The 144,179-nt window shown below is 41.3% G+C and overlaps 1 protein-coding gene across 1 annotated transcript; it reads left to right on the top strand.

Annotated features, from left to right (window-relative positions):
- The first annotated feature begins 75,696 nt into the window (after nucleotides 1–75,696).
- KL (klotho) lies at nucleotides 75,697–124,511 on the top strand. Its single transcript, XM_030818407.1, has 5 exons — nucleotides 75,697–76,515; nucleotides 113,647–114,157; nucleotides 114,929–115,197; nucleotides 120,605–121,706; nucleotides 123,806–124,511. The coding sequence occupies exons 1-5, from the start codon at nucleotides 75,697–75,699 to the stop codon at nucleotides 124,141–124,143; spliced, it is 3,039 nt and encodes a 1,012-aa protein (XP_030674267.1). The 3' UTR covers nucleotides 124,144–124,511.
- The last annotated feature ends 19,668 nt before the right edge of the window (nucleotides 124,512–144,179 follow it).

Raw genomic sequence — 144,179 nt, 5'->3', positions numbered from 1 at the left:
AAAAACACAAACAACCCAATTCAAAAATGGGTAAAGGACTTGAATAGACATTTCTCCAAGGAAGATAAGCAAATGGCCAAGTAATCACATCTGTTCACAGTCTGTTCAAAAATCACTAATCGGGCTGGGCGTGGTGGCTCAAGCCTGTAATCCCAGCACTTTGGGAGGCCGAGGCGGGTGGATCGCCTGAGGTCAGGGGTTCAAGACCAGCCTGGCCAACATGGTGAAACCTTGTCTCTACTGAAAATACAAAAATTAGCTGTGCATGGTGGTGGGTGCCTGTAGTCCCAGCTACTTGGGAGGCTGAGGCTGGAGAATCGCTTAAACCCTGGAGGTGGAGGTTGCAGTGAGCTGATATTATACCACTGCACTCCAGCCTGGACGACAAGATAAAACTCCATCTCGAAAAAAAAAAAAGTCACTAATCATCAGGGAAATTCAAATCAAGACCTATGAGTGAGATGCCACCTCATACCCATTAGGATGGCTGGTATATAAAAAACCCAGAAATAACAAGTATTGTTGGGAATATGGAGAAATTAGAACTCTTGTGCACTGTTGGTGATAATGTAAAATGGTACAGCTGCTATTTTTAACTTTTCAAGGAAGCTCTATACTGTTTTCCATAGAAAAATTAAAAATAAAATTCTCATATGATCCAGCAATTTCACTTTTAGGTATAAAAAGAATTGAATGCAGGATCTTAAGGAGTTATTTGTACACCTATATTCATAGCAGCATTATTCACAGGAGCCGAAAAAAAAGAAGTAACTCAAGAGTCCATCAATAGATGAATGGATAAAGAAAATATGGTCTATACATGCAACAGAATATTATACAGTCTTAAAACGAATAAAATTCTGATGCATGATGAACCTTGAGGACATTGTGCCAAGTGAAATTAGCTGGACAAAAGAACAAAAACTGTCTGATCCCACTGATATGAGGTACTTAGAACAGGCAAATCCATAGGGACAGAAAGCAGAACAGAAGTCACCAGAGGCTAAGGGAGGGGAGAATGGGCGGTTACTTACTGGGTACAGAGTTTCAGTTCCACATGATGAAAAAGCTCTGGAAATGGATGCTAGTGATGGCTACACAACAATGTGAAGGTGCTTACTGCCACTGAATTGTATTCTTAAAAAGGATTAAAATGGTAAATTTATGTTATGTATGTTTCAGTAACATAAAACAAAGCAAAACAAAAAGCTCAGTGAGTTGCTAGCCTAGATGAGTAGGGAGGATGGTCTCTCTTCTCCTGAATGGAGAAGAGTGATCAAGGCATTCCCAAGAGCTCAGGACCCTGGGGGACTGTGAGATGCCTAAAATCTGCCCCACTTCCATTTCTGCCCTCCAAGTCTCCAGCATCTCTACAGAGGTGCAGGAGGTTGCTTAGTCGCCTAGTTGTTCTCTAAGCTTGTGGTTCTAGAGGGTCCTGGGGTTCCCAAAATTCTCAGGTGTCACAGTCAGGGGAGAGACCAGTGCTCCATAATGTTTGTTTTTGGCTCTGATAGCCTGTGAAAGGAGGAGTCTGGGACCGCTGTTAGTGAGAATATGAAATTGTGGGCTACTTGGGCCAACGTGAGGATCTCCGGGATACTATAGTATCAGAGGAGACAGTGCGTCAGGGCAAGAGCTTCCCACGGGGTGTCTGCTGCTCCCCAAGGCCTGTGCCCTAGGAAAAGTAGTCTGATGGGGACACCCTGAGAAATGGTGGAAGGGCCAGCTCTCCTGAGAGCAGCCCAGAGCCCATGATCTGTGAGCTGCTGGCCCTTCTTGAGCAAAGACCTGGCTCTGGATCCTAGTCCTTGAACCAGGTAGAGGATCCCAAGTATTGAGAAAACAACTATCTTTCCCTTTGAAATAGGAATTTAGTTTAGCCTAAATGAAATGAGTTTCTGGTTGCTGTTCTTGTTTTTAGCCCATGGCTTCTTGTTGAACAGTGGTTTCCTTCATTGCCTTCACCTAGCTCTCTTATTCTTAACTTGGGCTCCCCTCTCCACCCATGTCCTGGGCACAGTGCAACTTCATACAGATTCCTTTATCTTTCAAAAGTCCTTCCAAGATCTCAAGACCCTCTTCAATGGGTTGTGGCCTAATGTGATGGCCGTCACACATCCATGGTGTCTGGCTGACCATATGGGAGTGTGTTAAAACCAGAGACTTTGGGAGGCCAAGGCAGGAGGTCAGGAGTTTGAGACCAGCCTGACCAACACAGTGAAACCCTGTCTTTACTAGAAATACAAAACTTAGCTGGGCTTGGTGGTGGGCATCTGTAGACCCAGCTACTCGGGAGGCTGAGGCAGGAGAATTGCTTGAACCCGGGAGGCAGATGTTGCAGTGAGCAGAGATCACGCCATTGCACTCCAGCCTGGGAGACAGAGTGTGACTCCATCTAAACAACAACAACAACAACAAAAATAACAGAGATTTCTAGGCCCCATCACCCTTCATCCTTGGGTAGGACCCAGAGTGCTATATATATTTTTTAACAGCCCTACTGAGATAAAAGTCACATGGGATCTCTCTTTTTAATTGCATCTCTGGCAATTCTGATGAGAAGCCAGGTTTGGGGGCCACTGGCTTAAGGGGGAAGTCAACAAGACCAGGTATAGTTTCAGGGGATATGGAGGGAATAAGTTCAACAACAAAACAATCCCACTGTCATTAAGTCTACTTTCTATACAGGAATATGATAGTCTATTGGTAGATAAATAAGCTCGTTTCATATGCTGAAAGGTGCTATGGACAAAACAGGGCCATGTGAAGTTGACTGACTAGGGAGGAGGATTTAGCTGGAATCCAGGAAGATTCTCTGAGCAAGTAGAGTGCTGAATGGTGAGAAGAGACAGCCATGTGAGGGGACAGGAAGAGGGTTCCAGGCAGAGTGAGTATCTGATGCTAAGGCCCTGGAGGAGAGCGAGGCTGGCAGGTTCGAGGACTGAAAGCAGGCCAGGTGGCTGGAGCTTAGTGTGTGGGTGGGAGCTGGAGGCAGGTGAATTACAGAGGAGGCAGCAGGCTGGTCATGCAGGCCCTCTAGGTCTAGGTTGGGGTAAGACAGTGTGAATTTTATGATAACTGCAATTATCATATTAAGCAGAGAAGTGACATGGTCTTATTTATAAAGATCATGTGGCTGTTATGGGAAGATAGACTAGGGGCATGTGGAGCCAGGGGCTGTTGCAGAAATCCAGTTGCAAGATAATGAATGTTGGGTTAGGGTCATGCCCTTGGAGATGGGGAGAAATGGGATCTCTTATCAGATTTGGGATCTACTTTACAGATAGAGCTGATGAGACTATTAATGGGTTGGATATTGAGCACCAGGAAAAGAGAGGAATCAGGGATGCTGCCTAGATTTTTGGACTGATCAGCTAGAGAGTGGTGCCATTTCTCAAGCTAGATAAAGTTTAGGGTGGGGATAGATGGCAGATGTAGGGGAGAAAATGAATATGTTTTAGTCATATTCATTTTGAGATGCTCATTGGACTTCCCAAGACAATATGTTAAGTAGGCAGTTGGGTGTAAAGTCTGGATCTGATGGAAGAGTTCAGGGCTAGAAACACACATTTAAGAGTCAACAGAGTATATGATCACCTGAGGGAAGAATATGGATTGAGATGAAGACCAAGACCAGAAAGCTGGGGTCAGTGGGACATTTGGAGGTTTGGTGTAGGAGGGTGTGATAACACAAGAGATGGAGAATGACATGTACGAGCGTAGGAGGTGGGAGAGAAGCAGATGAATGTGTAGCCTAGAGAAGGCGGCATTCAAGAAAGAGACAGTGGTTGACCTTGCTGAATGCCACTGAGAGAGCAAGCAAGAACAGACAGTGAATTGAATGATGTCTTTAGCAAGATGTAGGCCTTAATGGGCCTTAATAAGAGTTGTTTTAGTGGTAAGGACAAAAGCATAACAGAAATAGAATGAAAAGAGCGTCCTTGTCCTAGTTCTTGGAGGACAGCTTCTCTTTCCCACTCCAAGAGCTTGATTCGCAAAACTAAAACTGTGTACCCGTTAAACAACAATTCTCCATTCCCTCTTGCCCTAGCCCTTGGCAACCATCATCTTACTTTCTGCTTTTATAAATATGACTACTCTAGATACTTCATATCAGGGGAATCATACAGTATTTATGTTTTCGTGGCTGGCTTATTTCATTTAGCATAGTATCCTCAAGGTTCATCCATGTTGTAGCATGTGTCAGGATTTGCTTCCTTTATAAGGCTGAATGTATTTGTTAGACTTTTAATGTATATTTATGTTCTGTTTCCCTCTCCACCACCCCACAGTTTCAAACAGATAGTGGTACCTTTTGTTATTTCTCCTTATCTCAGGGATTTTTGCAGGACTAAAAAGAACAAGTTGAAAATAATTGCTCCTGTTTTTAAAAAAAAATCTAAGCCACCGAAGACATAACTCAAGATTGATGGAGGCAGGGCACAGTGGGGACAGAAAGGATAGATGACACCTCTAGGACAGGAGGGGACACATGAGAGGGTGGAGGAGTGGCATGATCTTCAGAGGAAATGGCTCGTGGGTGGTCAAGGAGTATGGGCTCCATGATGCAGATTCTGTGCCTCACCTGTTGCATGAAAAAGCACGAACTTCAAGGGATCACATGAGCTGAGATCAGAGAATACAGTAGCAGCTGCTATGGACTGGAGGTAAAGGACCCTTCCTCTGTTTCACAGTCATTTCTTAAGCCTCTTGCATCTAGGGCTATCATGAGTGATACTGAATTTTCTTCCAAACCACCGGGATGAGGCCTCAATTCAGAATTAAGCTGCTCTAAATAGAGTACTATGTCTTTTACACCTGAGTTTGTGGAGTAAAATTCATTCCCACTATGCTCTGCGGTTTCCTTCTAAAGCATTGTAATTAACTTCCATGCATCACAGCAACAGTAGGATAATGGATGTGAAAACACTTTGAAAGGTTATAAACACCAAATAAATGGAAGGGGAGAAATAGCAATGCCACACTCAGAATGAAAATCACCATCCCATTAACCCAGAAAGCTCCAATAAACCAGAGACCTGGCTAAACTAGAGAAGATCACTCTTTTTAATAGTGTATGATCAACAATATTAGCTTGAATATGTTAACATCTTTTGTCATCAGAAGTTCCAGGAGAGTAGGAACTAGTATGAGATGAGCCCAGCTAAATGTTAAATATTATTAGTAGATCGCCACTTTTTTGTTACAATTTATGTTAAACAGAGAGGAAATGAGGAAAGAAAGGAGGAAGAAACATTTTTTTTCTCTACTTCCTTCCTGAAATTCTACCTTGCATCCTAATAATGTAAATACTGCTGGAAAGGGTAGGCTAGGCTAAGAGTAAGCCATTATCAGTCATTCATATTTACACTTGGCTCTTTCATAGGAGCTAAGCAGATTTGCTGGAAAGTGTGGTAAACCTGTGAGCAGTTAGAGAAAGCTCCCTGCTTTGGAAAAGTACTTTCCTTCTCGCTCAAATTATTTAGGGTGGTAAGAATAAACTTGAGTGACTTTGATATTTGGTCCAGGGCACTCCAATCAGTACCAGACCAATCCGCCTTTGACGCAGATGGTAATTTGATAATTTCTACAAGAAATGGTTCAGATTCCTGCCCTACATCAACAGTTCAGGCTTCAATCTCAATGTAGTTTAATCTTTAGAGGATCATTTGTTTTTTGCCGCAAGGCGTTCTTTAAGTAGGCAGCCAGGCTCACTTGAGCACAGGCAAACCTGCACGTCGCAGCACCCAATCCAAATGGAAAAAAAAGTCCAGGGGAAACATTAATCAGGTGTGAATCTTACAGATGAGAAAATTGTGAGGGGCAGCAGGATAGCAGAGGAAAAGCATCTGTCTAGTGTTTGTTGGATCACCAAGCCCAGGAGGATGGGTTGCCTAGCAACTCCCAGTCACTTCAGACCAGTGCTAGGCAACAAGATGCAATCTGTCAGCCACATCTGATCGGTGTTTTCTCCTGGTTTTTAGAAGACATGTAGGTATTTCAGCAGCATCTAATTATCTTGATTTCATTCACTTCACTGTCTGCATCGGGTATCTAGTCTCCCTCCGTCCCTCCCTCCCTGAAATGTTCAAATGCTCTTCTCATACAGGAAGGAACCTAAACCTTGGAGAGAAATTTCATCCATTTCAGGGAAGAGGAATATGAAAATGTGTCATTTTTGTTACATTAGGCATTTCCCACTTTTCATTAAGCCAGCTCTCTATGATCATTTTCAGGGTTCCTTACAGACATACAAATTGTTAGAGACACAAAGAAATTAACTGACAAATGCCTAGGAAACCAGGACCTATATTTCATGCTGATGGTGGCCATTCTACTGCCTGCTGGCTTCCCCGTGGGAGGAGAGATGGGTTCATCTGATTTCTGTGGTCCAGCAATCAATGGTGTTTATTGAGCTGATTGAGCACTTTCTGTGTATTCACTTTTTTTTTTTCTTTTTAAATTCTCACAGTAAACCTATTGCTAGTTCCATTTCACGTTTGAGGAATATGTCTCAGGAAGCCCAAGTCCCTAACACACGCAGTTCCTTAATGGCTGTAGGTGTCCTTTGGTGTCTTTCCAAAGGTATATGTGACATGGTCTGTGCTCATGGTCTGTGCTAGTTGGGAAACTGGTAATGATTTTGAATGATAGGATTTTTTAAAAATTCAAGACAAAATGGAATTTAGAGGGATTCAGAATAGGGGAAGTCTATGGTTGTCATCTTGCAGGGAATGAGCCTGTAAAAAGGCTTAAAGAAATTGAGGAGAGGATTCCATGCTTCCCTGAATATTCTTCCAGTAAAACCACTAAAAAGCAGTGGCATCTTTTGGGTCTTCAGGCCAGTCTTTAACTTTCAGAGGGCGGTGCAGAAAGTGGAAACAAAAGTGAACCTAGACCGTACTCTGCCCCTGGTTTTGGTTGACTCATAGTTTTACAAGCCCCTATATGCACAGGTCTCCAGGCATCCCACCACTTCATATAGGTCCTGGTTGCCATGTAAACATCCACCTATTCAGAGACTGGGTTGAAAATGAGATAAATATTAATCTTTCCTGGCATGGCAGTGCCTGATTTTCCAATTAGGAACTAGAAAACAAACAGAAAATCAAGTTGCCCAGAGAACAGAAAAGGGCGGGGGTGGGGGGAACGAATCAAGAGGATTGGTTCAAGGTCAAAGTGAATAAGGTGATAACTTACCAGTATGTGAGCTATCTTTTTATTTTTAGAGTAGCTCTTTCTAAGGTTTATTGCTTTTGGGAAGAAGTTTTAGGATATTATTAAATTTGAATGTTCTAATGCCTGGGTATCATCGCCTACACACACACACACACACACACACACACACACACACAAACACACACACACACTCTCACTCACACACATCATGGCTTTGTTAAGCTATTGAGTCTCAGATCACCTGTAAAGGCTATTAAGTAGGGCAATGATTCTTAAACTTTAATGAACATATAAATCATCATGCCAAAAAGTAGATCCTTAGGTGAGGTGAAGCTCAAGATTCTGTCTTCCTAACAGACTTCTGATCCAGAAATCATATTTTGAGTAGCAAGGCTTTAGAGGCTTACTGATTAGAATCAGAAATTGGGTTAGAGGATCCCACAGGTACTTCTGCTTTTTAAGATATTATTCGTGATTAGAGTGTTGTTTAAATTCAAACCATCAAAGGTAGCAAAAATTGGCAGACTCACTGAATCTCAGCATTGGAGACCACTCTGTTCTCTGGAAAACTCCCTGCTGATGTAACCTATTCTTTTTCCCCAGCAGCAGTGAGGTTTGAAGTGATGCTTGACACCACGGTACAGAACCTCTTGGAATCCTTGCCACAATTCTTTGAAGTAACTGTTACTACTTTTATTTTCAAAGTGAGGAAATGGATAGGAATGGCCATGAAGTATGAGCATGAACTGAAAGAGGTAAACAGTGATTGATAGCAATGTCTGCTGGGCTGCTCCAGGGATCTTTATTGCATTTTATCTAACAGCCTCATTAATGGTCTAGAAGAGGTAGATGCTAATAGAACTTTAATTAAATTCATGGTGGATATTAAATTGGAAGTGATTGTGAGTCTCAGGAAAGGCAGAAAGGCAACCTCAGAGTACATGATGAGTAGAAGATAAAATGAAATCCAGCATTAGTAGGTGAAGAGAAATGCCTTCTGCACATGGCTGGCATGGAAATAATAAGGGTTCAGAGACCGGCTTACTGTGTGCCAGACGTTGTCCTGGGTGCTTTGGAGATTAACTCTTTTGTTCTTTCCAATAACATGACGGGGTGGACGCTATTGTAATTCTAACTTTAGGTACCTAAGGAGATTGAGGCTGGGAGAGGTGAAGGGGCTGACAAGGTACCCTGGTGGCAAGTGGTCTAGAAATTTAACAAAATAAATCCTCCTGAGTCTTTTGGTCTTATAGTTATTTTCCTATAGAGTTACAAAAGAGTTGTAAAGCTATGCTTTAGAAATGTTTCTGGTTATTTGGCTTAAGTGGTAATGAGTATTTTTTGTGTATTAGCCTCAGGACAACCTATTTCAAGAAATCCTTTTTAAAAGAGATGTTTATAGCATCCATTTCATGACTGCCATGACTACTTGGGCATCCAGAAAGAGGCCCTGGCTGTCAGAAAGCAGCACACACTTTGGGGATAGAGGCTTGATCTGTTGGTTTACTCTACGTCTCCAGTTTCTAGAAGAGTGCCCGGCATATGGTAGACATTCAAGAAAGAATTATTAAAACTGTGTCAATTAGTCCACGTTGATTTAGCATCAATAGCTTTAACTTGGTATTCAGAAAGCATCAGGTAGCGGGTTTAATGGCAGAGACAAAGGCTATGGGTGTTGGGTGGTGACACATTTCTGCTCCATGGACTTAGAAGTTTGACCTTGGCCCTACTGCCATTTCTAATGTGTAGCCTGGGCAAGTAATTCACCAAGGTTTTCTTGCCCATAAGGAGGGATCAAGGTTATGCCCTTCCTTGCCTTCACAGATGGGGAGAATCATAGAAGAAGAAGGCTGAGAAGGCATGCTGTCAACTGTAAGCCACAATACTAATGTTTGTTGTTATCATACAATTAGGACCTCGCACTGTGTTTATCAAATTTGATATCCCTAGGCTAATATTTGGGAAACAATTAAGCTAGTTTAACCACTCAAATAAATTCACTGTAACACTAAGCTAGTCCAAGAGAGTATGGCTCATCACTTCAGAGCAGATGGCAACAGACTATATTTTCTTTGCTGGGTGAACCTCAGAATCTTTGGAGACTGGGCCCAGGAATGTTGTTATGAAAAATGCCTCCATATGATTGTGATGTTCTGCCAGGTTTGAGAATAATGACAAGGTGAAGAGAAAACTTGCTTCCTAAGGAGAAAGGGGAGGGCTGGGAGAACAAATGGCTGGAAGGCAAGTAAGTGGTCAAAGGATGCCAAAGGGTGGGGAGTGCTGGACAACCTTGACTTTAGACAGGAAAGAGGTAACGGGAAACAGTTTCAAAGTCAATGTCACAGGCTGTGCCTTGCGTGGCTAGTGCAGGGGCTCCCATCACCCAGCTCAGGGTGGAGTGCTCAGTGTCTACACCAGGAGAGGAAGCAGAGTCGGTATTTGCTAGTTCTGGTAATTGAGGATCATTTTGCAAACAGATGTTTCTAGCGCTGGCTTTCCTGCCACTGACTGAGCTCCCTCCTTCACGTAGAGTTGCATTAGTTTCCCCTTTCTTTGTACCTTCCGACCCATCCATTTCCCCATGCCCAGCAGTGGGTGTAAGTCACAGTCATTCATTGATTCAACAATTATTGGTTGAGTGCCCGCTCTTTGCCAGCCCCTATGAGAGGCCCTGAGAACTCTATTCCCAGGGAATGAAACAGACAAGTCCATGCCCTCTTAGAGACCACGTTGAAATGGGGAGACAGACATGAATGAAATAAATAAATTCACATAAAAGTTTAAAAAACCCCAAAACTCTGTGTGTACCATGAAGGAAATGTGCGGGGCTGAAGAGAGCTTACGGTAGAAAAGTGTGCTGCAGTGAAGGTGTCCAGAATGGTGTTCCTGAAGGAGTGGCATTTGTGCTGGTACCCAAGGGTGGTGGAAGCTGACTAGGGGAGGGGAGTGGAGGAAGGAGTAATTCACAGTGCTCAGGAGGGAGGGATCTGTCACAGGAAGACAGTCGTGGCTGGGGGACAGAGATGGTGGCCTGGCAGGTGTCTGGGTTGGGGCCTCTGTCTTAAGGGAAATGGGAGACCTGGAAGTTTCTAAGGAAGAGTGGCAGTGCACATAGGAGGTATATGAGGAAGAGAGAGAGAGAGAGAGAGAGAGAGAGACAGAGAGAAAGAGAGAGAGAGACTGTACTAGTTTGCTCTGGCTGCCATAATAAAATACTATAGACTGGGTGGCTTAAAGGTCAGGAGCCTGGAAGTCCAAGATCAAGGTGTTGGCAGCGTGGGCTCTCCCGAGGCCTCTCTCCTTGGCTGTCTTCTCTGTGCCTGGTGCTCTCTCGATGTGGTTCCTCTGTGCATGCACCCCCCGAGTGTCTCTCTTTTTATAAGGCACCTATCAGATTGGATTAAGGCCCACCCTCATCCCCTTATTTTAACTTAACCACCTCTTTCAAGGCCTTATTTTCAAATGCACTCATACTCTGAGGTACTAGACTACAACATACACATTTTTTTTTTTTTTGGTGGGGTGGGGTGGGGAGGGGGACACAGTTTGGCCCAGAACAGGGGTGTAGGCAGATTTATGGTTTTTTCTTTCTTAAAAATTTGTTATTTCCATAGGTTATTGGGGAACAGGTGGTGTTTGGTTACATGAGTAAGTTCTTTGGTGGTGATTTGTGAGATTTTGGTGCACCCATCATTACTCTAGCAGTATACACTGCACCCAGTTTGTAGTATTTTATCCCTCACTCCCTTCCCACCCTTTCCCCCTGAGTCCCCAAAGTCTGGTTTCTCTGGCCTCAAGTGGAGAATGAATGGAAGCAAGCACCCAGCTGAAGCTCCCACGGTGGCCTGGGCTCAATTCATGCCACGTGCTCTGGAATATGCTCTCTCCAGGCAGTGCCTCAACCCTCCGTCCTGTCTCCTATGACGACTATTCCCTTTACATGCAGAACATTCTAGTGCTGTGAAAATCTGAACACTGCTTTACAAGCTATACTTGATTTATTTATTTTCACTTTCAGTTGGAAGTCATTTTTAATATTTAAGTACAAAAAGTGAGCACTGGCTTTATTATTATTATTATTATTATTATTATTTACACATACAGGTCTAATGGACAAAATGTGCAGAGGAAATGAGCTCGCATTCCTGTCCTTCACAGCCCTCGTCCCGTGGCTAAAGCTGCAGCTGGCCTCCCTCCTGTCCAACATACAGAAGGACTCACAGTGGCTGCTTTACGCTACGATTGTAATGCATTTTGTGTGTTTCATAGTGTATACACGCCCTTCTCTCTCTCTCTCTTTTTAAAGCAGTTGTTAATGGTCGGGGTACCACCCTTCCACTAGCATCAGTTGCTACCTCACAATCAGATAGTGAGGAAATCTTCCAGTTAGGAGCAATTGATTGAAAGGAGTTGGGGGATGGGGGAGGTGGTGGCCAGGGCTGGAATAACCACTGCATGGCTGCACTATGGCATCAGAGTGAGGACAGAAGTAAGTCAGGAGAGCGTGGAGAGCACAGTTGCGAGTTAAGCTCTTTTTGTGAGACAATGTGAGGAGAATTCTCTCCACCAGGTTTAGATAAACCCATGTACCAAAGTTAAAAAAAAAAAATCAAAATAATCAGGAATTCAAACACTATTGAATTTAAAATTCTCCCACCGAGACAGCTCAAATATAGTAGTCACCATCTAGATCTTTCCAGGAAGTGAAGGAGGGCCCCTGGCATTCCTCTGGACAGCCGTGTGGCGCCGGAGACGTATCTGCCGCCGCTGCTGCTGCTGCGGTTGCCCCATTTGCAACTTCTCTGTCTCAGAGATGACAACAAGAACCAGAATCATGAAGAAAGCGGTTCCAATCCACAAGGCTGCCCTGGAAAACCAGTACATTTTTTCAGCCACGAATTGCGGAAAGATGGAAAGTGGCTCTGCCCTCGGACTGGCCCCTCTCCGGAACATCTCCTTCAGGCCCCATAGCCTCCCCGACAGGGTCTCATCTGACTCCCTGTGGTCGCCCTCATCCATCTCCTCCTTAGTCTTTTGGGAGCAGTTTATCCACGGACAGGGGTTCCCCAGTGCTGGCGTGGGAGCCATGGCTGTGACAAGCTAGACTTTAAAGTATTAGCAAATTGGCCGAGCACGGCGGCTCACCCTTGTAATCCCAGCCCTTTGTGAGGCCGAGGCAGGCGGATCACCTGAGGTCAGGAGTTTGAGACCAGCCTCCCCAACATGGCGAAACCCGGTCTCTACTAAAAATACAAAAATTAGCCAGGTGTGATGGCGGGCACCTGTAATCACAGCTACTTGGGAGGCTGAGGTGGGAGAATCTCTTGAACCCGGGAGGCAAAGGTTGCAGTGAGCCGAGATCATGCCACTGCACTCCAGCATGGGCGACAAGGGCAAAACTCCATCTCAAAATTAAATAAATAAATAAATAAATAAATAATAAGCAAATTTGGTGCTAGAAAATTTTGCATTGGAACAGTACTTCCAAATTTGAGTTTTCAAGCAAACAACAAAAGAACCCAAAACAAACAAACAAAAAACCAGTCACCTAAAGGCAACAGGAAAACATTTTCTAACTTAATTTTGAAAACACCCGATAAATAAAATAATTTTATTTTATTGCATTTTTCTTTTTCCGAAGCATTACTGAAAATAAAATAAATGAATACATATTAGCTGTCCTTTAAAATGTGCTTCTCTGACTTGTCAGTATGTTTTAGAGAATGAAAAACGAGAGAAAGTTATATTATTTAGCTATTGAAAGTTAATTTTATATTTCTAGTCCTTGACAGTATAAGAAAAACGAGAACAACAAATCAGAGTAAATAAAAATCATCTACCCATTCAAATAATCAGCACCATCAACAATTCATTGTAAGGAAATGTTGGTGTTTTTTTTTTTTTTTTTTTTGTGAGACAGAGTCTGGCTCTGTTGCCCAGGCTGGAGTGCATGATCTAGGCTCACTGCAAGCTCCGCCTCCCGGGTTCATGCCATTCTCCTGCCTCAGCCTCCCAAGTAGCTGGGACTACAGGCGCCCACCGCCACACCTGCCTAATTTTTTGTATTTTTAGTAGAGACGGGGTTTCACCGTGTTAGCCAGGATGGTCTCAATCTCCTGACCTCGTGATCCGCCCGCCTCGGCCTCCCAAAGTGCTGGGATTATAGGCGTGAGCCACCGCGCCCGGCCAGGAAATGCTTTCTGAAGCTTTAAAAGATGGCAATATTGAAGAACCTCATTCAGAAAATAAACCGTGGCCTACGATGGGAAGAATGAGGGGTATCAGAATCATTGTTAGTCATTCAGTGTGTATTTTGTACCCGCTATGCACAATAACGTTTCTCAAATATGGTTGCTGGACCAACTTGCATTCAAATCACCTGGGAAATGTGTTCCACATGCACATTCTTGGGCCTGATTCTAGACCAAATCCAAATACCTGGGCAAGTGATCTGTAAATCAGCAGCTATAACCCATCTCAAATCACTGCAGGTGATTTTTAAATCCAGCTATGTTTGAGGACCACTGTCATTTACAAATGTGTTCTGTTACGTGAGGGGAAAAGGGGGAAATCACTTCCATGTGTCTGCCCTAAAGGATTTATGATTGGCTTAGGAAGCTTACATGGAAATATGAAACCATAAGGAAACACATCACAGCCTAGAATTGCTGACTTCAAGAGACCACAGTGGTGATTTAGCTTAATCCTTTCATTTTAAAAGTAAGCAACGCACACCAACAAGGGTGACTCAGGTCACACACTTAGGGTGAGTGCTGGGGTTTGAATCCAGCCTCTAGTTCAGCATTTGGTCTCCTCTGTGGTGACACATAAACCACTACCCTTGCATTGCTTCAAATCCATCCAGATACAGTTCATAATTCTTACAAAGAGGACCAGACCAGCTTTCTACTGAAGAAGCTTAAGTTTTGTTTTTAAGAGATCACATAATCTTCTTTTTCAAGTTTGAAATAAAACCATGCAAGCATTCTGCAAACATGTTCCTGGGAAAAGTTCATCATCTGTGGTGGTTGTTGACTAGAACATCAGCTAGGAAAAAAAAAAAAAAAAAGCTAAGGTCATCCAGGGTGGGCATGTGGCCTGTTAAGCTTCACTGGTTCCTGGAATTCTGAAGTAGTCTCCTGTAATTAATTTTTAACTTATCTAGGTCTGTTTGTTACAATAAAATTTTCTTCTTGCGGAGGAAAAAAATGAAGGGATAGGAGATTATTTTATCCTGAAAGGTTGGGGGAGTTTAATATTATTAAGAATGCAAAGTGTTTTATATAACTTAGAACCAGAGAAGAAACAAGTTCACTAGCTCATGAGGGATTTCGGCTCTAAAGAATGAAACACTTCCAGAAGCTGAGGATTGTGACACATCAGGAACTGCTGCCAAGAGAAGAGCATTGCCATCTCCTCATGCAGGGGATTTTGGAAGACAAATGGACTATCAACTCTCTTGCAATTCTCTTGGGTTTTCTCATCCAGGACTATGGTTTCCACCATCCCGTACGGTAGAAAGTCCTTCAAATCCTAATCCTCAGTCCTTACCACGATGATGAGCCTACTCTTGCCTCCTGGTCTCTTGGCATAAGGAGCCCAAAGTGCCTGGGTGGCAGCTGTCAGTGGAAGTTCAGTGGGACTCTTGCTGTGTGCAGCAGTAGAAGTATCCCCCTTTGAGAGTCAGAACCTGTGACCCTACAGAGCTCAGAAGTGCAGGGACTGGAGGCAAACTACCACGCGATGTTTTTAAATTTCCAATTGCCTTGTAGATATCTTCACTTGGATATCCCCACCATTTCAGCCTCAGCTGGTCCAAAATCCGAAATCAAGCCCATCTTTTCTCCCAACCCACTTTTCTCCTTTTAATTGGACTATCATGGTTAAAAGCATTGCTCATCCATGACACCACCAACACCGGAAGTTCCTGAATCATCTTCCACAATGTTCTCTCTGCTCAAATCTTATTTGTTAACAACCCTTTTAAACTTATCATATGAATATCTTTCAAGGAAAGTGTCCAGTGGGTGTTAGTGTTAGTTAAAGTCTTCTGGAGTTAGTGTCACAGGCGCCTGAATGCTGCCTTTAGTCATCTGGGCTAGGCTGAAGTGTGCAGAGCAGTGCAGGTGGCTCACCTTGCAGCTGGCCCACCTGGGGCTGGGGGTACCATTGCAGGTTGGGTTCCCCCTGGGAGGCAGATCCTGAGATGGAGATTTGTGTGCAGGAAAAGGATTGGGGAGCATTCTTAGGATGGATGTCTGTGGGGAAAGGGAAGGAAGCAGGATCGGGAAGAGGGAGAATTGGGGCAGCAATGAAGTCACAACAAGATCTCAGCCCACCCCACAGGGAGCACTAAAGCTGGGATGGCCTTTCCGAGTTGTCCCCAAGGTGGATCTGTCATTGGATGCAGGTTTCCCTGGAAAGGGGTGTGATCTTGGGTGAGGCAGCTCTCTTTAGTCAAAGTCATTCTTGAAGATGGTGACAGCTAAGAGCTATTATCAGATAATCTTCCTAACAGCTGGGTGAATGAATCCTTCCATCCTCAGGCAGGGGCCCTTGTTAGGCAGCACAGTCTCCACGACAGCTCACATTTTCCCCCTTTTGGAGCCTTTTCCTTCATCTAGGTACTGGGAAGAGGTCCTTCAGCTCTCTGGTGCACCCCTTCTCCTAGGGAAAACTTAGAACAGGAATGTTGGTGGAGGGAGCCACAGTCGCCACCGCTGTAGTTGGACTTGAGGCTGCAACTGCCTCATCATCTCCCTCCACTATTTCTCATTCTGGATTCCCCTCTGCTTGTGCTTACTTGGTGGAGAGACCCAGACCTTCATCCCTGAGCTATGCAAGCACATGTTTGCGTTCACTTCTAAGGCCATGGGTGTTGCACTTGTCCAAGTACTGTACAATTGGCCAGGATTGGGGAGGCCCAATAGGTTCACCTGGGTACCAAACATATTTCTTCTTGCTCCTATTTGTAACAGCAACTTGACTTCCTCCTGATGATCAAGGTCTATTGTCTCTGTCAGAATGGAGATTTTCTTCTTGTCTGCTGGTCCCTTGGCATAAAGAGCCTGAGTGCCCAGTGGCAGCCATAGCTGAAAGTTCAGTGGGCTTCTCACTGTGTCCATCAGTTAAGAAACTGTTAACCAATGGAACTTAGAGCCAGAAACTGTTAACCTATGGAGCTTAGAGGTGCAGGAACCAGAGGCAAAACTTTTCTACAAGATGACAAGTTGGGCCATTCCTGCTCCCACCTGTTGTTTCCTGGACCCATGTGCTATATGCTGCTCACTGGCTTAGCATGCAAACTGTGTGTTGCAGGGCGCACCCTGTCCGTGCAGGGCATCGCATCCTCATTGGCTCCTCATCTGTGCCTTTGGCAGATATTTCTGTCCATCTGTTAGGCCAGCAGCTTCAGGGCTGGATGGGATGTGAGATACCAGTGGGTCTCATGGTCGTGGGGCTGCTGTCTCACCTCCTGTGCCATAAAGTAAGGCTCTTGATGCTATGTGGGCACAATGTTACATGGGATGTGAGAATGTGGATCAAATACTCTGGAGTCTTCAGGCAGTAGTGCTGGCTAGGGCCCTGCAAGCAAGAAAGGCAAACCCGTATCAGAATGTCGTCAGTTCTGCTGAAATGAATTGCCACCACTTCCAACATAAAAGGGGCCCCATATGGCCATTTTCCACCAAGGGGCTGGTTGGTTTCCTTGAGGGAAGTTGCCGTATTGGAGCCTGGTGTTGATTTGTGTTGCGGGCAGGGTTTCCTTCAGCACGGGCAGTAGCCAGATCAGCCTTGGTGAGAGGGAGGCCATGCTGTTGGGTCCGTGCCTGACCTCCATCCCTGCCCTTTGGCTATCTCATTCATGTGACTATTGGGTTAGCACAATAAAGGAATATTTAAAACTTTCCTCGGTTTAAATTTCAAATATGGTAAATATTTATAAATATAATTCACATGGTCAAAAACTCTTGAGTCCACAATCTTGTTTTAGAGTAAAAAGGGGTCCTGAGACTAAAATATTTGAGAAGCACCATCCTAGGTCAGTCACTGTGCTTCTGATTGGTCAGAACTACCGGGCGTCATGTCCATCCCTCACTGTGGGCTGGGGGTGGGGAAAGGGCAGGCCTCTTTGAAACTCTGTAGCCTATGAATGGGGGACAAGTGGCTCACAAAAGAAAACCCAGGAGCTACTGTCAGCAAAGCGGGGATGCATACTACAACAAAAAGACAAAGAAACCACAAAATCAAACAACAGGTGTCTACCACATTAAGGGGCTTAGTTGCATTGTTTCTTGAACCCTCAGGGTTTGGTGTCATGTAGAATAAATACTGTTTGTTTAACAACTGAATGAATGAATGCATAAACAAAGGCTGGGAGATGACTCAGATAACTGCTTGAGGTCCTTCTAACCCCATATTCTGAAGGGCATGTATGTGTGTGTGTGTGTGTGTGTGTGTGTGTGGACATTAGATAGGTAGGTGATCATGACTACAGAGTTGGCATTTTTGAAGCCCCCACAGCCAAAGGGTCAGACCAGAGACCAACCAGGAACCTAGAACAAGCTGGCCAGTGGAGGCAGCAGGAGTGGCCACAGTTCACACCCCCAGCCCCTGGGAGGACACTGGGAAACCAGGTGGAGCTCTGAAGAGGAGGCCCACAAGTTCAGAGGTAAGAGACAATTGATTATGCTATTTAGAAATGACATGGCAAGTTCACGGACAGTGAGCTACCAGTATGCGTGTTTGGAAGCAGTTGTCATTTGGAAGTGACCAGGTATGCCGTCTGTGTATCTGAATATGAGAGATACCCATTTAAGGATGAATTTAGAGGGGCTCAGAAAAGAGTGCAACTAATAGAGCTCTGCAGGTCTGGGTGAATGCCAAACAGCTATGGGGGACTGAGGGAGTGACAGAAGTACTTTTAACAAATAACTGTGGCTAGGTGTGGTAGCTCACACCTGTAATACCAGCATTTTGGGAGGCTGAGGTGGGAGGATCATCTGAGGTCAGGAGTTTGAGACCAGCCTGGCCAACATGCTGAAACCCTATCTCTACTAAAAATAAAAAATTAGCCGGGCATGGTGGCACATGCCTGTAGTCCCAGCTACTACTAGGGAGGCTGAAGCAGGAGAATTGCTTGAACTTGAGAGGCAGAGGTTGCAGTGAGCCAAGATTGCGCCACTGAACTCCAGCCTGGGCAACAGAGCGAGACACCCTCTCAAAAAATAAACAAACAAATCTTGCACTGTGGGTGCCCAGGGAAGAGAGACTACTGAAGAGAGTCAGAGCATTCTGCTGGGCCAGGAAGGTTGTCATGGGATTGCTGCTCACATCCCAGGCAGGGTGCTCCATGCTCCCTGGCTTGCTGGTGCTGCTGCTGAAACTCTGAGCAGGCCCAGCACATGTGCTCATATTTTCCTTCTTTCTGTGAGAGAAGATTGCATTACTTCGGGGTTTCTGGATGTCCAAAATTGAAGTGTGTGAAATTGAGTATGGCTAGCAGCCCAACAAGATGTGAAATTCTACTAGGGATTTCCTTGCCCAATAGAGATGGACCAACTCCACTCAAGGGTAGGGATGACCCATGTTATAGCTGAACCCAGGAGAGGGCAGGAGGGGAGGTCTCCTGGGCTGCTCTGTGATGGAATGTGATGTCTGCATTCTGGATGGCTTCCCAATCTGGGGAGGAGTGGAGCTGGATAACTGGAATGTGCAGTGAGGTGAAGATGAGATTTCTCACCTTGATGTGTCCTCAGAGAACAAGCATTTATCAGTTGAGATGATGAGGACATACATACAGATACGTGGGCTCACAAAGTGAAAGCTATCCAGGAGACCAGCACCTCTGGGAGAGGGATAACTGCTTGGGAGACAAGGTCTTTAAATTGGAATTTAGATTAGAAATATTTCCTCTATATGCTGAAGCTATCTGCCCAGGGAAAGGAAGTCTTTCTTTAGAACGAGTGGACAGCTTTTTGCTTGGGGGTGTACATCTGTTTATTTTAAAACGTAGTAAAAGTTCACAATCTATAGCTCAGATGTTTAGGGGTGAGGAAAGTGGATACCAATGGAACAGAATTACATGAACACAAGGCTGATGGCAGGAGTGGCACAGCAACAGGACATGGGAGGAGACGGAGACTTAGCAAAAAAATCAAATGCAGGCTGTCAAGCGTGCACTCGTTAGCTGTGCCAGGATGGAACAGACATCAGGATGTGGAGAGAGTAACGCGTTAAGAAATCGAAACAGGGCTGTGTGGGAGGTGAAGAAATAGATGAGCAGCAATTGATGACAGAGACAATAGTTGATATGGCCAATGGCCTCCTCTGGACGGATGAGTCTTTTGTGACCTCACATTTGATTCCTCCTTGTGAATGCATGTGAGAGTGTTCTGTCAACAGCTTTTTACAGTCACTGGGAAGCAAAAGAGCTGCCAGGGCCCCTGGAGTGTTGCTGGTTGGGGTCTTACTCTATTTGTGGGCATTTTCAGCCCATAAACACTCATTCTGCCATTAAAATCTAGTTAAGGGAGTGCAGACACAGGTAAGAAGATGACTGCAAATATAAGGCAGGATGTGGTAGATGCCAAATGAGAGGTCTAAGTGATGGATTTTGAGGGATTCCATGGTGGGAAGAGACCATTGTGGGCAATTCAGCTCAACACAGGAATCCAAAACAGGCTTCCAGTTGCAGAGGGAAATTGCACAAAAAGATACCTCAGAAGATAGATCTCATTGCAGATTAAAGCATGGATGAAGAGAGGAGAGACTAGAAATTGGGAGGTGCCTGCAAAATGCCTGAGAGAAGACAGAGAGGGCCTGTCTTCTAGTGGTGACTGTGGGGTTGCAAACTAGGAAACAGATGGAAGAGTCCACAGAACTTGGTGGCTGATGGCATATGGAGATCAGGAAAGAAGGAGGAATCAAAGATGGCTGTAAGCCTAGGAGACAGAGAGGGAAATGTGTTCCTTGGCAGGAATAGATGCCGGCTTTGAAAATAAAGCAATGAACTTGATATGTGGCAAGTTCCAGATGACAGGAGGTATTCCATGAGGAGCACCTGGCAGGCATTTGGTTGTGGGTTCTGGTGACAGTTCAGAGCTGAGTGGTTGACTTGGGAGTCGTCAAACACAGCAGCCATTGTAGCTGGAAACTGAGAGCTGATGTGTTCCCTGAGGAAGTTAGCGTGTAGAGAGACATGGCTAGGAACTGTCGAGGGGTGTGCCTACAGCAAGTCTCAAAACAAGGAATAAAGACAAAGAAGGCACATGAAAAGAGCGAGGCAGAGGATTGGAGTAGGATGTTACAAAAAACCAAGGCAGGAGAGTTTCAAGCAGGAATGGGTGGGCAATGTAGTGAATTGCTACAAATAGATTCAAGAGAACCAGGACAAAATAGTTCTTAACTTTCTAGGTACAGCATTTACTCTATTTTTCATTTATGTTTTCTTTTTAGAGCAGTTTTAGGTTCACAGCAAAATTGAGAGGAAGGCATAGAAATTTCTCATGTACCTGCACACCTGCCCCATATCTGCACAGCCTCCACGTTATCAACATCCCCCACCAGAGTGGTACAATCATCCCAACTGACGAACCTACATTGGCACATCATCACCCAAAGTCCATGGTTTACATTTGGTTCCACTCTTGCTGTACATTTTATGGTTTTGTTTTGTTTTGTTTTGTTTTTGAGACAGGGTCTTTGTTGCCTAGGCTGGAGTGCAGTGGCACGATCGTAGCTCACTGTAACCTCAAACTCCTGGGTTGAAGAGCTCTTCCTCTCTCAGCCTCCTGAGAGTAGGTAGGACTGCAGGCATGCACCACCATGCCTGGAAAATGTTTAAAAAATGTTTTGTAGAGATAGGGTCTTGCTGTGTTGCCCAGGTTGGCCTTGAACTCCTGGCATTAAGCAATCCTCCTGCTGAGGATTATAGGTGTGAGGCACTGTGCCCGGCCATTTTATGGTTTTTTGACAAATGTATAATGACATATATTCACCATTATAGTATCATACACTGTAATTTCCCTGCCTTCCAGATCCTCTGTGCTTTACCTATTCATCTGCCACTCCCCATTAATCCCTGGAAACCAGTGATTTTTTTATTTTTATTTTTTTACCATATCCATAGTTTTGCCTTTCCCAGAATGTCATATAGTTGGAATATGTAGCCTTTTCAGACTGGCTTCTTTCATTTAGTAATATGTATTATATTTAAGATTTCTCCATGTCTTTTCTTGGCTTGATAGTTTGTTTCTTTTTAGCACTGAATAATATCCCATTGTCTAGATGGACCACAGCTTATGTATCCATTCACTGATTGAAAGACATGCTGGTTGCCTTCCAAGGAAATTATGAATAAAGCTGCTATAAATATCCATGTACAGGTTAAAATTTTCTTATTGTGGCAAAATGCACATAACATAAAATTTACCATTTTAACCATTTTTAAGTATACAGTTCAGTGGTATTAAGTACATTCTTGTACAATGATGACTGCCATCAGTCTTCAGAACTCTTTTCATTTTGTAAAACTGAAACTCTGTATCTATTAAACAATAACTCCCCATTCCCTACTCCTTCCAGTCCCTGGAAACTACCATTCTTTCTGTCTCTGTGATTTTGACTACTCTACGTACCTCATATAAGTGGAATCATATAGTATTTGTTGTTTTCTGACTGGCTTATTTCCCTTAGCATAATGTCCTCACGGTTTTTCATGTTGTAGCATGTATCAAAATTTCCTGCCTTTTGAAAACTGAATAATATTTCACTGTGTGTTTACACCACTTTTTGTTTATCTATTAATTTGTGGATAGACACTTGTATTACTTCCATATTTTAGCTATTGTGAATGTTGCTGTGAACACGAGTGTGCACAAATCTTTCCTCTTCCTCCTCCTCTTCCTCTTCCTCCTCCTTCCCTTCCCTTTCCCCTTCTCCTTCCTCCTCCTCCTCTTCTTCTTCTTCCTTCTTCTTTCTTTCTTTCTCTCTCCTCCCCCTCCCCCTCCCCCTCCCCTCCCCCTCCCCCTCCCCTCCCCCTCCCCCTCCCCCTCCCCCTCCCCCTCCTTCTCCTTCTCCTTCTCCTTCTCCTTCTCCTTCTCCTTCTCCTTCTTCTTCTTCTTCTTCTTCTTCTTCTTCTTCTTCTTCTTCTTCTTCTTCTTCTTCTTCTTCTTCCTGCATGACTTATTCCTTGACAAGAGACTCTGCTTTCAATCCTTTGGGTGTATTTACCCACAAGTGAAATTGCTGGATCACATGGTATTCCATGAGCAGGTTTTTGTGTGGACATAACTTTTGAACTCATTTGGAAAAATACCACTGAGCACAATTGCTTGATCATGTGTTGAGTATATTTTGCAGTAAGCAACTGCCCAACTGTGTTCTGAAGTGGCTGTACCATTTTGCAGTGCCACCAACAATGAATGAGAGTTGTTGTTGTCCCACATCCTCACCAGCATTTGTTGTTGTCAGTGGTTTTGATTTTCACCATTTTAACCGTTGTGTAGTGTATCTTGTTGTTTTAATTGGTAATTCCCTAGTGGTTTTGATTTTCACCATTTTAACCGTTGTGTAGTGTATCTTGTTGTTTTAATTGGTAATTCCCTAATGGCATAAGATGCTGAGCATCTTTTCACATGCTTATTTGCCATCTGTACAGCTTTGGTGAGGTGTCTGTTCAGATCTTTTGTCGATTTTTAAATTAGATTGTTTTCTTATTGTCAGAATTTTAAGAGTTCTTATATTTTGGATAATGGTTCTTTATCATATATGACTTTTGCAAATATTTTCTCTTATTCTTTCACTTGTCTTCTCATTCTTTTGACAGTGTCTTTCACAGGACAGAAGATTTTAATTTTAATGAAGTCCAGATCATTTATTATGTCTTTCATAAAACATACCTTTGGTGTTGTATCTGAAGAGTTATTGCCATATTCGAAGCCATCTAAAGTTTCTCCTATGTTATCTTCAGAAGTTTTATATTTTTAAATTTTGCATTTATGTCTGTGATCCATTTTGAGTTAATTATTGTGAAGAGTATAAGGTGTGTGTCTAGATTTATTTTTTGCATGTGGATGTCCAGTTATTCCAGTACCACTACTTGAAAAGACTATGTTTATTCCATTGTATGGTCTTTACTCCTTTGTCAAAGATCAGTTAACCCTCTTTGTGTATTTCTGGGATCTCTATTCTTTTCAATTAATATATTTGTCTGTTCTTTTGCTAACACCACACTGTCTTGATTACTGTCTTGATTACTTTACAGAAAGTACTAAAGTCAGGTAGTGTCAGTCCTCTGAATTTCTTCTACTCTTTTAATATTGTGTTGGCTATTCTGGGTCTTTTTCTTTTCCGTATGAACTTTAGAATTAATTTGTCAATATCCGCAAAATAACTTGCTGGGATATTGATTGGTATTACATTGAATCTACAGATCAAGTTGGGAAAAAACTGACATCTTGATGATATGGTGCCTTCTTATCCACCAATATGGAATATTTCTCCATTTATTTAGTTGTTGTTTGACTTCTTTCATTAGCATTTTGTAAGTTTTCTCATATAGATCTTGAACATATTTAGATTTACACCTATTTTAGTATGTATTTTATTTTTGTGGGTGCTAATGTAAATGGTATTGCACTTTAAATATCAAATTCTACTATTGTATTGTATTTTAATTTCAATTTCTACTTTGTAGGAAAACAATTGACTTGTATAATAACCTTGTATCCTGCAACCTTGCTGTAAGTGTTTATTATTTAAAATTATTTCAGATTTTCTACATAGATAATCATGTCATCTGTGAACAAAGATAGTTTTATTTCTTCCTTTACAAGCAGTATACCTTTTATTTGTTTAGCATGATATTGAAAAGGAATGATGAGAAGAGACATTCTTGCCTTGCTTCTGATTTTAGCACTAGTTTCTCATAATTGAGTATGAGGTTCGCTGCAGGTTTTTTTTGTAAATGCCCTTAATCAGGTTGAGAGAGTTCCCCTCTATTCCTAGTTTGCTTAGAGTTTTAATCATGAGTGGATATTGGATTTTTTCAAGTGCTTTTTCTGCATCTATTGATATAAAGTATGAAATATGTATGTATATGTATTTATTAATACAGTTATATATTACTGATATAACAACCATATGATTCTTCTTCTTTAGCTTGCTGATTTGGTGGATTACATTAATTTTCAAATATTGAACCAGCCTTGCATACTTGGAATAAATCCCATTTGGTCATGCTGTATAATTTTTTTAATGCATTGTTGGAATTCAATTTGCCAGTAATTTGTTGAGGATTTCTGCATCTATGTTCATGAGAGATATTAGTCTGTAGTTTTCTTTCCTTATAATGTCTTTGTCTGGTTTTAGCATTGGGGTAATTCTGGCCCCACAGAATGAGTTAGGAAGTACTACTTGTGCTTTTGTATTCTGAAAGACATTGCAGAGACCTGATATACTTTTTTCCTTAAATATTTGGTAGAATTCATCAGTGAGCCTATCTGAGCCTGGAGCTGCCTGTTTTAGAAGATTATTAATTATTGATTCGATTTCTTTAGTAGGTATTGGCTTATCCAGATTGTCTATTTCTTCCCGTGTGATTTTTGACAAATTGTCTTTCAGGAATTGGTTCATTTCATCTAGGTTACCAAATTTGTGGGCATAGAGCTGTTCATAATGTTCATTTTCTATCCTTTTAATGTCCATGGAGTCTGCAATGATGTCTCCTATTTCATTTCCGATGTTAGTAATTTGTGTCCTCTCTCGCTTTTTTTAAAATTAGTCTGGCCAAAGGCTTATCTATTTTACTGATCTTTTCAAAGAATCAGCTTTAGTTTTTGTTGATTTTCTCTATTGATTTCCTGTTTTCAATTTCAGTGATTTCTGCTTTAATTTTATAATTATTTTTCCTTGTGCTTGCTTTAGATTTAATTTACTCTTCTTTGTCTTGTTTCTTATGGTGGCAGCTTATATTATTGATGTCAGATATTTCTTTTTTAACGTATGTGTTCAATGCTATAAATTTCCTACTAGGCACTACTTTTGCTGCATCCCATACATTTTGAAAAGTTGCATTTTTATTTTAATTTAGTTCATATATTTTAGGCTGGGCATGGTGACTCTCGCCTGTAATCCCAGCACTTTGGGAGGCTGGGGTGGGTGGATAACTTGAGGCCAGGAGTTCGAGAACAGCCTGGCCAACATGGTGAAACCCCATATCTACTAAAAACACAAAAAATTAGTCGGCTGTGGTGGCATGCACCTGTAGTACCAGCTACTTGGGAGGCTGAGGCACAAGAATCACCTGAACCCAGGAGGTGGAGGTGGCAGTGAGCAGAGATCATGCCACTGTGCTCCAGCCTAGGCAACAGAGTGAGACTATGTCCACAAATATAAATAAATAAATAAACAAACTATTTTAAAGCTGATCTTGAGATTTCTTCTTTAATTCATGTGTTTTTAAGAAGTGTGTTATTCACTGCCCAAGTATTTTGAGATTTTCTGGCTTTCTTTTATTGATTTCTAGTTTGATTGTCATTGTGGCCCGATAACAGACATTATATCATTTCTAATTTTTAAATTTGTTAAGTTGTTTTTTTATGGCCTAGAATGTGGTCTACATGAAAATCTGTGGTTTACTGTAACCACTTCCACACATTATCTTAGCTAGATCTTCTGGATAACTTGCTTCAGCTTCTACATCAGCACTTGCTGATCCACTTTCCACTTTTCCACTGTTCTCCATGCTTTTTTTTTTTTTCCAGAAAATATTCTTGAAGGAAGTGAAAAGTGCTATTCCGTTGAACACACACAACAGCTGTATGGCTGATATGGAGAAAGTTTGAGTGGTCTGCATAGAGCATGAAACCAGCCACAACATTCCCTTAAGCCAAGACCTAATCCAGAGCAAGGTCCCAACTCTTCAATTCTATGAAGGCTGAAAGAGGTGGGGAAGCTGCAGAAGAAAAGTTGGAAGCTAGCAGAGGTTGGTTCATGAGGCTTAAGGAAAGAAGCCATCTCCATAACATAAAAGTGCAAGGTTGGCCAGGTGTGGTGGCTCGTGCCTGTAATCCCAGCTACTCGGGGGTCTGATGTGGGAGGATCACTTGAGCCAGCAGTTTGAGACCAGCCTAAGAAACATAATGAGACCCTATCTCTAAAAGTTTTTTTTTAGGTAGCCAGGAATGTTGGTGCATACCTTTAGTCCCAGCTACTCAGGAGGGTAAAGCAGGAGGATAGCTTTGAGCCTAGGGGTTCGAGATGATGAGCAGGTAGAAATCAGTAAGTTCTGGAAGAAGATTGCAGACCCCCCGCCCATTTGTCTGGGTGGTGTTCCCTGCCATAAACCCTGGGCAGAAGAAGACACAAAAGAAAGAAACGAACAGTGGAAGGAAGATAAAGCCAAGGTCTTAAGAAATGCTGACAGCAAAAAATGGTGTCTGACCAGATGGCCTGTTCACAGTGAGCTAGGACTAATAAGAGAAGCATTTTTTTTAAACCAACATTTTTTTCTTTATTGTAACAAAATTGGTTACATGGGAACATTGAGAGGTTATTTCTCTGTATAGGAAACTTTGGATAATATCTACCAGTGCTCAAAGTCAGGCATTACACTTTTAAAATTTAGGTATATAAGTATTATTCTGTATGTTGCTGTCAAAGGACAAAATTATAACAAATTTAGAGATTTCAATTGGCTTCATTGCAATTCTACAATCAGGCAATACTTCATCCCATAAAATAGAATGAGTTCTGATGAGCTGAGCAGAGATTGGCTTTATTGACAGAGGAGAGCTGAAGAAAGCAGAAGCACGGAACAAAGAATAAAATATTAGTCCTTTCAAAGTTATTTTTCTTGGAAGGTGGGGACAGAGAGACAGAAGAATAGAAAAGTAACTGATTAGTTAACATCAGGCTACTTCAGACTACCTTTTTTGTTTAAGGATTAAAGCAGAGAAACTTCGTAATCATGATGATTGAAGCTGTAAACTGGCTTGTTTGGGATATTCTCTCTGTCTCTCTCTTTCTCTCTCTTGCTCTCACTCTCGTTTTCTCAGAAGGTCAGGAAGGTCAGTTAACAGCTTAGTGTGGGTTTGGTGACATGGGACTTCAGCTGAGGTGACTCCATTTTGATGGAGTCTGGTCTACTGGGGCCTAGTACAGGAGTTTAGCCTGAAACAGTGGCCTCCTGCAATTTTTATTTAGCATTGCACATATAGATAATGCAGACTGTCTCGCATATTCTGATGCATGGACGGCAATTTAAGCTTTAGGTTTATGTAATAATTGTGATATTTTATGGAAATAGAGGAATGGTGTCACATGTTGCAGTTTTTCTCAAATGGGAGTCAGAGTCCTCCAGGAAAGGGGTCAGAGACTGCCCTTCTGAGCAGGGCAAAACTTCACGCACAGCTCCCCGCAAGCCCTCCCAGCGCATTCTCAGTGTCTGAGCTTGGTCTCAGGCAACTGCCACTTGCCCTTCCTGATAGCCGATCTGTAGCCATCTTTCCAGAGAGCTTTGGGAGAGGGATAATGGTGGTGAGAAAGGCATCTCAGCACTGTATGCCAGTTGGCAGATGAGGCAGACTCTCTGTGGCTACCATGAGCCTCTCGAGGGGAAATTAAGTGGCCACAGCAGGGAGAAGGGTTTGCTCACATTCTCCCACCTTGTTAACCACCACGAGGTTTGTTAACTGCCATAAGACTTTATTCCTACTATTAGGCAGAAACTCTTTTTTTTTTTTTTTTTTTTGAGATGGAGTCTGGCTCTGTCACCCAGGCTGGAGTGCAGTGGCACGATCTCAGCTCACTACAACCTCCGCCTTCTGGGTTCAAGCGATTCTCCTGCCTCAGCCTCCCGAGTAGCTGGGATTACAGTTGCACCACCACGCCTGGCTAATTTTTTGTATTTTTGGGGTTTCACCATGTTGGCCAGGCTGGTCTCGAACTCCTGGCCTCAAGTGATCTGCCCACCTCAGCCTCCGAAAGTGCTAGGATTACAGGCATGAGCCACTGCGCCTAGCCCCTACAGTTGGGCAGAAACCCCTTGTAAGAAAACATTGCCTAACTGACACCCCATCTTAAGGGTCCTGCCAGCAGCACCGATTGGGCAGGAGAATGCTCTTACGAACATTCTTTCCTGATAAGCAGCTATAGACCCTAAGCTGGTTCCAGCCAGCTTACAGACTGCACACAAAGGGTCTCTGCATGCTGTAGTTCACCTTCTGACATAAATGAGCAGAATTCCTCCTCATTTTAATGTTAAGAGCCTGCCCCAAAGTGAACATGAAATATATGATACATATGTCACTGTGCATGCTTTACTTTCTCCATAAATATTCATAGGCATTTCCCAAACCTGAGAAGTATGCATGTAAGACAGACCCTGGAAGCCTTAAGTGCCACTGTTTTCTTCGCTTTGGAGACGTGTTTTTTTATTTCCCTGGAAGCTACGCTTCCCCAGTCTGCAGGTTGTTATTCAGAAAGTACATTTTTCTTCTTTTTCCTTCCTCCATTGATCTCGTGGTCATTTGTTAACAGGTAGATGTAGTGGATAGGAGTGTGGGCTCCTGTTCTCCTAGTTAAAATGAGCCATTCCCTCTTTGTTCTTTTCTTGTGTTTTGTGATCTTGATTACACTACTTATGGTCTCTATTTCCTTATCTCCTTAGGTGGTGAGGTTTAGGCGTGCAAAGTTCTGTCTAATTGGCCTTCCCATCTCCTACAGGCTCAGCACTTAGGATGCTCCACAAGCATTCGATGGGATTAAAATGAAATGAAATAATTACGCTAAAAAGAAACGGGTGTTCAATGTGTGAAACAGCACTGAATAATGGTTAAGAACTTAGGCTTTCCAGTAAGACCAGTGCAGTCTCCAGAATTTCCACACTGGATGCGTTTAGGAGGGGCTGTCAATGTGGGAGGGAGAACAAAGGCATTTATCTTAAAGCTTCATTTGCATGGAAATCCTTTGTTTTGACTAAAGCGAACAGCCTCCTGAAAGTAATTCTTACCACTACCTTGGCTACAGATGGCTAAGGATTAAAATAACTTCTCTAACTTAAGTTTCCACATATGCAAAATAGATAATAATAAAGTAATAATTCTGACCCCAGTAGGGTGTTGAGAGGCTCACTGGGATAGTGTGTGTTCAGTATTCTTTGGCCTGCCACACTAAGTATTCAATAAAAAACTATTGTTATTATTACTATGATATTTTAAGTTGATTATATTCATAACATGTTAGAATGTTAGAAGGGAGCTCAGAAACAGCAAAAATACAGGCTTTGGAGTCCACAGACCTAAGTGGGAATCCTGTCTCCACCCCTTCCTAGAAGGGTGACCCTGGGTACATTGCTCATCCAATAAGACCTTGGTATGTGAGAACCACTTGGACTTGCTAAAATCATATTCCAGGGCCCCACCCTAGATATTCTGATTGAGTTGTTTTATGGTGAGGCCCAGAGAACTGCATTTTACAAGTTTTCCAGGTGATTCAGATTCATGAACTCTATGAACCACAGTTTGTGAAATGTTGACTTAATCTCTTGAAGTCTCAGAGGTTTTTTTTTTTTTTTCTCCCATAAAATGGAGCAGCGATACCTGCTTCATGGTTTTGGATGGAAAATATCTGGCCCCAAATCTGGCTTATTGCAGGGAATCTGGCTTCCTGTGCTTAGAAGCTTTGGCTGTCTTCCTTTTAGATATGGTCTCTTTAACTATTTCATCCAACCATGTGCAGCCAGTGTCACAGAAGAGACCAAAGTCTGTTAGAAGTTGATGGAATTCAAGTAGCAAATCAAAGACCACCAAGCATTAAAGAGTAAAAAGTGTCTGCGAAACACATCAGATGTATTTTGCAGAATATACCTCTGTAATAGAACGGGTTCCCCCTTCCCCCTGCAAATCAGCCATGTATGGAAATAAAAAAATTCCAGTCTGATGAGCACATTTCCCTGCTTTCAAATGCCAGAAACCATGTGAACAGTGAGCAAGGAAGGCCCGCACCATCACCATCAGCAGACAACAGTTTCATAACGAATTCTACACATTTGACTTCTTGCCTGCCTCTAATTCTTTAATGGAATACTAGGAGAAAATTAACAGAGTCTGATGACCTCAGACGACTTTTGAGGGGAAAGCTAAGTCCATGCTGGACTGAGTCAGCTACGCAGAAAATGAAACTTCAGTTTGCCCACAGCCTGCCGCTTTTAAGGTTCTTGTTTGCTACGCGTGTGCTCGATCCACCCATCCCTCTTAGCTGATGTTTGCTGCTGCTGTTGCTGCAGAATGGCAACTTTGAAGCCCTGCTTCCTATAATAAGCTAGATGAGCTCATTTGTTAATGTTTTTCCTTCCTGTTACACTTTTCGGTATGTTAGGCTGCTATTTAACATTGAATTGTCACAATCTGTGGCATTATATAATGATATAATTTCTTTGCTGTTTAATTGGTAAAGAACTTTGTGATGATTCTGATGGGAGGGAGATAAAAACTATCAAGAAACATAAGGCTGTGAGTATATAAATGCAAAAATAGCCAATTCCATCAACTCTCCCCAGAATGAGTCGGGCAAAACACACTAAGTTTCCGTTTTGGCTTTTTTTCTTCTGTGCAAGGAAAATATTTTAAACTGAATTTTTTCCCTTTTCATCCATTGTTTGTGGACACAGGATATAGAGCAGCAGGGGAGAAGACAAAAAATCTGCTGAAAGCTGGTTCTGTTTAACAGATTAGATTCAAATTTGTTTTTAAGAAGAACGGATTTGTGATGTTTTATTCAGGCACAGCAATGGCAATATAATCAGAGTTGAAATCTGCCTTAAAGAAAGAATTCTTGTAATTATAAACTCCCAAATAAAGATTTGAAACAGAATCTGATTTGCCTATCTATGGGTAGCTTTGCTTAGTTTTAATTTATCCATACACTCACTCATTCATTCAACAAACACTGGCTGCTGCCCTCAGTGCGAGACACTGGGAAAAGAGAGGTAAAATAATTTGTGCCCTCCGAAAGGAGTGCTCCGATACTCCTCTTAGTAGCTCCCATGGAATACCCAGTGTACCCTATCACAGCATGTTTTCTATTTGATTGAAACTACTTATTCAACAAACATTTGTTTAATACTTTTTTTAATTTCAGTAGCTTTAGGGGTACAAGTGGTTTTTAATTACATGGATGAATTCTATAGTAGTGAAGTCTGAAAGTTTAGTGTACCCATCACAGGAGTAGTGTATATTGTACCCAATATGTAGCTTTTTATCCCTCCCCGCTCTGAGTCTCCATAACCTGTATGCCTTTGCATACCCAGAGCTTGGCCCCCACTTATAAGTGAGAACATACAGTGTTCCAACAATTATTTGTCAAGTATTTCCACTGTGTGAAGCACAGGGCTACATGGTTCCCGTCTACCCCGTAGGGCTGTTGTGGGGATTAAGGAATAAGGATCAAAGTGCTTGACACCACACCTGGGCCTAGAAGGTATTTAACAGGTGTCTGATGAATGACTTCACGGCCAGTAGGAAACTGTTGCTAGGAAGAGATTGCTAGTGACCCTGTGATTGTGAACTTCAGTAGGATGAGGTGGTGGAGAAGGAACAAAGCTTCCAGCATCTTCTGGCAGCAGTAATTCTGCACCTTTCCTGCAGTCACAGTTTTTGAACTTCTGGTCTACCTACTTTTGCTTAGGTTTCTCTTTTCGGCCTCAGCCACTTTGTGACTCCCCTCTTTCCTCCCTCCCTCCCTCCTGTCTCTTTCTTTCTATCATTTTCATTCTGCACACACTGTGATCATAAAACTTGAGCAGTATTTTAGTCCAGCAAATGTGTTCAAGGTGAGAGAAGATTTGGCTGCTCAGAAGGACCCATCAGGAGTCCCAAATCATTGGCCTGTATGAGTCAGGGCAGTGGGCCAGGCTCAGTCCCTACAGGTTGGGCCAACCTGAGGATGGCAAGAATGGCGTCTTTATTGTAACTTCAAGTTATAATAAATGCACACACACAGGCCTTGCTGTATATTTCTACACATAAATCTTATTCAAGGGAGGTTTTGATATTCCAAATTGTGGAACAAAAAATGCTGATTCTTCTGATAGGAATTCCAGAATATAGAATGAGTGACTGGAATATATGGAGTGAAAGAAATGAGGGGTTATTGATTCTTGGAAGAAAAATTTCACTTGGAGAATTCAGTTGTCATTTCCTCAGCATTCATTGGGATATTTTAATTATATAGGGTCATGGATGAAGGAAATGATATATCTTCTACAACTTTATGAAAATTGTGAAAAGGGAAAGGGCCTTGTTTATCACCTTTCAAAGAATTAATCCCTAAGCATATCTTTTGCCCCTGGCCTGAGGGCAGTGTCTCTCACAGGTCTGAGGACCATGTTGCCTTTTGCTCTCCATGAATCCTCACAGCCTCATCCAGTGCCCGGTGCCCAAAAAGTAACCAATATCCATTTTTGATGTAAGGTAATCAGGTGTGTAGAAGTTACTTTGAAATACTGCATTCTGTAGCTCAAATTCTCTAAACAGAATTCTTGACCAAATGATAAAATAAAAAGTCAAAGAAAACATAGATAGCAAACCAGAACATGGCATTAAGGCATAACTTCCCAAATGGGATTTTAAACCATTAACATGAATGACCATAACATATTTTGGTTTTAGGTAATAATTGTTTGAGGAATTCAGAACTGACAGGGTGGCACTCCTAGGGGCTCAGTGCTGGCTATTATGATGGTCTAGACCAAGCTCATCCAACCCATGGCCTGTGAGCTGCATGCAGGCCAGGATGGCTTCTAATGCAGCCCAACACAAATTCATAACTGTTTTAAAACATTTTTTTTTTTTGAGACAGAGTCTCACTCTGTCGCCTAGGCTGGAGTGCAGTGGCATGATCTCGGCTCACTGCAACTTCCGCCTCCCGGGTTCAGGCGATTCTCCTGCCTCAGCCTCCCAAGTAGCTGGGATTACAGGCACACACCACCACGCCCAGCTAATTTTTGTATTTTTAGTAGAGATGGGGCTTTGCCCTGTTAGCCAGGCTGGTCTTGAACTCCAGACCTCAGGTGATCCACCTGCCTTGGCCTTCCAAAGTGCTGGGATTACAGGTATGAGCCACCACGCCCAGCCAGCATTATGAGATTTTCTTATGATATTTTTTTTTAGCTCATCTGCTATCATTAGTGTTAGTGTATTTTATGTGGGGCCCAACAAAATTCTTCTTCCAATGTGGCCCAGGGATGCCAAAAGATTGGAGACGCCTGGTCTAGACATTCACTGTAATAAGTGGGTTCGGCCTTTTGACTGGGAAATTGGAAAAAATAATTTATAAGGGAGCTATGAGAAAACAAAATAAAACAAAACAAACCCTGACTTCAGCTTACCGGGAACAATTTTCTAGTCTTAGCATCAGCAAATTAAATTATCATACTCAAGCCATTTGAGTAATCCCTGGATATATGGAATCCAAATAGGTGAACTCAGCAGCGTTAGTTTATGAATGAACTCGAATCACTATCTAGGTCTGATTAATTAGATGACAATCAATTTTAAATCAGATCAAATTATGCATGAATGAAAAGAAGTTGATTGAATAGCTCACCTAAAAGCATAGTCACATTCTAGGGACCAGAAATAAATTTAATTAAGCCTAAAAGAAATTAGGATATGAAAAAGTTTTGTTTTGATTTTTGTTTTTTGAGCCAGAGTCTCACCCTATCGCCCAGGCTGGAGTGCAGTGGCACGATCTTTGCTCACTGCAACCTTCACCTCCCGGGTTCAAGCAATTCTCCTGCCTCAGCCTCCCTAGTAGATGGGATTAAAGGCACCCGCCACCATGCCCAGCTAATTTTTCTATTTTTAGTAGAGATAGGGTTTCACCATGTTGGCCAGGCTGGTCTCGAACTCCTGACCTCAGGTGGAATGGAAAATAAAAATCTCAGTCAGTGATTTATTGGATTTCATCCATAAACTGTTGATAAAAGCTAACATGCAGGCCGGGCACGGTGGCTCACGCTTGTAATCCCAGCACTTTGGGAGGCCGAGGCGGGTGGATCACGAGGTCAGGAGATCGAGACCATGGTGAAACCCCGTCTCTACTAAAAAATACAAAAAATTAGCCGGGCGTGGTGGCGGGCGCCTGTAGTCCCAGCTACTCGGAGAGGCTGAGGCAGGAGAATGGCGTGAACCCGGGAGGCGGAGCTTGCAGTGAGCCGAGACTGCGCCACTGCACTCCAGCCTGGGCGACAAAGCGAGACTCTGTCTCAAAAAAAAAAAAAAAAAAAGCTAACATGCATTTTGTCTGACTTGGGTTTTCTTTTCCATCCACTACATAGCATTTTTCATAATATTATGCTATTAATAGAGGATTCCTAACCAGTAGTTTCTTGTGTTAAGGATCCTGCCTTCAGAGAGGAGAAAAGTTTGTCTTAGGGAATTGATAAAGTGTACCTGTAAGCAGGCGGCTGAATTGGACACAACTGAAAGATGTGGTTCTCGAATTTGCTATGGCTAAGTATGATAGTTTTTGGAACACAAGGACAATTATTTCTTGGCTTCTGGTGCTTGTAGTGTTGTATAAACAGGCCACCTAGAGACCAACCAAATCTTTTCTTTGTAGCTATTGAAGCATGCATGCATGCACATGGCTATTGTCTCTGGTGCCAGTGGACCCAAACACAAGAATATTATTCCTGAATCTTGCCAAGATTTTTAATGGAACTACAGTACTTACAAAATAAGACTATGTAAGACTATGTTGTGTTAACTTTTAAAATTTTAGTGTTAATCGCTAGTGCTTTCCTTTGGGGCTAGTTACTGTTGAAATGTATAGTACTCATGGACAGAGGTAAATGTGTCCAGGGCATCTTTCTCTAGAGGGTACAACTCTGGACTGTCAAACCTGAGTCCAGAGTTTTGAGTGCAACAGTCATGAGGATTGACCTCTCCTCATCTCTTCCCTGCTGGGAAGAGTCTCTGCTTGAGATTTCACGAGGACAACAATAGAATTCATTGAGGATGATTAAAATCATGTTATGGATTAGAATGAATACAATACAGTTATTTTACAGATAACTCTAGTGTGCCTATGTGAAACATAGTCCCTCAATGTGGGGCCCTTACGGAGCCCAGTTTCAAGATTTTTAGATTTTTAACTTTTGGGGGGTAACAGAACTAGCAGCTTCTCTGTATGGGCAGGAATGAGGGTTCCCTTGGAGCATATCTTTTTTTTTAATCCTGCTAAAATAGACATAAAATAAAAGTTACCATTTTAACCATTTTTGGATGCACAATTTAGTGGCATTAAGTGCATTCATCATGTTGTGCCACCATCACCACCATCCATTTCCAGAACTTTACATCATTCCAAACCAAAACTCTGTACTCATTAAATGCTAATGCCCCATTTCCTATCCTCTGCCCCCAGGCCCTGGAACCACCGTTCTATTTTCTGTCTGTATGAATTTGACTACTCTAGGTACTTCATGTAATAGAATTATATAATATTTACCCTTTTGTGTCTCATTTATTTCACATAGCATAATGTCCTCAAAGTTCATCCATGTTGCAACGTGTGTCAAAATTCCCTTCTCTTTAAGGCAGGAATAATAATTACATAGTGAGTATATGCCGAATTCTGCGTATCCATTAATCCACTGATGGACACTTGGGTTGCTTCTGCCTCTTGGCTAATGTGACTATAATGCTGCTGGGAACATGGGTGTACCAGTTATCTCTTCGAGACCCTGCTTTCAATTCCTTTGTGTGTATACCTAGAAGTGGAATGGCTGGATCATAGATAATTCTATGTTTAATTTTTTTGAGGAAGTGCCATACTGTTTTCTACAGCAGCTGTGGCATTTTATATTTGGAGCATGTCTTTTTTTTTTTTTTTTTTTTTTGAGACGGAGCTTCGCTCTGTCACCCAGGCTGGAGTGCAGTGGCACAATCTCAGCTCACTGCAACCTCCTCCTCCCGGGTTCAAGCGATTCTCCTGCCTCAGCCTCCCGAGTAGCTGGGATTGTAGCAGTGTGCCACCACATCCGGCTAATTTTTTGTATTTTTAGTAGAGACAGGGTTTCACCATGTTGACCAGGCTGGTCTCGAACTCCTGACCCCAAATGATCGGCCTGCCTCGGCCTCCGAAAGTGCTGGGATTATAGGCATGAGTGACTGCGCCCAGCCTGTAGTATATCTTTTGTGATGCAACCTCTTTTTTGTTATAAAACTGTGAGGCAAGCTGGCCTTCTGCCCTGGGGAAAAGTTACTGGACATTTCATTGATCTCAGCAGTGCCGTTTTCTCTGGTTTTCAGTCCAGGGATGGATTGGCATGGGAAGTTCAGGCCTTGTCAACGTGACGGGGTCTATATCTCAGTCCCTTTCAAGTTGGTAACACATCAGTGCATTGCTATTTGGGTTATCCATTGGTGTTTTCACAAACAGTTAGTTGCCCTACTGGAGAGAAGGGGGAACATCATGACACTGCCTGCCCTACCCCATGAAACCCCCTCTGTGGCCTTGGAGCCCCAGAAAGTAGCTGTTAAATGTTCCTGCCTCTCTTCCTGTGGGTATAAAAGAACTGGCATAATAAACATAAACATAATAAACATTTTCTTAATAGAAAATAGTATGCCAACATCAATTCCATTTCAGCGGAAGAAATGCTTTGCCACTCATGACGCAATGCTTTGGCTATGGAAAATAATAGGACTCCTCACACTGTATTCAGAATCCTATTAAAACAAAGGATGCCACTGTGGAAAAAAAATTAGGGAAGAGATTTCTATTCATATGTAGATCTTCTTTTAAAATTGAGAACCATTTTCTCTCTCTTAAATGAAGTTTCCCATTACCCACCAACCCCTTGCACAGCCCCTAGAGTCCCATAATGTAGTTTTCTACATGAGTCATTAGTTTCTTTGTCTATGCAGATTTTGGGGAATCGTCATTTTCTGCCTAAGAAATAAAAGAAAATTTGACTCAGAAGATTAAAAACACATTCTTGCCTCTTTAATTACAAAGATTAAAAGCATTGGGCCTCATCTGAACAATAAACTTAGAGTATAAAATACATGTTTGTCCTGATGGTTAGTGAGCTTGAGAGAGCACATTTCACCTGCCCCAAACCTCACTGAATGGAGCCTTGCAGGGGCTGGACACCCACACTCCCACATGCCACATGCCCTGTGTTGTCTACTGCGTGTGCAAGGACAATGACGCTTAACTCCAGAGCCAGGCACTCATAAACGTCAAGAGGCACTTGGCTTGAGCTATTTAAGGGGTACAAATATAAAAGAGTACATCTATTTTTTTGGTGTTTTATGTTTGTGTTTTCTTGTACTCAGATGAGCAAGAAAACACTTCTTTTCCACAGGTCTTGGCAAATGAAATGATCAAGAAAGAAAATGTGTCCCCATGTGATCAAAAGCAGAGGAAACTGGTAGCTAAATTTAAGATGCTATGTAGCGTAACAACACTAAAAATAGTTCTTTATCAGTCCAATTACCCTGGATCATTGAGGATAGGTTCTGGAGATGGTTAATTTTATGTGTCGACTTAGAAGGTACTTTTGAATGAGATTATCATTTAATTCAGTGAACTTTAGGTCCAGCAGATTGCCCTCCATAGTTGTTGTGTGTGCATATGTGTCTGTGTTTCTGTGTGTGTGTGTTGTGTGTGTCTGTGTGTGTTTCTGTGTGTGTGTGGTGTATGTGTCTGGGTATTGTGTGTTTCTGTGTGTGTTGTAGGTGTGCGTGTGTGTGTCTGTGTTTCTGTGTGTGTGTTGTGTGTGTATGTGTGTGTTGTGTGTGTGTGTGTGTGGTGTGTGTGTCTGTGTGTGTTGTGTGTGTTTCTGTGTGTGTTGTGTGTGCGTGTATGTGTGTGTCTGTGTGTGTATGCGTGTGTATACACACACATATACATCCTATTGGTTCTGTTTCTCAGGAGACTCATGACTAATAGAGCTCTTTCCTAGATTTACATTTCCTTTCTTCAGTGAATTCATACATTTTGTAAGGTGAACTCAGATTAGTGTTTTGCTTTCTTTTTTCTTTAGTGGGAAATTAAGACAACTTATTCTATGTAGCTATTAAAAAATAGATGTCATCTTCTATTTCAGTTGGGCTTCTAGCAAGAAAGGGAATTCTACTCAAGAGTTTAACCCAAAAGTGACTACTTACGGAAGTATAGGCAGAATAAAGGGAATTAACCAGGCATAGTAAGATCCTCAAGGAACTAGCATCAACAGGAAGCTGTTACCACCTGGAGGCCTGAAGCAGCCTTTCTTATAAACTCTTATAAACAAAGAAATGAATTTTCTAGAACAGCCATGGATGATGAGATGGGATAGACAGGCATCCGGCCTCTTGGCAGAGCATGGGGGAAGAGCTAGAAAAGGCATTTAAAAGTTGAGTGTGACCCTGAGGCACCAAGCACCAAGCATTTAACTGCGAACAAAGCAAGCAGCCAGGGTGAGCAAGTGCAAAGGAGCGAAATCCTCATTCTTTACAAAGAAGCCCTACTATTAGAAATGCTTCCATTCGTGCATTCCTTTGGGTGAAAGCATCTTATTTTTTAAAAAAGACACTCCTTAAGTTGCAGAAGGGTGGGTGGTACAGTTAAATTGTTAACTTTATCTGATGAGTTACTTGTTGAGGTCATTTCCTGTAAAAGAGGAGGTGGAAACTGATGAAGCTACACTTCATAGTCTTCACAATATTTTTTCCCTAAGTCAAGCACTGAATTCCAGTGGCCCCAACTATGAGCTTGTGGATTGAGGGTGAGACTCGGTTGGCCTAGCTCATTGCTCAACATAAGATTCCATTTGTAGAGTAGAGACAGGCTGAAGAACCCATGAAGGAATATTTAGATTAAACAAGGATGAATGTATCTATTCAGTCTCATGGTTATTCCCAGTCACACAGTACAAATAACGTACTGTAAAGATGTTTGCAAAGACACTTCTAAGACAGTTGCTAAATGTTAGTTTTCTGACTTCGGTTTGACTTTGATCCATTCTTACAGATTTTTAGGTAGTTGGTCTTGCACACATGATGGTTAGATGGATCGCTCCTTCACCTACACAGAAATACGTGGTCCTCACAGTTTGGCAACAGATGGCTGAAGTTGACAAAACCACTAAGAAAACATAATCAATGTGTTAAAACAAAGTTCACTGCTAACGTTGAACCCTTTCTTTCATGTTTTGATTCATAAGGTAACGGTGCTCTAATCTGGAAAAAGAAAACACTGAAAATCATTTAAAAAGCACTAATGCCCCATTTAGCTGTTCAGAACAGTTTCTTTTTTTGGATTAAAAGGAGGTAAGTCATGCTTACTTCTAAGGGAATGGTTACATGTGCAACCTTGAGGAAAAAAATCGTCAATGTGAATGGCATTGCACTCCATCACTGTGAAGAAAATAGAATTGTTTTAATATCTTGTGGTTAAAAATTTGTTAGACAAAATGGTATTAATGACATGTGGAAAAGAATTGAGAAGTAACTATTGTTTAGATGAAAGCTATTTAGCTACTTATGCTAGCAAATCTCTCAACTTCCATATGACATTCTCCAAATGTAAAGGGAAAATTTACTTTCGGATGTCTGCTGACGTGTGTGTGTGTGTGTGTGTGTGTGTGTGTGTGTGTGTGTGTATATAAGGAAGCAGCATGGAGAAGAAAACCGTTCTGGGTAAATGAAATGATTAATAAAAAATTATATATATATATCATATCATATATATATATATCAGATACCACTCTCCTGCTGAATTACAATATCTCAAGAATTATAGAAATAGGAAATCTAGGTAGAAAATCTAGGTGCAAAATAATTTCCTGTCATTGACATCACAACCGATTTATTTGCTTATTTACATTTAATTAATTGAAGTAAGTCTTTGAAAAAATACTTTTTAAAAAGCCCTTTGTTCTGCGCCCACATCCGTTTGAGCCTGCAATGGGATGGTCAGAAGGCCCAGGGTGATACGACCCTGCTGCGGTTCACAGAAGCACACACGCATGTCTGTCATCATCTCTGTTTGACACCTTCCCCGACTCCCCTATGACTGCAAGTGTTTCTATCACGATAGAGAAGGTGCAGAGCAGGGCATGCTACGACCTCGGAGTTCTGACCGGGAGGCACGGGGCAGCGCTAGCAACGCCTGCTGGAAGAGCTTCCTCTAGGTACCTCAGGCCTCCTTGACAGGCTGTGTTTCCAGAAATTGAATTGTGACAGTATTTACCTGGGGATTCCAAAGGAGGAAAGGATCACGTCACCTGTGAGCTTCCTTAACATGAAAGTGACTCTCACCATCCAGAGTAAGGAAATAGAAGGCCACCATAAAGTGACACAGAAGTGTGACAATGAAAGAAGGGAAAGCAATGAAAATAATTCCAGAGAAACTGAAATTCTTCCATACGGCATCCAGTCTTTCTAAAAGTTTAAAGATCCTGTAATTTCTGTGTCATCTATAAATAACCCCCAGGTCCTTAAAGATCATACACGAGTGAGTGTAGTGAACTGTGGTCCATGTTTCTCTTATTTTTTCTTGACTTCCAATAATATCATTAAGTAACTCTGAAACATCTTCACGGAGAAGGAAAGCACAGTGACCTTAATTTGAATCATTTAAGTATATCATAAGGCAGCTATGCTGTTTAGGTCATATGAGATAATTTCCTATGAGATATGAGAAACATACACTAAAATTACAGCAATGATAACAATGACATGCACTGACTGCTTAATCTATGTCAGACTGCCCTATGTGCACCAATTATGTTGACTAGTTTAATTAAAGAGAAGGAAAAAGCATCACAGAAAATACAAGTTTTACTCTTGGCAAAGTTTATGTTTATCTTATTAGATTTAATAATTCCAGAGGCCAGGTGCGGTGGCTCATGCCTGTAATCCCAGCACTTTGGGAGGCTGAGGTGGACGGATCACGAGGTCAGGAGTTCGAGACCCTCCTGGCTAATATGGTGAAACCCCATCTCTACTAAAAATACAAAACTTAGCCTGCTTCGGGAGGCTGAAGCAGGACAATGGCATGAACCAGGGAGGCGGAGCTTGCAGTGAGCCAAGATTGCGCCACTGCACTCCAGCCTGGGAGACAGAGTGAGACTCTGTCTCAAAAAAAAAAAAAACAATTCCAGATAAAATAATAAGATAAACATAAACTATTCGTAGTCCCATAGATCACAGGTGACACAAAGGGGTAAGATATTTGTAATGTCCAAACCTGACAAGAGATTAATATCTGGAATATACCAAGGAGCTTGCTGCTGCATATCAACAACCACAAGATACCCTACCAGAACAATGGTCAATGTAAAGGAGAGACAGTTTACAGAAAACACTCTGTGTGAATAAACATATGAAGAGATGCTCAAAAATATTATTAATAAGAGAAATGCAATTCAATGATGAAATATCCCTTTGTACCCATTAATTTGGCCATAGTCAGAGAGCTGGCTGATGCCTCATGTTGGAAAGGGTGTGAAGTTTGGCACCCTTTTGCCTGCTGGTGGGAGAATAGACTGGGACAGACATCTGGGAGGTAGTGACACCACTCAGTCCAGCTAAGTGGAGCCATTCCACCCTACGGTGCTCCATGGGATATTCTCACTATAGGCTCATAAGGGAACATGTGCAAGGGTGTTGGTTGCAGGCTGTCGGTGGCAACAGGTTGTGGAGGCAATCCGATGTCCACCATCAGGATGGGTAGAAGGTGAGGGGTGAGTAGCCATGGAAAATCATGCCATGGTTAGAAGCAGTAGATTCAATTTCCGTATAGCAACATGGAGCGACCTTAAAATTACAGTGCTGCCTCAAAAACGGTAAGAATCAGTTTGAGATATGTATCATATTTCCATTTATATGGATTAAAAATAAATCCACACAAAACAACAAATGCACATTTCAAAGGAATTCATGCCCAGAATTTTTTAAAGCGCACTAGAATGTTTGATGAGGGAAGGGGAAAGGGACTGGTTGCAAGGATCAAAAGGAATAAACAAGTAAGTAAAACAAAAGGGAAAAATACCTGTGGTGTCTCAACTCAATTCTATTTAATAAACGTTTCTTAAGGCTCTACTTTTTCCAGACACTTTGTTTCAATATGTTCTTTCTGGTGGTATATGAGCCTAATTTGATTTGTGAAGACAAGATAATGAGACTTTATAACTTTAGATAGAAAATTGCATGTGCCGCAAGAACAGAGAGAAAAATGAAAATTAATTGCTGAAGAAAAGTATTTTCTAAATGCTTAGATGACAAGATAAACTGATATATAATAAATGAGATTCTATCTTCAATGTAACTTTTATCTCAAGTGATGCCAGAAACCATTAAAAACCAAGAAATATAATTTAAAATAAGCTGTAACATAAAATAATGTTATGGATTTGGAGAAGATTAAATGTTATTTAAATTATTTGTACAGTTAACCTTCTATGGAAAATAAAACTTTAGAGGTATACTTAGATATTTCTGTTTAAGATATTTCCTACTTACTATGAACTCCACGTGTTCTAATAAAACAAATTCTTAGGCCCTTCCCCACCCAAATCACTCATTAAACAAATATTTATTAAACACCTACCATGTGCCAGATACTGGGCCTTAATGACGATTTTACACCATAGCTTCCAAATTCATATTTTTACCTGGGACTTCTTTGAACTCCAAACTCAGCACTGTTATTACTGCTTGACTGTCTCAAAGATATCACAAACCCAACACCTTCAAAACCAAACTCATGATTCATCCCCTAAAACTATTGTTCTTCTTTCCATTTTTTTCTCTGACTATGCCCCACCATCCATCTACTTGGCACAACTCAGACACTAAGTGGTCATCTTTGGCGTCTCTCTCTGCCACTTCTCTTAGCCAGTCACTTCCAAAACTCTTGTTGGTTTTATTTTTTATATATTTCTCAAATTTATCACTTTCTCCCATCTTTAGCCACCATCCCACTTGGAGCTACTGTCATTATCTTTTCTTTCTTTCTTTTCTTTTTCTTTTTCTTTTTTTTTTTTTTTAGACAGTTTTGCTCTGTCACCCAGACTGGAGTGCAGTGACATGATCTCAACTCACTGCAACCTCCACTTCCCTGGCTCAAGCGATCCTCATGCCTCAGCCTCCCGAATAGCTGGGATTACAGGTGCGTGCCACCATGCCTGGCTGATTCTTTTGCATTTTTAGTAGAGATGGAGTTTCACCATGATGGCCAGGCTGGTATTGAACTTCCGACCTCAAGCAATTCACCTACCTCGGGCTCCCAAAGTGCTGGAATAACAGGCGTGAGCCACCGTGCCTGGCCATCTATTTCTTGACAGGACTCTCTGGTCTGCTGAGCTCTCCTCCTCATTCTCTACACTGAAGTCAACTCTGTTCATGCCATTCCTTGTTCCTCTCCCCCCCTTAAAAATCAATGTCTCTTAAGTTGAAGAAAAAGATCTTTAAGGTGGCAGTGAAACATTCATGGTATGCTCCTCCCCATCTTCCTAGCCTCATTTCATTCCACCCTCTCTCCTACTCTCTTTGCCCTTCCACACTGGCCTGTGAGTCTCTTGTATGTATCATGCTGCCTCCTGCCACAGGATCTTTGCACATGCTATTTTCCTAGCATCATCAGGATGCTCTCTCTCCCTCTCTTCTGCCTTTTTTTTCTCTCTTTGTTTTTTGTATAGTTAATCCATTTGCTCACAAATATTTATTGAGGACCTACTACATGCCAGGCACTGATGTAGGTGCTGGAGATTCAGTGATGAAATAAACTCTCTTCATTCTTGAAGGTTTCACTTTGGTGGGTTGATCTTAGACTCTGGTGGATTAATTCTGATTCAGCTCAACATTCCAGTTTCGGGGAAGTCCGATCCCCCAAACTAGATCAGATGTCCTTGTTCCAAGTTCTCAGACCCCATGTGCTCCTTCCTAGTGCTTATCACAGCTTGAACTTACTCATTTACTTGAGGGTTTATTTGAATGTCTGACTCACCCATTGGTCGGTAGGTTTCACCAGGGCACAGGCACTTCTGGGTTTGCTCATCACAGTATCCTCAGGCCTGTCACAGTGCCAGGTGCATAGAAGATGTTTGATATAGTAAATATTTACTGATTGAATGAAATGTAAATAGAAAAATGGCCACTGCCGTGAGGCTATCCAGGGAAGATGACGGATGGGTACACAAATGGCACGTCAGAGGAATGACGCTCAGAAGCGCTGTGTGCATGAAAGCTGGAACAACGCCTAAGGTCCCTTGTTTCTTTCTTTGTGTTTTAAAACTGGAAGACAAATACATTTATATGCTGAGAATGAATAGCCAGTGGAGAGACAAAACAGATACAAGAGGGAAAGACAGTGCTGGGGGCAGCTTCCCTGGAGAGAGGGCAAGGAAGAGGTCTAGAGCCCTGTGGATGGACAGCTGTGTGGCTGGCAGTGGGCGAGGAGCTCTGCCTGGTGGCTTTGATGCCTTTGCGGAGTCTTAGGCTAGATATTTACTGCCCAGTACGGTAGCTGCTCGCCACAGGTGACTACTGAGCACTTTGAATGTGGCCAATTTGCAGGAGATGTGCTCTAGCTGCAAAATGCACATCATGTTTTAAAGACTTGTACAAAAAAATGTAATATGTCTCCTTAATAATTGTATGTATTAATTACTTGTTGAAGTGATGATGCAATCTATTTTCACTTTTTCAGGCAGTGAATTATGTTCTATCAAGTCACTGTGAACACTGAATTAGTGAATACTTACCCATCACTCCAAGAGGAAATACAAGGCTAGGTTCCTACAGCAAGCCTCTGTCACAACATTTTCATCAACTGATCAACATGTAACCTTGTTTTTCATGTTTCTGTTTAAAGACAACTTATTTAATCTATCTGGTTGATTTATTAACACTGAACTCACAGCCAACAGTACTATAACTCATGCCTGAATGAAGCTTCTCCAACACATGTGTTTTCTCCATAAGGTACATCACAGCCTTCTTGTGCTTAGGAACATTCACAGCTTAGGAATCTCGGACAGCACTTCAGCACTATGCTCAGAGACTAAAAAGGAGCACAAAAATGTAGAAAACATGGCACTACCTAGACTCTAAAAAGGACGCTTGCTTACAGCACGAGAGTTGAAACAAGAGGCAGCGCGCCGCCTTGCTGGACCTCAGCTGGGAGCGTGCATGTTGGGCGACTCAAGCTTTTCACCACTCTGCATGTCGGCAAATGAACACAAAAATGCTGCAGGTGTTGATTTTGGGGTTACAAGCACATTTTTGTGAGTAGATGAATTTGCAAATACAGAATCAGTGGACAATGAATATTGACTATACCTTGGGTGAAATAGAACGTATTATAAGAAGTAATTTCACCTGTTTCTTCTTACATTTAAAAAATTCAGCTACTAGTAAATTTAAAGTTATATATGTGGCTCACTTTCTGTTCCTATTGGACTGCCGTGGTCTAGATTATTATTGAGAGAGAGAATCAGAAATGGGTCAGACAGTCTGAAAGAGAATGAGGAGGGTGGTACTGTCTTAGACCGGAACACGCAAGTGCTTGCTCGGATCTGGCAACACTTCAATGCCCTTTGAAGCAACTTCCTCAAAAATGTCTAAGGTCACCCTTCTGGTGCCTGGGAGAGGCTGCAGTGGCTCTTTGGATGGGGCTCGTGAGCCCTGATTGGACTCTTGTGGGTCTCATGGTTCTCCCCTTTTGGTCGCTCTCCAAAACTCAACCCCATTCCCCACATAAGGGATTTGCCAGATGACCAAGGAGCTCGGAGACTCGCGCCCACGGGGCTAACTTGGGGTACTACAGGAGAGCAGCCCCTCAAGTGAATACCCTTTGCTGTCTGCCATGATAATTTTTTCTTGGATCATGGGACATCATTGGGACACCAGAATGATGCTAATTTGAGGTAACTCACTCACATAAGACCCAGGATCGTGACTCTTCACAAGTACTGACTGGACAAGAAACGAGTACAAATAAGTGCCTTTTCTCTACCCATTGTTCTAAGTCTTCCTGATAAATCTCTATACCTCACATGAGCCCATGCATTTTATAATACACGAAAAATCACATTGTTTATATAGACAAGGTCCCTGAAAAAAAATTAGCTGTCCACTAGGCAGCCTTGGGTGAAGATGTGGAATGGCCATGGTGGGGGAGAGAGGTGACCAGTCAGATACACGCAAAAGGGCTGCAAGCAGGGTGGATGGTTTAGAGACAGAAACTGGGGGCTCTGGCTGGATTTACAGAACTTTAGAACATTCGAGAATTAAGGAAGTCAGGGGAAACGTATTCTTCTTATCCTACAAACTATCCACTAAACTTCAAGTCAATTAATAACTGAATCCCAAGTCTAGCTCATTGCCCTGGGCCAAGGTCATTCCAGCTTTGCTCCTAGAATCCTTCTGGGCGCCTCTGGCAGTGAGAAGGGGCTGGGGTCTGTGCTCTGCCCATCCATTCAGGTGTATTTCAGTGGTTCAGGAATGAATAGAAAAGGCTCCTTTTGAGAAAAAGGAGTCTTCACCTAAAATCAAGTCTGAAAGGCATTGCCCTAGGTCCTGTAAATAAAAATTGAGGAGGCTGAGGAGAGAAGGACTCCCAGGAGGACTGGGGCTGGAGGGAGCAGTGGAGTTGTGCTGAGCTCAGCAAGGTGCCTCTTCTGGGGCATGCTGGCCCAGATTAAGAATGAGCTCTGAATTAGGTGACTATCTCAAGTGCTTCCTACATGGGAAAGCACTTTAGGCTTAAAGTGTTCTAGATTCTCACTCGTACTAAATTCTTGGAGATTCCCTCTTAATGCTGCTACATGAATATTTTATAGATGTGAGATTACTGTATGCAGGAGATGATATTTATATCAGATTTGATGAGCAAAAAAGAAAATTAAAATATGAAATTATCTGTTTTCCTTAGATGGCTACTTTAAAATGCAGATCAATATGTTCTTCCAGTTTCTTGAGATTATTTCTTCTCTTGGACACATCTGTTCTTTTTTACCTCATTCTTTTTTTGTTTTGCAATATAACACAATTTAAGGAAATGCACTTGGAATCTAAGCTGCTAGAATTTTTGTACATATGGAGTAATCATCTTCATAGTTTTTATTCTTTTTTGGGTGTTTGTAGAAAAATACTTTTATTAAAATGAGTTTTAAATTTCTTTATATTTTTGTTTCAGTAAGTGGCTTTCCATAACAATTGCCCAAATAGTGAATGTGACAGAGTATATACTGTAAAAAATGTTTTATTTCCTATCAGGTTTAAAGTAAATATCTCTATTGTCTTATCAGGTACAATTATGTTCTTTCTTGTACTACAGGAAATTCCTGTCTCTACTGCACATAATTTTATGTACATGCATCTTTGGAGACTGTCATCTATACCTTTTAAAGCAAACTCACTTATCCTTGCTGAATTATTATTATTTAATATATACATCACAGCCTCGATATCTTGGTGCCCATTTTCTAGGGAGGCATAAAACAAATGTGACTCATACTCACCTTATATGAACACATTATCTTTAATTTAAAAGTCACATTAAAATTAGTTTTGCCACTTTTTTCATAAACTATGATTATTCTAAAATTCGACTTGCCTCCTCTTGCCTTTGATGCTTCAGCCACTGCTGTTGACAGAGTGCTCCCACCAAAGGCAGTGAGAATAAGTTGCTCATTAATGCATGCAACACTCTCAGTTTTTCCACACTGATACTCTGTGTTCTCTTTGTAACACGGTCTGATGTCTTATTAAGTTTCTGGTCAACTTCCTCTATTCAGCAGATGTTTTCCTTAGGCTGCCTGTGATGATTCCTATGGCTTTGCCTATGAGGTTTTGGTTAATTCCAAAGCTACTGGTACACATAAATGGCTTACATTTTTTTTTACCCTGAAATAAATGACTTTGTGAATCTTGAATCTTGTCAGGCAACATGCCAATCAAGAGTCAGTTTCACTTTGTGTTCTCCACTCTTAATGATTTAAAACAATGATGCGGCCCTGGCAGATTCTGGTACTTCCTAGAACTTACCTGAGATATCCGGCAGCATTTTATGTGTATCAACTTTGCAATGCAATGACCACCACCTTCACCCTATGATTTTTTCATCCTGCTCTCTGACTTCTTCTGCAGCTGTTCACAATAGCAGCTGCTTGGCTTGGCTATCTTGCAAATTTGTTGCAGATGTTTTCACTTCCTTTTTTTTTCAGATGATAAAACGAATAATCTAGAAAATTTGGAAAATATCAAAAGAACAAAGAAAAAATTAAAATAACTTATAATCTTACCACACAGAGAAAAGTACTGTGGTTTCAGGGATGGAGCCCACTGAGGGCAGACATTGGCATCTCCCTGCTGGGCGTTACCAGTCCTTCACATGCTTCACCAACAGTGGGCAAGGTCTGGGAAGCAGGAGGAGGAGAACATGCTGGAAGCCATGCAGTGACTACACCCAAGAGATGTGAGCACATGTGAAGGTCCCTTTTGGAAGGACTCTTAAAGGAGAGTTGCAGATTCCTCATCTGCAGGTTGGAACTTTGGCAGAGAAATACCAGTGTGACAGCATCACTGTAGACTGGTAACATCTGCAATGTTCCAATTACATATTTCTTCATCTCTCACATGTTCTCTATTAAAATTTGGATATATTTTGTGTATACTACTTTGTAACCTTCTCTTTTTCAATTAATAGTAGTATGCTCCTATACTAATTAGTACCTTATTTTAAAAGGCTTAAGTTTATAAAGAAATTATCAGAAAAAGGGAGTCCATCCTGTCAGTAGCCTCTCTGGACATAAATGACTTTGCATCACCAAAATTTAGTATATAGGGAAGATAAAACATGAAGAGGAGAGGATACCTGCATACCTCTTTATTTGAAATTAATTGACATTCATAATGAACGAACACACAGTGACTGAGTTCCCATTCCTTAGACAGTGGTGTAGGAAAAGCAAAACATTTAACAACAGATTTTTCCATAAGAAACTACAAATCTAGTTTGGGATACAAGATTCGAATTTATAAAAAATTAAATAATACAAGAGTTAAGTTGTACTAAATAGTAGCATAAAATATTTCCCAGGAAAGTACATGCTAATGAGTGCTGCAGGACGGAGTGAGTCATGAAATAATGACTGCTGGAAAGAACCTTTGGAATCATTTGCCCAAACTTCTCATTTGCACCCCTAGGTTGGCACACATGACATTTGGTTATTGTTTGCTGTCTCTTCCTCCATCCATGACCACCAGCAACCCCAGCCCCTTGAGGGTAAGGGCTTGGCCTGGGCATAGCCACAGGTTAGGGAAAAACTCATTTTAAGCACTCAGTAAAGTTTGTGGAGTCACTATTTATCAATTCAACTAATGTCATCAGGAAAGTCCTATGATACTTTGAAGGTGTTTTCAGCTTGGATAACTGTGGGGATAAAGGTCACAATAATGGACCCAGGGAAGCCAGAGGATAAACTGGTTTTGGAGTAAAATCATGACTGGCATCTGTATTAGTTCCCAGGGCCGCCATAACAAAGTACCACAAACTGGGTGGCTTAAACAACAAAAGTTTATGCTCTCACAGTTCTAGAGGCTGTAATTCTGAAATCAAGGTGTCAGCAGGGCCCGCCCCCTCTCCGGTTCTGGGTGGAACTCTTTGTTGCCTTTGTCTGGCATCCGATGGCTCTTGGCAATCATTGGCGGTCCTTGGCTTGCAGCTGCATGGCTCCAATCTCTGCTTCCGTCATCACATGGTCTTTTTCCCTGTGTGTCTGTCTCTTCTTCTCTCCTTATAAGGACAGCAGTCATATTGGATGAAGGGTCTAACTACTCCAGTATGATCTCATCTTAACAAATTACAACTGCAATGATCCTATTTCCAAATACGATCACATTCTGAGGTACTAAGGGTTAGGACTTCAACCTATCTTTTGGAGAACAAAATCCGATCCATTACTGTATTTTATCTTTCATCATCTTTAAATCTCCCAACAATAGAGTATCCTGTTAAATTTCCCCTTCAGCCCTGTAAGGTTGCTATTACTATCTCCATTTTGCAGGTGAGGCTCAGAGAGGTTGAGAAACTTTCTAGGGTTACACAGGTAGTTAAGCGATTGAGCCAGGAAGCAAAGCAGTCCACCAAGCACACAAGATCCTCATAACACACACAGGTCTATTTATTCAGTAGCTACTGTGTGTCAGGCACCCTACAAAGGGTAGGAAAGGAAATAGAAAAATTCCTGCCTTCATGGAATATACATTCCCGTGGGGAAGCCCATCACTAAACAAGATGAGTTGATTTGTGGCATGTAGGTATTGATAAGTGCAATGGATAAAAATAAGGCAGGAAAGAGTAACAGAAAGTGTTGGAGTGAGAAGTTGCAATTTTAGGTTGGGAATGCTGCTCCCTCTCCTCCGAGAAGCTTAGGAACAGATTGCCTGAGGGCAAGGGCAGAGCAGGAAGACCAGTGAGGAGGGACAGCACTGCAGTGACCAGGAGAGAGGGCATGGTGGCTTGGACCAGGGTACTGGCAGGGGAGGTGGTGATAAGTGCTTGGATTCTGGATATTTTTTGAATGTAGAGTCAAAAAGATTTCATGAGTGATTGCATTTGTGGTCTGAGAAGTAAAAAGGCAAAGACGACTGGGAGACTTTTGGCCTGAGCTACTGGAAGGAAGGAGCTGCTACTCTCTGGGTTGGGGATAAAATGGGTTGTGAAGGAACTCTCAGGAGCTCAGTTGGGGACATGTTTAAATGGGGATAGGAGAGAGGAATCAAGCACATCCATCCGTGTGGCCAGGCAGCATTCTGTTACTTCAGAGAGGCTCATAGAGGTGAAACTATCAGCAGTGGAGAAGGTTGCCTAGCTGCCCTTGGGAGGCTAAATGGGGTTTTGAAGAAGAAGATGGGGATGTCCTTTGCGTCACTGGTAGAGCTTACACTTTGGGCTTCACTTTATTTGTCTCCATCTAGCACCTTTCTCAGTTGCCAGACACAGAACAGGTATTTCATAAATATTTGCTGAATGAATGATGGGTATTACAGAAAGAGAATCAAAAGATGTAACACAGGGAGAACCCATTTCCTCAAAAATAAAAACAAAAATAAAGTGAAAAAATTAGCCTGGTGTGGTGGCATGCACCTGTAGTTCCAGCTATCTGGGAGGCTGAGGCAGGAGAATGTCTTGAGCCCAGGAATTCGAGGTTATAGTGAACTAGGATTGGGCTGCTGCACTCCAGCTTGGGCAACTAAGCAAGACCCAGTCTCTAAAAAGAAAAATAATAAGAATGATAATTAGCCAGGTGTGGTGGCATGTGCCTGCGGTCCCAGATACTCCACACCACTGCACTCCAGCCCAGGTGGCAGCTTTGGCTGCATTTAGAACTGCTCACATAGTTGTGTTAATAGTCAGTAGCAAACTTTATAATTTTAAATCATCATACAGTTTTTCATGCTGGGCACACCTTACGCTCGTCCAATTTAGCAAATATTTATTAAGACTAATTAGTTTCTTTTTTCATATACATTATATTTCTGCTATGTTCATTTAAGTATTTAAAGCCACTTTCAAAAACTTATTAATTTAATAATTAGATTCCAAGTGGGATCCATATCAGAGACTAGAAAATCTAGGTTAATAAAATCTGGCAAATAAGTGTGAGTCATCTGGATTTGGCATAGTGGGGAAAATATAGGTATATGGAAATGTCATGTTGGAAAATCAGCATGTTGGGTAGTTTCTTTTAAAACAAAGTTGTCAAACACAGAGGTGGTAATTATATAGTAACAAACATCTGCAAAAAAAGTTGAATCAAATATGAAAATTTTACACATAATCAGTTTTAACATAAAGTAGGCAAAATTAATTAAAAGACTCTGAGGGCCGTCTGGAATCAAATTGTGAAATGGTGATGGCAAATCTAAGTGGAGATGTTTACAGAAAACTTTAATCATCAAAACCCAGGCAATTAACTAACTTTTTATACTTTTTTTGGTAAATTTTTGAGGGCGTTTAGTAATTATTAAGTGCATCTTAAAATAAATTACTTAGTTTTTTAAAAGTATGCACTCAATTCTTTAATCAATTCACTTTGTTCCCTTGATTCTGATTTGATTTCCTTATAACCAGGCAGAATGAATGATCAGCCTGTGTGGTCACTATGGCCCTCAGTGAGGGCAGGTAGACATTCTGGCCTGTAATCCTCAACATGACCCTCTCTTACTTTTATTTCCACGAGTTTCCTTTCCCCACCACTTTCTTCTGGGGGAAATTCTGCATCAAGACACTTTCTCTGGGTCATAAACTTATGTACTTTCGGGACTGGCTTCTCACAAGTGAAGCTTCTGGAACAAGGCCATCCAGTTCTTCTATTTCCCACTAGCTTTTCATTCCCTCTCTCTGTGTTGCAGTGCATGTTATATTAGTACAGGCTTGCTTGTGTTTTCTTCTTCTCTTTCTTTAGAGACAGGGTCTCGCTCTGTCGCCTGGGATGGAGGGTAGTGGCATGGAGTACCTGGGACCACAGGCAAATGCCATCACGCCTGGCCAGTTGTTATTATTATTATTATTACTATTATTTTAGAGACAGGGTCTTGCTTTGTTGCCCAGGCTGGAGTGCAGAGGCCCAGTTATAGCTCACTGTAACATCAAACTCCTGGGCTCAAACAATTCTCCTGCCCCAGCCCCCCGGGTAGCTGAGACTACAGGTGCGTGCCACCATGCCAGGCTAATTTTTAAATTTTATTTTTGTTAGAAATGGGGTCTCCCTTTGTTACCCAGGCTGGTCTCAAACTCCTGGCTTCATGAGATCTTCCCACCCTGGCCTCCCAAAATGTTGGGATTCCAAGTGTGAGCCACCATGCATGGCCTGCTTGTGTTTTCTGTCTTGTTGAGGACATATCTTGTTTCCTCGATCAGATGATAAGCTGTATGTGCTTCTGATTTGTGAACATCTTTTCTAGTCCTCACAGAACACACTGGAGCACTTTAAGGAGTTCCTTTGCTGGACAATATGGGACGTTACCACCAACTTGGCCATCCCGGTGGCAAATGGAGAGAAAGGAGAAGCCCATCACTGGGCAAGCTTTCTCTGAGGGGGCTTTTGTAGCTAAAGCGAGAGGTCAGCTAATGGAAGCAGTCCCCCTTCCTCATGTGTACAACATGACCCAGGAAAGGCTGCAGCTGACAAAAAGACCAAGAACAATAGGATCTAGTGGCTGCTGTGGCCAAAGCAGTGGAGAAAGTCTGCTCAGTGCAATGCCCTGCTCTCACTTCCCACCAGTATTCAATTCTGGAGGAAATACAATATTAAGTGTCTTGAGATATTCTTCATTTTTATCAAGTTTCTGAAAAATAATTTTAAGAAGCCATTGGAATCATTTTTTTTTTTAAGATTTTACACTCTTGAAAATCAACAGAACTTTTAAGGAAGGAATGGTTTAGCGTGCCCTATCTTCCAGGATCCTCTCAGTGGGGGCCCAGCAGCCTATCGGTCTAGGTCTAGCACCAACTCTTGGCCCCAGCATGAGTGCCACTGGCACGTTTGGCCAGAGCTAGGTTGGACTGATGCTCAACGGTCCATTCATTGCCTTGTAACTCTTCTCTAATCACTGCCCTAACTTCATAAGAAAGCTGTGAATCCTTGGAGAGACAAAACCCAGACACAGAATGAAAGGCCATTGCTTTTCCCCCTAACCCGCACTTAACTGACTTTTTTAGTGGATGCATAATAGATGCACATAATTGCAGTGTACGTGTGATAATTTAATACATTCATATAATTTGTAAAGATCAAATTAGTGTACTTGGGATATCCATCACCTTAAATATTTGTTCTTTTCTTTCTTTCTTCTTTCTTTCTTTCTTTCTTTCTTTCTTTCTTTCTTTCTTTCTTTCTTTCTTTCTCTCTTTCTCTCTCTCTCTCCCTCCCTCCCTCCCTTCCTTCCTTCTAACTTTCTTTCTCTCTTTCTTTCTTTTTTCTCTCTTCTTTTTTTTGGACAGAGTTTCGCTCTTGTCGCCTAGACTGGTGTGCAATGGTGCAATCTTGGCTCCCCAGGTTCAAGCAATTCTCCTGCCTCAGCCTCCTGAGTAGCTGGGATTACAGGCACGCACCACCATGCCTGACTGTTTTTTTTTTTTTTTTTTTGTATTTTTTGGTAGAGATAGGGTTTCACCATGTTGACCAGGCTGGTCTTGAACATCTAACCTCAGGTGATCCACCCGCCTTGGTCTTCCAAAGTGCTGAGAATACAGGCATGAGCCACCATGGCTGGCCAGGTATTTATCTGTTCTTTACACTAGAACCATTTGAATTCTTTTCTTCTAGCTATTTTGAAATGTGCAATAGGTTATTGTAGACTATAGTCACCCTACTGATCTAACACTAGGTCTTATTTCTTCTGTGGAACCATGTATTTGTACCCATCAATCAACTTTCCATCTCCCCTCCTCTACCAAAAGGCCATTGTTTTATTAGCAGCTCACAATACTGTATTTTTAGCTTATTATGTGCTATCCTCTTAATTCCATTAGGACTTTCTTTGAACATGAAATTTTAACCACTCATTGACAACTATCCACATCTTGTATATACTTCCTTAAAAATTGGTGTCTCACAAGTAGTGATGGTCTATTTGCAGAAATATGGTGAGACATTTACACTGAGTAGTCATCAGGATCTTTGGTCGTGTTGGCACAGAGATTTGTTCTGGTTTCTCAAGTCATTCATTCTATAAATATTTAGGTGCCTATTCTGTGCCAAGCACCACTGGGGAAGAAACAGGACTCAGCATTGAGCATTTCAGTCTCTCTCATGAAACCTAGATTCTGTCAGGATGAGACAGACAACATACAGAGAAACATATGAATGTACACTGAGTCCTCACTTAACATTGTTGATAGGTTCTTGGAAACCGCTACTTTAAGGGAAATGACGACATAAATCGAAACCAATTTTACCACAGGGTAATTGATATAAGAAAGAATTAAGTTTTTACAGCACATTTCTGATCACGAATTTCCAAATAAATGTCAAAACACTTCTATATTACACATTGAAATGAATGTGAGCCTTACATATATTTAAGAAAGATTAACAAATACAAATAGGATATTTATCCCACTTTAAGTGAATCAGTGAGTGATGGCTGTTGGAGTGGTGGTAGATTAAATCAAGGAATAAATGTTTGGAAACTGAAAATTATGAGGAGCACCTTCTGCCACCACACAGTTCAAAAGTAATCACAGACCTGGTGGGCTCATGGAGCACCTTTGTACTGCACCATTTATTCTTGTGCATTTGTATGATTGTTGGAGACTTTGCAAATTTTTATTTGACAATAAGTTTCAATTTATTCACTTATTTTCCAACCTGCTTATTCCATTTCAGAGTTGCCAGTGGCCAAAGACTTTCCTGGCAGCTCAGGGTGCAAGACAGGACCCAGCCCTGGACAGGATGCCATCCCATTCGTTGCAGGGCACACTCACTTACAGGGACCATTTAGACACAGCTATTAATCTCATGTAACATCTTTGAGATGTGGGAGGAACCTAGAGTACCCAAAGAAAATGCACGCAGACATGGGAGACATGCAAACTCCACACAGACAGTGGCCCTGGCTGGGAATCCATGTTTTTGTTTTTCTCATCAACATTATTACAAAACGACATTGAAAGAAATGACGTTATTTGAAGACCTGCTGTATAATATAATGGCAGGTATAACACAAGATAAAGAAAACCAAGTCACTGTAAGTAGGTAGATAGTGATGAGGTGAGGGATGCTATTTGAGGTTTTGTGGCCAGGGAAGGACTGTTTTTGTGGTGACACTTAAGACTTGAATGTAGTGAAGAAACAATCTGTGTAGATATTTACAGATGAGCATTTTTGGGCAGAGGGTTAGCAATTACCAATGACCTGGGTCAAGGTCATGCCTGATCTGCTTAAGGAAGATTCTGGATGTTCATAGGCATGAAAGAGGAATGACAGGAGATGAAGTCTAAGAGGATGGCAAGGTCTAGATCTTATAGGATATTGCAGGTCACATGAAGGATTCAGAATTTCTCTATGATGGAAAGCCACTGGGGGATACTGAATAGGAAAATAATTAATTTGACATTTTGAAAGGATCATTCTGGCTGTTGCTTGAGGAATCAAAGAGCCAGAATGGAAGTAGAGAGATCAATGAGGTGGTTGCATAGTCTAGAACATAGCTAAGGGTGGCTGGGAGGAGGGTGATGCGGTGAGTGTGGTGAGCACCATCAGATTTGGGAATGCATTGTGAAAGTAGAGCCAACAGGGTTTGCTGATGGATTGGAAGATTAGGGATGCAAAGGGGAGAAAATCACTGATGATTTCAGGGTTTTTGGATTCAAATATGTTTTTCATAAAGAAGGAGAGAGCAGTAAGCTATGTTAAATGCTACTGAGAGATTAATTAAATTGAAGACTCAGAATTAACCATTGGATTTAATACATACAGATTATTCATGATCTCCACAGTGGTGACTTTAGGGTGTTGACTAAAAGCATGATTGGGATGGTTTCAAGAGAGAATGAGGTTGTCTCTTTGGGAGATAGCCTGATTAGATAAAGGAGGAACTCATGGAGGAAAGTGAAGCCATTGGTAATCTTTCGGTTCTTAGTTTGAGTGATAGGGTCACAGGCATTCATTGGATTAGTATGTGTTACATCTTACATATATAATTCACATACTGTTGATGCTTGAACAACATGTGGGTCTATTTACATGCAAATTTTCTTCTGCCTCACCCCGAGACAGCAAGACCCAACCTCCTTTTCCTCCTCATCCTCAGCCTACTCAACGTGAACATGACGAGAATGAAGATCTTTATGATGATCCTCTTCTACTTCATGAATAGCCAATCTATTTTCTCTTCCTTATGGTTTTCTTAATAACATTTTCTTTTCTCTAGCTTACTTTACCGTAAAAATACAGTATTTAATACATATGACATACCAAATACGTGTTAATCCACCACTGTTTATGATATCAGCAAGGCTTCTGGTCAACAGCAGGCTATTAGTAATTCAATTTTTAAGGAGTTAAAAATTAAATGTGGACTTTTGACTGCACAGGGGGTTGGTGCCCCTATTCCCTACATTGTTCAAGAGTCAATTGTATTCATTACCACAAATCAAATATTGCATATAAAGGTATTTTAAATTTAATAGAGAAAAAGAACAGAAAGAGGAATTGGAGACAGAGAACATAGATCATTTTGTCAAGGAAATTCGCTGCTAAAATAGTGGCAGCTGGAGGTGATATAGGGGATGTGGTGTCACTCCCACATGATGCCCCCAAGTTTGTATGTGTGTATACTGATGGAAATGGTCTTCCAGCAGAGAGGGAAAGAATGATAATGGAACAGAGAGATCATTTCAAGAGGGGAGCTCTTGATTATCAAGAGAGAATGGGATGGAGAATCCAGCAACAAGAAGAGGGTTGACCGTAGATAGGGGCAGGGCAGTTTCCTAAGACGAAAGGCAGACTACAGAAACACTGCTGCATGAAGGTGGGTAGATTTATGGTGGGAGGTTGTGGAATTTATTTTCGAACACTTTTGTCTTCTCAATGAAGTATGCAGCCAGGTCAGCATCTGAGAGCAGGGGTGGGAGAGGAAGGATTGGAGTTTGAGAAAAGAGAAGGCGTAAATTAGGAAGTGGGAGAGAGGACACAGGAATCATGCAGGGTGGTTTGGGTTGTGCTGATGGCCCATCTGTGACTTGTGGTAATGAATTTAAGTGAGACCATCAGCATGGTGGTGTTGTCTCTAGCCCTATCCAGCAGTTCAGGGGTAGAAGAGGAGTAGGTAGAGTTGAATTTAACTAGGACTGGGGTTTTGCCAGGCTAGTATTTGGAAGGGAGAGGGGTAAGTTCACTGAAAATAAATGCAAGACAGCGATTATAATGGTAGATAAAGGAATCTAAGCTTTTAAAGGAGAGAATGGGGCCATGAGCAGGGTTGGGACGACAGACAGTCAGACAGTCGCAAGGTAGTAGGGGTTATCAATCCTAGTGGGGTTGGAGAAGTGTTTCCAGGAAGTGCTAGAGGGAATACAATGGAAAAGTGACAGCTGGTGATTAGATAGCAGAATGCTTGAAGCTGAGATTCCAGAAGTAATGCAGTTACTGATGATGACAAAGTCCAGGGTATGACATGGGAGTCTGGAAAAAGCAGGCTGGAGGCCAGGATCATTAGAGATGAATTGAGGGGCCAGAGTGTTGGAGACAGAGTTTGCATGAATATTGAGCTCATCACACAAGTGACAGAAGTAGTGGGAGAGGTAAGGGCCATGCCAGGTGCTAAAGTCTTCAGTGACTGAGGAGGAGTTTATGTGGTTGTAAGAGGCAGGAGCAGCAGATGCTACCATTCTTTAAAATCCTGGGGGTACCATTCTTTAAAATCCTGGGGGTTGCTGGGAAGATGAAGAAATCAGTGCCTGGAAGAGGCAATGAGAAACAAGGGGGACTCCCGCCCAACCTCTGCTTTCCTATTTTTTTATTTTTTATTTTCAAGACAAAGTCTCACTGTGTCACCCAGGCTGAAGTGCAGTCTCTGCTCACTGCAGCCTCTGCCGCCCTGGTTCAAGCAATTCTCCTGCTTCAGCCTCCCAAGTAGCTGGGATTACAGGCATGTGCCACCATGCCTGGCTAATTTTTGTGTTTTAATAGAGATGGGGTTTTGCCATGTTAACCAGGCTGGTCTTGAACTCGTGGCCTCAAGTGATCTTCCCACCTTGGCCTCCCAAAGTGTAGGGATTACAGGTGTGAGCCAGTATGCCTGGCCCCGACCTCTGCTTTCCTTTAGTGTTCCTTGTGTATTTTCCTTTTCATTTCTCTCCTTGAGTGCCTACTTTCACATTTTGCTATTATGCTTTGAGATATGTTTATTCTTTGAAACTCAACTTCTGCTCTTGGAAAAGTGACTAAATGAGTCATATATGAGTAAAAGTGTTATCCTGATCCTAATTCTCCATCCATGACCTAGGAAGTGGCATTCTGCTGCTGGGGAAAACTTCTCAGTGGAGCTGGGAGTGGAGATGTCTGAGAAGTTGCTTCTCTCCTCACCCTTGGGACAGCAGATTGGGCCAGATGGAACAGGGGCCTCAATGCTAAGATAAAGAGCTTGCACTCTCACCTTTATGTAAGGAAGTTCCTTAAGGCCTTTTCAAGCAGGATCACAAACAAGGTTTCAGAGGGTTCATGAGACAAGGTTTCAGAGGGTTCACGAGAAGCCTGGAGTGGGGCAAGAATGAAGGCAGGAAAGCCATGTGGGAGGCTCTTGCAATACTTAGAGAGCTTGAACCTGAGAGTAGAGGTGTGCAAGGAAGGAAGGGACAAATATAAGAGGTGTTTCACGAAAAGAACCAACATGGTCTGATCATTGCACATGGCAGGGAGGGGAGCAGAAGAATGAAAGATGACGCCCTGGTGTTACGCTTGGAGATGGGAGAATATTAGCACCACTGTAAGAAAGAGGGAGATGAACAGGAAAGCTAAATTTGTAGGCAAATTTAATAATTTTTAAATATTTTAATAATTTTTAATATTTTTAATACTTTAAAATAATTTATTAAATATTTTAATTTTAAATAAATTTAATATTTTAAATATCAATATTAAAATATTCAATTTATTAACATTTTAATATTTTTCATTTTTGAAAAAATATTCTTATTCATAAAAGCGACACACACTCATTGTGTTCTTGCATTAGAAAATATAGGGAAATGAGAAAAAATCATTAGAGGTAAAATCTTGGTATATATATTTCTAACTATATATAGGGGTGTGTGTGTGTGTGTGTGTGTGCGCTAAAGCATAAATTGGAGAAGTTTTTAACCTAAAATTGCATGATCTGCTTTTTTTTAAAAACACTTACTATGTTGTAAATCTTTGTCATTCAGAGCCTACTACAATGCCGTTTTGAACAACCACAGAGCAGTTTATCGTGTTCACAATTCGTTATACTGACCCTCCCTTGTTGGAGACTTAGGTTGTTTTGGTTCTTTCTCTCCATTCAATTCTTTCGCAATTGCTAGTTTTGTAGCTAAATGTTCACATTCGTGATTTTTTCTCTTTTTTAAATTGAACTTTTGATTTCGAGATAATTATAGATACACATGCAGTTGTAAGAGATGAAAGAGAGATCTCCTGTTCCCTCTGTCCAGTTTCTCCTAATGGTAATATCTTGCACGATTGTTGTACATCACAACCCAGATGCTGACATTGGAACAGTCAAGACACACTGCATTTCCACATGATTATTTCTTTAGGTTAATTAGAAATGAAACTGCGATTTAACATTTTAAGATTTTCAACCCATATTGCCCAGTTGCTCTTGAGATAGGCTACACCAGGTGTCCTCCCAGGAATGTCCCTGGGGAGGCTGCTGACTCCCCTACACCCGTCCTCCCCCTTTCCTCAGGTGATAGCACCTGCAAACGTAGCTGCCACCCCAACAAAAGGGGAGCTGGGCCCTGAGCTGGCCCTCGCTTCTCCAGTTGCACATTAATTTCCCAGCCCCTCTCATAGTCTTGTGTGACCACAGGACTTTGTGTTGGATCATCAGGTGTGTGGGAAGGGACATGTGCTGCTTCTAGGTCCTTCTCTTAAGGAGATTACTCTGGCCATTCTCTTTCCCCTGGTTGCTGCCTGAGAAATGACCACAGGTGGAGGGGCCTTGGAAACATGCTGGGTGTGGCAGAACCACCACAAACCTTGGGTTGCCCTTCCCTGAACCACTGTGTGAGTGAGAAATAAACATCGACATTATTTAGGTCCCTGAATTGTTGCTGTTATTAATATAAGCAGCATCAGAGTATCTTTTCCTCTAAACTTTAACTGACACTTTGCCGATTTAAGGCCTGCTGGGGACTAAATGTTTGTGTGTCCCTTTCCCACTCTGCCCCCTCCTTCCAAATGCATGTGTTGAAACCCTAATCCCCAATATGATGTTATTTGGAGGTGGGGCATTTGGGAGGTAATGAGGTCTGAGGGTAGAACCTCATAATGGGATTGGTGCCCTAATCGGAGGACACAGGAAAGAGCCATTTCTCTCTCTGTCTGTCTGTCTCTCTCTGTCATGTGAGCACACAGTGAGAAGGCAGCAATCTATAAGGACAAAAATGTTCTCTTTTATGTTTTTTGAATGGCAAAAAAGGTATCTTATTTACATGTTTAATGGTTGCGGAAATACCTTGAACTTCTTAAGTGGGACGTTAACAAGCAGCTCTATATTATACAATCTGGCTTAACCCCATGCTCCTAATTGAACTCGGGAGTCATCCTTTACTCCTCTTTCTCACCCCCACATCGAATCTCTCAGAAACTCCTTTGGTTCTACTTTCCAAATAGACCCAGAATTGGGCCTCTTCTCACCACTTCCATGGCTACTGCCCTGTTCCCCACCCCCACCTGCCATGTTTACAACACAGCAGACAAAGGAATCCTTTAGAAAGGACCTGAGCTCTTGTAGTGAGCCAAGACCATGCCACTGCACTCTAGCGAGACTCTGTCTCCAAAAAAAAAAAAAAAAGAAAGGACCTGAGCTCAGGGCGCTCCTCTGCGCAGCCCTCCAGCAGCTTCCCGTTGCACTCAGTGAGAGCCCACCTTCTCTTCTGGCCTCCACAGCCTCCTTGCCCATCCTCAAGGTGTCAGGCAACTCTGAATGGAGGCCCCATGCATCTGCTGCCCCTTTGTCTGGTGTATATCTTCATGGTTCACTCTCTCACGTCCTTCAGGTCTCTGCTGAAATGCTCCCTTCTCAACGAAGCCCATGCTGGCTGCCCTCGTTAAAATTGCACCTGCTCCCCCTTAGCCCTCAATAGTCCTCTCTGTCCTGGCTCCATTTTCTCCTATAGCACATATCACCTCCAACATACTAATTATTAAATAATTGACTTAATATGCCCATTGTTTGTTTTGGTCTCCTTTTCGCTAGAATGTAAATGACATGAGGGTAGGAACTTTGTTTATTTTCTTCACTGCTCTATGCCAAATGCTCAGTACTATGCCTGGTACATAGCAGATGTAATTAGTTTCCTCTAAGCTCTATAACATTTACCAGGAACTTAGTGTCCAAAACAACCCGAATCTATTATCTTACAGTTCTAGAGGTCAGAAACCTGAAACTCAGCTTCCCTGGGCTAAAATCCCTGGGCATGGCTGTGCTTCTTGTTGAAGCTCTCAGGAAAAGTTGGTCGTCTTACCTTTTCCACCTTTTGAGTCTGCCTGCATTCCTTGGCTCGTGGCTGCACATCACTGTGACCTCTGCTACCATGATCACATCTTTGTCTCTAGCTCTGACTCTCTTGCCTCTTTCTCTCTGAGGACCCCTATGATTACACTGGACTCACTCAGATAATGCAGAACAATCACCCTTTCTCCAGATCCTTAATTCAATCACCTCTGCAAAGTCCCTTTCTACCTTTTGCCATATCCACAGATTCCAGAGGGTGGATATCTTTTGGGAGATAATAGGGCATTAATCTGCCCACTATAATAGGTGATCAGTAAATATTTGTTGAATGAATGAATGAACAAATCCTTTGTTTCTACCCATTGGAATAGTAAATAAATTTCAGGCTTTGTCCTGCTTGCTGTAAATTTAATTCTAGTTCAGGCCAGACTGTCTTCACACCTGGCATTCTAGTGGTTAATGTCCCCAGAGGATCTGGGTTGTACAGCACCCTCCACCCCAATCTGATGACACAGCTCCACGTCAGCTCTCCTACACTGTTCCTTGTAATCTCTCCCTCCATGGGGCTTCCATCAGCTTGCTGTACAGCATGAGCTAATGACAGCTCCCACTGCACTGCCTATTTCTGCTTTTCAGGCATCTCAAATTTCAAAACACCTTGCAGCCCTTGCCACTATATTACCCTCTTGGCACTGATCATTAAAATCCACTAACACCATCTCCAGGGGCAACCTTCCCCAAGGGTGCTGTGCAGGCCTCTAGATCCCTGCAGCCCTAGAGGGCAGGGCTGGGTGTCTGTTCTTCAGGATTCCTAAGTTGGAGGAGGGGCAATTGGAAGAATGGGTTTTATAAGAAGGTACAATTACAAGCTCGATCATATTGTAGTTGCTACAGCACCTAAGAGGAGATGATACACATTCATTAATGTATTCTTCCAATATACACTGAGCACTTTGCAGAGTGAAGGACTGACACGTGCTTCTTTCAAACCACATGAAACGCCCCTCTGAGCTAGATGCTCGCTGTGGCTCCTGGGGACAGAACTAAGACCCTCTAGTGGGTGGTACCATGAAGCAGATTCTATAAAAGGAATCATATTTGATCTGTTGTAACTGTCCAACAATGGTACAGACACTTTACCAGGCAGTGGTTTCCCCGTTATGGGAAATGTTTGGGCAGAGGGATAAGGGGTTTAGAGAAGACTCCTACGTGGGTGAGAGTTCAGATCATACGACTCCTAAGCTTTCTTCTAGGTCTAAGATGCTGTTTTTAATTAAGTTGGGGTACCAGGCTGGATAGAACCATATGGTTAGTATATTGGTCACTGTTAGACACAAATGAAAGAACCCGTTCTGGCTGCCTTAGCAGAAAAGGGATTTGTTTATTAACAGATATTAGGTTTCTCATAGAACGGTTGGGATGCTTTTCAAAACACAATAGGGGCTGAGCTTCCAGGAACAGGAAGCCACTCCCTCTTGTTGCCGCCAAGTGCTGGATGCCATCGTTACCAAGAGGAACTGGATGTGCACTGGAAATGTTTACTGAAACCTGGCTTCACTTTCCCCTTCCTTCCCTGGTTCTGTGACTCCCATCTACTCCTTAACCCTGTTCTTTCTTTTTTGACATTGCCTTTGTGAGACTGTGGGCTCCAGTTTGGAATTTCCCTACATATTACACTAAATACTTCCTCTGGGAGATAGAGTTGGAAAAGAAAAGCTAGTGAGACCAGTGATTGTTTTCATGCAGATGGCATCAATCTCTGTTGATATCTGCCCCCTCTGGGACTACAAAACTGAGTTAATCCCGATGTGATTATTTGGCCCACATTTTTCTTTCTATTTCTTTTTCTTTTTCTCCTTAGGGGTAAGGGACGAGGAGTTAGTATTTATACAGTAAAAATTAAAGGACGAGGAAGCAAATTCTCCCCTCTATTTCCATGCTTCAGAGATAAGCTTTTGCTATATCTTCAACTAGGAGATTTTTCTGGGGAAAATCTAAACTTGTAACATTATTGATTGAATTTTCCCCTATTGATAGACATTGGAGGTTTCCCTGTTGTTTGTTATTACAAACAGTGATACAGTGGGCGTTTGTGCACAAATATCCTTAGACATTTGCTGCGACTGTTGTAGGGCAGTCCTTGAAGTAGAATTTCTGAAACATAATGCATGGGTATGTGTATTTTCTCCAGATAATGATAAATTACTCTCCGCCAAAGTTGTCAGATTAACATTTTCACCACTATTATATAAACGCACATTTTTCTGTACTCTAACACTAAATGTTAAAAAAAATTTTCCATTTTTGGATAAAAAATGCTATCTCTCTCTTTAAAATTTTTTCTTTTGTTCTTTATCACTTGGGTAGTTCTTTTTTGCTTGTGTCTGTTGGACATTTTTGTTTTTTTCTTTGTGACTTGCCTGTTCATATCTTTTGATGAGTTTCACAGAGAGTGGATTGTCTTTCATCTTTTAATTACAGGAACTCTTTATAGGTTTTACATATTAGCCCTTCACAAATATTTTCTTCCCTGTCTATCAATCGTGTTTAATTCTATTAATAGTATCTTTAATTACAGTTAACTTTGTCAGCCTTTTTATCTGGTTTTGCTTCATGCTGGGAGAGGCTTTCTTTACTATAAGATTATAAAAATATTCTACATTTTTCTAGTATTTAATGCATTTAAACATTTTTGTTACTTATTAGAAATATGTTGTTAGTATGATGTGAATTTGGAATTTAAATTTCTTTTTTTCTGCATGAATGACCATTTTCCCCGGTCTTAAAAAAAAATCAGCCTTTCCCCACATTTTAGCTTATGCTAAATTACCATATGTATCTCGAGTTGTTTTTGTACATCTAATATATTTTACTGCTTTTTCATTATTCTTATTTTAGGAATAGATTGCTTTAATTATATCAGTGCACTCTCCTCCTTCATTCTTCTTTCCACTATTTTCTGAACTACTTTTGCACAATTTTCATTTCTTTTATCACTAATGGTGCTGAATATTTTTCATATTTATACTTTGTCTGATTGTTCTTGTGTTAATTCTTTGATGGTGTGCTTTGCCAATGTAAATGTATTGACTTTGAGATGCAGCCTTGAAATTTCCCAGGGGAGACACCAGGCAGGCACTGAAGGTGTGGGATGAGGTCGTGCCTGGAAAGATTTAAAGTGTGTGAATCACTCCCACAGTTGAAACCAGGAGTAGTTGAGTTCTCAGAAGAAGGATGTCAGGAGAGAAAGGAATGAAGGGCCAAGGTTTAGGAGATGAGGATAGCAGACAAGAGGAAGAAGAAACTCCTCACCAAGCCAGAATCAACAAGATCCACAGGTTAGGAAGGAAATTATAAAGATTGAAACGCTGGGCCACATAGGAGGTTCTCGCTGAAAAAATAAGATCTTCCGCATCTCTCTTTAGGGAGAGATGACAAAAATGGCACAGGCACAATATCAACACCATAGGGGTGAGGATTTGTAGGCAGCTCTGCTGACACTTGGTCAGGGGTTCAGACCCTAACACCCAAGCTTTATTAGTCACATTTGCAGAGGGATGTGTTTTTTGCTATTTTCTAAGCTAGTGATACAGTCTGATTAATTAATTCACATATTATTCCAACCAGTGGCCCTGATGACTCAGGACACCAATTTCAAGCCTGCGGTCAGCAAGAATGGCAATCTGTGAGAATGAGCTCAACAAATGCTAATTGGGCCATCCAAATTCTGAACCGTTGACCTTAGTCCTTAATCAACAAAAGAGACTGACCGTATTCAAAGAAACAGCAAATTTGCCTTTGTATTATGTGAAAGAAAAGTATAGCTGTTTTGTTATCTAAGTTAGAAATAGGTCCCAAAATTGTGGGTTTTAAACACCAGCACATAGACAACTTGAAATAGTGTTTAAAGTATTTGAAATAAATATGGTTTATATAGACAGTTACTTCAACAAGGCATGCTGTGCAGCTTCAATCCTGCTGTTCAGTGATGCTTCAATACCCTTTTTTTGACTATTCAGGAAATTCACTATAGGCTCTTTTGCTTTCTTCATACTCACTCAGCTTGCTTACTTTCAGCGGTTGACTTAATCTTTTATTCTACAAGAAAATATAAATCATTAGTTTTAAGTTTCCTGTCATTTGCCTCAACCCCAGTCAGCCTCTCACCTCAAAATATATTTGCCTATACCTTCATCTCTGTTGCTGAATCTGTCGGTAGCTCTTCCCACCTCTCTTCCTTTCTCCTCTTAGGAAGATATAATCCTTTTGCACTTTGAACTAAGACTTATTGACATGTACTTCCTTTAACTTACACCCAAGTTAAAAAGTCAAACAATGTTGAAAGGTTAATTCAAAAATAATCAATCCTTTGGTTTTAACCCTTTCAACTCTTTTAGCTATTTTTTTCATTCATTTGACATTTCACCTTCACATTTTAAAATAGAATGCATGCATCATGTTCTCTTGAATCATTCACGCAACTGCCCAACAGTTATAATCAGAAGTGTCTATTACATTCACGTTAAGCATAAGTATGTAAATTTCATTCACAGCTGAGCCAAGTAGTGTATTATAATAATGTTTCCTTTATCACACAACTTATTCCCTCCCTGGAGAAGTGCTTACCTATTTTTTAAAAAAACACATTTCTGAGTCTGGTTCTGATGCTTGCATTGTCTCTTCACACTGAGTTCTTTCTTGCTTTCTTTTTTTTTTTTTTTTTGGCCTTTTAGCATGTTTTGTAATTTTTGGCTGAAGGTTAGACATGATGTATCAGATAAAATGAACTAGGTAGACAAGCCCAAAAGTGTGAGGCTTATGTTTATCTGGATAGGAGTTAGGTTGTGTTTGTTTATTATAGCTGTGCTATCAGAAGCTAAAATTGCCTTTACTGTCCTTGTTTTTGTCTCTCATATTGTTTTTGGGCTTCCCCAGAGACTTCTTCTTAAATAGGATCTGAAGCTTTAGCTATATTTCCCTGTTATTATACAGAAGCCCTACTGATGTGGTGGTTAGGTGGGGAGTGATAAGGTGTGGGGAAATGGGAATCATTCTATAGTCCTGTGATTGGATCTTAGTCTTTTAGTGAGTCTGAATTTTGCATTTCTCTTTCACCATATTGGAGACTTGGGTATTTACTTTGCCCAACTCGTATTTTTAAGGCCTCCATCTCCTCCTTTCTTGACTTAGTATCTCAGATCTTGATTCTTTCTGGAGGGATGTCAGGTAAATCATCTTGCTTCTTATTCATATGTCCCTCAGCTAACTTACTTACCAGCAATTCATATTCATTTCCTTTCCATATGCTAACCCCTCTCAGTTTCATTGAAAATAGATGTGTCTGTTATTCTCCTCATTGTATTTGGGGAAATTTTTGAGAGACGAAGGGAACAGAAACATCTTGACTCCAGGAATTCAATGCCCCGTGTCCCCGATGAGCCTATTCCCAGCTTCCAGACAGAAGCCTTGTGTCAGGGCATGTTTAGTTAGTGTACAAATCAACGTCAGGCTATGGAGGCAGGGTATTACTTAGGAGGACATGGAAGGTGATGGCGAGTGCAGGATCCAAGCTCTTGACTTCCTGCTCCACTTGGAAGAGATTCAGCCACCCAGGAACAGTCAGATTTCCCAGGATGCAGAAGCAACAAAAATTGAATCTAGTGGCTCCACAGTCTAATTTAGCTCCAGGGAGCTCTGCAGATCTATATCTTCCTGAGAACCTATTTGCAATTGTCTTAATGTCTTTTTGGACCTCCTTTTTGTTGCCTTTTTTAGTAGCTTTTTGTCCAGCATCCCTGATGCACTGGCTTATGTTCCCTTCTGCACCATGACAGCATTCCAGCTGCATCCTCTTGTTTTTCTGGTCTTCTTACTGGTTCCAGGTTTAATATCTTGGGACACTAAAAGTCTACAATCAGCTACTTTAGATCACAGCTGGTGCTAGTTAAGCTATTTTGCTTCATCTTCCCCTCGAAACTCCCAATTCTCATTTTCCTTAACCTTTCCTTCTCAGCACAAAAATATGTACAGAGTTCCCCATCTTGAAAAAATTTTCTCTGAACTCTGCTAACTCCACAAGTGACATTCTTTCTCACTCCTTCCACTGGCAAACTTCTCAGAGAAGTGTACATCTGTGGCCTTTGTTTTCTTGCCGCCCACAGACTCTCATTAATGACTTACATTGTAATCTGGCTTTAGTCCCCATTACAACTAAAAATCTGTCTCCAAAGTCACCAAATGAACTAACTTCTGGGTCAATTGTCTTTTCTCAACAAGTTTCATCATCTCCCCTTTTAAAAATACTCATCTCCTAAGTTTGAAAAGCACTTCATCCTGGGACTTCTGGAACTCCTCTGTGGGCTCACTTTGTTTGGACTCCTTTCTTCCTCTACCCCACCCATCCAACTCACTGGAGACATTCGCCAAGACTCAGTCCTTGGCTCTCAGTTGTTCCTTTTTTAATACCCTCATCTTATCTGCTAGCCTCGTATCAACATTTCTGGTCCAAATCCCCAGGCTGTAACTGCCTCCTGGCTTCAATTCTATAGTTCCATTATATGGTTAATATCTTTACTTATATCTTTGAGTAACACTTCAAATTCAATATATTTAACATTGAATTTATCTTTTGCTCAAATTAGTTATACTTCTGAATGTACTTAAATATATCTATAGTCATCATTTTTATTTTCGATTAAGCTCATAACATTAAAATCATCTTTTAGTCTTTCATCTTCTCTTCTCTCTTATGTTCAATCAGTCTTTTTTTGAATTGCCTTACATCTTTCCCTTCCTTTTCTTTACAATTTTCACCATGCTAGGCATAAGCCTTTCTTAACTTATTAGCCAGGTTACTGTAGTTGTTTTCAGAGTGGTCTTTCAGGTTCTAGCATCTCCTCTTTTAATTAATCCTGCCTGTCACTGCCAATCAATAGATTGGTTAATCAATATTGTCTCTGTCTTAAAATAAGTTGAGGCATACTGCAATTTGCCATTGTAACTTCACTAGTTAAAAACCCTCAGTGGTTCCTGAGTTGAGTTGGGCGCTTACAGGTTTGGACTTCAAATCTTGGAATGTAAATCACTTCCACATTTCTCTTGCTTGCAAATAAGAAGAATGAGGATACTAGTGGGTGGAAGTGGCTCTCTGATGCCTCCCTATTCCTTCACAAAGGTGCACCTGGTATTTGGTCGTTCTGGAAATCTCTGTGGAATGAGGAATTTGCTAGATCAGAGAAGCTCAGAACTCCAGTGTTAATCCTTCTTAACCCTTTTGGGTTTGTTAGAGGTGTACTGGGAGAACTGGGGAATGTTGGCACGTAAGCTATTCACAGTTACATAGTTTTCTGTTCTGTTTATTGTTTTAACATCAGTTCTTCCTGAGGTTTTTCAGTATAGTAGGCTCGGGCCATGGCCTACCGTAGTCCCATGTAGGATGTCAAATATGGTTTTGTTGTGACCACTTTCCCTTTCTGTGCTCAGAGCAGTCATTACTTAATCAATCACAGGCTCTTTTCCTAAGCCTTAGAATCCTCAACATACTGTTTTGGCCCTGAGGAAGGGGAATCCATCCCTTACCAATGGGTTCATTCATCCACTCCTTCATTCCACAAATACATAGAGAGCAACTACAGTGGACGGGTACCATCTCCTAGGTACTGGAGATATCGCAAAGAAAAGGCCATATGTCCATTACTATGGAGTTTACATTCTTATGGGAAGTAAAGGAAATAAACAAGTAAATGAACAAGGTAATTTGAGACAGCCATAGGCTCTATGAGACAACTAAAACAGGGTACTGTAGTTGAGAAGAACTGGGGTAACTACTTTGGACAGAGAGATCAGAGAAGGTTAAGGATATGCTTTTTGTCTGGAGCTGACTGAGGGGAGGCAAGTGGTTCCATGAAGAGCATTCCAGAGATGGGGCAGGGCAAGTTAAAGATGCCAAAGCTGGGAATAAGTTTGGTTTGTTCCAAGGACAACTAAGAGGCCAGTGTGGCTGGAGCAGAGTAACGAGCAGGGAGATGGATAGAAGAGGACGAAAAGCAAAGCCAAGGAAACAATCAATAGATTGAAGAGACAGCCTACAGAATTGCAAACCATGCATCTGATAAGGGGTTTAATATCCAAAATATATAAGCAACTCAAACAACTCAATAGCAAGAAAGCAAATAACCCAATTAAAGAATGGGCAAAGGATCTGAGTAGACATTTCTCAAAAGGAGACACACAAATGGCCAAATCTGTGAAAAAAATTCTCAACATCACTAATCATCAGGCAAATGCATATTAAAACCACAATAAGATATCACCTCACCCTAGTTACAATGGTTATTATAAAAAAAAGATGAAAGATAGCAAGTGTTGACAAGATAGAGAAAAAAGAAAGTCCTTGTATGCCATTGGTGGGAACGTAAATTAATATAGCCATTATGAAAAACAATATAGAGGTTCACCCAAAAATTTAAAAATAGAACCACCATGGCCAGGCATGGTGGCTCAGGCCTGTAATCCCAGCACTTTGGGAGGCCAAGGTGGACAGATTGCTTGAGCCCAGGAGTTTGAGATCAGCCTTGGTAACACGGCAAAACCTCATCTCTACAAAAAATAGAAAAATTAGCCAGGCATGGTGGTATATGCCTGTAGTCCCAGCTACTTGGGGAGACTGAGGTGGGAGGATTGCTTGAGCCCCAGGGACTTGAGACTGCAGTGAGTCGAGATTGTGCCATTGCACTCCAGCCTGGGGGACAGAGTGAGACCAGGTTTTAAAAAAAAAGAATCACCATATGACTCAGCATTCCTAATTCCTATTACGGGTATATATCCAAAGGAAATGAAATCAGTATGCCGAAGGAATATGTGCATTGCCGTGTTTACTGTATTACCATTCACAATAGCCAAGATAATGATTCAATCTAAGTATCCATGAACAAACAAATGGATAAAGAAAATGTGGCATATATCCACCATGGAATACTAGTCAGCCTTGCAAAAAAAGGAAATTCTGTCATTTGTGATGACATGGATAAACCTGGAGGGCATCATGTTAAATGAAATAAGCCAGGCACAGGAAGACAAATACTGTATGATCTCAGTTATATGTGGAGTCTGAAAAAGTTGAACTCATGGAAGCAGAGAGGAGAACGATGGTTGCCAAAAGATGAGATGTGGGAGTGGAGGGGTGGGGAAATATTGCTCGAAGGATGCAAAATTTCAATTAGATGGAGGAATAAGCCAAGAGATCTATAATGCCACATGGTGACTGTAGTTAATAACAGTATATTGTATTTTTGAAAATCTCCAAGAGAGTAGATTTTAAGTATTCTTTTTTCTCTTTCTTTCTTTCTTTCTTTTTCTTTCTTTTCTTTTTCCTTTTTTGAAACAGAGTCTTGCTCTGTTGCCCAAGCTGGAGTGCAGTGGTGTGATCTCAGCTGACTGCAACTTCCACCTCCCGGGTTCAAGTGATTCTCCTGCCTCAGCCTCCTGAGTAGCTGGGATTACAGGTGCCTGCCACCATGTTGGTGAATTTTTGTATTTTTAGTAGAGACAGGGGTTTCACCATGTTGGCCAGGCTGGTCTCGAACTCCTGACCTTAGGTGGTCCACCTGCCTTGGCCTCCCAAAGTGCTGGGATTACAGGTGTGAGCCACCGCGCCTGGCCAGATTTTAAGTCTTCTTACCACACACAAAAAAATAAGTATGTGAGGTAATACATATGTTTATTAGCTCAATTTAGCCATGCTACAAATGTGTACATATTTTAAAATAACATGCTGTACATGAAAACATATATAATTTTTTGTCAGTTAAAAATTAATTAATTAATTTTAAAAAGAGGAGGGCAGGGAATACTTGTGTATTTTGTTAACTGGACAAATGAAACTCTACTTTCATTTGCTCATTAAACAAATACTTGTTTTGTGCTCAGCATGATTCTAGGCGCTGGGACTACCGCATTTTGGTCCATTACTTCCTTGCACACAAAAACCCTTTCTTTTCACCACAAATACACTAGGAATATTTTTTTCTTCAGTGTTTGCATCTCTTGATTCCTTCCCTCCAGGTCTTTGTGCGAGTTTTACTCTTTAAACCCCAGATATTGTCATATTTTTCTGTTAAACTTTTCCAAACAACTCAAAATAGGGCAATTTCTTCTTCCTCTGAATTTCTTTAACAATTATTCTAGGAGTCATTTATTAACACAGCATAATCAAACAACTTATTTATTTTCATCTTTCTTGATCCTTTCTTCAGTTGGATGTTGTCTTTGAGGGCAGAGGTTGTCCTCTATGTTTTGAAGTCTCCACACGGTTCATCATTGCCTTGCCCGTAGTTGCAGCTCAGTGAAATGAAAATCTGCCCATAGAAGGTGATGTCTGTGACTGGTCAGCCGAGAGCTTGTGGGGTTGGTGTTGTGTTTGGGTGCATGTGAATCAGTGCATCTCCTTCTGCTCTATTGGTGTTAAAGGGCACTGGATGAAGGAATGTGGAGAATGGAGGAAAAGTTGATCAGATTGTTGACCACTTTTAGTGTTGAAATTGTCACCAAAATCAAAGCCAGTAAATAAATTTACAATGTCCTTTTCTTTGATGCATCAATAACTTCACCTTCTTGTTCAAAGCACAGCAAGTAATTAATCTCTTATTTGCATTTGAAACCCAAGTTTCAGATGTTTGAAGGTGGCTGTAAAAAATAAAAACCAAAATAAAGCCAAAATAAATAAGAAGCAGCACTAGGCCAGGCACGGTGGCTCACACCTGTAATCCCAGCATTTTAGGAGGCCCAGGCAGGTGGATCACAAGAGGTCAGGAGTTCGAGACCAGCCTGGTCAGCATGGTGAAACCCCGTCTCTACGAAAAATACAAAAATTAGCCAGGTGTGGTGGTGCGCCCCTATAATCCCAGCTACTAGGGGGGCTGAGACAGGAGAATCACTTGAACCTGGGAGGCGGAGGTTGCAGTGAGCGGAGATCATGCCACTGCACTCCAGCCTGGGCAACAGAGTGAGACTCCGTCTCAAAAAAAAAAAAAAAAAAAAAAGAAGCAGCAGTAGCAGTTATTCACACTTGTGGAACCCAGAACTTAGTAACCATGAACAGAACCTTAATAAACAGAAAGTTCTGGAAATAAAGTTTAATCATCATGCAATCTTTATCATTGGGTTAAATGAACAATCATCTGGGAAAATGTCTTGGAATGCTTAAAGCTTTATGCATGTGCCTATGTGATAGACAAATTTCAAATGTGAAACGTTTAGTTAACTTGGTCCTGCTTTTTAATTACTGCTTTAAAATTTAAAAAATGCTGCTGGTCAAGTAAAAATAGCAATAGATAAAATCTGCCCTGAGCAAACAGACCATACATCAATAAATGAATACTTAGCTTAAGCGATTTTCCATGAGACCCATGAAGCATTTCTAATTGAAACTTAACAAGCTACAACCCAACAGACACTCCAGTCTTCAGTTCTAGAAGGGAAATGTGATACTCCATGCAGACGTAGCTTTTTAAATTTAGCTGGAAGACAGTGTGACAGTGAAGTTGTGTGCTGTAATTTTTTAAAATTGCTGAAGTGTCATAGTTTGCTATTTCGTATTTATTGAAAAAATGGAAATGCTACATTTAACAGAATGGCAGTAAGTCTGTTTCAATCTGAAGACTTAATCTTACTAATCATGATAATATATGCTAGCTGGAGTTGGGAATATTTCATAAAATACTGGAATAAATTTGTGCTTATATTTCAGGGGAATTAATAAAAGCACCTTCATCTGCAACATATAAAATGTTATTGCCTTTAAATTTGTATGAAATAATGCAGGGAAGATAGATCACTGGGGGAGAATGGATGCAGCTCTGTGAGGATCTTGATCATTCAACACACGTGTAGGGGTGAGGAAACTAAGGCACGACTTACCGGGTAGGGAGGTAGGGATATTAGCAAGATCCTTCACTTGTCTGGGCTTTCTGTTTTTGAGTCACCTTTGCGCAGTTTTTCACTGGACTTCACAAGCCTCTGAGGCGGCGGGGCAGACAGGACATCCCTATTTTATAGACGAGGAAACTTAGGCTTACAGAGGTTTCCTGCCCCAAATCACAAAGGTGGAGCCTAGACCTTCTCAGTCTCCACCAACTGTATCTCGGTCATCCACAATCCTATCTACCCACATCCAAATGGACACCGTGGCTCTGCAACTTCTGTCAAAAGGGCTCTTTGGCAACAGGAAAAGCGTCATGGCTCCATTGTATTGTAGAGGATGGGAATGGGTGTTCCGGCTGAATGCCCCCTCTTTTTTCCCTCCACAGCTCAGATGGCAAATGTGGGACCCAGGGACCTCTCGCTCCAGCAGGGCTGTGCGCACAACTTTGCACAGATTACCTGCTAAGTCAGAGCCGAAAGCTAACACAGATGCCAAAGGATAATAAAGGTGAATGAGATTTACTCAAAATTGGAAACTTGGTGTTTGGTTTTTCAGGAGAACAATCAACAACTGTGATTTGAAGTTCACCAGGGAATTCTGAGAGATCTAATCAAAGATAGAGTGCTGGTCTGAAATGATTAAAAGGTAACAGTAAAAGGGAGAGCAAAACCCCAGTCCCAACGCAACCCATAAATCGACTTTGTCTTCCTCGAAAGAGGGGCGCGGGTGGGCGCGTCTCCCGGCGAGCATCTCACCTAAGGGGGAATCCCTTCCAGCACACGGCGAAGTTCCCCCTCGGCTGTTCCACCTGGCCGTCCCTCTAGGATTTCGGCCAGTCCCTAATTGGCTCCAGCAATGTCCAGCCGGAGCTTCTCGGGGCCTCCGAGTGGGAGAAAAGTGAGAGCAGGTGCTTCCCCAACGGCGCCCTCCGCCAGGGCCCGGCAGGATCCCGCGCCCAAGTCGGGGAACGTTGGTCGGCGCCTTTTCTCCCAGACGAAGCCGCTCCAGGGCTGCTCTCAGAGGACGCGCGGCAGGCAAAGTGAATGAACCTGAGCGTCCACGAAACGTCCTGCGCGGCTCCCGGGAGCTGGGAGAAACAGGTGCCTTTCTCCGACGTCCGCGAGCGACGCCTGCCGCACCTTGCCCGCTGCCGCGCCCCTCCCGGGGACCCCTCGCCCTCCGCGCCCCCGCCCCCGCCCCCAGTGCCAGGGCGGAGGCAGGCCCGGCTCGCAGGTAATTATTGCCAGCGGAGCCCGCCGGGGAGCGGGGGTGGGCGCGCCGGCGGGGGGCGGGCGGGCGCGGCGGGGCGCGGGCATAAAGGGGCGCGGCGCGGGTCCCGGCGCCTGGCTCCCGCGCAGCATGCCCGCCAGCGCCCCGCCGCGCCGCCCGCGGCCGCCGCCGCCGTCGCTGTCGCTGCTGCTGGTGCTGCTGGCCCTGGGCGGCCGCCGCCTGCGCGCGGAGCCGGGCGACGGCGCGCAGACCTGGGCCCGTTTCGCGCGGCCTCCCGCCCCCGAGGCCGCGGGCCTCTTCCAGGGCACCTTCCCCGACGGCTTCCTCTGGGCCGCAGGCAGCGCCGCCTACCAGACCGAGGGCGGCTGGCAGCAGCACGGCAAGGGTGCGTCCATCTGGGACACCTTCACCCACCACCCCCTGGCACCCCCGGGAGACTCCCGGAACGCCAATCTGCCGTCGGGCGCCCAGTCGCCGCTGCAGCCCGCCACCGGGGACGTGGCCAGCGACAGCTACAACAACGTCTTCCGCGACACGGAGGCGCTGCGCGAGCTCGGGGTCACCCACTACCGCTTCTCCATCTCGTGGGCGCGGGTGCTCCCCAATGGCAGCGCGGGCGTCCCCAACCGCGAGGGGCTGCGCTACTACCGGCGCCTGCTGGAGCGGCTGCGGGAGCTGGGCGTGCAGCCGGTGGTCACCCTGTACCACTGGGACCTGCCCCAGCGCCTGCAGGACGCCTACGGCGGCTGGGCCAACCGCGCCCTGGCCGACCACTTCAGGGATTACGCGGAGCTCTGCTTCCGCCACTTCGGCGGTCAGGTCAAGTACTGGATCACCATCGACAACCCCTACGTGGTGGCCTGGCACGGCTACGCCACCGGGCGCCTGGCCCCCGGCATCCGGGGCAGCCCGCGGCTCGGGTACCTGGTGGCGCACAACCTCCTCCTGGTGAGTGCGAGGGGCCAGGCGGAGGGCCACGCAGGGGAGACAGAGGGCCTCCGCAGGGGCCAGGGGAAGTGTGGGAACTGAGTCTCCCCCAGACGAGGCTTCACTTGGACACGTGTATGTGGTCACCAGGGGGAACCTGAGCAGTTCTGACGTCCCTTGGAAGGCGTGGAATTAGGAGAGAAATCCCTTAGTGGACACACGAGTGAGTGCCCCTTGGAGTCCATCTGTGGAAAGGAAGCGGGGATAGGTTTCCGCAGTGAGGAAAGAAACTCCTTTCTCTGGGTGTAGAGGAATTCCTAGAGGTGAGGGCGGGGAGGATTTGCTAGGAGTAACTACAGGGAGAGAATGAGCAGGGTGGATGAAAGAAACACGTTAGTTCTTAAGCCACACGGATCGCATTACTCTCTGGAGATGTCACGAGTTCAGTGTTAATCCAATAAGATCTGTCTTGCTTGTGGCACAAGTTCACACTGTTGTGAGTGTCAAAACACAACTCCCCGAGAGTCAGATTTAAATTGTGTTTGGAGGTCCCTTCTGCGGTAGGGCAGGGAACTGCATCCACCAATCTTACTCACCAGGGGTGTGAAGACCACTTTATACAATCTCAAACAAAGCTAGTCATAGAAACACAGAAACAACTGCAGGGTGATATGGATTGTTCTACCACACCTATATTTCCACAGTGCTCTCTACAGTTGAAAGGGTTCCTCACTTATGACGTTGTTAGCCTGATAAAATTAATCGTAACACCCCTGTGCAAAATATTTTATTAATTTTGACAGCAGGAAATATTGATATGCCATGGTAAGCTTGTCTCAAGTATTTCTTCCTCCTTTTTTCTCCTTGGTGTTCAAATTTAGGCACCATTGTTTTCTCCTTAGTGTTCAAATTTAGGCACCATTGTTTTGGGGATTCATTTATAATCATGTCAGTTGTTAGTACACTTTGTACAGAGTTTTGTATCACAATAAAATATTTTATGTACATGTATAAACATTTTAATAAAAGTGTTTAAATGTACAACTTTTGGTACCCAATTTTGATGACTTGTGGGCCTACTGGGAGATCTATTTTTAAATTTAGAATTCAGCCACATATTCTGAACAAAGTCAGTATGAAAACCATTTCTAAACACTTTTAATTAAAGCCATAGATAATATGGGCAGAGCAGTACAGGGTTATTGAGGTGACTTAGTGCTCTGAGCTGCTGGTAATGTTGTAATAATGGCTAAATTAGATTTTATGTCAGTTCCACAAAACCTGTTTGCTGCTACTGGCCATAAAAGAATGTTGGGTTTGTTTGGAAACACATTGTGATTTTTGTGATTTCATACTTATGTGTGTCTTTTCATAAGGATGTTTTAGAGCAGTGATTCTTACACTTTTTCAATCCTTTTATGGAACTGAAAAACCCTAAAGACCACCAGTGTATGGCTGGTGATAGAAAAACTATGGGAAGAATGGTCTCACTTTTTGAAGAAAACATAAGCAAGTTATCAGTTCATACTGGAAGCAAATAAATGGATCAGCTGGAGGATCTAATAGATCACGCCCGTAAAATCTTTACTTTAGGTTTAAATCCTACAAGTTCTATTTTTAGAGTCCCTAGGATAAACTCGCGTATACAAAGTAGTCAGTTGTTATTATAGTGGCTTATAGGATCATTTTATTGTAAGATAAAGACTTGCGTGCTCTCTGGTGCTCTGGTGTTTTAAATAATCAACATGTTAGATCTTTGTGCCCACTCATGGCCCTCTGATTAACTTCTCAGTTATATTTTTCAACGCTTACACAAAAAATTTGCCAAACACTAACCATCCTTCCTAGAAATGCAGTGGACTTTGTATTTAGGGAAATTAGTAACAGGTGAATGTTCGATTTTGCTGATGTTGCAAAGAAGCTGTTAGTTGGTGTAAAGTATTAATTTTGCTTTCAAATTCCTTTCGGTTTGGTGCTTAGTCATTCTTGTATCTTATTTAGAAGCGAGTTCCCATTGTCAAAGAAAGTATCTTGAATTAATTTTGTTGTATGAGATACTTTCATTCTGTTTTCAGTGACCTTTCTTGGTGTGTATATGGGGGTTGGGGGAAGGGAGGATAGAAACGTTTGAGCTTACCTGAAAAATATAAAACATTTTGCAGATTTTGATAACAGGGCATTTTAGCTGGGGCTTAGATATTGCTGCTGTACAGACGTAGGGGCCAGTTGTGTTCCGGGATCTGATGCTGGTGAAGGATAAAGACTGGCTAGCACCCTTCCCTCACTCCCTTTGTGTTTCCACTAATTCACAAATGGGTTAAGGAGGTCCCCTGGGATGATAGGAAGCTTGACCCCTCCTAGAGAGTCAAGAATCATCGATGGTCTGGAGGACAGGAGGCAGAACAAACAAACAGCAGGACAAATAATGGAGGCCCTGCTCAGAATGGAGGTCTTGATGTTCTTTGTGGGTTCCTCATACGGAGTGAGCCTTGGCAAAAATGGCATGTGTGTGTGTGAGAGAGAGAGAGAGAGAGAGAGAGAGGAGAGGGGAGAGGGGAGGAGAGCAGAGGAGGAGAGAGAGAGAGAGAGAGACAGAGGTCTCCTACAGAGAGCTTGGAGCTCAGGCTGCTTTGCTCATTTGAGTGTAATCCAGGAGGACACACCTTTTCTCTCGGACTTGAAGACCAACTGCTCAGCCTTCACAGCTCTTGAAAGAAAGTTCTTAATGTCCCCTGAAATCAGCACTGGCGACTGTAGTTGGGGAGTTCAGCCCCAGCAGTGCCTCTGAGTCTTTGTTCTGTATATGGGTTCTAAGAGGATTAGAATCAAGTTGGAAATACACGTGCTCCCATTCCCCACCTTCGACTCCCCTCATTGCCTGAGATTCTTGCAAACATTTGTGCAGGGAACCTGTGAAAAAGACTTCTTTCACGTAAGGAAGTAGGGCTAGGAGATACTGATCTGGGCAGTGTTGAGCATTAGCGTCAGTGTGCAGTTCTCAGCCCATCTGTCTGCAGTGTTTGTTGAAGCCATCACTTCGTGTCTCTTCAATCCTTCCTCAACTTGGATTTCAGGCCCTAGCTCTCCCTTGCTTCTCCTTTCAGCTCCCTGGCGATTTCCTCTTAGTCTCCTTTGCTTGTTCCTCCTCACCTTGCCTGTAAATAGTGGAGGGCTCAGGGCTCTGTCTAGATTCACTCCAGGCCATTGCTTTGAATACCGCTGCATCCCGATGACTGGAGATTTTGAGTCTTCACCCAGGTTTCCCCGAGCATCAGACTTGCATAGACAACTGCCTTCTCCACGAGGATCTTTAATGGGCATGTCACATTGAACACATCCCGAACCAAACCCCTGCTTCCCCTTCTCTATTATGACTTTACTCTTCCAGTTGTTGGACCCCGAATCTTAACTACTCCCCTTTTTCATGTCTTATTTCTAATCCATCAACAAATCCTGCAGCTCTACCTACCTTCAGGATGTGTCCAGAATCAAACCACTTCTCCCCTTATCTATGACTATGATGGAGGTGCAAGACACCATCCAACCTTGCCTGGGTAATGGGAAGAGCCTCACTGCTGGGGTTCTTGCTTCTGCCTTGCCGCCTGCAGTGTGCCATGATGCATGCTCTACAGGGTGACATTATGTGTGGACAAGACAGAGTCCTTGCTTTTTCAAATCCCACCTGTTCTTCTGGAGCCAGCTCACACGCTCCCTTGGGCCCCATGCGTGAATGCCATCTCTTCCTTCTATGGCATCCCGCACAGGACTTTGCTTTGCTCAGATGCCTCCTCCCACGCTCTTCCCTTTATTTAACCATTTGTCTCCTTTTTACCCCTTCGCTAGCTGGGGTAATCCTGTTCACTTCATCTATATCTCTGAAAATGGCATCTTGCCCTCCCTTGGTGCTCAGCAGGTGGCTTCTGGTTTACTGAATAGCCTAATTTCACCTTTATAAACTCATGCTACTAGAATTTTCTCTCCTTGTCAGTCTTTCTAGCCACTTTCCAATGTAACAGAGACTACCAAATCCTAATCCGATAAGGAAAAATAGGTAAACATAACGTGGCAGACTCTGATATCTGCAGTGAAAATTTAAGGTTCATCATCAAATGTGTGATTCCATTGTGAAAATGTCCAGTTAAAAGCTATCTGTAGTCACCATGCAGCATTATGAAGAAGTTTTCAGAATAAGGGCAGGTGGTAAAGTCTCCTGGCCAGCTTTAGGAGTATATATTGGAAGGGGCTTTGTTAGCTGATTGAATTTTTATTCCCCAAGTAATTAGTATAAGCAATTTGTCTACTGTATATATGCTCAAATTACGTATACTATGCACTTTTGAGAAATACTTTACAAGTTTTCCTTTCATTAAAATGTATTTGGGGCCGGGCGCAGTGGCTCACACCTGTAATCCCAGCACTTTGGGAGGCTGAGGCGGGTGGATCACCTGACATCAGGAGTTTGAGACCAGCCTGGCCAACATGGTGAAACCCCGTCTCTGCTAAAAATACAAAAAATTCACCAGGCGTGGTGGCAGGTGCCTGTAATCCCAGCTACTTGGGAGGCTGAGGCAGGAGAATCGTTTGAACATGGGAGGCAGAGGTTGCAGTGAGCTGAGATGGCACCATTGCACTCCATCCTGGGCAACAAGAGTGAAACTCCATCTCAAAAAAATGTATTTGGTACATAACTAGAATAATCAACTGGATTGAAAGTTAATATAAATTTTAGAATACTACTGAATTCAATAGTGCGTTTAGTCAGAAATAGTAAAAATATCTCCCAAACAGCTTGAATCACTCCTTTTTGAACACATTGTTTTTTGAAGGTTACAGTCAAGTCCAAGAAAAAATTTTAAAATAGGAAAAGAATTAATGAAATCATTTCAAAATCATAACAGTGTTTTAACAATGCCAATTATTTTGAGTTGAAGAAAAGAAGGAAAATGTAAACTATGCATTCAAATAATGTCAATGTGCACTTCTCAGGTGCAAAATGAATGAACACTCAACTGTGCCAGCTGAATATGTAGCAATCACGGCTTTTGCACGTAGAAGCCTTCTGAATTATATTCTCAAAAATATCATCGCTCTAAACTAGAATTTTATTATAATTAATTTGTGCAAAAGTTGTCTTTCTTTCAATGAATGTTATCTTTTTAAGGCATAAAGGAAATTTTAGGTGTAGGAGGAGAATAGAATACATGCTTACTGGGAGGACAAGTAATAATAGGTGAGTAAAAACACACAGCTTATTGAATTGTCCGAGATCCACATTTTCTCCAGAAATGCAAAGTTATACTTGAAATCTGTATTTAAACAGATAAGCAGAATGTGACTTTTATGTGCTCTATTTTGATGTATTCTGAGTACGAAGATAGCCTGAAGGATGCCTTTTTCCCCTCTTTGTCTTGGGGTAAACTCTTGCTTACCCTTCAGAGACTTGACTCAAATATTTTCATTTTGCAATAACCACAGGTAGAATGGATCATTTACTCAGTTGTGGCTCTCTTAAGAGCACAGACTACCTATCACATTTATTTTAAAATTTGTAGTGCTTATCTCAGTGCTTGGCACAGAGGAAAGAAATACAATTTTTAATGAAGGCATAAGTGGAGAGGTAAAATACATGTTTCTGGTTTCAACGTGTCCATTTTCTTTCTTGTAAATGGAATATTGCTCTTGCAGTCTGCTCTCACACAGTATCTGGGAAGGAGTTTTAAAGAGTGAGGAAGAACAGTGAAGATTTTCCTAGGCAGATACGTATGTGACCTTTGTTGATTTCCAGAGCACATAATATCCCAATTTCATCCAGTGGACAGGAAAAGAGAGGAAGAGGGAAAAGGTGGCCTCTCAAGTGCCTGACCTGGAAGCTGCACCTATCACTGTCCCTTGGGCAGAACTCAGTCCCGTGGTCAAAAGGAGTCTGCAAATAATTGTCCCCTGAGGAGCTGTGTGCTCAGTGAATGATTCTATTATGTTGAAATCAGATGGGAACAGATCATTTAGGATAACCAGCAGGCTCTACCACATTGCCTAACTCCCAGGCATATTGTGAGAATTAAAAGCACCTTATATATGTCAATGTGTTTTGAAAAAATACAAAAAGGTCTACAAAAGTGAGCCATAAATTTCTTAATAATCATAGTAATAATAGCAAAATACTTGAGAAATGGTCCTCTTGAGCTGTTTAGAAGGAATCAAACAAATGCATTAGGCATGGTAGCCTTACTTAACTACTTAATTTGCCTCTTCTTTGAAATTATTTCAATAGCATTCGACCAAAAACTATCAAATCATTTTTGAAATAACCTATTTTACATAAAACATATTATCAAGTACTTTTCTGGATCCAGCTTGGTGGTTAAAAGATACATACTAAAGTTTATGACTGATATAACTTTATATATTGACTAAACCAAAGATAAATATTGATTGAACTTTTGTGGCCCCAGTTTCAATAGATTTTTTATTAATATTTTTTGTTTGAAGTACAGATGTCACGTCATCCATGAACCGGTATCATTATAGCTTGATAAAATACTCAAATTGAAAGCCGTGATGTACATTAATTTTAAATATAATGGTTAAGCAAATGTTATTTCCATATCTATGAGTGCACTTTTATTTGATAATTAGAACGTTAGAATCAGAAGGAATTTGGAAAATCCCAGGTTACACTTCTCCCCAGGACGAACTCCTTACAGTGGCTCTCCTGGGGTCAGCTAGCTTTTGCTTGCAGGAAAAGTACACTCACCAAAAGTACACTGCTTGGGCTGCACGAGAGATTCAGGTTCCTCCCATCCACCTGGCGTGGGCTGTGAGGGGGCTCCCAACCTAGGGGGACTTCTTACCCCTTCCTGGCCAGAGCTGCCATTTCCAAGTCTCTGCACTGTCAGAGGACAAAGGCTTCTCTCTGATTCTGCAGGGCTGCCCCTTGTTCTAGGAGAGTGGCTGGGGTTTAGGGTGGTAGGTCTCACTTAGGTTGCCACGAAAAGAGGGATAAGGTAAGATTCCTGCCCTCATGTCACAGATTAGTAGGGGAGAAGTAACTGTCAAATAATTACAGTAAAATGTATAAATGCCTTTTACTTGAAGCAGGAGGAACTCAGTTCCGCTCAAGTTACCCCCTTGATTTTCTCTTTCATATTGAACCTGCTGCTGCACAGGACTCCTCCGTGACTGTCTCTTTGCCTTCCTAAATCTCAAAGAATAAAGCAAGTCACTTTTTGACATCTTTCACATATTTGAAAAGACCGGTATGTTTCGTTCTTCCTAGAATTTTCTCCTTCATGCTAATGTCTGCTCCAAGAAGACATGGAGGTGACTGGACATTTAGTCTGGACATTTCTTGAGAGCTTACCCTGTGGCAGGCAGTTGCAATGCTGAATTCTGAGAATATGAATGTAACCTTTGAACAGGTGCCTCTGTCTTCTGACGTTTGAGGATAAGGTGGAGGAGAGGCGAGGGGAAAGTCGACCTATCTCCCCAGCGGGGAGGGTTTAGCGTTGTCTGTGGGACCTGCCTCTGTCTCATCATTCATCACCATTGTCCTGCTGATGGGTGCAGAGGACTGAGGACGAGTGGTTGGAGTTCTCCCTGCGCCAGACCCTGTAGAGAGTCCAGAGCTCTGGCTCCCGAAGGAGGCATATTTGTAGGGCTCTTTTCATGAGGGTCCAGAGGACGGCTGCAAAGCTGCAGGGGAGGATGGGGGCATGGGAGGCAAGCCCGTTGCCCTGTCAGAGCCTCTTGGGGATGCTGCTCCTCCCCGCCTGTCCTCACTTCTCTTTGGATTTCTCATCATGTGGTCCTCTTTCCTCTGCCTTTTCCTCTCTTCAGTGTCCCAAGTTCTTCCATAGTGACCTGTGTCCCCTTTTTCCCATCAGGCCTTTATGCCAGCCCTGCACAGGTGCGGGGACAGTGGTAGGGGCCTCTTACTCCTGGCTCAGCTACCTCCCAGAAATTGTGTGCAGTCAAACACAACTCAGCGTGGACATTGCTCACCAGAAGTACACTGCTTGGGCTGCACGAGAGATTCCGGTTCCTCCCATCTACCTGGCATGGGCTGTGAGGGTGCTCCTAACCTAGGGGGACTTTTTACTCCTTCCTGGCCAGAGCTGCCATTTCCAAGTCTCTGCACTGTCAGAGGACAAAGGCTTCTCTCTGATTCTGCAGGGCTGCCCCTTGCTTTAGGAGAGTGGCTGGGGTTTAGGGTGGTAGGTCTCACTTAGGTTGCCACAAAAAGAGGGATAAGGTAAGATTCCTGCCCTCATGTCACAGATTAGTAGGGGAGAGGTAATTGTCAAATGATTACAGTAAAATGTATAAATGCCTTAAGAGAAATAAGTACCTGCTTAGGTACCTACTTCAAGAAAGGAGAGATAGGTTAGCGTTCTGGGGAGGTAGTACGGGAGCAGTCAGGGAAGGCAATCCTTGTAAGATCAGGGGCTGGCAATCTTTTTCTGTAGAGGGCTAAGTTTTAGACTTCGCAGATCCTACAGTGTCTGTTGCAACTAGTACACAGTTCTGTGGTTGCAGCATGAATGCAGCCATGGGCAATGTGTTAATGAATGGGCACAGCTGTGTTTCAATAAAACTTTATTTACAAAAATAGGTCGTGGGCCCTGCTGCTGGGTGTGGCTTGCTGGGCACACAAAGTGAGAAGGGCATTGTGCCCTTCTAGGAAACATCCCTTGCAAAGTCAGTGCAGGTGAGACAGTGTGGCCATGCCCACCACAGCATGAGGTCTTTTGAATGGCTGAAGCGTCAGGTGGGAAAGGATGAGGAGCTGAAGAAGAAAGCCTGGGAATTTCCAAGGCCTCTCTTAACATTTGCTGTGCAGAACCAAGCAGTGCCCCAGGTGTTCAGAGTAGACTTCAGTGATTACATTTCTTGTTAGACACTGAATTTTGTTCATGCCGTCCAAGATTGCATTAACAATTTTGGCTGTCACCTTACCGCGGACTCAAATTAGTTTGCAGTCAGCTAAAACCTCTCAGGTTTTTTCCCCTCACCTTGTGAATTGCTGTGAAGCCAAACATCCCTGTCATCTCTTTTGTAGTTTATTTTCAAACTTTCAATCTTATTAAATTTCATCTTCAATGTGCAAAGATAAGAGGAAGTTTACCGCAGATGGTGGTTTATTCTTTAAACCTGGATGTCAACTAAATGTGTTAAGGTAATCAGTTAGAGGAATATTGGTACGCTTATACAGTGGAATACTAATTGGTTATTAAAATGTTGATGTATGATTATTAAAAGGCAGCCCATGGTATGTCTCTTCTGTATGAATAAGTATGTAAAGATTACTGTATAGTTCATGGGTGGGACTGGGCTCTCTCTAGCCTCTGTCCTTCATTCTCCCTGCCAGTGCCTTTTGCCTTGCAGTGTCCCTTCCCTGGCTACATACTCAAGACTGGATTTGCCCAGCCAAACCCCATTAACTCACAGAAGCAAGAGGAAAAAAATAAATTCTTATTAGTTTAGTTCTCTAAATTGGGGGTGGTCTATTTCACAGCAATAGGTAACTGACATAAAAGGAAAGGAAATAATGAAGTAATTCCAGAAAATTTCCTGTAGCTGGAGGACATGCATTTTCATATTGAATGGGAAGAACGGTTGGCGGGGGGCAGGGGGGTCATACCTCTGTGTTATTGCAGGGTCCTGGCTCCTAGGGACCTAGGCACCTCTTCAGTCACTGAATTATAGCTTCGAAAATTGGCTAAGTTGGGGAACTGTACAAGGGGTCATCACTTTTTATGTAGCCATGCTCTGTGAACCATCTTTACAACTCCCTGACTTCTGGCAGTTAAGCACCACTCACTATCTGGCCTCTGTAACTTCAGCATCTGACTGTCCCTGTGGGTGGCAACAAGCCCAGCTCTATGACACCTCTGCTACCAGCAGCCCTGGCCTGGAGAGCGGTGCCCCCCACTCAATGTCTCGGTGAGATTGGCACCCCCATGAGCATATTCCTGATGGTGCAGTGAATGCTCTGTCTCCCTACTTGGGACTTCTGGGAAACACTGTCCTCTGGTGGGTTGTTTGACCTCACATAATATACTGGTGCCAGCTTCTGTCTGCTTCTTGATTCTTTTATCAGCTGTTAGGGCAACAATGTCAGGCATTTCCGCCTGCTCAGCATTGGGCATCCCTTTTTACAGGCTTCTCAGAGCCACCCTAGCAGCAACTTTACCGCGTCTCCTGGGGTCCTTGCTGGATCGTGAAAACATACTTCTGGAGAAAGTGTTCCCTAGATAATGAATTATTTCTTGTCCTGTGTTAAGTTCCAGTTCTTTTGTCAAGGACCCCAGTGCTACTCCTCAGGATTTGCAGTGCATGCTCAATCTCGAAGCAATGTTGGGATATAATATCTTTTCTTCTCTATCAGGCCCAGCTGTCTCCAGGTGGGTTATGCTAGGATTTAATCCTAGTTAGTGCCCGGTCAGCTCCTGAGGGGTGCACTTGTTGCTTTTTAGGGGCGGGGTCTCTTCAGCATAAAGAAGTGCTATCTCTTACTAGGGAAGAATGGGTCATCTCTGTAAGCTCCAAATAGTCCAAGTTTTCCCCAACCGAGGCCTTGACCTTGGCATAACTGATCTGCCTTGGCTGAGCATTTAAACATCCCTAAATCTCTGCAAGTCTATCAGGTCCTAGGCCTGCTGCTAAGTTTCTCTACTCTTCCACTGCAGGAGAGAAGGCTCTGGCTCTTATATTGAGCCTTTAACTGTTTGTTATTGGCCCTCAGTTTCTCATTATCTCTCTGTAGAGTCTCAATACAGTATACCAGAAAGCATTCAATTCCATCTCCTCGTAGGCAGGGAATGCCTAAATCATTGCACCTACAATGGCATTCTCCACCAGGATATTTCCCCAGGTTACTGCTGTTGAAATATTTAGCAATTGAGGCACCTACACAACACTCAGAATGGCATTCTCTTTGCTTTCCAGAAAGTGAGTGAGCTGGTTCCCCAACCCCTCTTGTGTTAGTTTGAGTCCTGAAAGAAGTAAATGTCAAGATAGGATTAGATGTACAAGAAATTTATTGGGGAAAGAATTGTGAAGGATAAAGGGGAAGGAGCTAGGGGAGGCATTGAACCTTTGGATCATGATGTGTGTCCAACAACTGTGAAGGAGAGTGGGCAGGAAGAAGGATGGGCTGGGAAGAGTTTCACTTGGCACTGTGGGTCTCAGAACAACCCAGGCATAGGCTGATGGGGACTCCTTGAGCCAATGTTGCCCATTGGCAGAGTCCACATCTTGCTGAAATGGGCCTGCATTAGTTCCCCTGCCATGTTTAGTCATCTGGGAGTAGCCGATGAGAAACATGATTTTAGGATCAACTGCAATGGTAGATTCAAAGGGGTAGCAACTGATAGCCTCAGTCAACTGTGCTCCTTATAGCGGGAACACTGAGCAGTGCGTTTCTTGGCCATCACAAAGACTAGTGAGGAGTGCCCTTCAGGGAAGGGAATGAAAATTATTTCCAGCCTAGAATTTGATACTTATCTAAACTGTCAATCACTCATGAGAGTCAAAGTCCTAAAAAATAAATCTTCCATAAACCCTTTCTCAGGAAGTTATTGGAGGGTAACCGCCACATAACATGAGGAAGACAAGGAGGAAGACATGGGATCTATGAAAGAGCAGGTCTAACCCAGGAAAAGGATGATGAACTGTAGACCCATGATATCAGATGTGCAGCAGACTAAGATCAGCCAGCACAGAATGGGGGAGATTCGAGAAGTGTGTCCCCCCAAAATATTGGAGGCCAATGTGACTTCCCTGGGGAAGTTTCTGCTGAGAGGCTATCGGAAATTGAGGGAAGAATTAGTCACAGTTCCAAAGAAAACAGAGCAAATGAAAAAGCAATGCAATTATGAACTTCAAAGAAAACAAAAATAGTCTTACTACATTACAAGGTCCAACTGTGAATGATATTCATGTTGGCAGAATAATGTCAATACCAAATGTCAGTTAAACCCAAAATTATTGTATAACTAAATTGGCTGTGTAAGAGAGCCAAACCCTCATCTAGTATAATAGGAAGTCAGTGGATACTTTCTGAAGTGTGGATGTGTGGTGATGTAAGTTCCAAAAGAAAAAGTCTTAAGAGTCAAAAGTGGTTGCCTCTAGAAAGGAGAACTGGCGGAATTGTAGGGCAGTGTAGGACAGGGAACTGTGATTTTTCTTGTAAGTCGTTTTGACATTTTAAACCATGAACATATATTACTTGTATTTTTAATTTAAAAAAGACATAAATAGTTTTTCCATCACTTTAAATATTAATTTTGCTAGTTATAGCACATATTTATAGCATTACACTCTGTAGAGCTCTTTTGGATTCAAGTTTTGGAGAATTTTCAAAGTTTTAGATTAATGCCTTTGTGAGTTTTCATCCCTTTGATGATAACAAGTTAAAAAGAAATAAGGTTATGAATAAACCTTGTGGGATATTGTTAGTCACCTTCTCTCAAGTCAATCTGTCCCATGAATCGATGTTTCAGACATTGGCCGGTATTTGATACTTAATAAGCAAGCAGTAAGTTTTTGTTGAACCAATGAATACTCTTAAAATATATTTTTTCAAGTGGCAACAGTACTATCTTATTTGCACTCTACTTTTCTTTTTGACCCTAAGAATGTCACAAAAATGTTTAGCAACTGTCAAAATTATTACATACAGAGATGACTACTGTGTTCTCAGATACGCTATATGTCTTGGTTCATTTTGTACAGCTATAAGAGTAGCTGAGACTAGATTATTTATTTATTTATTTATTTATTTTTGAGACAGAGTCTTGCTGTGTCGCCCGGGCTGGAGTGCAGTGGCACAGTCTTGGCTCACTCCAAACTCCACCTCCCAGGTTCACACCATTCTCCTGCCTCAGCCTCCCGAGTAGCTGGGACTACAGGCACCCGCCACCATGCCTGGCTAATTTTTTGTATTTTTAGTAGAGATGGGGTTTCACTGTGTTAGTCAGGATGGTCTCAATCTCCTGACCTTGTGATCCACCCACCTCAGCCTCCCAAAGTGCTGGGATTACAGGCATGAGCCACCGCGCCCAGCCCTATTTTTTTTTTTTTTAAAGGAATTTATTTCCTCCAGTTCTGTTGGCTGGGAAGTCCAAGGGCAAAGCTCTGGCATCTGGTGAGAGACTTCTTGCTGCTTTCTCCCATGGTGGAAGGTGAGAGCGCAAGAGAGAGACAAAAGGAGGCTGAACTCATCCTTTTATAAGGAACCCATTCCTGAGATGCAGAAAGAGCAGGTCTAACCCAGGAAAAGGATGATGAACTGTAGACCCATGAGGTCAGATGTGCAGCAGACTAAGATCAGCCAGCACAGAATGGGGGAGATTCCAGAAGTGTGTCCCCCTAAAATATTGGAGGCTAATGTGACTTCCCCGGGGAAGTTTCTGCTGAGAGGCTATTGGAAATTGAGGGCTTCCTCAATTAATGCTTCTGTGGTAACAGCATTAATTCATTGATGAGGACAGAGACCTCATTGCCTAATTGGCCTAAAGTGAGACCTCTTAAAGGTCTCGCTTAATACTGTTACAATGGCAATTAAATTTCAACATGAGTTTTGGAGGGGCAAGCATTCAAATAATAGCACCACATAATACAATAAAAATTATCTGAGCTAAGTTTGGTAAATTTATTCTAGGCATCCATGTTGTCTCCTAGTTATCTTCCCTTCCACAGTACTGATGCGTTTTTGTTAACTGTTACCTAATTTTGCTCGAGTCTATTGTTTCTGAAATTCATATTATCTTCCCTTTTAAAGTTGAGAAAATTTTCATTTTTCAAGCACCTTATTTTCTATAATCTCTCAAAGTAACTGATGGCTGTTCCATGATCATAAGTGCAAATTATTTTGCTAGACCACACTTGGAGATGATGAATTTGGAATGGCATGCAGACTCCCGACATCAGGAGTCTTGTCTCCTGCAATAATCAGGAACCCAGGCTTAAAAGGGAGCAGGTACAATAGAAGGGCAAGGGGTAACAATGCTGGTGAAAGACATTTGAGGAAAGCTAGCAACATGAAACAGAATAAAATAAACGGAAAAGCAAACCAGGGAAAATAAATTATGCAGGAAATTAAACACATACACAAACTGAAACAGGAACAATCAGAACATATAAAAAATTCTTGAACATCAATAACACAATAGTTGAAACAAAATATTTAGTAAAATGTTTGAAAAGTAAGGTCAAAGCAATGCCGTAAAAGTAGTACAAGATGATAAAGAAATAGAAAATATTTTTGAAAGGGAAAAAGATTTAAAGGATATTCATAAAGATCCAACATCAGACCAATAGAAGTTCTGGAAAGAGAGAATAAGGAAATAGAGGTCAGGAAATTTGTAAAGAAATAATATAATAAAATGCCCCAGAACTGAAGAACATGAGCTTTTAGCTTTAAAGAGCCGACTGAGTTCCTAGCTCAATGAATGTACAGACATGTAAGGGTACTGAAAGCTCACCTTCAATGTCATGTTTCCTAAAAAGCTAATGGAAGATATGCACCAGCAAAATTGTAGTAAACACACAGGAAGAAATAGGATATAGAAAAAGTATGGTTTCAATCCATAAGAAATAAAGGAAACTCCGAGGATGAGAGCAGCTCTTGACAGCATCTAGTCCAAACTGGACTTGGAGGCTGGAAGGTTCTAGCAGGGAAGGAAGAGCTCTGGGTGAAAAAGTAGACTCAACAAATAGATACTATCGTAGAAAACATGATAGAGAATCACTAACACATTGAAAAAATCACATATAGAATATTCCGCAAGCTTAATAATGAGGTCATTATTTATTCAAGGGAAAATTAAAAGCTGTTCAGAAAAGAGAAATGTTATAGTGCCCTATTTGGCTCTAAAACGAACATTTATATAGGAACTTTCATGTAAATACTAACAATGATTTAAATAAGAACAGACATTTGGGAAAATAAGGGAAGAAAATGGGGCACGTAAAAGAGCTAACTCCTCATTATCCTAATGAATTATTAAATTTCACAATAGCATAGTATTTAGAAATATGATGGTTATTACGAGAAGAAAGAGCTAAAAGGTTGCCAGTAGGGAGCAGGAGTGGGGGTTAGAGACGGGATTGGGGGAGATGCTTACTGTTTTCATGATAAGCCTTTGGTACTATTTGATTTTAAACTATATAAATGCATTCACTAATTTAAAGTAATTTAAAAAACCCATACCACTGGATAATGCTTGATAATTTCTAGAGTCCTTTTTTTTTGTATTTTGGGGCAGGTAAATTCATTGAGAGACCCAGAGAGTTTAGCTGACTTTCCCGTGGGTACCAGGGATCAGAGCTGGGGTCAAAACTCGGTTTTCTGAACCCCTATTCCCAGTGTACATTCCATGACTCCAGGCTGCCTCCCGCATTGCACAGGTTACCTCTAGGGGTGTGCTAGCAAATGCCTAGACCATCCTCGTCCACATCAGCATCTGAAATGGACAAGAATGTTAGTCGTGACTTGCCACTAATGTCTTTAACCTTAATTAACATCTGAGAGGGTCATCATTACATCATTACAAAAACACTAACCCAGATACATCTGTTCCCATTAGTATTTCTATGTAATACCCCCAGACTTGATGGCTTTAAATAACCATTTTATTTGGTTTACAAACTTATGGGTCAGGATTAGGGAAGGGCTCACCCATGCAGTTTTCCTCTGGTCCACAGTCATCTGAAGCTTGAACGGGGTGGGGCATGCAAGACGGCTCACACATGTGATCGGTAGCTGAGGCTGGCTGTGGACCAGAGCATCTCTATTGGCCTCGCTTACACAAGTGGTCTCAGATTAGTAGCCTCTGTACATGGAAGCTAGCCTCCCTCCCGGCAAGCATCCCAAGAGAACTAGGAGGAAGTGGTATGGACTTCTTTTTCTTCTTCTTCTTCTTTTTACTTATTCTTGATATCATGTAGCTTCATTTCTATCAGAGCAGTCACATGCCCACAGATTCAAGGTGGAGGGTCCATAGATCCGCTAATAGGAGGAATAGCCAGGTTACATCGTAAAATATCATGGGGCATGGGAGATATCCATCTATTTTCTGTAGAAAATACATTTTGCCACAGCATCACTGGCTTTCCAGCTCACAGTGATCTGCCTGGCATGCCTTTTTCCGTCTCTCCAGGATCTACATCTTTCAATATAAGGTTTAGAAACTACCTCCTACAGGAAGACTTCCTTGATTTCCCTCAGCAAGAAAGAATCTTTCCTTCCTCTGAATCGCCATTGCATTTTAAAAAAAAATCCATCTTCTGGCGTTTCCACTTTCAGACTTATACTGTAATTATTCTGTATACCTATGTTTGACCCCTCACGATGCCCAGCATAATAATTTGTCTATTGAGTAAATATTTGCTTAATGAAATAATCATTACATGATAACTCAAATAGCAGTCCTGAAAAAGTGCATTTCGATTCAGATCTCTCTCTTTTCTTCCTTCACAATTCTCATTTCCGAAAAATGAAAGAAATCAGAGGATCCCTTATGAGGAGTTACAGTATAACTTATGCGTGGCTGTTTCCTGTGTTTACTGCTACTCAGTGAGAAATACGGGAGATGGGAGAGTGAAAAACCACGTCATTTACAATTTGATTAAAAAGCTTTTTATCTTTTCCTTTCACGTTTAAGCGTTGCCGTTTTAAAAATTTCCCTTTCGTCATAGGGGAGCAAGCAGCAGTTAACACTGCAGTTCCCTGTTCTGGAAATACTCTCACAGGTGTTTCAACACATTTTGTCTCAACTCTGACTCCTGCCCCGCTGCCCCACGCCATCCAGCCACACTGAAGGTCTTGCATTTGTGCCTTGGGGCATTATTTTTTCTTACTCTTCTCCCTGCCTGGAAAGTTCTTCCCAACCTGCCCTACCCCCATAGCCACAGAACCAACCCTTCACATTCCTTAAGTCTACGGTCACAAGCTCCTTCTCAAAGGAGGCACACCCCTAACCACCCCCATTTGGTGACTTCCTGTCTCCTGGAGGCCCCCGGAACAAGTCTTCTCTACTTCCTGCAACCCACTTTACGAGCAGCGGAGAAGACTACTTCCGGGGGCCTCAAGGAGACAGGAAGTCACCAAATTTACAGGTGCTGTGGATGAAACTGTGTGATAATGAATTTATTGGGCTTGTTTTTTTAGCTTCTGAATAGAAGAACCAATAAGAGCATTTTTTTAAAAAGATAAAAACAGACAAACACAAACTCTCTAGTATAAAAGCAATTTTTTTTAAAAAAGATGAACACACACCCTCAGATTGCCTTCTTTTGAAAAGACAATCTGAGATTCCTTATGAAATCCTCAGACAGAAGCTGTTTCTTTGAATTTAATATGCTGTACACTGTAGAGCCAAGAGGCTTATAGGGTGTTAATTAACACCCCTTGTCAAACATTTGTAAATGAATCTGGCTAAAGCTCAAGGAAACCAGGTTTTTCTGTGTGATAAAATATAATCTTTGGAGATTATTTATGATCACAAAGGGAGACTGTACAGAAAATTTTCCTAGACTTGGAAATGAGGCAGGATTATTGGTGTCCATCTGGGCTGAGGCCTCAGGCAGGCCTGCCTGGTTAATCCCATTCTCCTATCCTCATTCTCTGGGGGTGCAGAAGGCAGTGCACCTTTGTTCAATTTGCTGCTTACCGTGGATTAGGGCATTTTAAATTCTGTAAGGGTAGTTTTTAACTTGTAGAAAACTGACAGCGATGGGAAGGATTCTTGCCTAATAGGGACGCAAACGGATTTTGTTCTGTAGAGATGTAAATGAAAAGATGAAAATCACAACACACTTAATGAAAGGAAAATAAAGACTCTTGTGAGTGCCACCAAAAAAATAAAATAAAATAAAATGTATCTCCTCTCCGTGGCACTCCAGGCCTCCCTTACCTCACTCTATTTTCTTCATGGCACTTACTGCCTTAGAACATTCTTTATAATTTACATTTATTATGTTTGTTGTTGATTGTCGCTCCTCCTGCTAAAATGGAATCTCCGTGAGGGCAGAGGTTTTTCTTTGATTTGTTCCCTGTTGTGCCCCAAAGTGCTAGAATCATGCCAGGCACGCAATAGGTGCTCAATAAATACTTCTGGAATGAAAATCCCCCTCCACTTAGACCGGTGACTTCCAAACTTTTTAAATCTTGACCCACAGTAAGAAAGGCATTTTCCATGTTGAATATACACCATTGAAACAAAATTTTCACAGAAAAAACTTACCATTATTATAGGCAGTGCACTGTGATATTTCCTAATCTCTTCTATTTTGATTTTCAAAATTGCTGAGGCTACTCATAGGTTGATTTCACAAGTGGAATTTGTATTATGAAAAACTTTGACTTAAGACCATGTCGAACGTGCTACCACAAAAAGGCAAATGGAAAAGAAGGGGGAAAGAGCAGGCCGATGACTTTCTGCTATCCGCCACTCCTTAAAGCATATTTCATTTTCCTGTAATTGTATCCTGTTCAATGATGTAGAAATCCTCACACACTCACATGCCACTTTTTCTTTGGGTGAAAAGTGTTCTCTACTGCAAGATGAATTGAGTTATTTCAAAAGCAAAGAGCTATAAATGAGCCTGTTAAAGTCTCAAGGAGAGTCTGTTGGCATCTGCTGTTGATAACTTAAAGCAGGAGAATTAGATAAGGAGGCAAAAGTAGAATGTTTAGAAAATAGAAGTGACCATTATAGAGGAAAAACTGCTTGTCTCAGTTTTGTTGATATTGGAGAGTAGCTCTTTCATGAGGGTATTGTGGAATTATTGGCAATTATAGTAATAGATGTTTACTGAAAAAATCCTATTTGACTGATGAACCACGGAATACTTTTGCTGACCTTGTGGAAAACATCACTTATCTGAGTTCCTTATATTCTTGTCTCTTTTTTCTCATCTAGCCTATGCCTCCCTACCTGTTTCCTCATGGTTCTCATTTTGTTGCTATTAGAAAAACAGAGATACAAAAACCAGGAATTGGAACCCCTCTGTGTCTCCAGTAATAATTCTGTGATTAATGGGTTAGATGGATTCTGGTCACAAGCTGGATATTTTGTTAACGACCTAGCGTCAATGACTTGGAATGATTTTCACAGTAGCATGATTTAGTATTGAATAGAATGATTTAACTAATGTTGATTAGTTCTGCACAGATAAATTAATGAAGCAAGAAGCTCAATCTCTGATTTATTGATGTATTTACCCAGTGTGAGTTATGAAATCTTTTTTATTTCATTTGAAGGAAGTTTTTATTTAAATACAAATAAATAAGCTCTTTATTGTCACCTACTTTGGAAAAATCCAGAGAAAACAATCTTAAGTAACAAAACTCCAAAATTACATGATTTTCAAAAACTACCCTGACCTTTATCTTGCCTGGTTGTTACAGTGTACCTTTAACTAAGTGGATTCTTAGAGAATCTCAAGTTTGGTTATATTTGTATTAAGGAACTCTATATTTACATTTGACCAACCCTAACTAAAACTAGCTTAAGGAAGAAAAGGGACTTTATGACAAGGACAAAGAATTGAGGAAGAACTCCAGGGACTTTAGATTTTGACAACTGTATTTGGCTTGAAAGCCACCATTACTGTCAAGGAGGGTTCCCTTTCTCCCTCACTAAACACATGCACACACACCACACACACATACACATACCACATACATACCACACACATGCACACACACCACACCACACCACACCACACCACACACACACAGAAACACACACAGACATACACACATGCACACACACCACACACACACACACCACATACATACCACACACATGCACACACACCACACACACACACCACACCACACACACACACAAAACACACACAGACATACACACATGCACACACACCACACACACACACATACCACATACATACCACACACATGCACACACACCACACACACCACACCACACACACATACACATACCACATACATACCACACACATGCACACACACCACACACACACCACACCACACCACACACACACACAGAAACACACACAGACATACACACATGCAGTTATGCTTGGGTCAGTTTGGCTTTTATCATCCCAGAGAGTCTCTTCCCATGTCAGCAACTCCAGATTCACTTCCTCTCCTAATATAGGAGAGTCACATGCCTCTATTCCAGCAAAACAATCTCAGGGAAGGTATCTCATTGGCCTGGCTTGGGTCATTCAACTTGAAGTACAAGAAGAGAAAACAGTATTCTTTTACTTTTATAGATTTCCTGTAAAATCAGTGGATAATGGTAAAAATTTCATGACAGCAGGTGTTTTACCTTATTTATGTTTAGTATCTCTAGAACCCAGTATGATAGTTCATAATAGATGCTTACTAAAACAATTATCAAACTGTACACTTAAAAATTAAAAGAGTAAATTTTAGGTTGTGTATGTTTTACCACAGTAAAACAAAATAAAATAAATCTATTATTGACCTTATTGTCTATTTCTCAAAAGTAGCATACGTCATAATTTCATGTGATTTCTAAAGGAGATCTAATCTCAAACTTAGTTCTTAGAGTAAAATAAAAGGTTAGCAATCATATACAGCAGTAGACTTTACCTTGAAGATTTAACAAAGGTTTGAAAGCAAAATGCTATGATACTGAATATACTAATGTTTGGGGGCTTGTGAAAAGATCTTAATATAGGAATCGTATATCTTCCTTTAGACTGTGTCTCGGGGAACATTGGGGGTCAGTTTTTCTATCAGTGTTAGTATGTAGTAAGTAATGGCATACATCTAAGCTTGAGATTTTGCTCATTTCTGTATTCTTAGCACTTATATATCCAACATATAATAGGTGTTGGATAATATTTGTTGAATAAATGACTAAATAAATGTCTTGGCATGAGAATTATGCCATCTACAAAACCGGTCACTTTTTAAAAAACCAACAAAGATTTTTGAACCTGTAGATCCAGCCAGAAAGCAAGCAATATCTTCACCTTTCCAGACTGACTTATTTTTTGGTCTAGCTGTGTACTATGCATGAGCTGTCAACTTTAATACTTTATGTTTTAATGCCTAGGTCTAGTGAGTTACAATGTGATGTAGACTGATTGAGTTAAAAACCCCAAAGTCCTCTCTTCATTGTATCCATGCCCTTTGTCATGTAACTTTGCAGTGTCCTCTAGGTGTCCATTCAGCTTCTCCTTTGACTCTGGCCTTCTTCTCCTTTGACAGCTTTATCCATGTGACTTGCTTTAGCCAACAATCATAATGCTGGCAAACACCGAGAAAGTGCTTATTAGTTTCTGCTTTGTCTCTTGCTTCTCTGCAATTGCCATGAGAAAATGCCCAAGCTAGTCCACTGGAGGATGAGACATGCGGGGCAGAACCAATCTGGCCCATTTGTCCCAGCCAACACCATCCTAGATCAACCAGATGAGACCAGAGCGGAAGACATGTTCGGTGGAGCCCAACCCAGCTCACGAATAATATTTCTTCATGAGCATGTGAGCAATGTGTAACTAATGCACCATGCTCTTTTTATTCTGCACTTCCAAACATCTCTTAGATTGCCCTGTTGTTTTGCTTTTCAATGGTCACCACCTTTGTCCAGAACCTTAATTGTATCTGCATTTTGGCAGTATCCTGCCAATTTTCACATCCAGCTGTTCATATGTTAATGCATTCTGCAATGGATGATTTTGAGCATATGACTGATCATCACTGTCTCAGAAATTTATGCTAATCTATTGTGACCTATTCTGTCAAATCCAAATAACTTTACATTCAAAACTTTTCATATTCTGGCCCCATACTGTCTATTGTAATCTTATTTTCTAAAAGCCACAAACTATTAATCCTGTAGCCTAATTAGGTTGATATCATCATTTTCACAACACATTGGGTAAATTCTTATATCTGTTCCTTTAATCATAGTTTCCATGCTTAGAAACTCCATTTCCCTCCCTAAGCACGAGCCAGATTCCACTATGGGGGGATATTTTAAAGACTCTTTTCCCCTAACCCATCTGCCCCAGAGGTGGCACAGGCTAGAAAAGACAGTCCAATTGTTTGGCTGAATTATTTGGATCTTACAGTTTTTTTGGGAGAGTTCCAGATGATTTGATGAAATGCAACATGGTCAAAAACATTTTGGTGGAGAATAATTTAATCAACTAGACCATTTGGTGAAAAATAAATCCCAGTTACTAGACTTCCCAGTATTAATAATTTTGGTATGCCAGGAATTTTTAAAACATTTCTAACAATTTTTTCAGAAATTGGAATGACTGAAAGGTATAACAATAGGAGATTAGGAAATCAATAAGTAATCATTGAAAAGTGAGTGACTGAATTAGTTAGAACAATCTATGCCATCCATCCTGTGGGGGAAAAAATGAAAACAGCTAAACAAGCAGAGCAGACATCATCAACTTAGAAAAACAATATAGTAAATAATTTGAACTAGAAAGTTTTCCAAAATTGAAAATTCCAGTTTTACAAAATTTGTGTTTTCTTATTCAAAAAGCAATACATATTTTGTTACATAAAAGTCAGAAAATCAGAGAAGCAGAAGAACATAATAAATGCCCATAGTCCTACTCAATAGAGACTATAACTGCTATCTCTGTACAAATCCTTTAAAATCCTGTCTTATGTATATTTATTTTATATCTGTACATATGATTCCAAAATTAGGTAATACTGTACATGGTCTATCTATAGCTAACTATAGTCTGTAATTTAATAAGCTATATTTGTCCATGGTGATCGTTTATTGCTCATAAAATTAATAAATTATAATTTATCAACATTGATCATTTTTTGCTAATAATTTATTTCTTTTAATGTCTTATTCCTGGGTTATTTTAACTAATCCCTATTGTTAGCCCTTTAGGTTGTTTCAACTAATTTAAGTATTATAAATGGCCCATAGTAGTTACTTAATAAATATTTGAGTGAAAGGATAAATGAATGAATAATTCCACATTATTGGATGTTCACGTTGTTTCCATTCAACTCTATTGTTGTGGGAGAGTATAATATAATCTTGGTGAAGAGCCACCAACTTAGGGAGAACTATGAAGAAGCATGGTATTTACTCCTGCTTGTGGGTGGGGTGCATTGGGAAAGGAATGCCTAAATGCATTTGGGGAGCCAAACAAGACTTCACAGGGGAGATGGGAATTGAGCCAAATTTGGAAGACGTGAGAATTTTCAGTTAATAATTGGGGAAGATAGTACTAAGAGTAAGTGGGGTTCATTAGGAACGACTTAGAAGAGGCAAGTCCAAAACAGAAGGCAGAAAGGGACATGGATATGAAGGAAAAGTAGAATGCAACTTCAGGGCTAGTAGATTGGCATCCAACGTAGGTACAGCCCTGGATGAGGAGTAATGAGAAACTGACCTGGCTGTAGCAAAACAGCTAGGCTGGGAAGTGATGCTGTTTACATTTATATGAGATTCTACTGGTCTTCCTGTTACTTTGTAGAAGGCTGTAAGGCTTGGTGCTCAGAGCTAGAAATGCAACTTAACTTGATTTGCTAAGAAGTCCAAAGCAGGTAGGGGTGCCAAGCTGCTGCCTGTTCACATATATTCGTCTAGCTGGGTGTCAGGGAAAGCAGATATGAGCCCCCTTGCATAGGTTAAATCCTGAGCAACTTTTAAGGAACTGCACACAGAGACTACTGGCTGTTTTTTGTGGATAAAGTTGTAGATAGTTATTTTTGGGAAATTATTTATATGTTCCATTAGGTGGTTGTTTTGTGGGAGGCTGTTTGAAATTCTGTCTTAAGGAACTGCAGCTTATAAACCATAGTGCTGATAGAAATAAGAGAAATAATTTGGTCTACGAACACAAACATCAGGCTAGTTGGCATGCTTATGTAAACACCACACAGTAGCAGTGACTTTTAAGGAAGTCCTCAGAAATGTAATCCCGATACTCTTCTTGAAGTTGAGGTAATAGGGTGCCAGAAAGAAAAAGAAAATAAATCTCTAGTGCCTTCTAAAATTTTTTCAATCCTTTGACCTTTTTGAAAGCGTGCACCTTTAATTCAGAACTAAAGTAACATCTGGAGGGCCCTTTTCTTAGATAGGGAGAAGACATAAATGAGCTATTTGAATTATTTTCTGCTTATGGGCTGCATTTCATTTCTTCCACCATTGGTCTCAGTCCATTTAATTAAGATTATTTGTAGGATTAAATTAATCCTTTAAGAATTATTCCATTTCAATTTTTAAAAAATCTAAGGAATGGTAGATAACAAGAAGCGGTCCATTCAGTATTACCCCTGAAACATATTTGGGTGATTGGTGATACCATCCATGTCTTCTCCAACTCCAGCTTCCTGTACTCAGCTGAGTACCAGGCGTCTTCATTGAAAGCTAGATTTGTGACCTAAACAGAACTTGATCCCTTCCCTTCCCCAACTCCTTATTTTTTGTTTTCTTTGAGTTCCTTGATTCCTCTTCCCCTCCTCACATGCCACATGTAACATCCAATTTATCAGCAAGTTCTACAGATTCTGCCTTCAGTGATAGCCTAAATCTAGCCACTTGTTACTATCTTTTTTGGTCCAAACCACCATGATCTTTTGCCTGGACCATTGCAATAGCTGTCTAGCTGGTATCCTTGCTCCCATTTTGTCCTCCTAGATCCTATTCTCCACGTGGTAGCCAGTGATTTTTGGAAACTTATCAATCATTACCCAGACACAATGAGTACATTTACATAGTTGTTTGATTCCATTTACATAAAGTCCCACAATCACTCTATGTACTGGGAATCACAACAGTGGTCTCCTATGTTGAGAATTGATTAGGAGTCACAAGGAAACAAGGAGTAATATTCCATTGTATTAACAGACCACACTGTTCATACATTCTCCTGTAAATGGACATTTATGTTGTTTTCAGTTTTTTTGCTGTTGTGATTAAAGCTATTGGGTTGGTGCCAAAGTAACTGCAGTTTTTGCCATTTAAAAAGTAATGGCAAAAACTGCAATTACTTTGGCACCAACCTAATACTGTAAGTATCTTTGAACTTACCAATCAAACATTACTACAACATTTGAATAAGAAACACTTACATAGCATTTACAATTCTAAGTGCTTTCCACGTATTGACTTAGTTAATCCTCACAAGGATATAACCATGAGGTGCTATTACTATCTCTACTTTACAGATGAGGAAATAGAGGCACAGACTTTAGATAATTTGCCCAAGGTCCCACAGCTAATAAGGGGGCAGAATTAGGAAAGCCTGGCTGCATCTATGCCCTCATCACTTGCTCAACTCTGCCTGGAACGCCCTTCCTGTACGCTCTACCACCTCCGCCCAATCCTCCCGGTTCTCTGCTCCATCCACACACCCCCATCTCAGGTCCCAGTCTTTTTTAGCATTCTTCACTTTTTCTGTTAAAGATCCTCAGACAATGCTTCCTTGAAGAAGACTTTCCTATCTAAACTGCCTTCCCATCGCAATCCCTGTTACCTTCTATCCTTTCTCTGCTTTATTTTCATTTGTTCTCTCTCTTCCTCCCAAGAATGTAAGCTCCATAAGAACAGGATCATATTTTGAATCCCCTAGAAAAGTGCCTAGTGTAATATTTGTCGAATGAATATGATCCCTGTAATTAAAAGCTAAATAATTTTTTTTTTTAACTAACAGATTACTGTAGTAGTTTCAAAGATGAATTTATGTTTTGGAGAAAATCAGTATTCTCTTGCCACATAAATTGTAGGTAATTATATTTCTATACCTGAATAGCTTTGCCAATGACTAAGATATTAATCCATTATATATTTATTAATCTATAGATCTTTAAAATTGATGCACATATTTTAAAAGCAATTTGATGAATTTTGATGACTACATACATCTGTATGTGTATGGATATCTGTAACAAATATCCAAGTAAAGATATCGAATATTCTCATCACCCCAGAAAGTTTGCTCGTGACTTCTAATCAATTCTCACCTCCGTAGGAAACCGCTGTTGTGATTCTTATCACCATAGACTGATTTTGGGACTTTATGTAAATGGAATCAAACAACTCCGTGAATGTACTCTGTGTCTGAGTTCTTTCAATCTACACAATCTTTTTGAGATTAATCCATATTACTGCATAGAACAGTAGTTCACTCTTTGCATTAATTAGTAGTATTCCATTGTATAAACAAACCACACTTTATACATTCTCCTGTGAATGGACATTTGTGTTGTTTTCAGTTTTCTGCTATTGCGATTTAAGCTACTATAAGCATTTTTTTTTTTTTTAATTGAGATGGGGTTTCGCTCTTGTTCCCCAGGCTGGAGTGCAGTGGCAGCGATCTCAGCTCACTGCAGCTTCTGCCACCTGGGTCCAAGCGATTCTTCTGCCTCAGCCTTCCAACTAGCTGGGATTACAGGCATGTGCCACCACACCCGGCTAAGTTTTGTATTTTTAGTAGAGACAGGGTTTTACCATGTTGGTCAGGCTGGTCTCGAAGTCCTGACCTCAGGTGATCCACCCACCTCAGCCTCCCAAAGTGCTGGGATTACAGTCGTGAGCCACTGTGCCCAGCCAGCATCTTTGAACATATCAATTTGTAAGTTTTATCTTAATATTGTACAAGTCTTTTGGGGGGCTTATGTTGTCATTTCTCTTGGTAAATACCTAGGTATGAACTTGCTAGATTATAGAGAAAATCTATGTTTAATTTTATAAGAAACTGTCAAATAGTTTTCCAAAGTGGTGGTACTATTTATACTCCCACCATCAATGTATGAAATTTTCAGTTGTTTTACATCCTTGCCAGAATTTCTTGGTAGTCTTTTTTTTTTTTCTTTTTTCTTTTTTTTTTTGAGGCAGCATCTCACTGTGTTGCCCAGGCATACAATGGTGTGATCTCGGCTCACTGCAACCTCTGCCTCCCGGGTTCAAGGGATTTTCATGCCTCAGCCTCCCAAGTAGCTGGGACTACGGAGGCGTGCCACCACGCCCAGCTAATTTTTGTATTTTTAGTAGAGATGGGGTTTCACCGTGTTGCTCAGGCTGGTCTCGAACTCCTGGCTTCAAGTGATTCGCCCGCCTCAGCCTCCCAAAGTGCTGGGATTATAGGCGTGAGTCACTGTACCCAGACTGTTGTTAGTATTTTTAATTGTAGGCATCTTAGTGGGTGTGAGTGCTCACTGGGGTTTTAATTTGCATTTTCCTGATAGTGTTGATGCTGAGGACATTTCTATGTGTTTATTGAGCATTGGTGAAGATTCTCTTGTGAATTATCTGTTCAAATATTTTGCTCATGGTGGGAAGGGGAGTTATTTTTCTTTTACTACTGATAGGTAGGTAGGCTTACGTATTTATTTCAGATATAATTATTTTGTCAATTATATACTAATCATAAACAAAACTGATAAATTGGACTACATCAAAATTAAAACCTGCTCATCAAATGTTAGCAAAATGTAAAGGCCAATCACATACCGAGGGGAGATATTTTAATGTATGTATATTTATATAGTGCTTTCTGTGTTCTAAGAAGTATTTTCCTACTCCAAGATAAAGAGACTATTCTCTTACATTTTGCTCTATACATTTTACGGTTTTAGCTTTCAGCTTTGGATCTATGATCTGTCTCAAATTTTTATGCAAGATTGGGGTTTAATTTTTTCGTACACTTTTCCGGTTGTCAAAGATCATTTGTTGAAACGTCTTTCCTGTTGCCACATAATTGCTTCGACGCATTCGTTAGAAATCAGTTGGCTGTGGGTTTATTTTGGAATTTTCTGTTCTGCTCCTTTGATGTATTTGTCTATCCTTATGCCAATATCACACTATATTAAATAATTATAGCTTTATAATAAGTCTTGAAATCAGGTAGTGTGAATGTTTCAACTGTGTTTTTCCTTTTTCTAGTTATTATAGCTGTTTTATGTTCTTATTATATATATTTTAGAATCAACTTGTTCATTTCTACAAAAAGTTTATTGGGATTCTGGATGAGATGGTGTTGATTCAATAGGTCAATCTGGGGAAATCTGATAACAATATTGACTCTTCCAATCCATGAAAATGGTATCTCATTCTTTATCTGCATATTCTTTAATTTCTGTTAGCAATGTGTTGTAATTGTGGTAAACTTGCACATCTTTTGTCAAATTATTTCCTATGTATTTTACGGTTTTGCTACCACTGTAAGTGGCATTGTATTTAAAATTTATTTTCCGTTTGTTTTCTGTTCATATATAAATGCAATTGATTTTTTTTTTTTTTTTTTTTTTTGAGACAGAGGCTTACTTTGTCACCCAGGCTGGAGTGCAGTGGTGTGATCAGCTCTCACTGCAGCCTTGAACTCCTGGGCTCAAGGGATCCTCTCACCTCAGCCTCCCAAGTAGCTGGGACTATGGACGTGAGCCACTGCTCCTGGCCAAATGCAGCTGATTTTTGTATTGACATTGTATTCTGCCAACTTGCTAAATTAACTTATTCGTTTTAATAGCTTTTCTGTTTTTTTTTAAATCCCTTAGGATTTCTACATAGACAATCATGTTTTTAATGAACAACAAAGTTTTTTTTTTTGTTTGTTTGTTTGTTTTTCCCTTTTCAATCAACATGCCTTTTATGTTTTTATTTGCCTTACTGCACTGGCTAGGACCTCCAGTACAATTTAAATAGAAATGGTGAGAGTGTTTAAATGTACTCCTGTGTATGTTTTATTCTTTTGGAATTTATTATAGATGGAATTGTTTTCTTAATTTTCTGTTTGGACTGTTCATTGCTATTGTACAGAAATACAACTGACTATCGTGTGTTGATCTTGTACCTTGCAATTTTGCTGAAATCGTTTATTTTTTGCAACAGATTTTTGTGGATTCTTTAGGATTTTCCATATGTAGGATCATGTTATCTGTGAATAGGGATAATTTTACTTCTTTTCTAACTTGGATAGTTTTTTCTTTCCTAATTGCTCTGGCAACAACTTCTAGTACAATGTTAGAGAGCAACAGTGAAAGCAGGCATCTTCCTTTCCATCCTGATGTTAGGGGGGAAGCTCTCAGCCTTTCACTATAATGTTGGCTGTGGATTTTCATAATTTTTTGTTTGTTTGTTTTTTTGTTTGAGACGGAGTTTCGCTCTTGTTGCCTGGGCTGGAGTGCAACGGCTCATCACAACCTCTGCCTCCTGGGTTCAAGCGATTCTCCTGCCTCAGCCTGCAGAGTAGCTGGGATTACAGGTGCCTGCCACCACATCGGCTAATTTTGTATTTTTAGTAGAGACGGGGTTTCTCCATGTTGGTCAGTCTGCTCTCGAACTCCTGACCTCAGGTGATCCGCCCGCCTCAGCCTCCCAAAGTGCTGGGATTACAGGCATGAGCCACTGCGCCCGGCCCATAAATGCTTTTCTTAATCATGTTGAGGAAGTTCCTTTCTAGTCTTAGTTTTCTGAGTGTTTTTATTATGAAAGACTTTCAGATTTTTGTAAAATGCTTTTCCTGCATTAATTGAGATGATCATATGGGTTTTCTCCCCCTTTACTCTATTGATGTGATGCATTACAATGATTTTTTTTTTATGTTTACCCATCTTTGCATTCCTAGAATAAATACTAGTTGATTGTGCTGTATAATTCTTAAAATATGCTGCTGGATTTGTTTTGTTAGTATTTGGGTGCATTCTTTTGCATCTATATTCATAAGGGATATTGATCTGTAACTGTTATTTTCTTGTGATGGCTTTATCTGGCTTTGGCATCAAGATAATGCTGGCCACATAAGCTAAGTTAGGAAGTGTTCTTTCTTTTCCTATTTTTTGAAGAGCTTGAAAAGAGTCTGCTATCTAATTTTGTTGGCATCCAACTGTTCATAATGTTCTCTTGTAATCCTTTTTATTATAGAAATGATATATAGAAAAGGTCAGTTACCACTTTCTTTTGTGATTGCATTAATTTGCTTCTTTTCTCTTTTTTTCTCTAGTCAGTCTTGCTAAAGGTTGGTCAGTTTTGTTGATTTTTTTCAAAGAACCAACTTTTGATTTTGTTGATTCTATAATTTTTCTACTCTGTATTTTGTGTATATCCATTCTAATTTTTATTAGTTCCTTTATTCTGTTAGCTATGAGTTTAGTTGGCTCTTCTTTTTTATTTTCTTAAGGTGGAAGGCAAAGTTATTGAGATATATCTTGTTTTTTTTTGTTGTAGGCATTTAAAGCTGTAAAATTTCCTCTGAGCATTGCTTTAGCTGCAATTTATAAGTATTGGTATGTTATATGTTCAGTTAGTTGGTTATATACACATTTAAGTTTTTGCTAATCTACCTTGTGATGTCTTCATTGACTCATTACTTGTTTGAGTGTGTTAACAATTTCCACATATTTGTGAATTTTCTAGTTTTCCTTTTGTTATTGATTTCTAGTTTCATTTCACTGTGGTAAGAAACAATACTTTTTATGATCTCAACAGTTTGAAATTTATTAAGACTTATTTTCTGGCCTAACATATGATCTATCCTGGAAAATGTATCACGTGCACTTGAGAAAAATGTGTATTCTGCTTTTTTTAGGTGGGTGGCATGTTCTATTAATATATATGTCTGTTAGCTTTAGTTGAATTATAGTCATGTTCAAAGCCTCCATTTTGTTATTCATATAACCATGCCAGATTTTTAATGCTGTCCATTTGCATAATATGTCTCTTTCCATTCTTTTTCTTTTACATGATCACTTTATATTTATAGTATATTTCTTGCACACAGAATGTAATTGAAACTTACTTTTCTAAAATCTACTTTCTTTTTTTTTTTTTGAGATGGAGTCTCGCTCTGTTGCCCAGGCTGGAGTGCAGTGGCACGATCTCGGCTCACTGCAAACTCCACTTCCCGGGTTCAAGCAATTCTCCTGTCTCAGCCTCCCGAGTAGCGGGGATTATAGGTGCCTGTATTTTTAGTAGAGACGGGGTTTCACCATATTGGTCAGGCTGGTCTTGAACTCCTGATCTCATGATCCACCTGCCTTGGCCTCCCAAAGTGCTGGGATTACAGGCTTGAGCCACTGCACCCAGCCCCTAAAATCTGCTTTCATAGCATCTGTCTTGTACTTGGAACATTTAGTCCATGTGTATTTGAATATTTATTGATATTTTTGGGTTTATGTTTACAATCCTGCTATTTTCTTTTTGTTCCATTTGTTTTTTGTTCTTTATTTCTGCATCTTTTGGATAAATCAGATTTTTTGGTAATTCATTTTTCTTATTTTATTGACTTTTTAGAGAAACCTTTTAATATTTTTGTGAGTTTTAGGGGTTACATTATTTATTCTTATTATTCTATTTAGAATTAATATTGTTAATCCCATTCAAAAATTTGTTTGTTTCGCTTTTCAGTTCTAGAATTTTCATGTTTTCTTCAGTTGTTGTTTCTCTGTTGTTATTCTCCATTTGTTCATTATATCTATCTTTTCTTTGAAATCCTTGAAAATATTTATAATAGCTATTTTAAAGTCCTCTGCTAATCCCAATATCTGGGACATCTTGGCTTCTGTTGATTTTGAATACTTCTTTTTTTTCCCTTACTTAAGGGTTTCATATTCCTGCTTTTTCACATATCTAGTAGATTTTTATTCTGCTCTGTGTGCTATGAATGAGACATTATAGGGAGCCTGGTCAATATTGTCTCTTTTTAAAGGGTGTTGTATTTAGTTCTGCCAAGAAGTTAAATTGCCAGATTTACTTCATGTGGCTTTAGTCTTTGTTTGAGCTGGTCTATTCCAGCTTTGTTCTTACTTCTCAGGTAAGGACCTTCCTGAGTTTCAGCTGGATGCCTGAAGTGCTCAGCTGCATTTTTCTACTCTGGCTATTCTGAAATGCAATATTTTCCAGATCTACCCAACCTTTGGTATTCATCTCCCAGACCTGTGGCTGCTTCTCTTTGCTGAGCCTCACAAAATCTTGTCCTGTGCATGGACAGCCAAGGAAACCTTGGGAAATCTCATGCAGACTTCTGGGTCCTTCCTTTGTGTAGATTTCTTCTCTCCTGGATGTTGACCTGCTTCAGAGTCCTCATCATTGCTTTCTGCCTTTTCAGCTCAGTGATAGTGCTGTGTATTGTGTGGGCTTCATTTGCCTCAACCATACCTAGAACACAACCCAAGGCAGAAAGCTGGAGTGGACCTGAAGTTCATCACCTGTTTCCTTCCACCCACCATTTAAAAGCAGGTTATTTGTGTGAAACTTTGTGTTGGGTTCTGTGAGGGATACGAATAGGCAAATGACAGGGAGCTTATAATTTAGCCAAAGAGAAAATGTCTATATGTTCTGTGGAATTCAGAGTATTTTCCTCGACTTCCAAAATTATTTTCCTCAACTTCCAAAATCTGGGGCTACTAGCTAGTTAGTAGGAAGGAATTCCAGATCCATTTTTCTCCTAGATTTTTTTCAGACTCCATGTTTCAAAATCTAAATGGAAGGTAAGAAGGAAGCAAGGAGGGCATCACATACCGGAGAGACTTATACCCCAAAGTGGATCATCAGCACATTATGAGATAATATGGTATTATTCTCAGAGGCCTGACATATAAAATTCCTTCTAATTTTTTTTTTAATGGTATGTGCCTGAAAATTCTCTGTCTTTCATGGTCTTGGGAGCAAAATAAGAACCAGAGTAGCTTATGAGAGAGTTTTCCTGCTTCAGCCCAGAAAAATGTTGCTTCTGTCCTAGACCCTTTGATCTGGTTCTTAGTGCCACCCTTCATTCCTCTAGATCTGTTTATTGAATACTGGCTCTGTTGCAGAGACTTTGCTAGAATCTGAGAGATAAAAGACTCAATGCCTTCAAAACACCTACAATCCAGACACTTAAATAAATGCAATAATATATGGTTAAGGTCTTGGATAGAGGACTGTCATAGAAACACATAGAACAGACATTTAATCAGTGCTAGGGAGAGGGAAGATGTCAAGGAATGCTTCCTGGAGGTGGCGACGTCTAAGCTGAGTTTTAAAGTGGGTGTAAGGGTGAAGGAACTGGGAATAGGTAAAACATACCTTAGAGAGCTGCACCTACAAAAACATGGAAGCCTAGAGAATCTTAGAACTTCAAGTGGGGTTCAATGTGCCTGGGACTTGGATTTCAGGCAGAGACAATAGGGCAAGTTGGAGAACAGGTAGGCAGGGTTAGATGAAGCAGAGACTTTTAATAACCATCAAGCAGACCTGCCATCCAACTGCTATGAGCCATTTTCTCTTTTTGAATTTTATTTTTTTGATCTCTAGAGCAATACATGTTTATGGCAGGAAATGAAAAAAATACATAGATGAGGAAAATGAAGTGAATTATACCACCCACAATCCTGCCATAAAACAGATTTTAACAAGTTATAAATCCCTCCAGATCAAAATGCTACTAAACTCTACTTGCTGTTTTATAACCTTTTTCTGTTCAGTTAGTATTTTAGAAACATTTTTACATGTTAATAGATATTCTTTTGCATTAACTTGAATAACGGTATTTCTTTAGTTATACTATCATGTATTAAAACATTCATACATTGTAAACATATTTGAATATTAGACATTTCAATTGTTTTCAATGTTTGGCTATTAAAAATAGTATTTAGATGAATGTTCTTGGCCATACAGTTAATAACTTCACTGAGTCTTTGTCAATAACTTTGTTAAATCCCAATCTTAAGACAACAAGCCTATAAGATTAACATACCAGGAATAATTAGAAAGCATTTCAAGACCATATGTAACCATCTCCCTGTTAATCATCCTTAGTTGTTGCAATGTCCTAAATAGTGACCTTCCCACACTCTGCCTCATAATATTTAATCTGTCAAATATACCATCTGCAAAGGGAGTGAACTGGCTCATGAAGAGGTGGTGAAGCTGGTTCAACTCAGTTTAAGAGACAATGGGGGCCTTTGTGTGCCAGGGAGGGAGTGAGGGAACTCCACAGGGAGCTCAGTCTGGGGAGGGATGCCCCTCATTATCTGCAGTAAATGATATGAGAGAAGTATGTGTGAGACTCTTGGTGCCCAGAGGAGGGGCATGCAGCACAGTATGGGGGGTCCATGGGGTTGCAGCAATTTCTTAGAGACGGTGCCATGTCTGGGATGACCACCAAGTTGGGATGCTGTAAAGAGTAATCAAATAAGATTCAACACGGTTTTGGCATGAGGTGAGCAGTTAATCCAAATGATATCTGAAATGCTTTCTAATGCTGCAAATTTATTCCTCTGTGAAATAATCAACTACTTAAAAGACACTCTCACTTGCATCATGTCATTTAATCCTCAGTGTCCCTATGGGACAATAGATGTCATTCCCACTTGTACAGAGCAGTAAGTGAGGTTCACATCGGTCATAGTTAGAGGAGTAGGGAATCTAAACCTAAGTCTCTTCTACTCCAAACCCCAAGTTTTATCAGTACATCACATCACTACTGTGGGCTGAATTCCTTAGCAGGGGTTGTTTCCTCCACTGGCAATATTCTTCCTTTTGGTTTGTTCATCCTCTAGAGAGAGAAGGGATAAGCATTCATGGAGATCCTACTGTTGCAAACTCTGCATTAGGAGTTTTACATGAATTGTCTCATTCAATCCTCACAACGGTCCTGTGAGGCACAGGAAAGTTAGATTTACCTGCTCAGATTAAGGAATGTGGCCAACTCAAGAGTAACAAAGTCCAGGTGCGGTGGCTCATGCCTGTAATCTCAGCACTTTGGGAGGCTGAGGTGGGAGGCCGAGTATTGCTTGACCCCAGGAGTTTAAGACCAGCCAGGGCAACACAGCAAGACTTCATTTCTACTAAAAATAAAATAAAAAAAAAATTAGCCAGATGCCTGTAGTCCCAGTTACTTGGAAGGTTGAAGTGGGACGATTGCTTGAGCCTGGGAGGTAGAGGCTGCAGTGAGCCATGATCACACCACTTCACTCCAGCCAGGGTGACAGAGTGAGACCCAGTCTTAAAACAAAAAAAAAAGAGTGATGGAGCAGGAACTTTATCTGCCGTCAGAGACCATATATGTCTTTCCTTACGGCCCGGGTCATTTATCATGTCCTTGCTAAACCTCCTCCTCTGAGCCTTGTTAAAGTCCTCAAGGTTAGAAGAGTGGTCTATAATTATAAAAAATTCCATCGTATGACTTCAGCTACCTGCAAAACTGACCGAGATTAATACATTCTTTGTTTTGCTTTCACTCTTGCACTCCCTGTTCCGCACTTATTCTACAGAAAGATGCCTGGTAGATTTAGGACATGACTGTTCATAAGCCTCAAATGGGGTCAAATTAGGAAAGTCCCCTGGTTTTTGGTCTCAAGAGGTTAATTGCTGAGTACTAGCCTGGACTGCTCGATGGATTTTATGTTTAACTGTTGTGTTTATTTGTTTGTTTGTTTTTGTTTTGTGAGACACATCTTTCTCTGTCACCTGGGCTGGAGGTCAGTGGTGTGAACATGGCTCACTGAAGCCTCGATCTCCTGGGCTCAAGTGATCCTCCTGCCTCAGCCTCCCTAGTAGCTGGGACTACAGGCACACACCACCATGCCCAGTTAAGTTTTTGATTTTTTGGTAGAAATGGGGTCTCACTATTTGCGCAGGCTACTTGTGAACTGGTGTCAAGGGATTCTCCCAAAGTGCTGGGATTGCAGGCATGAGCCATCATCCCAGCCTCGTTTAACTGTTAACGTCATGAGGTTTCCTTTCAACGAGGAAGGGAGGCCTAGGGAGGTGTGATGGGGAAGATGGAGAAGGGTAGGAGACGTCATAAAACCAACAGAAGTGTGGCACGATTAAGACCCTGGTTTCTTAGACCACATAAGCAAGTGCCACTATTCTTTTGATCAACATTTGATGCTCCATTTCCTTCTTAGCATATAGATAGCTGCTTCAGGTCGTGAAAAAATACATTTAGTGAAATGAAACAGTAGATATGTTTACCAAGAAACTAAAAAGAAAAGTTAGCCATAAACTATCTTATTCCATTGAAATGTTTGGCTGAACCCATAAGAATGTTGATGAGGCCATTCTTGGATGCCTGTACTGAAATGAACCACGAGAGGAATATTTAGGATATGTTGAAGAGGCTGTTTGGCTCAATGAACAAAGGAGTTTCTGCAGGCCCAGGGAGTGGAATGAAAATTGGCATGATCATTTTGGAGAATATACGGAGTCAAACAGAGAATTCAAATGGAGTTTTCAAAGAGGATATGTTAGGGGAATAAAGGCTGATAAACAACACTTGTATTTGTAGGAGAATAGGGAGAGTAAATCAAGGAATCCAAAGGGAAAGAGAAACTCACTTCAAGTAGGGGAGAAAAAACCCCTATAATTTTCACTCTTCTTTGTAAATAAAAAGGAAACAAATGAAAATAAGATATTAGAAGTCAGTAAGAATTTATGGGAGTATAAAGTTGGTTTTATGGATGCAAAGCCCTTTTCACTGCCGTATGAAACTCCTGGCTGCATGCTAACAATGGACAACTGATTTCCTTGCAGCTGTATTTTGCTGTTTTTTGCTCTTGGCTTGGACCTAGCACCCTGGGTCTGTGGGAAACCAGAACTGTCCCAGAGTTCTGGAGGGTAGGCCAAGGTTAGATACTGGAGTGGGTTCCTTAATTTATTGTACTGATTCTTCTTGGAAAGAATGAAGATTGCTTGTTAGAATTTTAGCTACGAGAGATGACTATGAAACAGTAAATTAACTCCAACGACCTGAATCATTTTGAAAACTCCCAGTCTCAGGATAAAAAATATAATCCTATTTAGAAATTCCTGGTGTGATCACAGATGTAGCATTGGTTCTTTTCACGAAACCCGTAAATTAAAAAGTACATAATCCAAAGTCAATTAAATAGTAAGATATTATAACAAATTCTTTTATTTCATTAGCTTTTCAAAATGTGGGTAACTACACACTCAACCCAAGGAATTTACATTTTTCCACTGACTGCTAAAAACCAATGGAAATAACTCTAGTCCTGGTAGCACCTCACTGTGGGGTGACCTACCTTTGAAATAATTTATTGGTTCTAGCTGATTTTTATATTGTTAGTCATTAAGTTAGGCTTGATGAGAAACAGATATAATTTGAGTTGGGGATTCAAGTATTATATTGCATTTCTCCTCACAACTAGACATAAATTTGCCATGGTTTTTCTCTTCATAGGCTCATGCCAAAGTCTGGCATCTCTACAATACTTCTTTCCGTCCCACTCAGGGAGGTCAGGTGTCCATTGCCCTAAGCTCTCACTGGATCAGTCCTCGAAGAATGACTGACCACAGCATCAAAGAATGTCAAAAATCTCTGGACTTTGTACTAGGCTGGTTTGCCAAACCCGTATTTATTGATGGTGACTATCCCGAGAGCATGAAGAATAACCTTTCATCTATTCTGCCTGATTTTACTGAATCTGAGAAAAAGTTCATCAAAGGAACTGCTGACTTTTTTGCCCTTTCCTTTGGACCCACCTTGAGTTTCCAACTTTTGGACCCTCACATGAAATTCCGCCAATTGGAATCTCCCAACCTGAGGCAGCTGCTTTCCTGGATTGACCTTGAATATAACCATCCTCAAATATTTATTGTGGAAAATGGCTGGTTTGTCTCAGGGACCACCAAGAGAGATGATGCCAAATATATGTATTACCTCAAAAAGTTCATCATGGAAACCTTAAAAGGTATGATTGTGGGTAAAGTTCTCATTTCCTGCCAAAATCTTTTGGAAAAAAAAATCTCTAAGATTATCTAACATAAACGATGTGAATTTATATTTTTAAATCCTAATGGAGACATTCATTTTGGCAATAGTAGGAATGCATTCATGTAACACCTTTCTCATTTGGAGTCTTGAGGAACTTGAATTAATTTTTAAAAACCCATTTGTAAATGAGAAACTGGTTATAATATTTGTAATTACTTAACTTTAAGTTATTAATCTAGATTTTTAGATTAAATTGAACATAAAACAAATCCCAGGATATCTAGCTCTCTGCACATGTTTTTCAGTTCTTGTTATTTTGGTTGAATAAAACACTTTAAAGAAAAAGGAATGTCCATGTTTCCTAGAGAAAATAGTATAAATAGATCATGCTTTTAAAGCCTTCATTTATTTATTTATTGCATCAGACACAAAGCTGCATGTCTAGGATGGAAAGTGGTACAAGACATCTTTCCAGCCCTGTAGAATATCTATTATAAATAACGAACTATTTTGTCAAGGTGCTCAGAAATCCAAAAAACATATTAGATAGGCTGATTTTGAGGGCATTTATTTGTAGAGTTATATAGGTTTGATTAGAGTCTTTCGTCAAGAAGAAAAATCATTGGCTTACCAAACAAGAAGCATTACACTCTATTTATTTAAGTAGGAAACACTCAGCTGCTCTTGAACCATGATGCAAGTGCCCAGCGAAGGGTCATGTTGCTCTTGTCCCCTCTTCCCTTTGCAGCCATCAAGCTGGATGGGGTGGATGTCATCGGGTACACCGCGTGGTCCCTCATGGATGGTTTCGAGTGGCACAGAGGTTACAGCATCAGGCGTGGACTCTTCTATGTTGACTTTCTAAGCCAGGACAAGACGTTGTTGCCAAAGTCTTCAGCCTTGTTCTACCAAAAGCTGATAGAGAAAAATGGCTTCCCTCCTTTACCTGAAAATCAGCCCCTAGAAGGGACATTTCCCTGTGACTTTGCTTGGGGAGTTGTTGACAACTACATTCAAGTAAGTCAGCTGACAAAACCAATCAGCAGTCTCACCAAGCCCTATCACTAGTAAGTAGTGCTTCCTTCCTAGGCTGATTGTCATGGTACATTGTCCGTTCTTTGAGCCAAAAACAATTCCTTATGAGCACACTAAGGGCAGAATTTGGAATGCTGCACCCTTCTCTCCAAAACTCTTCCAATCTTCATCTTGTTTAAGTTAGATCCAAAGAGAAATAAATTTAAAGCATATCAATATTTAAGATCCGATTAAGACAGTAAAAAGATAAAACACTTTCTTTTCATACTGTGGTTTTTGATCCTTTTTAAGGCAGTTGAGTTTTTTCATGAACAGGATCTAACGCAGAACTCCAAAGCCTCCGAGTTTCAGTGGTGCTGCTGAGACTGAGGCAGGAACATTAGGCAGAGTCCTCCAGAGGCACAGCTGTAGGCTCCACAAATGTGCAGAAATACCCTAAGAAAGTAAACCCTAGATCCAATGATTCACTGGTCAGAATGTCTTTTTTAGCAATAGTCATTGAAATGATATGAAATTTCTTCAGAATGATCAACCAATATTTATTGAGCATCTTCTCAGTAGTAAGCCCTTAGCATTCTTTTTGATTTCCCAAATTTTGAAAGGACTTGTTTTCCAGCATTTGACTGGATACCCTGGTAAGCACTTAGTGGATGTCTAGTGTGTCCGAAGCCTTGTGTTAGTTGCTCGGGTCGCTTGGTTAAGGGGAGTGCAGGTAGAAGGTATACTGAGATGTAAGGGCAACCTTTGCTTTCGAAGGAGCAAAGCAGTCTACTGAGCGAAAACAATGTAGGCACAAATGATGCAATGGAGTGAAGCGGGCAAGGTGGTAAGTAACAAGGGCGGGGCTGGGGGATTGCTGCTGATAGAGTCCCAAGTGTGAAAATAGCCCTCAAGACAGAGACAGAGTTCAGTGTCCATAGACAAGCAGTTGGCTTTGACATGTTGGGTTATGGTAGCCAGTTCACTGGTTCTGCAAATCACAGCTTGAAAGGAAACACTTGGAAGAATGTGAAATGGGTTGCTGTTTTCTTGTAAATATCCAGTTGAAATCTTTTATTTATAAGGAAATAAATTAACACTATCCTTAATACATATTTTGCTGGTTGGGATTATTCTTTTTCAGACCATCCAGTTCATTTTACAGGCAGTCTCAGACTTAAACCCTCACCTTCCATTTAAAAGATGACTGACTCATGCCTGTAATCCCAGCACTTTGGGAGGCCAAGGCGGGCGGATCACGAGGTCAGGAGATCGAGACCATCCTGGCTAACACAGCGAAACCCCGTCTCTACTAAAAATACAAAAAAAAAAAAAAAAAAAAAAAATTAGCCAGGCGTGGTGGCGGGCGCCTGTAGTCCCAGCTACTCTGGAGGCTGGGGCAGGAGAATGGCGTGAACCCAGGAGGCGGAGCTTGCAGTGAGCCGAGATTGTGCCACTGCACTCCAGCCTGGGCAACAGAGCAAGACTCTGTCTCTTAAAAAAACAAAAACAAAAACAAAAACAAACAAACAAACAAAAAACTGGATGTGTCATCTTTTATGCCAGGATATGTGAGCCCAGGAGAAAGGCTTCTGAGCTCCCTCCTGCTCAATGTGCAATTTTCTGCCCTGCTCCAACTCTCTCCTTCTCTCCCAGCCTCCTGCTATTTGAAATCTCCTTATCCTAATTTCCCTCCTCAGAGTGGATTCCACTGTGGGGTTCAGAGAGGATCTGAGGTGGGAGAAGTGAGGCTGGTGAGGAAGAAGGGGAGAAGGAGAAAGGGAAGAAGACCTCCGCAGCCCTCCTTCCTCCTCCTCTTTACTGTGGTTGGGGATAGATTGGATGGTCCCTGGTCCTTGTTCTATCTCTTGACCTTCTGCCTGCTCCCTGCTGAGCACGGATCTCTGATAGCAGCCTGAGTCTGCAGGTTCAGTCCTTTGTATGCGGCACAATCTCCCAGTCAGCATTGCTGTGCAGATCGTGGGAACGAATGCAGAACAAGAGTGGGGGTGTCGCTGTCGGAGGGAGCCCTACTTCTCCGGCTCTGTTCCTCATCCAGGGGCTGTGAGCTGGCTTTGGGAATTGGTGAGTAGTGAGAAAGTCTTAAGGGTACATCCTATTTCCTTTAGGGAGAAGAGAAAACGCTGGTCAGAAGCAATAAGAATAGCAGTGAATAGCAAGGGAGATGGGAGATAATTCCTTTTCCTACTACACTCTAGAAGCTATTGTTTTAGAATTTGACCTAAGGTCAGCCACTAATTGGCCCCAGAGGTCTCTCTCTCAGATCACGTGGTCCTTTTTTCCTCATCAGCTTGGGGACCCCACCCCTCCTCCTGGCAGAGTCTCCTCCTGTGCAGAACCCAACAAACACAAAATTAAGTCACTCTCAAACCCACAGCAGATGGGAGCTTCTCTGGAAGCTCTCTGGTGGGGAAAGGCTGCAATTGCTATTTTCTTCTTCTGGTTTTCATCTCAGGCTTTGTGTTATATTGACAGTACCCTTCTCAAGCTAACTCCCTAACTGACATAGTCAAAATAAGTTCTTTGTATGTCACTTCTGAGGTGTGTGTGTTTTCACTTACCAACAGTACTGTACAGCTTTAAGACATTATATTAAAGTCCTGAGAAGTGATTTTTAAACCACTGAACTTCATCTTTTCCCTCCTGGCTAGTATGTCAGACTTTCAGTGTTTGAGGCATGCATTTCACCTGAACAACTTGAAAAATAATATCCTAAGAAGCACACAACCTGACTTTAGGCTCATTCACGTGGATTGTCACTTTACTTGGACCCACTTTCTCGGCTGAGAGGTTTGTTTTCCCATAACCACGGATGCTCATATTTAATATAAATATTGAACTCACTATGTAGTGAGGACATAGAGCCTCTTTAACTTTGGTCCCTGTTAGGAGAAAGTTTCTCCCATAACATACTAAATACATGTTTTAATAGCCATTCCTTCGGAAAGGTCCAACTTTACTAGTTTATTTTCTTAGTAAAATCTTAGTTAACAAATTAATGGAGGTTAGGTGGAATTTTGCCCCAAATGTCCTGTATTTTCTTTTTTTTTTTGACAGAGTCTTGCTCTGTCGTCCAGGCTAGAGTGCAGTGGCGCGATCTCAGCTCACTGCAAGCTCCGCCTCCTGAGGTCACGCCATTCTCCTGCCTCAGCCTCCTGAGTAGCTGGGACTACAGGTGCCCGCCACCGCGCCCGGCTAATTTTTTGTATTTTTAGTAGAGACGGGGTTTCACCGTGTTAGCCAGGATGGGCTCGATCTCCTGACCTCGGGATCCACCCACCTCGGCCTCCCAAAGTGCTGGGTTTACAGGCGTGAGCCACCATGCCCGGCCTGTCCTGTATTTTCAAGAAACATTTTTTTTTCCTCCACAAATGATACCCTGGTCTTTCATATTTGTTTTCAGATGGACTGAATAAAAGCTGTTGTTTTGGAACAATCATGGTAAAAAAAAAAAGTTATGAATTTAGTCAACTCAGAGCTCTATAAAAATAATCCAAAAAATTCCTTCAAACTCTGAACACTTCGAAAGAGCGTGCAAATATTCTCTCCTTCAAAGCTAAGGAAACATGATTTGTGGGGTGCATCACAGTGGAAAAATACTTCTGACAGCATTCCCACAGCATTAGGGGAAATGCATGTGTGGGTGTTCTGCAAGGGACAATTCTCCAGAAAAGGCAATTTCCCTTTGACATGCTGCTTTTAATGACTTTTCTTTATAAACACACTTCCCTCTCCAGAGAAATAGCAGTGCATTTGCAATAGGCCTGTAAAATGTAACAAAACCTCTGCTATGGTTTCTGACCCCTGCCTTTATACAGAGCATCAGACCAAGGAACCTGTTCTAACAGGATTATTTCAGAGGGAAACACAGACTTAGGGTGCAGATACATCTTCCAGCTGGATTTTTCACTTTGCATTCCTTCCACAGCAGACACATGAAGGAATGATTTTGTGATTTTAATTTTATAATTTGCCCACTTTTCCTAAATACTTTTTTTAAATTTTTATTTGGGAGGATTTTATAGCATATGATTGAGAACGATAATCATCATCATTGTTACAGAAGAATAATTTAGAAAAATTTTTTAACTATGTTAAAAATTCCACTATGGGTGGATGACAATATTATTCTTTCCTTCCACATTCTCCCTCCTTGGACTTTCTTTTCTTTCTTTCTTTCTTTTTTTTTTTTTTGAGATGAAGTCTTGCTCTGTCACTCAGGCTGGAGTGCAGTGGAACGATCCCGGCTCACTGCAACCTCTGCCTCCCGGGTTCAAGTGATTCTCCTGCCTCAGCTTCCTGAGTAGCTGGGATTACAGGTGTGCACCGCCACACCTGGCTACTTTTTGTATTTTTAGTAGAGATGGGGTTGCACCATGTTGGTCAGGCTGGTCTCGAACTCCTGATCTCATGATCTGCCCGCCTCGGCCCCGCAAAGTGCTGGGATTACAGGCGTGAGCCACTGTGCCTGGCCTCTCTCTCGGACTTCCTACCATCAGTCAGATTGAATTTGTTAAATTCTGTCACTGACTCTAAACCCAACAAAAGGCAAGAGTTATGTTTATTTAGCACTTCCTCTACCTATAGCAAACCTCAATTTAGAATGTAATTTTAAGCACAATTTAATTATAAATATCTTTTCATTTTCTTACTTAACTCACTCAGTTTTTTAAATCTTTTTTTTTTGAGACAAGATCTTGCTCTGTCATTGAGGCTGATGTACAGTGATGTGATCATGACTTACTGCAGCCTTGACCTCCCAGGCTTAGGTGATCCTCACACCTCAACCTCCCGAGCAACTAGGACTACAGGCCCGTGCCACCATGCCGGGCTAAGATGGGGTTTTGTCATGTTGCCCCAGCTGGTCTCCAACTCCTGGTCTCAAGCGATCCTCCCGCCTCGGCCTCTCAAATTGCTGGGATTATAGGCATGAGCCACCACACCTGGCCAACTCACTCACATTTTAAGTTTTTTCTTTTTTTCATCCAGTTTTTTTCTTTTTTTTCTTTTTTAATTTGAAAGGCTCATGCCATTAGTGATTTCTTATATTAAAAGAAAAACACCCAAAAATACTCTGCTTACATAACACCGACCAGTAGTGTGCAAGACTCATTAGCATTTGTCATCTGAAGTGACTAAATCCAGACTTTTGGGGGTCACATTAAAGAAACAGTTGAAGAGTTAGAACTATGGGTAAAGTGAGTGTGCATATCAGAAAGTGGAATATTGTCTTCCTCAGGAGCTGACAATTTATGAAAAATAGTTCACATTCTCAGCTAGAAAGACTTCTATTTTTGCTCATATTCTGGCTAGTTTTGCGAAATAATTGCTTTGAATTACTTCCTCAGGACTGTCCAGGTGACACTAATGTTTACTCTGCCCTTCACAGGTAGATACCACTCTGTCTCAGTTTACCGACCTGAATGTTTACCTGTGGGATGTCTACCACAGTAAAAGGCTTATTAAAGTGGATGGGGTTGTGACCAAGAAGAGGAAACCCTACTGTGTTGACTTTGCTGCCATCCAGCCCCAGATCGCTTTACTGCAGGAAATGCACGTCACACATTTTCGCTTCTCCCTGGACTGGGCCCTGATTGTCCCTCTGGGTAACCAGTCCCAGGTGAACCACACCATCCTGCAGTACTATCGCTGCATGGCCAGCGAGCTTGTCCGTGTCAACATCACCCCGGTGGTGGCCCTGTGGCAGCCTATGGCCCCGAACCAAGGACTGCCACACCTCCTGGCCAGACAGGGCGCCTGGGAGAACCCCTACACTGCCCTGGCCTTTGCAGAGTATGCCCGACTGTGCTTTCAAGAGCTCGGCCATCACGTCAAGCTTTGGATAACGATGAATGAGCCATATACAAGGAACATGACATACAGTGCCGGCCACAACCTTCTGAAGGCCCATGCCCTGGCTTGGCATGTGTACAATGAAAAGTTTAGGCATGCTCAGAATGGGAAAATATCCATAGCCTTGCAGGCTGATTGGATAGAACCTGCCTGCCCTTTCTCCCAAAAGGACAAAGAGGTGGCCGAGAGAGTTTTGGAATTTGACATTGGCTGGCTGGCTGAGCCCATTTTCGGCTCTGGAGATTATCCATGGGTGATGAGGGACTGGCTGAACCAAAGAAACAATTTTCTTCTTCCTTATTTCACTGAAGATGAAAAAAAGCTAATCCAGGGTACCTTTGACTTTTTGGCTTTAAGCCATTATACCACCATCCTTGTGGACTCGGAAAAAGAAGATCCAATAAAATACAATGATTACCTGGAAGTGCAGGAAATGACCGACATCACGTGGCTCAACTCCCCCAGTCAGGTGGCGATAGTGCCCTGGGGGTTGCGCAAAGTGCTCAATTGGCTGAAGTTCAAGTACGGAGACCTCCCAATGTACATAATATCCAACGGAATCGATGACGGGCTGCATGCTGAGGACGACCAGCTGAGGGTGTATTATATGCAGAATTACATAAACGAAGCTCTCAAAGGTAAGGAGCCCCAGCTGCGGCAGTCTCCTGAAGGTTATGTCACCAGAGGGCACGACACTTGATTAAATCTCCAACATCAACACACACTGTCACCCTTGGAATGGAGGGCTATCCATTTTGTGCCTCACTGAAACAGTCCAAGAGATATCTAGCATTTTCCCAAGGATAAAGGAGTGTAGCTAAAAGTAGAAGACCAGACATCCCTAGCCTCTACTCTGGATCTATGCAAATGTAGATTCTTGTCTTCCATCTTGGATGGCTCCACAGCAGTCTTAACTGTTTCACGTACATAAAGCAGTACATAAAGATTTAACCTTGCTGGGCATGGTGGCTCACACCTGTAATCCCAGCATTTTGGGAGGCCAAGGCAGGAGGATTGCTTGAGCCTAGAAGTTTGAGACCAGCCTGGGCAACATAGTGAGACCTTGTCTCTACTAAAAATCACAAAAATTAGCTGGGCACGGCGGCATATGCCTGCAGATTCAGCTACTTGGGAGGCAAGGCGGGAGGATTGCTTGAGCTTGGGAGGTCCAGCTGCAGTGAGTCATGATCACAGCACTGCATTTTGGCCTGGGTGACAGAGCAAGACACTATTTAAAAAAAAAAAAAAAAAAAAGGCCAAGCACGATGGCTCATGCCTATAATCCCAGCACTTTGGGAGGCTGAGGTGGGTGGATCATCTGAGGTCAGGAGTTCAAGACCAGCCTGACCAACATGGTGAAACCCCGTCTCTACTAAAAATACAAAAATTAGCCAGGTGTAGTGGTGCACACCTGTAATCTCAGCTACTCAGGAGGCTGAGGCAGAAGAATCACTTGAACTCGGGAGGTGGAGGCTGCAGTGAGCCAAGATTGTGCCATTGCACTCCAGCCTGGGTGACAGAGCAAAAGACTCCATCTCAACAACAACAAAAAAGATTTAACCCAAGTATATCATAGTAGATTGAATTATGTAAAACAACCAGTTACCAACCAGGTCCAGGTTTGTTCTCTCTGTGTAGTAAATCAATCACTGTGACACAGGTTTTGCAAAAGAGAAAAGATTTATTCATAAGGGGACCAAGTGAGGGGGTGGGAGAATAACTTCCAATCCTGCCTCTCTGAAGACAAGGCTTAGGAATGTGTATGGGTTAGGGAATGGGTGGTCTAAGGCATGGTGAAGAGTGATTGGAGGGGGTGGAAAATGAAGTAACAGATTGGACACATGTACAGAAAATGGTGATGTTAGCATGATCTGAGGGTAGAGTTTTGGGCCCTCTGACATCAAAAGACCACCTCCTAGGCACTTGTGCAGGCCCAGTGGAAGGGTCAGTGGTCTTAACTAGTTTGAACTGGACAGGAGGTGCCCCAAGTTCTTGGAAAAACAACTGAAGTGACCATTGCCATGGTAACCTATGAATGTCATCTATAAAGTAGCCAGTGAAGGTTAGGTTTCAGCATACAGTGGGACAACCTTCAGCTTCATGGAAAAAGGAAAAAAAAAAAAACACATACACAAAAAGCAAGTGACCAAAAGCAAGCAGGACAGGCAGACCTGATCCAATTAACCCCTGGGTTTCAACCCTGCTAAATGCAGCTCAATATTTGTCTTGATAATTTGCCTATTTGGCCTTACATAAAATAAAGCCTTTTCTGATGAAATCTAATTGAGTCTGAAGTTGTATTAAATGGTATCAAAAACTTCCCAGTGGGAAGGCTACGTAAAAGTGGCCGGGCATGGTGACTCACGCCTGTGAAAGTGGCCGGGCGTGGTGACTCACGCCTGTAATCCCAGCACTTTGGGAGGCCAAGGCAGGCGGATCACAAGGTCAAGAAATCGAGACCATCCTGGCCAACGTGGCAAAATCCCATCTCTACTAAAAAAAAAATACAAAAATTTGCCAGGTGTGGTGGTTCTCACCTGTAGTCCCAGCTACTCAGGAGGCTGAGGCAGGAGAATCTCTTGAACCTGGGAGGCGGAGGTTGCAGTGAGCCAAGATGGCGCCATTGCACTCCAGCCTGTGTGACAGAGCAAGACTCTGTCTCAAAAAAAAAAAAAAAAAGTGATGTGTTGTGTGCAAAATACGTAATAACTACTCTCTTATCCTTTTGTTTTTCCAGCCCACATACTGGATGGTATCAATCTTTGCGGATACTTTGCTTATTCGTTTAACGATCGCACAGCGCCGAGGTTTGGCCTCTATCATTATGCTGCAGATCAGTTTGAGCCCAAGGCATCCATGAAACATTACAGGAAAATTATTGACAGCAATGGTTTCCTGGGCCCAGAAACTCTGGAAAGAGTTTGTCCAGAAGAATTCACCATGTGTACTGAGTGCAGTTTTTTTCACACCCGAAAGTCTTTACTGGCTTTCATAGCTTTCCTATTTTTTGCTTTTATTATTTCTCTCTCCCTTATATTTTACTACTCGAAGAAAGGCAGAAGAAGTTACAAATAGTCCTGAACATTTTCCTATTCATTCATTTTGAAATAATTATGCAGACACATCAGCTGTTAACCATTTGCACCTCTAAGTGCTGTGAAACTGTAAATTTCATACATCTGACTTCTAGAAAACGTTTTTGTGGCTAATGACAGAGGTTTTGAAATGGGCATAGGTGATCGTAAAATATCGAATAATGTGAGTAGTGTCAGAATTTGTTCTCTTTTTGGGTGATTAAAAAACTGACAGGCACTATAATTTCTGTAACACACTAACGAAAGCATGAAAAATAGGAAGCACACCAGTGCAACATTTGTGCAGAAATTTGAATGACAAGATTAGGAGTATTTTCATCTGCACCCACTTCTAAATTTAATGTTTTTCTGGAAGTAATAATTGCAAGAGTTCGAATAGAAAGTTACGTACCAAGTAACCATTCCTCAGCTGCCATAATAATGCCTAGTGGCTTTCCCTCTGTCAAATCTAGTTTCCTATGAAAAAGAAGATGGCAGATACAGGAGAGACGACAGAGGGCCCTAGGCTGGAATGTTCCTGTCGAAAGCAATGCTTCTATCAAATACTAGTGTTAATTTATGTATGTGGTTAATGACATACTTAGAGAGCAAATTATGGAAATGTATATTTTATATGATTTTTGAGGTCCTGTCTAAACCCTGGGTCCCTGAGGGATCTGTCTCACTGGCACCTTGTTGAGGGCCTTGCATATAGGAAACTTTTGATAAGTATCTGTGGAAAAATAAACATGAATCCTGTGATATTGGGCTCTTCAGGAAGCATAAAGCAATTGTGAAATACAGTATACGGCAGTGGCTCTAGGTGGAGGAAAGGAGGAAAAAGTGCTTATTATGTGCAACATTATGATTAATTTCATTATACACCATTTTTGAGCAGAAAACGGAATGAATGACACGACCTTTCCCTAGAGAATAAGGATGAAATAATCACTCATTCTATGAACAGTGACACTACTTTCTATCCTTTAGCTGTACTGTAATTTCTTTGAATTGCTAGTTTTACAAATTCTTAATAGGTTCAAAAGCAATCTGGTCTGAATAACACTGGATTTGTTTCTGTGATCTCTGAGGTCTATTTTATGTTTTTGCTGCTACTTCTGTGGAAGTAGCTTTGAACTAGTTTTACTTTGAACTTTCACGCTGAAACATGCTAGTGATATCTAGAAAGGGCTAATTAGGTCTCATCCTTTAATGCCCCTTAAATAAGTCTTGCTGATTTTCAGATAGGGAAGTCTCTCTATTACACTGGAGTTGTTTTATAGATAAGTCAATATTGTATCAGGCAAGATAAACCAACGTCATAACAGGCATTACTAACCTCACTGACACAGGATCATAGTGTATAATAATATACTGTACTATATAATATATCATCTTTAGAGGTAGTATGATTTTTTCATGAAAGATAAGCTTTTGGTGATATTCATTTTAAACTGGACTTATTAAAATTGGATGCTAGAGAATCAAGTTTATTTTATGTATATATTTTTCTGATTATAAGAGTAATATATGTTCATTGTAAAAACTTTTAAAACACAGAAACTATATGCAAAGAAAAAATAAAAATTATCTATAATCTCAGAACCCAGAAATAGCCACTATTAACATTTCCTATGTATTTTATTTTACATAGTCAGATCATATTGTATATAGTTAGTATCTTTATTAATTTTTATTATGAAACTTTCCTTTGTCATTATTAGTCTTCAAAAGCATGATTTTTAATAGTTGTTGAGTATTCCACCACAGGAATGTATCACAACTTATTTAACCGTTCCCGTTTGTTAGACTAGTTTCTTATTAATTAATGTTGTTAGACTAGTTTCTTATTAATTAATGTTGATGAATGTTGTTTAAAAATAATTTTGTTGCTACATTTACTTTAATTTCCTTGACTGTAAAGAGAAGTAATTCTGCTCCTTGATAAAGTATTATATTAATAATAAATCTGCCTGCAACTTTTTGCCTTCTTTCATAATCATATCAGTGGTTGCTAGCTAATTTTTTTTTAATTAAAAAAAACTTGAGTTGACTAAACTACATAAGATGTGATGGGAGCAGTGGAGAAATGGGTGTGACTGCAAGAGGCCTGACCCACGCGGCTGGAAGATAGTAGGGGTGGGAGGTCGACCCAGGCTAGGCCATGTGTGGAGCAGAGAGAATTTCAGAGATGAGACAGCGAAATACACACGAGCTGAAAAGGACAAAACAGAAGCCAAAGCAGCGAAGAGAAGCGACCTCTGAGAACCATCCAGCTACCTTCTAATGCCTGCCTCATGCTGACTCTGAGTCGGGTACAACTTCGCAGGTGGCTCGGGGTGAAAGAGAGGAGGGAGGGCACCTCTAGGATCAGCCCTGGGACACTAGGCGGCGGCGCCGGAGGCGGGGACTTCCTGGCCCCGTGGGGCGAAGTGCACTCATTTCTCCACCGCATCTCAGAGCACCGCGTTCTTTTCACTCTAGTCTTCTTCTCTGATGCCTTCCTCTCATGAATTCTGGTGTACATATCATACAGAAACCATTCTCCAGAATGCCTACACCTCTTCTTCCATTGAGGGCCAATTCTACAGGGGCGCTAAGTGGCCGACTTGTGGTTCCCCGGTGTGTCTGGGCTGTTTCCTACACACTTGTATTCGCCCTGTGGACTTTTATCCCCCGTTCATTTTGCCCTGGTTTGGAAGGACGGTTTTCCAGTTTCATTAGTGACACATCATTTTATCTTTGACTTCCACAGTCAATAATCAGAATCTGGCTGGGTCCTGTTGGCTCATGCCTGTAATCCCCACATTTTGGGAGGCCAAGGCAGGAGGATCAATTGAGGCTAGAAATTTGAGACCAGCCTGGGCAACATAGTGAGACCCGTCTCTACAAAAACTTCTAAAAATTAGCCGGGCGTGGTGGTGTGCACCTGTAGTCCCAGCTACTCGGGAGGTTGAGGTGGGAGGATCGCTTGAACTCAGGAGGTCGAGGCTGCAGTGAACTATGCTCATGCCATTGCACTCCAACTTGGGGAACAGAATGAGACCTGTCTCTGAAATAATAATAAGAATCTATTAGAGCCTTGGAAGTTTTCCTTTAAATTATTTATGACAGTGCTGTTCAACAGATACAATACACGCAAGCCATGTATTTCATTTTAAATATTCTAGTAGTCATATTAAAAAATAAAAAGGCATAGAAGAGATACATTTTAATAATATATTTTATTCTTTCAGTATATCCAAAATATTGTATTTTCAACTTGTAACTGATATAAACATTATTGAGATATTTTACATTTTTGTTTTTTGGTACTAAGTAATTTTGGTACTAAGTAATTAGATTGTTCTATAGCATCTCCATTTAATATTTAATATTGAGCAATGCTGCTGGACATTTGCACTTGGAAAGGAACATGTTAATTTGGAGCATGTTGCCATCCTGGACGGGAGGACCTCAGTTCTAGAGGGGAAGGCAGAGGCCATGCCTTGCCTGGTATATTTTTTACAGTGTTTTTAGCACAGTATCTCTTACATGATATTGTTCAACAAATGTTGATTAATTGAATACATGTAGGAATGAATGACGGAATAAATGATAAGCAGAATTAAGCTCACTGCCATCACCTGTGCCCAGAGACGGGTTTAATAGAGTTCAACTGTCAGCCAGCAATGGCGATGTGTTAGATGCCACACAGCCCCATCCTATATATTCAGAGGAAGGAATGATAACCTGTCTTACTAGGTAGAGAGGCAGTAAAACTTACTGCTGTCCTAAATTATCGCCTCCACACAAATCACTAAGTGAAAGGTTGTAACTTTTTGTCTTCCTTATCCACATGTCTTTCAACTAGTCAGTAATCTTTCTGTCTCAGGCTGAGTTCTTTATCTGTAAACAAAAACAGTATTTTAGAGGAACCCTTTATGTCATCTCCAAATACTTAGTTTCCTAGAATGTGTAGCTTTTCCCCTTAGACCCATTGCATTTTTCCATTTTTGTAACCACTAAATACTGTTGGAGTTTTGTTGGTTGCAGGACATTTCCTGGAACTTTTTTTTTCATATCTTTGTGGTTAAACACCCATTGTCTGATATCAAGGAGAAAGAGGTCAGGAAAACCCACAGGGAACCTTGAGCAAAGGGTGGAAATGCCACTAATAATGGTGACAGGACACCTACAATATGGTGAAATCTTATTTTACATGATTTCTGCACACCAGAAAAGACTTGGTGACTACTACTCAAGTCCCCTGATCTCTGCTTTTTGTTTCTTTGTTTTTTTTTTTACCCATTGGGTTAGAGAAGAAAACAATTTCAACCTACATATTATTGAGATAAAAAGGCAGAGAAAAAAGAACAAGACCAGGCTCAAAATGACCTTACAGTTGGGTAGTTTTGGGCAACGCAATCCTTGGTGAACCTCAGTTTCCTCATCTTTGAAATGGGAGTGTCTATCTTAGCATAGTGCTGAACATAGGAAATATTCAATACCTTGGGTATCTACCCCAGACATTATTTTTTTCCTAGACTCATACAACTTACTCTTAATGTGCATGTGATTTCTTGTTAATCAGCTATTTTGAGCTCAATAATGTAAAACTAGGGACTATTACAGTCAAAATGATTCATCCTGAAGCCTTCTAGTTATTTTATTTGTGACTTTGAATATACATTTTCATAGAATATCCTTGGTAAAACTAAATTTAGAAAAATGAAGCCCCACATTTACTTAATAATACCAAATTATCTTCTTGGATTCAAATTTTACAAATGTTGGATTGATAGAATTCTGAAGATAATTTGGCAGAAGATATTTCTGTATCAATATGTTGTACCATCTGCTCTTTTGAAATAATCTAATGACACAGACAAAACATTAAAATGTGTATATTTGTTATTTGGTTGGTAAATCATTGAAGGCTCATTAACTAATTTTTATGAGATTCAAAAATCTCTGGTAGACTTTCTGATTTTAGTATAATTTTTCAATATGTTTATTTTATGGTAAAATGAATTAATGTTAAGTGACCTAATTTATTTTGTATACGTTATCTTCAACGGAAAGATTATTCCTTAATAAACTGCTGGAATAGACTAATCTTTTTTTCTGTTTAAAATCTCAATCGATCAGTTTGTAAAATTCAATTTCCTTTCAATATTGTACCAGTTGTTGTCTAATTATGGCCGTGACCATAAATTTTGCCTAAGACATTTCAGTTTGTTTTTCATGTGAATCAAAGCTTTGGATAATTTATATCCAAGATGTTAGATGGCAAATTCTATACTGTTCCAAGGTCACAGTATTGCATTTAAGACATACTGGTTTTATAACCATATTTTTTCCCCTTTGAATTATGAGTACCACGAGTCTCTGGTAAGTAGCCCCAAGGCTTCAAAATACAACACTTCAATCAACAGGGGGCAGTAGTGGTAAGCCAGAGAGGACACAACAGAGATATAATTAGAGGAAGATGGATGGGTCAGATAGAGATATTTTATTAGTAAAAGACAAGATGAGATTGAACCAACTTTTATTCCAAGTTGGTACCATTTTAAATGTCCTTATTTTAACTGTGCCTGTTATGGGCCTAACAATCCACCAAAAGAAACACAGTGTGGGGTTACTACGACCATCAAGTTGACAGGATGAGCTGCAAGATTCCAGCAGTGTTGGCAACATGGCTGCATTGGTTCACTCAGACAGAGAGGAAGGAGCTGAGGGAAACCAGAAATTAGGTAATGGGCTTGCAGCCTTGGGGAGAGCCCCAGAGTGGAGTAGTACCTCTGAATCTGCATGCTCTGGGATGTGCTGCCCAAATGCAGATGACCAGGCCTTTTCCCCTCCCAGCCCACGCTTTCGAAAGTGCCTTTGGGGTAAGATGGCGGCAGCACCCATGGCTTGGTAAGGGATCACTCCCGAGTGATTCTGACACCCTGTTCATGGAGAACAACGGGGCTTTGTGGAAGGGTGTAGTCAAGGGCAGATCCAGTGAATATAAGAAGGCGAGAAAGACCAGTGCACAGGCAATTGAACGAGAAACAGGAATGTTGGAATTCGAGGGCTTAGGAGTGAAGCATTTCCAGCTTGCATCAAGAGGACTGTTGAAGGAGAAGCCAGCCGTTGGAGGGGAAGCTCAGGGAGTGTTCCTCCAGGATACGAGGAAGGTCGTGTACAAAGAGGCTGAAAAGGCTGGGGATGGTTTCAGGGCTTGTGGGAGCGGGCCCAGTGGAGGAGGGGAGGAAAGCAAAGGATAGAGGAGAACTGTAGGCAACGAATTCAAGTGTGTCCAGAAAGTCAGAACATGCCTGGGTTGAGAAAGTGGAGTGGAAGGGCAAGGCAGTAACATGCCAGCTTCCAGGAACAACAACAGAGGCCCTGGACCCAGGTTTTGGGCGGAGCAGGCTCTTACATTGTGGAGGAGCAAGCTCTTATATTTATTCCAAATTGGTACTAATTAGGTATCTGGTACCTAAACCAGGTAGAGATCCTCCATTTTCTAGTTCCACTTGCAAATTTGCTTTATAACCCAGAGCAAGTCACCTTAACCCACTGGGCCTCATTGTTTTCTTGTCTATAAAAAGAGGGAGTTAATCAGGACCAATGCTTTTCTACCTTGATTACACATCAGAATCGCCTGGGATTGAAAAAAATTCCTCAGACTAAATGAAGTCAGTTTTTCTGGGGGGCAGTGGAGCTAGCTCCCAGGTGATTGCAATGGGAAGCTGAAATTGAGAACCAGTGATCTAATCAGTGCGTGGCTGACTTTAACACACATATGAGTCACCTGGGGATCTTAGTCAAATACCAGTTCTGATTCTGGAGGTCTAGGATGGGCCCAAGGGTTTGCATTTCTAACAGCCTCGCAGGAGTGCCCATGATGCTGCTGTTCTGTGGACCACAGGGTGAGTAGCAAGGGGCTAAGGGCCCTCTGTGGTTGACTGAGGGATATAATTTGTTCTAATAGGGGTAACAAGAGACACAGAGAAAAGAACTATTAGTCTGTTGTTACTGAAATGGTATCATAGAAAGTGTCAGAATGCAGCAAGTGCCACGGATGGCAAAGAGGTACTGATTTAAGGTTGCCACAATTAAAACATTAAGACATGATGTCCTAACAAACAAATTCTCACTTTAAATGCATAATCATTGTTTGAAATAGACCTGTTTTTTAATATTTTAAGTTCCGGGGTACACATGCAGGATGTGCATGTTTGTTACATAGGTAAATATGTGCCACGTTGGTTTGCTGGACAGATCAGCCCATCACCTAGGTATTAAGCCCAGCCTCCGTTAGCTATTCTTCCTAATGCTTTCCCTCCCCTTACCCCACCCCTGACGGGGCCCCAGTGTGTGTTGCTCCCCCATTGTGTCCATGTGTTCTTATCATTCAGCCCCCACTTAGAAGTGAGAACATGCAGTGTTTGGTTTTCTGTGAAACAGACCTTTTAGGTGCAGATGACTAAAATTTAAAATTTTTAAAACAGACTTCAAAGTCTAAATGACCATACTTTTTAAAATTGGAAATAACTTTAATATAAAAAATCATGAAAAAAAGACAAAATTATCTACTTTTTTTTTCTTACTTTTAACATGTTGGAAGAGTAACTAAATCAAGAGCCTTATACTGAAAACATCGTATATGCTCAAACATCTTCTGGTGATGTATATTCAATATGAGATAACAAAAATGAAAAACAGCAGATCTGTATGATAATGCACATAATATTATGTGCATGTTTACTGATAACATAGAGAAGATGTGAATTAGGAGACTAATGTTTTAAATTTATTGGAACTTTTTTATCATTAAAAATATATTTTAAAATATATGTTGAATGAAGACAGAACGAAGCTAGTCTTGAAGGGATATTGCTGTGTTGGGCTGGTTGAAGTCTGAAAAAAATAATAGTTCTGGAACAAACTCTCTGAGCCTGTCATAGACCTGCTCTTTCTCACCTGGAGACATCGTGAGACCTAGGTGTAATTGCCATTTCTTTCCTGTGTTTCGTGCATCCATTTGTAATGCAGCCACCTTCCAGGGCTATTTGAAAGCTTCAGGGTGTTCATGTCATATGAGAACGCAGTTTGTCAATGTAAAAGCATTGTCCAGATGAAAATTGTTATCATCTGGCTCTCTCTCACACTGAATCCACTTCTGTGACCGCTAAAGAGATAGAGAAAAAAGAAGAATGAAATGCTATCATGCTTATGAAGCAAACTGTGGGTTTTTACCACCCACAGTTCTTACCAACCCAACTGCAATAGAATTGCAAAAGAGACTCTCCATTGTCCTTGTTGTCTCTCCAGCTCTTGACAGTGAAGCACAAATCTACACTGTGCCAAGCCAGGCTCATCACTCACATCACGTGATGGTCACTGCATCTAGTTTTCTTCAACATAAACCTAAAAGCCTGGATGACATCATCGTCACCATTGTGATTATTTTTTTTTTTTGTGAAAGTGAAGTGGAAACTGTACGTGTTTGATGCACATACAGGTGACTTGCGCTGCTATTTTTGAAGGCCTTTAAGAATATTGTGTTAACCAAGAAATTCATACTTCTGTTCAAAATATTTTGGAATATGAGTGACACAAGTGTTTTATTTCTGCATACAGGTTACACGGTATCATAGCAAAACTACTTTGTAAACTGTGAATTGTTTAGTGCATTCATGGTGGATGTCTCTTGTTGGATGTCTATTCAGCCTTCAACAAGATAGATCTGAAAGGCAATATTCATTATCTTGCCTTTCTAATTAGCTCTTCCTTTCTGTTTCCCTAATTTACCCCAATCAACCCTTGGAGACATTCAGGTGTGAAATTCTGTGGATTCTTTTCATGTGGTATTTGCAGCATCCACCCTTCATCTGGGTACTTGCTGCAATTTTCCTCTTTGCACTCTTTGCATAGACTTTTCCAATAATCCCTAACTGGTTTTCTGGTTTGAAAAAAAATGACAAAATTATCTGCTTTTTTCTTATTATTTTTAACATGTTAGAAGAATAACTGAATCAAAAGCCTTACGGCAAGCACCATTTTGATTAGGTCACTTCCCTCTTCCAGGAGCATCTTTGCATCCTACTCCCAGCTGGTTGGTATTTGTTCTCAGACCTCTCCTCTCACGTCCCCTGGCCTGGTCATCCCCAAACCTCACTAAACATTAGAATTAGCACCTATCACCTCCTATGGGACTTGTGTGATTGTTTAATCCCTTCCATTTGATTATAAAGTGCTCTGAGGCAACGACCTTATTTGCCTTGTTACTCCCCAGGACACATGTTAACTGCCTAATAAGCATTTCTTGTATGAACAAACGCCCAGTGAAAAGGGCATAGAAATTTATTACAGGTGGTTCTTTAAAAGGAGTTAACTGTTTTTCCAGTTACCTGGGGCTCAATTGAACTCTGTTATCTGGCATTTTGCCAATCACACTTCTCTTTAACAATATTCATGATGATAATTGGTGTTCATGGTGATTACCCCAGGGCTGTACAAAATCTTGAAAGGCCTTCTCAGTCAGTTTTAAAAAAAGACCATATGAAGATGTTTGTTTCTCGTTAAAAGATTCATTATATGTATTATCATAGATTATCAATTTTCAAGGAATTAAAACACAATAAAAATGACAGTAATATCACATTGTACATTAATCTTCCTTTGATGATTAGTTCATTCAACAAATAATTAACACACACTTAATATGTGCAAGTTAATAGAGTTATTAAGCAGGATATCCTACTCCAGTCAATTTATATATATCCAAAATGACGTTTTCATCGATTGTGCTAGATAATACTGGTTTACTGTAAGTGGCATACAGTGTTATATTTAATCAGTTCTTTCAATATACATTAAGCAAAAGTATGGCTCTTTAAAATAGTTCTTTTATAGAGCAATTACTAAGAAGTCACTTATGAAGAAAAGTTCTATAAGTCAAATCCGGTTCTTGGTTATTTCTTCAAAGATACCTGAGAACAGTTGGTTTTCTGATCTGTTGGTACATTTGGTCCCTGCTTCTGGACCTTGAGTGATGGCATGGCCACAGCTCTTCTCCCCATGTCTGCTCAGTCTGGGACAGAGTCGATCTGGCAATGCAGATTCTGCCTAGGCACTCGAAGCAGCGGCTCGCAGTCTTGGCCGCGCTTTGGAATCACTTGGGGAGTTTTAAAAACCACTGATGGCAGGGATTCCAATTTAATTGGTCTGAGATGGAGCCCTGAATCTCTTTCATGGCTCCAGTCTCACCGGATCAGACTGCCAGGCTTTCCCAGATGACCCTGACTCCTGGGGGCTCAGTAACACATCCTCTGTCCTCTGTCATCCTGTAGCCCAGTGGAAGTAGTAGCTTCCTACTGTTGCTACTCTTAGTGTTTCCTTATCATCCCTGGTTGGCTTCTCAGCAATTCCATTACCCACCACATAACCAATTCTGTGTATAACATTCCCTCTGTGGTTTGAATCCCAACGTGGTTTCTCTTTTCCTTGTTCAGCTTTTCATCAGATCTTAATACAGCTGGTGGAGAAGGCAACAAAAAGTGGGATAAGCACTCTATGGGGCAACCTTGGACAGCCAGGCCTCGTCCTGGGTGGGGGGCAGAACAGGCATAGGCCCGTGGAGACAGGGGAATGGGTAGGACCAAAGCTTCATGACGATTCTACAGGCCACTCCTTTAGAGCCAGAGACACCTGCAGATATTCTAATACAAATCTCATGGGAGAATTTAACAAAATGTTACAACTTCATCATTTTTGATGACTTGATTTCCTTGTAACAGGTCACACATATATTTTATAAAGTCTGTCAGGAAGAAATTAATTTTAACATGCCTTTCTATTGGCATATAGGGTTGATGAATTAACCTGAATTAACCTTTTAGTCCATACTAGCAAAGCTGATGAAACTTCAATGTGAATTTCTTTTTAAATTCTAATTCTTTTTTACAGAATCTTCCTGTTGGCTTGTACTTCAAATCCATGACCAAATATTACATAAGGTAAGTTTGAAAAGCCTCATCTCACTTAAAACAAAACAAAACACTCAAAAAATGCCTGCTTTTTGTCTTGTATGGGTAAGAGGAGGTGCTCTTCTGTGTTACTTATCTGTGTTGTCTCACTGGAGCTCTTCTGACAGTTGACAGGTAAACAAGAGGAAGCAATTCCAGTAATCAAATGAAAGCTGCATGTATTTGTTGGTGATATATACATGGACACCCAAGGCCTTCTTTCATGTAAGCACAGGGTAGATCATACGCAGACCCAGAGCCTTTTCTTCACACACATACCTACCTACCTACACACACACACACACACACACCCTCAGCTGATTCTGCAGCAGGCTTTACCCAGCTGTAATTTTGTAATGGCCTTGCTGAATTGGGTTCCCATTTCTGCTGTTTTGCAGACCCCTTCAGAAAGCAATAGTAAACATCCTCTACATCTAATAGAAAAGAGTTATGCAAGTCAAAGCTAGCATTTTTGTCTTCTTAGGAACATGACTGCTGTACGCTAAGAGGTTGAACCCCATTTATTTAGAACTGGAGTGTAATAAACACTTATCAAGCCTTATGTTTGAAGATATTCCATTATCTTCATTTTAAAGACAAGAAAACAGGTATACAGAAGTGAATAACATGCTGTTTTAGTCTGTGCTGCTATAACACAAGACCATAGACTGAGCAATTTAAGAACAGAAATTTATTTCTCACAGTAATGGAGGCCGGAAGTCTAAGATCAAGGTGGCAGCATCTGATGAGGGCCTTCTTGCTGCGTACTCACATGGTAGAAGGTAGAGGGCAAAGAGAGTGAACTAGCAGAATGCTATGTGAAGCCTCTTTTATAAAGGCCTTATTCCCGTTAATGAGGAAGAAGCTCTCATGGCCTAATCACCTATTAAAGGCCCCACTTCTTAATACTGTCATATTGGCAACACCCAAATTTTGGAGGGGATCCATTCAAACCATAGCTTATGCCAAAGGCTTGCAGTAGGAAAGGTGAAGTAGAAATAGGATTTAAATAGGCAGGATTGCTCCAGAACTTGCACTCTGAATTACGCTGTGAACTGCATTTATGGCCATGGTGATTTCAGTGGCTAGATAAGTCTGGTGTTTCTCTATGCCTGAGCTAATAACTCTTGGAGAAAATTAAGGACTCAGAAAGACCCAGCAACTAATTTAAGTCATTAGTGACCATTCAAAGCTATGTTCAGATTGGTTTCCTAGGAAAGACAGCCAACTCATTTACAAAGAGGACAGACAATTGCTGGCTTAGAAAGCCGTACAAAGCCTTTACTGTTTCTAGGAGGAGAGACTGTAACCGAAGATTGATAAGACAAATTACTTACTAGCTTGGCAATACAAAGTGCATTAAACACTTCAATTCAAACCACTAGTGACTAGTGGCTGGCAAAGCAGAAATTACCACTGCTCTATGCCCGGGCTCCCAGGCAGGGCTGGCTTCATGGCAGTGTCACCTGTGTAATTGCATAGCTTAATGTTCTTCTGTGACCATCTTAAAATTCTTTTTGTTTTTTTAATTTTATTATTATTATACTTTACGTTTTAGGATACATGTGCACAATGTGCAGGTTTGTTACGTATGTATACATGTGCCATGTTGGTGTGCTGCACCCATTAACTCGTCATTTAGCATTAGGTATATCTCCTAATGCTATCTCTCCCCCCTCCCCCCACCCCACAACAGTCCCCGGAGTGTGATGTTCCCCTTCCTGTGTCCATATGTTCTCATTGTTCAATTCCCACCTATGAGTGAAAACATGCGGTGTTTGGTTTTTTTCCCTTGAGATAGTTTGCTGAGAATGATGGTTTCCAGTTTCATCCATGTCCCTACAAAGGACATGAACTCATCATTTTTTATGGCTGCATAGTATTCCATGGTGTATATGTGCCACATTTTCTTTATCCAGTCTATTGTTGTTGGACATTTGGGTTGGTTCCAAGTCTTTGCTATTGTGAATAGTGCCGCAATAAACATATGTGTGCATGTGTCTTTATAGCAGCATGATTTATAATCCTTTGGGTATATACCCAGTAATGGGATGGCTGGGTCAAATGGTATTTTTAGTTCTAGATCCCTGAGGAATCGCCACACTGACTTCCACAATGGTTGAACTAGTTTACAGTCCCACCAACAGTGTAAAAGTGTTCCTATTTCTCCACATCCTCTCCAGCACCTGTTGTTTCCTGACTTTTTAATGATGGCCATTCTAACTGGTGCGAGATGGTATCTCATTGTGGTTTCGATTTGCATTTCTCTGATGTCCAGTGATGATGAGCACTTTTTCATGTGTTTTTTGGCTGCATAAATGTCTTCTTTTGAGAAGTGTCTGTTCATACCCTTTGCCCACTTTTTGATGGAGTTGTTTGTTTTTTTCTTGTAAATTTGTTTGAGTTCATTGTAGATTCTGGATATTAGCTCTTTGTCAGATGAGTAGGTTGCAAAAATTTTCTCCCATTTTGTAGGTTGCCTGTTCACTCTGATGGTAGTTTCTTTTGCTGTGCAGAAGCCCTTTAGTTTAATTAGATCCCATTTGTCAATTTTGGCTTTTGTTGCCATTGCTTTTGGTGTTTTAGACATGAAGCCCTTGCCCTTGCCTATGTCCTGAATGGTATCGCCTAGGTTTTCGTCTAGGATTTTTATGGTTTTAGGTCTAACATGTAAGTCTTTAATCCATCTTGAATTAATTTTTGTGTAAGGTGTAAGGAAGGGATCCAATTTCAGCTTTCTACATATTGCTAGCCAGTTTTCCCAGCACCATTTATTAAATAGGGAATCCTTTCCCCATTGCTTGTTTTTGTCAGGTTTGTCAAAGATCAGATGGTTGTAGATGTGTGGCATTATTTCTGAGGGCTCTGTTCTGTTCCATTGATCTATATCTCTGTTTTGGTACCAATACCATGCTGTTTTGGTTACTGTAGCCTTGTAGTATAGTTTGAAGTCAGACAGTGTGATGCCTCCGGTTTTGTTCTTTTGGCTTAGGATTGACTTGGTGATGCGGGCTCTTTTTTGGTTCCATATGAACTTTAAAGTAGTTTTTTCCAATTCTGTGAAGAAAGTCATTGGTAGCTTGATGGGGATGTCATTGAATCTATAAATTACCTTGGGCAGTATGGCCATTTTCATGATGTTGATTCTTCCTACCCATGAGCATGGAATGTTCTTCCATTTGTTTGTATCCTCTTTTATTTCATCGAGCAGTGGTTTGTAGTTCTTGTTGAAGAGGTCCTTCACATCCCTTGTAAGTTGGATTCCTAGGTATTTTATTCTCTTTGAAGCAATTGTGAATGGGAGTTCACTCATGATTTGGCTCTCTGTTTGTCTGTTATTGGCATATAAGAATGCTTGTGATTTTTGTACATTGATTTTGTATCCTGAGACTTTGCTGAAGTTGCTTATCAGCTTAAGGAGATTTTGGGCTGAGACAATGGGGTTTTCTAGATACACAATCATGTCATCTGCAAACAGGGACAATTTGACTTCCTCTTTTCCTAATTGAATACCCTTTATTTCCTTCTCTTGCCTAATTGCCCTAGCCAGAACTTCCAACACTATGTTGAATAGGAGTGGTGAGAGAGGGCATCCCTGTCTTGTGCCAGTTTTCAAAGGGAATGCTTCCAGTTTTTGCCTATTCAGTATGATATTGGCTGTGGGTTTGTCATAGATAGCTCTTATTATTTTGAGATACGTCCCATCAATACCTAATTTATTGAGAGTTTTTAGCATGAAGTGTTGCTGAATTTTGTCAAAGGCCTTTTCTGCATCTATTGAGATAATCATGTGGTTTTTGTCTTTGGTTCTGTTTATATGCTGGATTACATTTATTGATTTGCGTATGTTGAACCAGCCTTGCATCCCAGGGATGAAGCCCACTTGATCATGGTGTATAAGCTTTTTGATGTGCTGCTGGATTTGGTTTACCAGTATTTCATTGAGGATTTTTGCTTCAATGTTCATCAACGATATTGGTCTAAAATTCTCTTTTTTGGTTGTGTCTCTGCCAGGCTTTGGTATCAGGATGATGCTGGCCTCATAAAATGAGTTAGGGAGAATTCCCTCTTTTTCTATTGATTGGAATAGTTTCAGAAGGAATGGTACCAGTTCCTCCTTGTACCTCTGGTAGAATTCGGCTGTGAATCCATCTGGTCCTGGACTCTTTTTGGTTGGTAAGCTATTGATTATTGCCACAATTTCAGAGCCGGTTATTGGTCTATTCAGAGATTCAACTTCTTCCTGGTTTAGTCTTGGGAGGGTGTATGTGTCCAGGAATTTATCCATTTCTTCTAGATTTTCTAGTTTATTTGCATAGAGGTGTTTGTAGTATTCTCTGATGGTAGTTTGTATTTCTGTGGGATCAGTGGTGATATCCCCTTCATCATTTTTTATTGCATCTATTTGATTCTTCTCTCTTTTCTTCTTTATTAGTCTTGCTAGTGGTCTATCAATTTTGTTGATCTTTTCAAAAAACCAGCTCCTGGATTCATTAATTTTTTTGAAGGGTTTTTTTGTGTCTCTATTTCCCTCAGTTCTGCTCTGATTTTAGTTATTTCTTGCCTTCTGCTAGCTTTTGAATGTGTTTGCTCTTGCTTTTCTAGTTCTTTTAATTGTGATGTTAGGGTGTCAATTTTGGATCTTTCCTGCTTTCTCTTGTGGGCATTTAGTGCTATAAGTTTCCCTCTACACACTGCTTTGAATGTGTCCCAGAGATTCTGGTATGTTGTGTCTTTGTTCTTGTTGGTTTCAAAGAACATCTTTATTTCTGCCTTCATTTCGTTATGTACCCAGTAGTCATTCAGGAGCAGGTTGTTCAGTTTCCATGTAGTTGAGCGGTTTTGAGTGAGTTTCTTAATCCTGAGTTCTAGTTTGATTGCACTGTGGTCTGAGAGACAGTTTGTTATAATTTCTGTTCTTTTACATTTGCTGAGGAGTGCTTTACTTCCAACTATGTGGTCAATTTTGGAATAGGTGTGGTGTGGTGCTGAAAAAAATGTATATTCTGTTGATTTGGGGTGGAGAGTTCTGTAGATGTCTATTAGGTCCGCTTGGTGCAGAGCTGAGTTCAAGTCCTGGATATCCTTATTAACTTTCTGTCTCGTTGATCTGTCTAATGTTGACAGTGGGGTGTTAAAGTCTCCCATTATTATTGTGTCAGAGTCTAAGTCTCTTTGTAGGTCACTAAGGACTTGCTTTATGAATCTGGGTGCTCCTGTATTGGGTGCATATATATTTAGGATAGTTAGCTCTTCTTGTTGAATTGATCCCTTTACGATTATGTAATGGCCTTCTTTGTCTCTTTTGATCTTTGTTGGTTTAAAGTCTGTTTTATCAGAGAGTAGGATTGCAACCCCTGCCTTTTTCTGTTTTCCATTTGCTTGGTAGATCTTCCTCCATCCCTTTATTTTGAGCCTATATATGTCTCTGCATGTGAGATGGGTCTCCTGAATACAGCACACTGATGGGTCTTGACTCTTTATCCAGTTTGCCAATCTGTGTCTTTTAATTGGATCATTTAGCCCATTTACATTTAAAGTTAATATTGTTATGTGTGAATTTGGTCCTGTCATTATGATGTTAGCTGATTATTTTGCTCACTAGTTGATGCAGTTTCTTCCTAGCCTTGATGGTCTTTACATTTTGGCATGTTTTTGCAGTGGCTGGTACTGGTTGTTCCTTTCCATGTTTAGTGCTTCCTTCAGGAGCTCTTTTAGGGCAGGCCTGGTGGTGACAAAATCTCTCAGTATTTGCTTGTCTGTAATGGATTTTATTTCTCCTTCACTTATGAAGCTTAGTTTGGCTGGATATGAAATTCTGGATTGAAAATTCTTTTCTTTAAGAATGTTGAATATTGGCTCCCACTCTCTTCTGGTTTGTAGAGTTTCTGCCGAGAGATCCGCTGTTAGTCTGATGGACTTCCCTTTGTGGGTAACCCGACCTTTCTCTCTGGCTGCCCTTAACATTTTTTCCTTCATTTCAACTTTGGTGAATCTGACAATTATGTGTCTTGGAGTTGCTCTTCTCGAGGAGTATCTTTGTGGCATCCTCTGTATTTCCTGAATCTGAATGTTGGCCTGCCTTGCTAGATTGGGGAAGTTCTCCTCGATAATATCCTGCAGAGTGTTTTCCAGCTTGGTTTCATTCTCCCCGTCACTTTCAGGTACACCAATCAGATGTAGATTTGGTCTTTTCACATAGTCCCATATTTCTTGGAGGCTTTGTTCGTTTCTTTTTATTCTTTTTTCTCTAAACTTCCCTTCTTGCTTCATTTCATTCATTTTGTCTTCCGTCACTGATACCCTTTCTTCCAGTTGATCGCATCGGCTCCTGAGGCTTCTGCATTCTTCACGTAGTTCTCGAGCCTTGGCTTTCAGCTCCATCAGCTCCTTTAAGGACTTCTCTGCATTGGTTATTCTAGGTATCCATTCGTCTAATTTTTTTTCAAAGTTTTTAACTTCTTTGCCATTGGTTTGAGTTTCCTCCTGTAGCTCGGAGTAGTTTGATCGTCTGAAGCCTTCTTCTCTCAACTCGTCAAAGTCATTCTCCGTCCGGCTTTGTTCCATTGCTGGTGAGGAGCTGCGTTCCTTTGGAGGAGGAGAGGCGCCTTGAAATTCTTAATATGACTTCCTCTTTGGATTTGTGTTTTGTGATGATGTCTGTGGGCCAGTGTAGACTGCGCTTAGGCAGAGGGGATATGCCAGGCAGCAGTGCACACATGGACGGGTGTGGTGAGCAGCGGCCCAGGGCAGGTGGGCAGGGTGCATACACAGCGGTTGGCCAGGTCTCATGTGCGTGCCTCAGGGAAGTCCAAGGTACGGTGGGTTTCTGAGGGGGTGGCCAGCCCAGCATCTGTAACAGCAGCAGCAGTAGAGGTGGCAATGGCAGCTCCATAAGTTATAGTAAAATTATAGGAAATTTCAGAGGCAACATTAAAATAACATTATATAATATTGTATTGGCCAGGCACGGTGGCTCACACCTGTAATCCCAGCACTTTGGGAGCCGAGGTAGGCACATCACTTGAGGCCAGGAGTTCAAGACCAGCCTGGCCGACATGGTGAAACCTCCTCTATGCTAAAAATACAAAAATTAGCCGGGCATGGTGGCACATGCCTATAATCCCAGCTACTTGGAAGGGTGAGGCAGGAGAATTGGTTGAACCTGGGAGGTGGAGGTTGTGGTGGGCTGAGATCATACCACTGCACTCCAGCCTGGGCAACAGAGTGAGACCCTGGCCCAGAAAAACTGAACAGAAAGCAACAACAACAACAATAACAAAAGAACATTATGTAACACAGTATAAATTCATATTTAAAGTTAACTTCAGACTTACATAAAACTGATTCATACAGAGATAAATCTTTTAGAAAAATTGTTCTGCAAGAATCTAATTGTAACAAAATTTACATTTTGATATAATTTATCAGAAACTTATCCCAATATAATATTCTGAAATAATCCCAGTAATGTGTTCACAACCAATAACATACTCTTAATAGCTCCAGTTACAGCTACATACCTAGGAAGATCCTTCTCAAAATTAAAAATTATCCAAAAATTGTTTGTAATCTTGCATCTGCAAAAGTGATTGATATTGCTTTTAATTATACACATCTATTAAAAATAAAGTTGCTAAATGTATAGATGTTGACAATCTAATATATTTCTAGACAAGTAAGCTAGAAAAATCTCACAATCAAATCAAGATACCACATTAATAGAATACAATCACTTATTACATTACATAAGATTGTAACACCAAAATATTATTTTGCAAATATGTATGTTTATGTTGCTATTCATATATCACTATTACTCCTATTACTTTTTTCGGAACAAGATTTTTTGTTGTTGTTATTGTTGTTTTTTTTTTTGAGACGGAGTCTCACTCTGTAGCTCAGGCTGGAGTGCAATGGCATGATCTCAGCTCACTGCAACCCCTGCCTCCCAGGTTCAAGTGATTCTCCTGCCTCAGCCTCCCAAGTAGCTGGGATTACAGGCATGCACCACCAAACTCGGCTAATTTTTGTATTTTTAGTAGAGGCAAGGTTTCGCCATGTTGGACAGGCTGGTCTTGAACTTCTGACCTCAGGTGATCCCCTCGCCTCAGCCTCCCAAAGTGCTAGGATTACAGGCATGAGCCACCGCACCCAGCTTGGAACAAGATATTTTTAAAGGAAAAATTCTTATATTTTATTACCTTTTATAGCACTTTTTTTCTGCTTTTTTTTTTTTTTTTTTTTCCCCAAGAGGTCTTGATTTCCTTTTTGCACTGGGTCTTGCAAATTATTTATCCAGCCCTGCTCCCAGAAGGAAATTATATTACTAGAAGAAAGGAGACTATGGTTCTCTAGCAAGAGTTCATGCTTCCTTCACCCTGATGAAGAATACAGGCATGCAGCAGAGAAAATAGTCAGCTCAGAGTTGGGTTGAGCATGTGTCCTGAATCAGAGGGATCAGGTGTTGCCTCCCGGCATCTGTCCAGGCCGTGCCTTGGTTTAGGAACAATCTGAGCTTGTTTTTCGGTTGCCAAAGCAGCACATAAGGTGTTGGATGACATTAAAGATGAAGGAAAGCTGAGGAGTAAATTTTTTTCTTTTTCTCAGTCCTTACTCTTGTAAAAAGTACTGGTGTGTTTTATGAGTGTTTTTCTTTTCCTCCTCTTGTCTTTCTCCAGAATTGGAGCTGGTCTATTAGGGAGAGGGAGATGACAGCCCGGGATCCCCCATGCTGGAGGTGACCCCAGAGTTGCCTTTTATTACAATGACCTTTACAAACGACGCAAGTGTTTCATTCTTCACTTTCTCCAGATGTGGTTGTGAGGTGTACAATGACAGCTGATGCATTTTTGTGACACTGCTTTGATTTGTGCTAAGGAATCAGCAGTTTTGCCTACCATTGCTTTTGTGTCATTAAGGCAAATGTCAACACTGTGGAAAAGGCAAATAACATGCTAGTATTATTACGAAAGTTGTTTTGATCTTGTAGACCCCCCTGGAAGTGTCCCAGGGACCTCCAGGGATCTGCAGA

The sequence above is a fragment of the Nomascus leucogenys genome, chromosome 9 (genome assembly GCF_006542625.1).
Source record: "Nomascus leucogenys isolate Asia chromosome 9, Asia_NLE_v1, whole genome shotgun sequence".
In the NCBI taxonomy this organism is placed as follows: Eukaryota; Metazoa; Chordata; class Mammalia; order Primates; family Hylobatidae; genus Nomascus; species Nomascus leucogenys.
This window is presented reverse-complemented; position numbering and strand designations above follow the sequence as displayed.

Coding starts and splice junctions, on each gene's coding strand:
- KL (XM_030818407.1), top strand. CDS start 75,697: ATGCCCGCCAGCGCCCCGCCGCGCCGCCCGCGGCCGCCGCCGCCGTCG. Junction 115,198..120,604: donor TTGTTGACAACTACATTCAA/GTAAGTCAGCTG, acceptor TGCCCTTCACAG/GTAGATACCACTCTGTCTCA. Junction 121,707..123,805: donor CATAAACGAAGCTCTCAAAG/GTAAGGAGCCCC, acceptor TTGTTTTTCCAG/CCCACATACTGGATGGTATC.